At 38.3% G+C, this 144,179-nt stretch overlaps 5 protein-coding genes, 2 long non-coding RNA genes and 3 pseudogenes across 13 annotated transcripts in view; 4 read left to right on the plus strand and 6 right to left on the minus strand.

Moving 5' to 3' along the window:
• The first annotated feature begins 12,182 nt into the window (after positions 1-12,182).
• LOC148873299 (putative disease resistance protein At1g61300) lies at positions 12,183-20,028 on the plus strand (annotated as a pseudogene).
• Positions 20,029-23,653: 3,625 nt separating this feature from the next.
• LOC148873300 (uncharacterized) lies at positions 23,654-24,548 on the minus strand. Its single transcript, XR_016104667.1, has 2 exons — positions 24,380-24,548; positions 23,654-23,845 (listed from the first exon to the last, which is right to left on the minus strand). It is a non-coding gene; the product is annotated as an uncharacterized LOC148873300 (long non-coding RNA).
• Positions 24,549-38,090: 13,542 nt separating this feature from the next.
• LOC148873301 (putative disease resistance protein At1g61300) lies at positions 38,091-41,265 on the plus strand (annotated as a pseudogene). The gene has a single exon (XR_016099365.1). The product of XR_016099365.1 is annotated as a putative disease resistance protein At1g61300 (transcript).
• Positions 41,266-44,710: 3,445 nt separating this feature from the next.
• Positions 44,711-72,427, minus strand: LOC148873302 (selenoprotein family protein). The gene is made up of 4 exons (XM_088962969.1): positions 71,801-72,427; positions 61,069-61,127; positions 45,597-45,778; positions 44,711-45,071 (listed from the first exon to the last, which is right to left on the minus strand). Exons 1-4 carry the CDS (start codon positions 71,952-71,954, stop codon positions 44,996-44,998), a joined length of 471 nt encoding a protein of 156 aa, XP_088819095.1. The 5' UTR covers positions 71,955-72,427; the 3' UTR covers positions 44,711-44,995.
• A 124-nt stretch (positions 72,428-72,551) lies between these two features.
• On the plus strand, positions 72,552-73,328 carry LOC148873303 (uncharacterized). Its single transcript, XR_016104668.1, has 2 exons — positions 72,552-72,696; positions 72,881-73,328. It is a non-coding gene; the product is annotated as an uncharacterized LOC148873303 (long non-coding RNA).
• A 1,324-nt stretch (positions 73,329-74,652) lies between these two features.
• LOC148873304 (B-box zinc finger protein 24-like) lies at positions 74,653-77,876 on the minus strand. 2 transcript variants are annotated; one of them, XM_088962967.1, is made up of 3 exons: positions 77,054-77,876; positions 76,005-76,307; positions 74,653-75,093 (listed from the first exon to the last, which is right to left on the minus strand). In XM_088962967.1, the coding sequence occupies exons 1-3, from the start codon at positions 77,234-77,236 to the stop codon at positions 74,863-74,865; spliced, it is 717 nt and encodes a 238-aa protein (XP_088819093.1). In that variant the 5' UTR covers positions 77,237-77,876; the 3' UTR covers positions 74,653-74,862. The 2 variants fall into 2 exon arrangements, with proteins under 2 accessions (XP_088819093.1, XP_088819094.1); XM_088962968.1 differs by having other exon boundaries at positions 74,653-75,090; positions 77,054-77,836.
• An 8,484-nt stretch (positions 77,877-86,360) lies between these two features.
• LOC148873305 (Eukaryotic translation initiation factor eIF2A family protein) lies at positions 86,361-97,542 on the plus strand. Its single transcript, XM_088962970.1, has 14 exons — positions 86,361-86,572; positions 87,022-87,157; positions 87,271-87,622; positions 87,718-87,904; positions 88,389-88,623; positions 88,707-88,775; positions 89,002-89,103; positions 89,225-89,265; positions 93,280-93,413; positions 95,623-95,686; positions 95,774-95,870; positions 95,960-96,078; positions 97,048-97,073; positions 97,188-97,542. The coding sequence occupies exons 2-14, from the start codon at positions 87,118-87,120 to the stop codon at positions 97,282-97,284; spliced, it is 1,563 nt and encodes a 520-aa protein (XP_088819096.1). The 5' UTR covers positions 86,361-86,572; positions 87,022-87,117; the 3' UTR covers positions 97,285-97,542.
• A 1,879-nt stretch (positions 97,543-99,421) lies between these two features.
• On the minus strand, positions 99,422-101,920 carry LOC148873306 (putative receptor protein kinase ZmPK1). The gene has a single exon (XM_088966265.1). It carries the CDS (start codon positions 101,889-101,891, stop codon positions 99,459-99,461), a length of 2,433 nt encoding a protein of 810 aa, XP_088822391.1. The 5' UTR covers positions 101,892-101,920; the 3' UTR covers positions 99,422-99,458.
• A 19,517-nt stretch (positions 101,921-121,437) lies between these two features.
• On the minus strand, positions 121,438-138,272 carry LOC148873307 (protein NUCLEAR FUSION DEFECTIVE 6, mitochondrial-like). 4 transcript variants are annotated; one of them, XM_088962980.1, is made up of 5 exons: positions 138,191-138,272; positions 136,455-136,624; positions 136,233-136,354; positions 121,912-121,941; positions 121,438-121,732 (listed from the first exon to the last, which is right to left on the minus strand). In XM_088962980.1, exons 2-4 carry the CDS (start codon positions 136,604-136,606, stop codon positions 121,934-121,936), a joined length of 282 nt encoding a protein of 93 aa, XP_088819106.1. In that variant the 5' UTR covers positions 136,607-136,624; positions 138,191-138,272; the 3' UTR covers positions 121,438-121,732; positions 121,912-121,933. The 4 variants fall into 4 exon arrangements, with proteins under 4 accessions (XP_088819106.1, XP_088819108.1, XP_088819105.1 ...); XM_088962982.1 differs by lacking the exon at positions 121,912-121,941; XM_088962979.1 differs by lacking the exon at positions 138,191-138,272 and having other exon boundaries at positions 136,455-138,129.
• Positions 138,273-139,747: 1,475 nt separating this feature from the next.
• The window catches only part of LOC148873308 (disease resistance protein RFL1-like), a 5,510-nt pseudogene continuing 1,078 nt past the window's right edge, over positions 139,748-144,179 (minus strand). The window contains exons 1-2 of the transcript XR_016104672.1: positions 143,331-144,179; positions 139,748-143,087 (exon numbers count right to left, since the gene is read on the minus strand). The exon at positions 143,331-144,179 is cut by the window's right edge and continues 1,078 nt beyond it. The product of XR_016104672.1 is annotated as a disease resistance protein RFL1-like (transcript). The remainder of the gene's footprint in view (positions 143,088-143,330) is intronic.

The following is a 144,179-nucleotide window of genomic DNA, read 5'->3' on the forward strand; positions in this document are numbered from 1 at the left end:
ACCAGGATTGGGAAGACCACCTTAGGACCGAAGGGAGACCTCCCATCGAGGTCTCACTGACCAGAGTGAGGTCTAGGTAGCAACTTTGATGATGTGGTGGTTAACCTTCCCACACCCAGAACTAGGTCAGAAGGTCGATAGGTTGGAATGTGAGTTTTCCAACTTCCGCCAACTCAACTTGGGTTCGATTAAGCAGCCCACCTGATGTGCTAGGGGACTACATTAAGCTGGTTAGAATTTCTGACTACCTTGGGATCAGAACGCCAGGCTAGAAGAACCACTTATCACCCTACCCTTTTTAGGTGCTACTGGATAAACGCTATGCATTTATGCAGAGTCCACCTATGGACATTAATCCACCTCAAAACCAGACGGGCTGGAGATCTCGGATAGGGCTATTCACGTGTCGGGTTGGGTAGGTTTAATAGTATTTTTTCAACTGACCCAACCTGGCCGGGTTATCTAAAGACTAAACCGAAACCAACCATTTATTGAGTAAAGGCATCCTATTTGGTTTGAGTTGGTTTGGGTTTGAACCAACTCCAAGCTTTCACAATGAACATGAACTCAAAGTGCTAATATTATATATAATGTTTCAGAATATATTTTCTAGAAATAGATTTAATACTGAAATATATATTTAAAACCAAAACATATATACAAATATATCAAAAAGGTATGCACGTCCCCTGAGTGACCACCTTGTTTGTTATTCGGTAGAGGAGGGCATAGCAATGTAGCCCCAAACAGCTAAACCTCATGACCCAAGAAGGGTTCTTGTCCATTCTATCATAGGTCGATGGCCACAAATATCCTATTCAAACTTTCACTTTGGAAGACGGTGTGCCTAATGTAGTAGTGTTCTTGGGGGGGGGGGGGAAGCACTACCATTAATTCCAGCTTCTACAAATAAGCAGATGAAGAATTTCCTTTAATTATGGGTCCATTGGGACACATCTCTCGAGAACAAATCTTACCAGTGCCTGGAGCGTGCTAATGTCTTCTGTCCATTATTAAGGAGCTAGCAATCAGTGGTCCATGATGGACATCTTGAAGCCAATGTTAGGCCCTACAATAGGTATAATCTTGAATATGTCGTCAGAACAAAGATCAAAGGCTTCACCGGATGAGGGCAGATTTCGCCCTTTAGTGACGTGCTATGTGGCGATCCCAGAATCGTCACCTTAGACCCCAGCACCACGCAGGCAAAGACACTTAGACCCCAACACCATGTAGGCGAAGACTTGTCTTAGCCAAAATGATAGAGGCCAACTCGGAACTATGTCACATGCGCCTCGCATGCCTTAAGGGCACTTCGTGACTAACTCACCATGGTTGAACTATAGGCAGATCATCAGGATCGGGAAGACCACCTTAGGACCGAAGGGAGACCTCCCACTAAGGTCTCACCAACCAGGCAGAGTTCTTGGTAGCAACTTGTATAATGTGGTGGTCGACCTACCTAAACTCGGAACCAGGTTAGCAAGTTGATTGGATGGAATTTGAGTTGTCCCACTTACGCCAACCCGACCAGGGTTTGGTTAAGCAGCCCACCTGATGTACCAGGGAACTTCATTAAGCGGGTTAGCATTTCCAACTTCCTTGGGATCATGATGCCATGTTGGAAGAGCCGTTTAGCAACCTGCCCAGTTTAGGATCTATTGCATAAACAATATCCATTTATGAAGATTGCACCTACGGACGTGAATCCACCTCTGGACCAGACGGGCTAGATATCTCGGATTTGCTTCATGGGTTGCACAGTATCTTGCCTATTTGGAGGAGTCCCCTTTATTCAAAAAGGTATGGATATGCCCTTAGCAGCCACCTTGTTTTTTATTCGAAAGAGCAGTGCATAGCTATGGAGCCCCAAACGTCCAAAACTTTTGACCCAAGTAGGGTTTTTGTCCATTCTCACCCAGGTCGATGCCCAAAAATCCCCTATTCAAACTTTCACTTTGGAATACAGTATTCCTAATGTATTAGAGTTCTTGGAAGGGAGCACTACCATTAATTCTGGCTTCTACAGTTGAGCAGAAGAAGAATTTCCTTCATTCAGGGGTCCATTGGGACGCATGGCTCGAAAACAAATCTTATCACTGGGTTGAGCGTGCTAATGTCTTCTGCCCAATATTAAGGAGCTAGTAAACAATGGTCCGTGGTGGCGTCTTAAAGCCAATGTTAGGCCCTACATTGGGTATAATCTTGATCAAGTCATTGGAACAAAGACCAATGGTTCCACCGGATGAGGGTAGATTCCGTCCTCTAGTAACGTATTATTTGGCGATCCCAGAATTGTCGCATGACACCCCAGCAACACATAGGCGAAGACTTGCCTGATCCAAAATGATGGAGACCTACTCTGAACCACGTCAGATGCGCCTCGCATGCCTAAAGGGTGCATTGTTGCCACCTCACAATGGTTGAACTATAGAATCCTCATTAGGATCGGGAAGGCCACCTTCTGATTGACCTAATTGAAGTCTAGGTAGCAACTTGAATTGTGTGGGGGTTGATCTACCTACACTTGGAACTAGGTCAACAAGTTGATAGGTTGGAATGTGAGTTGTCCTACATTTACCAACCCGACCGGGTTAGGGTAAGCAGCCTACCCGATGTGCGGGGAGACTTCATTAAGCGGGTTAGCATTTCTAACTTCCCTGGGTTCATGACGCCACGCCAGAAGAACCATTTATCACCCTGCCCTTTTTAGGCACTGCTGGATAAACACTATCCATTTAAGTAGAGTCCACCTACGGGCGCGAATCCTCCTCCGAACCAGTCGGGCTGGAGATCTCGAATGTCCTTCATGGGTTATGCAGTAGCGTGCCTATATGAAGGCGTCCCCTTTTTCGAAAAGCTTTACATGTCCCCTTAGTGACCACCTTGTTTGTTATTCAAAAAGAGGAGGGCATAGCTATGGAGCTCCAAACGACCAAACCTTATGACACAAGAAGGGTTCTTGTTCATTCTCACCCAGGTCAATAACTACAAATCCCCTGTTCCAACTTTCACTTTGGAAGATTGTGTGCCTACTGTAGTAGAGTTCTTGGGGTGGGAGGGGGAGCATTGGCATTAATTCTGGTTTCTATAGCCACACTAATGAAAATTTTCCTTCATTCAAGGAGCCGATAGGGACACATGGCTCATGAACAAAGCTTATCAGTGGATAGAGCGTGCTAATGTCGTCTACCCAATATTAAGGAGCTAGCAATCAGCGGTCCATGATGGACATCTTCAAGCCATTGTTAGGCCCAACAATTGTTACAATCTTGCTAATGTCATTGGAACAAAGATCGAAGGGTCCACCGGATGAGGGTAGATTTTTCCCCCTAGTGACGCGCTATGTGGCGATCCCAGAATTGTCGTATAACACCCCAGCACGACGTAGGCGAAGACTTTACTTGGCTAAAATGATGGAGAACTACTCGAAACCACATTACACACCTTAACGACGCATTGTTACCACCTCACCATGGTTGAACTAGACACCTCATTAGGATCGGGAAAACTAACTTTGATCCAAAGGAAGTCCTTCCACTGTAGTCTGACCGACCTGATTCAGGTCTAGATAGCAACTTGCATGATGTGGTGGTCGACCTGCCTACACTAGGAAACAAGCCAGCAAGTCGGTAGGATAGAATGTGAGTTGTCCCACTTCTACCAACCTGACCTGGGGTGGAAGCACAAACATTAATTTAGGCTTCCACAGCCGAGCAGATGAAGAATTTCCATCAATCAGGGGTGCATTGGAACGCATGGCTTATGAACAAATCTTATTAGTAGGTGGAGCGTGCTAATGGCTTCCGCCCAGTATTACGGTGCTAGCAATCAGTGGTCCATGATGGACGTCTTGAAGCCAATGTTAGGCCCTACAAAGGGTATAATCCTGAACATGACATTGGAGCAAAGATCAATGGCTTCACCAAATGACGGCAAAATTTTCCCTTTAGTAGCCTACTATCTAGCGATCCCAGAATTGTCGCATGATACCCCAACACCACGTAGGCAAAGACTTGCCTTAGCCAAAACGATGAATGCTTACTCGGAACCACGTCACATGCGCCTTGCACACCTTAAGGGCGCTTCATTACCACCTCACCATGGCTGAACTATATACAGCTCATCAAGATCAGGAAGACCACCTTTGGACTGAAAGGAGACCTCCTACTGAGGTCTCACAGACCAGACTGAGTTCTTGGTAGCGACTTGCATGAATTGGTGGTCGACATGCCTACACTCGGAACCAAGTCGGCAAGTCGATAGGTTGGAATATGAGTTGTCCTGCTTACGCCAACGTGACATGGGTTCAGTTAAACAACCCACCCGATGTACCAGGGGAATTCATTTAGCGAGTTAGCATTTCCAACTTCCTTGGGATCACAACGCAATGTTGGAAGAACCGTTTAGCACCTGGCCATTTCAGGAACTACTGCATAAACACTATCCATTTTTGAAGATTCCACCTACGGGGATGCCTATTTGAAGGCATCCCCTTTACATGAAAAGGTATGGTCATCCCCTTAGTGGCCACCTTGTTTGTTATTTGAAAGAGGAGGGCATAGCTATGGATCCCCAAACGACCAAACCTCATGACCTAGGTAGGGTTCTTGTCCATTCTCACCCAGGTCGATGCCCACAAATCGCCTATTCAAACTTTCACTTCGGAAGATGGCATTCCTAATGTAGTAGAGTTCTTGGAGGAGAGCACTGCCATTAACACCAGCTTCTACAACCAAGTAGATGAAGATTTTCCTCCATTCAGGGGTCCATTGGGACGTATGGCTCATAAACAAATCTTATCAGTGAGTGGAGCGTGCTAATGTCTTCTGCCTAATATTAAGGAGCTAGGAATTAGTGGTCCATGATGGACATCTTGAAGCCATTGTTTGGCCCTACAGTGGGTATAATCTTGATCATGTCATTGGAACAAAGATCAATGGTTCCACTGGGTGAGGGCAGATTCCACCCTCTAGTGATGCATTAGTTGGCGATCCTAGAATCACTGCATGACACCCCAGCACCACGTAGACGAAGACGCCTTAGTCAAAACGATGAAAACCTACTCGAAACCACGTTAGATGCGCCTCACATGCCTTAAGGGTGCATTGTTACCACCTCACCTTTTATGAACTATAGAAACCTCATCAGGATCAGAAAGACCACCTTAGGACCGAAGGGAGACATCCCCCCGAGGTCCGACTGACCTGATTGAAGTCTAGGTAGCAACTTGCAAGAAGTGGAGGTCGACCTGCCTACGCTCGGAACCAGGTCAGTAGGTCAATAGGTTGGAATGTGAGTTGTCCCACTTCTACCAACCCAACCGGGTTTGGTTAAGCAACCCACCCGATGTGCCAGGGGACTTCATTAAGTGGGTTAGCATTTCCGACATCCTTGGGATCAAAATGCCACATTAGAAGAACTGTTTATCACTCGGCCCTTTTCAGGCGCTTCTGGATAAACACTATCCATTTATGAAGATTTCACCTATAGACATGAATCCTTGTCTGAACCAGTTGGGCTGGAGATCTCGAATGTGCTTCAGGGGTTGCACAATAGCTTGCCTATATGAAGGCGTCCCCTTTACTCAAAAATCTATGCACATCCCTTTAGCGACCACCTTGTCTGTTATTCGAAAGAGGTGGGCATAGCAATGGAGCACCAAATGGCCAGACCTCATGACCCAAGAAGGTTTCTTGTCCATTCTCACCCAAGTCGATACCTACAAATCCCCTGTTCAAACTTTCACTTCAGAAGACAGTGTGCATAATGTAGTAGAGCTCTTGGGTGGGGGGGGGGGGGGGGAGCACTTCCATAAATTTCGGCTTCTACAGCCGTGCGGATGAAAATTTCCTTCATTCAGGGATCCATTGGGACAAATGGCTGGTGAACAAATCTTAATAGTGGATGCAATCTTGCTCATGTCATTGGAACAAAGACTTGCCTTAGCCAAAACAACAGAGAAACTCGAAACCACGTCAGATGTTCCTCGCACACCTTAATGGCGCATTGTTACCATCTCACCATGGCTGAACTAAAGACACCTCATCAGGATCGGAAAAACTAGCATTGGACCAAAGGGAGTTCTCCCACCGTGGTCTGACCGACCTCATTGAGGTCTAGATAGCAACTTGCATGATGTGGTGGTCTACTAGCCTACACTTGGAACCAGGTCAGCAAGTCAACAGGTTGGAATGTGAGTTGTCCCTCATCTACCAACCCGACCTAGGTTCGATTAAGTAGCCCACTTGATGTTCCAGGGGACTTCGTTAAGCGGGTTAGAATTTCCAACTTCCCTGGGATCACGAGGATACATTTGAAGAACCGTTTATCACCTTGCATTTTTAGGCACTACTGGATAAAAACTATCCTTTTACGCAGATTCCACCTACGGGCATGAATCCACCTCTGAACCAGATGGCCTAGAGATCTCGGATGCAATTCATGGGTTGCACAATAGCTTGCCTATATAAAGGCATCCCCTTTATTTGGAAAGGTATGCATATCCCCTTAGCGTCCACCATGTTGTTATTCGATAGAGGAGGGCATAGCTATGGAGCCCCAAGCGGCCAAACCTCATGACCCAAGAAGGATTCTTGTCCATTCTCACCCAAGACAAGGCCTACAAATCCCCTGTTAAATGTAGTAGAGTTTGTGGGGGGGGGGGGGGGGGAGAGCACTACCATTAATTCTGTGGGTTCTACAATTAAACAGATGAAGAATTGTTTTTCATTTAGGGGTCCATTGGAACGCACGGCTCATGAACAAATCTTATTAGTGGTTGGAGCGTGGTAATGTCTTCTGCCCAGTATTAATGACCTAGCAATCAATGGTCCATGATGGACGTCTTGAAACCAATGTTAGGCCCTACAATGGGTAAAACCTTGATAATGTCATTAGAACAAAGACCAATGGTTCCATCGGATGAGGGCAGATTTTGCCCTCTAGTGATGTGCTATGTGGTGATCCCAGAATCATCGCATGACACCCCAGCACTATTTTGGTGAAGACTTGCCTTAGACAAAATGATGGAGTCCTACTCGGAACCACATCAGATGCACCTCGCACACCTTAATGGCACATCGTTACCACCTCACCATTGAGGAACTATAAACACCTAATCAGGATCGGGAAGACCAGATTAGGACCGAAGGGAGACCTCCCACCGAGGTCTGACAGACCAGATTAAGTCTAGGTAGTAACTTGCATGATGTGGTGGTCAAATTGCCTACACTCAAAACCAGGTCAGCAAGACGATAGGTTGGAATGTGAGCTGTCCCGCTTTTGCCAACCTGACCTGCGTTAGGTTCAGCAGCCCACCCAATGTGCTATGGGACTTCATGAAGAACCATTTATCACCCTACCCTTTCCAGGTGATATTGTATAAACACTACCCATTTATGCAAATACCACCTACAGGCGAGAATCCACCTCCGAATCAGACGGGCTCGAGATCTCGATTGCGCTTCATGGGTTAAACATTAGCTTGCCTCTATGAAGGGGTTCCCTTTATTCGAAAAGGTATGCACGTTCCCATAGCGGGCACCTTGTCTGTTGTTCCAAAGAGGAGGGCATTGCTATGGAGCCCAAAATGGCCAAACCTCATGACCCAATAAGGGTTCTTCTCTAATCTCATCCAGGTCGATACCTACAAATCCTTGTTTTAAAATTTCACTTTGGATAACGGCGTGCCAACTGTGGTAGAGTTCTTGGAGGGTGCACTGCCACTAATTACGACTTCTACAACCGAGCAGATGAAGAATTTTCTTCATTCAGGGGTTCATTGGGATGGATAGCTCATGAACAAATCTTTCCAGTGGGTAGAGTGTGCTAATGTCTTCCACCTAGTATTAAGGATCTAGCAATCAGTGGTCCACGATGGACGTCTAGAACACAATGTTATGCCCTTGAATGCATATAATCTTGATCATGTCATTGGAACCAATATCAATGGTTCCACCGGATGGGGGCAGATTTCACCCTCTAGTGACACGGTATGTAGCCATCCCAGTATCATCAAACAACACCCTAGCACTACGTTGGTGAAAACTTGCCTTAGCCAAAACGACGAAGGCCGCCTCGGAATGACGTCAGATGCACCTCGCACGCCTTAAGGGCACTTTGTTACTATCTCACCATGGCTGTACTATAAACACCTCATCAAGATCGGGAAGACCACCTTAGGACCAAAGGGAGACCTCCCACCAAGGTCTCACCGACCAGATTGAGGTCTAAGTAGGAACTTGCAAGATGTGGTGATCGACCTTACTACACTCGGAACCAAGTCAACAAGTCGATAGGTTGGAATGTGAGTTGTCCCACTTCTGCTAACCCGACTTGGCTTCGGTTAAGCAGCCCACCCGATGTGCCAAGGGACTTCATTAAGCGTGTTAGCATTTCCGTCTTCCCTAGGATCACGATGCCACATTGGAAGAACCGTTTATCACCCTACCCTTTTCAGGTCCTACTATATGAACACTATCCATTTATGTAGATACCACCAATGGGAGTGAATCCAACTCCGAACCAGACGGGCTGGAGATCTCGAGAGCACTTCATTGGTTGCACATTAGCTTGCTTATATGGAGTCCCCTTTTCTCAAAAAGGTATGCACGTCCCCATAGCGGTCACCTTGTCTATTATTCGAAAGCGGAGGGCAAAGCTATGAAGCCCCAAACGGCCAAACCTCATGACCCAAGAAGGGTTCTTGTCCATTCTCACCCAGGTCGATACCTAAAAATCCTTGTTCAAACTTTCACATCGAAAGATGACATGCTTAATGTAGTAGAATTCTTGGGGGGTGAGCACTGCCATTAATTCCAGCTTTTACAACCGAGCAAATGAAGAATTTCCTTCATTCAGGGGTCCATTGGTACGGATAGCTCATGAACATATCTTTTCAACGGGTGGAGCGTGCTAATGTCTATCGCCCAGTATTCAGAAGCTTGCAATTAGAGGTCCATGATGGATGCCTTGAAGCCAATGTTAGGCCCTACAATGGGTATAATCATGATCATGTCATTGGTACCAAGATCAATGGTTCCGCCGGATGGGGGCAGATTTCGCCCTCTAATCATGCGCAATGTAGCAATCCCAGAATCATCAAATGTCACACTAGCACCACGTAGGTGATAACTTGCCTTACCCGAAATGACGGAGGCCAACTCGGAACAACGTTAGATGCGCCTCGCATGCCTTAAGGGCGCATTGTTACCACCTCACCTTGGTTGAACTATAGACACCTCATTAGGATTGGGAAGGGCACCTTAGAACCAAAGGGAGACCTCCCACCAAGGTCTTACCGACCAGATTGAGGTCTAGGTAGCAACTTGCATGATGTGGTGGTCGACCTTTCTACACTCGGGACCAGGTCAACAAGTCGATAGGTTGGAATGTGAGTTGTCCAATTCTGCTCACCCGACATGAGTTTGGTTAAGTAGCCCACCAGATGTGCCAGGAGACTTCATTAAGCGGGTTAGCATTTCTGACTTCCTTGGGAGCACGACACCATGCTGGAAAAACTGTTTATCACCCTGTCCTTTTCAGGCGCTAATAGATAAACACTATCCATTTGTGTAGAGTTCACCTACGGGCATGAATCCACCTCCGAACCAGATGGGCTGGAGATGTCAGATGCGCTTCATGGGTTGCATAGTAGATTGCCTATATGAAGGCATCCCCTTCATTCGAAAAGGTATGCACTTCCCCTTAGCGGAAACCTTGTATGTTATTCGAAAGAGGAGGGCATAGCTATGGAGCCCAAATGGCCAAACCTCATGACCCAAGAAGAGTTCTTGTCCATTATCACCCAGGTCGATGCCCACAAATCCCCTGTTCAAACTTTCACTTCAGAAGACGGTGTGCCTAATGTAATAGAGTTCTTGGGGTGAGGTGAGAGCACAGGCATTAATTCCTGCTTCTACACTCGAGCAGATGAAGAATTTCTTTCAATCAGGGGTCCATTGGAACACATGGTTGTGAACAAATCTTATTCGTGGGTGGAGCGTTCTAATGTCTTCCGCCCAATATTAAGGAGCTAGCAGTCAGTGGTCCATGATTGACATCTTGAAGCCAATGTTAGGCCCTACAATGGGTATAATCTTGATCATTGCATTGGAACAAAGATCAATGGCTCCACCAGATGAGGGTAGATTTCTCCCTCTGGTGACGTGATATGTGGTGATCACAAAATCGTCGCATGACACCCCAGCACCACGTAAGCTAAGACTTGGCTTTGCCAAAACAACGAAGACCTACTCGGAACCACGTTAGATGCGTAACGCATGCCTTAAGGGTGCTTCGTTACCACCTTACCATGGCTGAACTATAGACACCTCATAAGGATCGGGAAGACTATCCATTTATGAACATTCCACCTATGGGTGTAATTCCACCTCTGAACCAGATGGGATGGAGGTCTCCGATTTGCTTCATGGGTTGCACAGTAGCATGCCTACATGAAGGCATCCCCTTTATTCAAAAAGGTATGTGTGTCCCCAAAGAAGCCACCTTGTCTGTTATTCGAAAGAAGTGGGCATAGCTATGGAGCCCAAAACGACCAAACTTTATAACCCAAGAAGGGTTCTTGTCCATTCTCACCCAGGTCGATGCCCACAAATCCCCTATTCAAACTTTCACTTCGGAAAACGGAATGCCTAATGTAGTAGAGTTATTGGGGTGGGAGGGGGAGCAGTTCCATTAACTCCAACTTCTACAGCCGAGTGGATGAAAAATTTCCTTCATTCAGGGGTTCATTAGGACGCATGGCTCGTGAACAAATCCTATTCGTGGGTGGAGCATGCTAATGTCTTCCACCCAATATTAAGGAGCTAGCAATCAGTGGTATATGATGGACGTCCTAAAGCTAATGTCAGGCCCAACAATGGGTATAATCATGATTATGCCCCCTAGTGACGCGCTATGTGGTGATGCTAGAATCATCGCATGACACCCCAACACCACGTAAGCGAAGACTTTCCTTAGCCAAAATGACGGAGAACTACTTGGAACCACATCAAATGCGCCTCGCACGCCTTAATAGCGCATCATTGCCACCTCACCATGGCTGAACTATAGACACCTCATCAGGATCGGGAAGCCCACTCGATGTGCCTGGGAACTTCATTAAGAGGGTTAGCATTTCTGACTTCCCTGGGATCACGATGCCAGTTTCGAATATCCATTTGTGCATATTTCACCTACGGGTTGCATAGTAGCTTGCCTATATGAAGGCATCCCCTTTATTCGAAAAGGCATGCCCATCCCCTTAGTGGCCACCTTGTCTGTTATTCGAAAGAGTAGGGCATAGCTATGGAGTCCCAAATGACCAAACCTCATGACCCAAGAAGGGTTCTTGTCCATTATCACCCAAGTCAATACCTACAAATCCCCTGTTCAAACTTTCACTTCGGAAGACGGCGTGCCTAATGTAGTAGAGTTCTTGGGGGGAGCACTGCCATTAATTCCGGCTTCTACAGCCAAGCAGATGAAGAATTCCCTTCATTCAGGGTTCCATTAGGACGGATGTCTAATGAACAAATCTTATCAGTGGGTGGAGCGTGCTAATGTCTTCCGCCTAGTATTACGGAGCTAGCAACCAGTGGTCCACGATGGACGTCTTGAAGCCAATATTAGGCCCTACAATGGGCATAATCTTGACCATGTCTTTGGAACAAAGAGCAATGGTTCCACTAGATGAGGGTAGTTTTCACCCTCTAGTGACGTGCTATGTTGGGATCCTAGAATTGTCGCATGACACTCCAGCACTACCTAGACGAATACTTGCCTTAGCCAAAATGATAGAGACCTACTCGGAACCACGGCAGATGTGCCTTGCACGGCTTAGGGGCACTTCGTCACACCTTACCATGGCTGAACTACAGACACCTCATTAGGATTGGGAAGACCATCTTTGGACAGAAGGGAGACCTCCCACCTAGGTCTCACCAAATAGACTGAGGTCCAAATAGCAACTTGCATGATGTCCCACTTCTGCCAGTCGATAGGTTGGAATGTGAGTTGTCCCACTTCTGCCAATCTGACTTGGGTTCGGTTAAGCAGCCCATCGGATGTGCCAGGGGACTTCATTAAATAGTTTAGCATTTCCAACTTCTTTGGAATCACAATGCCATGCTAGGAGAGCCATTAATCCACCTCCTAACCAGACTAGCTGGAGATGACGGATGGGCTTCATGGGTTGCACAGTAGCTTGCGTATATGAAGGCGTCCCCTTCATTCGAAAAGGTATGCACATCACCTTAGCGGCCACCTTGTGTATTATTCGAAATAGGAGGGCAAAGTTATGGACCCCAAACGGCCAAACCTCATGACCCAAGAAGGGTTCTTGTCCATTGGGACGCATGGCTCGTGAATAAATCTTATCAGTGGGTGGAGCGTGTTAATGTCTTCCGCCCAGTATTAAAGAGCTAGCAATCAGTGGTCCATGATGGACGTCTTGAAGGCAATGTTAGGCCCTACAATGGGTATAATCTTGATCATGTCATTGGAGTAAGGATCAATGGTTCCACCGGATGATGGCAGATTTTGCCCTCTAGTAACGCGCTATGTGGCGATTCCAGAATCATCGCCTGACACCCCAACACCATGTGGGCAAAGACTTGCCTTAGCCAAAACGACGGATGCCTACTCAAAACCATGTTAGATGTGCCTCATACACCTTAAAAATTGAAGTAAAAATAGAATCGCTTTGACTACAGGTTTCTAAGTCGGTGGTTTGACATGGTCCAAATAGATGGTCTGTGATGAGAGTAGAATTTATCATATTTTTATCCCCAATTATTCTGTCTTTTATACTAAATTAGCATCTAATTGGACTCATATTTCTTGTATCTTGGTCCAGGGTATGAAAGAAGGCATCAAGAGCAAAGAAAGACAAATCAGATGATTTTTCACAGTTTCGACATTGTTCAGTGATCTGGGCCTAACTTGCGTTTTCGAAATCCGAATGGGCTGATTCAAGATCCACTGCAAAGATAAGAGAAAAATCCACAACTTTCATGTTTTGGGCTTTCGTAGATTCGGTGTTAATCGAAGTAAATTCCAGGCCCAAAGTCGCAGAAAATTCATAGGAAGGCCCAATCCGCAGCTGAAGCCCAACTCGCAGAAAAGCCTGGCTGAAGCCCAATTCGCAGAGGAGGCCTATTACGAATCCAAGAACAAGAAACTGAGAAGAATCCTTCTAGATCTAAATTCTTGATGTAATCTTAGAGTGATAAAAGGATTGAGTTCAAGAGATAAAGATAAAAGATTAGAATTAGGATAGGACTTTATATTTCTTGTAAAGATCAACTTCAAGAGAAAGTAGGAGACCACCCCCTCCCCTTTAATCTATATTAAGGAGGGGGCGGACCAGCTTTGTTAAGGACTTAATCACTTGATCACTGAATCATTCAATCATTCAACTTCTTATTTTAATCAAGAAGCAAGGAGCAATCAGTCAAGAAGGGTTCAAGAAAGGTTCAAGAATTCAAGAAACTTCAAGAAGAGGAGATCTCAACACCATGGGCGAATTCAAGAGTTCTCTCTTAATTCTTCCATCATGAACTGATTTATTTCTTGCTAGGGCTATGAAAAACCTAACCATGTTAATGAATATATTTTTATCTTATTGATTTATCCAAGATTGTGATTTCCGTATAGTCTATGAATTATTGTGCTTAATGCAATTAAGAGCTTGGCCACCTCTTAATTGATTTAGGTTATGTGAATGAATTGAGAGAGGAATTCACATAATTGACAGAATAATTCATAGTGTGAATTGAATGGTATATAGAGATATATATACATGATTCATCTGAATTTAATGGTTTTCTTGGTCTTAATGCACTTCCATCTTGAGAGCTCTACTCGAGAGATCGAAGGGTTACCTGATGGGCGTAGGTTTAATATATCTCGAGAGAGAATATTAAATAAATTTGGGAAAATCTCAGCTTATGGGAATGACAATTAGTTTTGGATAATTGGACCCATCAATATTCATTGCATTGGTTAGGTGGACCAAAAGTCCTAGCGATTCCATCATTTGCATATTCGATTAAGTGATCACCCTTGTTTTTATTTTCTTTGTTCCAGTTTTATTTTCAGTAGTTCTTGCTCAATTCTAAATTTCGAATGTCCAAATAATTAGAAAAAATTGTGATTCTAATACTTATTTTGTTAAATCCCCGTGGGAACGATATTATTATACTACTTAATAACTAGTGCACTTGCTAGGGTTATATATTTATACCTATCAGTCTGTTATAAATTAAAACATAAAAATGTAAAAAGGTGGTAAAAATTGTTTGGATTAAATGGGTCAATGGCTCAACTGCTTAGATCAACCGTTATTGATCAAATCAATAGGTTTTGACAAAAGAATAATTCATAGGTCAAACAGAACCGATTGCTTGAACAATTTTTGAATTAAATGGTCCAACCATCCGCATTAAGACGATTGAGAAACCATGATTTTATCGCATTATACCATCCAAAATCCAAATTGTTTATCGCAATCTAAACACTAAACTCTGGTCATTAAACTGATGTTGTTCAGTAAAAGTGGATCCCACCCATCAAAGCTAATCTCATCACTTATTCGTCTAATCCTGGCTAGGGATTGTTCCTTCTTCCACTAGGTAATCTTATTTTAGATTTGGGGTTTTTATCATTTTGTCCACCCATCTAGGATTTTTAAGAATGGATGAATCCTACACGTGGATTGACGCCAAATTCATGGAGAGTATGCGGTTTAGTTGTGGAACTGATTGGCTTTCTCTACCTCATTGTGCGAATTATCATCCAGCCATGATAGTCAATTCGTTTAGGTTTTTCGGTAAAAGGAATTGCTTCTAATTAATACCATTTCTGTTGACCATTAATAAAAATGTGAATTATCCCAGTCTTCAAAACTCCCTGATTTTAATTTCCAAAATTACCCCTCACCGTTGTTTCTAATTTCTTTGCAATTGTTTAAAAGTCCATTAATTTTTGTCTTGGAAATTTTGATTTTTATCTTCAAAATTATCCTCACTATCTATTATACCATTTATATTCTTTACTCCTTTAACTATGTTTATTAATTTATTTTCTTAAAAACCAATAATAAGAGATGATTGTAGAGGTATAAATCGGGTCGTGTCGCCCGTGGCCCAACATGATCTAGACACGATTTTGAGCTGGCCTGCCCAACATGACACAAATTGAGCAGGCCATACCGCATGTTTCCGTGGCCGAGCTCACAACACGATCCATACATATAAAATTTTCATTATTTTTTGAAAAAATTTAAAAAACATGACTTGGCCCAGTTTGTGGCCTTGCCTGACCCAAGGCTCAACCTACGGAATAGCGTGGCATGGGCCCTCACGAGCTCAGGACGTGGGCTGTATCGGGCGAACACCACAAAATATCATAGGGGAGGGAAGCATGGCCCGACTCAGCCTGTGGGCCGGCACAACATGGCCTGCACTTTGCATGGGCCACGTGCAAGATGTGTCATGTTGGCCCAACATGGCCCAATTTACACCTCTACGTGATTAATTGGAAAATATGTGAATAGAAATAATATAGGTTTTTAGACATTTTGAACTAATGGAGTTTCAAGTGTTTTTGCTCTTCATTATCGATCATATTCAGTCCTTTTCCTTTCATCTCAAGAAATTTCAACAGCAATATATGCCAAAATCGTACTCAATATCAACATTATCACAATTGCAAAGTTCTATTATCTCCTTCACTCTTTTAAGTTATGAAAATGCAATAGGAATTTTTGTTTCACATCATACTTTAGTTTAAAATTGAATTTCTTTGTTAATCATTTCTATTTAATTAGTTTTAAGTAGTTAGGGTTTAATAAGTTTTGATTTATAAGTTTCAAGCACTTTTCATCTTTGGGTTTAATCCAGTGTTTAATTTTATGCCTTTAGCAAGCTTACATTTGCCCAAATCAAGTTTGTATTTGGAATTTCTAAGCAATTTTTTGGTGAGTTTTGTAATTTGTAAGTTATCACACACCTAATTCTCTTAACCATCAGCGAAAGATGCCATAAAAATACCAAAACATAGTGCTTATTCCACGTGAAGGTCCAATTTGTTTTCTTTCATCATCGTGTACTTGTAAGCTAAGAGCAAAGTCCTTGTGGTGGTTTTCTTTTGGCATCCTCTAGGTTTGGTTTCAACATCTTGCACTAGAAAGTTGAGAGCAAATCCCCCTAATTCTAGGCTCTTTAATTGAAGTGAATCTATGCCACACTATTCCCACTAGGATCAGTCCTTGGATTTTATTTTATGACTAGAATGAAGCATATGGTTGGTTCCATAGCCCTCTAAGCCGCAATATGGAGCTTTTTGCGTACTTACATACACAGACATTACATTATATGTCAAGTGGAATCCTTGATCATGTTTTAAGTCAGTTTTGTTTTCTTTAACATTACCACTCACACTCAACTAGGATGAAGTAATTTAAGTATGATTTTGTTTTAGGACAATCAAACAGATTGGCAGTAATACAAGTGAAGAATCAAACAAGTGGCTACACCCAACTTGGTTAAGATCTATATCTGGTTGTGGTATCATTCATTGGTTCAAATATTTCATGCATCGCATGGGCCATTGTATTAGTAATTTTAACCAACATTATTTGAAAGACAAACCATTGATATGTAGGCTGAGGTTGGCTGCCCTGCATTATCTTTAATCAACAGAAATGAGAAAGAAATTGTTTCTAGAAGTACATATGGAAGACATGAATCAGGGGTAGAGCTAGGGCTGCACACTGACAACCTGTTTTGACAATTAAAATTAAAAGAATAAAAATAAATAAAAATAAAAATGACAAAAAATCGTTGAATGGGTCAACGGGTTAACGGTTTGATTGCTTGAGTCAATGGGTCATTGACCAATTCAACGATTTTTGGAAAAAGACCAAGTTTGGGTAAAATGGAACCGGTTGCTTGGTTAGCTCCCGAGCCAAACGGTTTGACCGCCTGGGTCAATGAAGGTTCGAAAACCATGAATGCAGTACCTGAATTTTTGAAAATGGTCACTTGAGGCCCTATGTTTAGCATTCATCAGATATCTGACGCACGTGATGTTACATACAATTGAATTATTTCAAAATCCCAAAATTATCCTTCAAAAGCAATGTTTTCAACCCGTCGATGACCTGGCCGTTTGAATTATTTGAACCGTCACCCAACTAGTATTCCGGGTTTGGTTCAGTTAAGAACCGTTAGATTGTCAAAAACCATTGACTTGGTCAAGAATCGTTTGACCTAGCTGGTTCGACCGTTGACCCGTTTGACCAAGTCATTGGGTTGCAGGTTGCACAATCAATGTGTGCAAACTTTTGGAGGCCATAACATTGCACTCTGATGTCTAATTGGGGTGATCTTTTTTATTTTGGGTAACTTTTCGAGATCTATGCATTTCAAGAAGCCATAGGTGCTACCCCACTATTTTCACAAAAAGAGCCCCTATTTTGACCTCAAATTGCAATTTTTAATATTTTTTACAAATAAACTAAATTAAAAAAATAAATTATACATAAAAAAATATATATATATATATAATATCTAAAATATATTTATACATTATTTATTGATAATATATATATATATATATATATATATATATATGTACATATAAACACAGACAATGTGACCTGGCCTTCCGCTAGACAATGTTCATCATATCTACCCACCATGCTGGTTTTGTAATTGCATCAGAGGAAATCAAGCTGCTCCAATGATTGAACTATACGGTACAGGGGGAGTAGGGAAAACGACCCTTCTCAGAAGAATCAACAACGAGTTTGTCCTCAAAACAGAAAATAATAGTCATTTTGATGCTGTGATTTGGGTTGTTGTGTCCAAGGAATTGAACACGACACAGATTCGGAAGCAAATTGGCGATCAATTGGAGATTCCACGAAAAGAAGATAAAAGCCTGGTTGCAGAGGCCACCGACATTTTCAGGTTGTTGAGTCTAAAAAATAAAAAGTTTTTGCTCGTCTTGGATGATGTATGGGAACGAGTTGATATAGAGGAAATTAGAATTCCTCATCCCAGTACTGTCACTAAATCAAACAACAAGTCAAAGGTGATATTCACAACTAGATCTGAACATATATGTGGAGTCATGAAAGCTAAGAAAAAGTTCAAAGTTGAATGCTTGAATGATAATGAAGCATGGAATCTGTTTCAAGAGACGGTAGGAGAGGACACCCTGAATTATCATCCAGACAAACCTCAGCTAGCCAGGGATGTTGTGAAGGAGCGTGGTGGGTTGCCCTTGGGTCTCATCACCATTGGCCGCGCCATGACTATGAAAAAGACTCCTCAAGAGTGGGAACATGCGATCACAATGTTGCAGAGATCTCCGGCAGAGATTTCAGGTATGGATGAAAAAAGTGTTTTCAATTTTGAAGTATAGCTATGATTATGCCTTGCCAAATGATAAAGTTAGAGATTGTTTCGTATATTGTTCCCCCTTTCCCGAAGATTTTTGTATCAATATGGAACAAGTCATAGAATATTGGATTGGGAAAGGATTCATAAAAGGATACGAGGAAATGAGGGAAGCAATGAATGAAGAATATGATATCATTGCAACTCTAAAACGAGCTTGCTAGTTAGAGCCAGATGGGGATAAGCGTGTAAAGATGCATGATGTGATTCGGGACATGGCATTATGGATAGTGAATGAGTATGGAAGGAATAATAAGAACAAGAATTTGCATTTGGTGGTAAGGTATCAAGAGCTGATGGATGCATCTAAGCTTATCTTAAAATGGCAGGGCGCCAACAGGATATTTATGCTGCCTCCTTCTCCTTTCAGTGGTGTTGATGATTATAAAGTGCAGCAAATTAATGAGAATGAGGCCCTTTGAGTGCCCCAATCTTGTGACCTTCTTAGCCAATCGTCTACGTAAGGAATTCCCTACTAACTTGTTCCGATCTACCAAGTCTATTAGAGTTTTGGATTTATCTGGTTTTTTATTTGAAAAAGTAAACTTCCCAACTGAGATTGTTGAATTGGTTGAATTGGAGTACCTCAATCTCTCACATACCAATATAAAGGAATTGCCATACGAGTTGGGAAATTTGAGGAAATTGAGGTACTTGAATTTGTATGATACAAGAGATCTTCATGTGGTTTCGGTTGAGGGGATCCTAAAGCTGTTGGATCTACAGTATTTGAACCTATATGACTCAGTTTAGGGATTAGGAATTGGAAGGTAGATCATCATCAAGATTGATGGAACTATTTGAAGCCTTAACACACTTAACTGATTTCGGAGTAACGATAAGCAGTGACATATCTCTCCAAAGTTGGCTCAATTCCTACAAGTTGAGGAAGTACACAACAAGTCTATGCCTTGAATATTGCAAGACCAACTCTTTCCGCATAACTACTACTCCTGAAAATATGTTCGTAAAAGACCTCGGGTTTTTAGATTGCGAAGAGTTGAGAGATATTAGTTGGCGAATGGAGGAGACAAAAAAGGGGTCAGAGGAGTCAGCCTTGATGCCAGAGATATTATTATCACTCCAACTCGCTGATCTTCCAAGTTAGAGATTATAGAGTTGCCGCACATATGCTTACAGAACCATCAATCTCCTTATATTGATAATTGTAAGGTGTTGGAGGACCTAACCTGGCTTCGTCATACTCACAAGCTTCAAAGGCTTATTCTACTGAATCTGCCAAGATTAAGAAAGGTAATACCAAACAAGGACTACGTAGGAGAAATGTTGATACCAGCATTCTCAAATCTTAAATTTATATTTCTTCACCATCTACCGGAATTAGAAGACATCTACGCCGGTGCCTTGCCTCTTCCGTTTCTAAGAGTGTATTTACATAGAAGAATGCCCAAAGCTGAAGAAGCTCCCATTTGACTCCAACAATGCCAACAACAACAGTTTTCGTCAGATTGAAGGAAGCAAGGAATGGTGGGAGGCGCTAGAATGGGATGATGAAAGCAGAAAGTCCATTTTCCAAAAATACTTCACCGACATATAAACTCAGAAAAGTAGCAAGGTAATTAATTAACCCTCATTATCGATTTTATTGTTTTGTTTGTAATGTCTTGGACGATGATAATCGTGACTTTTAATTTTTGTTATCCCTACTTGTATATGAGCTTTCCTAAAGCAAAACACTAATTCTTTTCTGTCTTATATAATATAAATAGAGTATTGATCCCTCCAGTTTGTCTTAAAATGACATCTGCATCTTATTTAATTTGCAGATACAAATTAAAAACGTCTATCCCTGCTGCTGTTTCAAGTTATATGAACAATCCAATTTGTTCGCTAACAAATTGAGTATTGCAGTGTAGCAAAGACAAGAGACAAAAGAATGTTTTCTCCATCTCCCTAAGGTTTTTTTTTTTTTTTTCCTCAAATTCTTAATTGCTTAATACTACCTTTTGTTTGAAATAATATCATGCTGTTATGCAAATTTAATTTGAATTAACTTTGTGGGTTTAAGAGAAGAAATAAATTTTAGGAGAGAAAATTGTGGATCTTTTTTGTCTTACTGTTTAATTTTTTTCTAATTTTGTATATCAACAAAATTATGAGCTAGCCATGTATATCAACATAAAGAATGCAGGAGATTTGAACCCGCCATATTTGATTTTTCGTTAATCCACGAAAGATCATTTATCGTAACTTGGTGAAAGGGAGGCTGTTCACAGGTCGGGTTGACTATAGATCAAACAGAAACCGACCCTCTATTAAATAAAATCGATATGATCGGTTTGTGTATCAACCAAGGTTTAAAATTTCGTCACGTATTAGCCCGTATCGGTCGATGCATATCGGTTTTTTGACTTACCGACACGAGAGACAGTCCTAAATCAAAGGTACTGTCTCTTTTCGTCGTGCCAAAATAGTATTGACTTTGTATTTGGCTGGTATCGGCCCATTTTGGTATGTTTCGGCCGATACGTGATGAATTTACTGTTACAAACAAACCAACCTTTGAAAGAGGGCTTCTAAATCCATTTCAGAAGCCCTCTTTCTTCCCTAAACCCTCTAGAAACTTTCTTTACATCCTAGAGACTCAAAATCTAGGAGAAACCTATTAAAACAACTACAAAATTGAAATATTCACCAAGTTTTTCAAGGTTGTTTAAAAAGTAGAGAAAATAGGATGTTTTTTCAAATATGTTTACATTTTCAGCCAATGTTTTTGGCTTTTTTTTTTTTTTTTTAGTTTGGATACTTGAAAACATCTTTATGTATGTTGACTGACTACTCGTGTGCAAAGAATCCCACCTATTTTGCTGCTATATGAAACTTTTTGTGAATATTTGAAGAAATTATAGAATAATAAAAAATCTGAAAAAAATTGAAATTTTTAGGTTTCTCTTTGGATCTACCTATAGAAATTGATTATGTTGTAGACCTATGGATGATCTACCATGTCCATAGATCAATTGAATTTTTATTTTTTTTAATTTTCAGAATAAATAAAATATATATAATTTCTTTAATTTTATGGATGACCTACCATGTTGAGATCTCTGGGTGATCTTGATCTACATATCCATAGATCAATTGAATTTTTTTTCTAAATATTGATTTTCTTATTTTTGGAATATATATATATATATATATATATATAATTTCTTTAATTTTATATGATCAAACCCTATAGGCTGAGTACATTGTAGATCAATTGAATTTTTTAATAAACAATTGATTTTTTATATATATTTTTAATTTTTGGAATAAAAATATTTATAATTTCTTTAATTTTATGTAATTTAATTCTATAGGCTAAGAATGTTGTAGATCTATGGATGATTTTCCATGTCGATAGATCAAATTCATTCAAATTTTCTGTTACACATTTACTTTTCTTAATTTTAATTTAAATTTTAGAATAAAACATGAAAAATAATTATTTGAATAAAAATAAATAATTATTTAGTTTTTAGAAAATTAGAATGAAAAATGCAAAATAATTACTTGATTTATTATTCCCATAATTCCATTCGATTTTTCTGTTACATATTTACTTTTCCTAATTTTAATTTAATTTTTAGAAGAAAATAAGCAAAATAATTATTTGAATAAAAATAAACCACTATTCAGTTTTTAGAAAATTATAATGAAACATGCAAATTAATTACTTGATATATTATGTCCATAAATTAATTCAATTTCTCTGTTACATATTTACTTTTCTTAATTTTAATATAAGTTTTAGAATAAAAAATGAAAAATAATTATTTGAATAAAAATAAATAGTAATTTAGTTTTTAGAAAATTAGAATGAAACATGCAAAATAATTACTTGGTTTAGTATGCCCATAAATCCATTCGATTTTTCTATTACATATTTATTTTTCTTAATTTTAATTTAATTTTTAGAATAAAACAAGCAAGACAATTATTTGAATAAAAATAAATAGCTATTCAGTTTTTAGAAAATTAGAATGAAACATGCAAAATAAATACTTTATATATTATGTTTGTAAATCCATTCAATTTTTCTGTTACATATTTATTTTTCTTAGTTATAATTTAATATTTAGAATAAAACATCCAAAAAATTTATTTGAATAAAAATAAATAATTATGTAGTTTTTAGAAAATTAGAATGAAACATGCAAAATAATTACTCAATCTTATTATGTCCATAAATCCATTCAATTTTGCTATTACATATTTACTTATCTTAATTTATTTTAATTTTTAGAATAAAACAAGCAAACACATTGGAACTAAATTGAGTGTACTTTATTAAATAGTACGTTTTAGTTACCGTATGTTGATTATGTTTTTTTCATAAAACCCACAACATATTGTTTCTATGTATAAATATCCCATTTATATCTTATATTTAGTGATACTGATGTTTATTTATGATTTATTGAAGTATTTATAGAATTTACATGTGTTTCCATACATATCTTAATTTTTCGTCCGTATCCAAAGCATATCCTGACACATCTCTTAAATTTGCATTTCCAATACGCATAGCGTTTCCGATACTTTGAACATTGATTTCAACCAACTGCAAGTTCGCACAATGCACGTAATGTCAAAGTACTAATATTATATGTAACCTTTCAGAATATATTTTCTGAAAATATATATTTAAAATCAAAACATATATACAAATATATTGGAATATACTTTCTAATTTATGAAAATATATATCTGATATATTTCACAATATATATATTTTTTCAGATATATATTTATTATTTAAAACTATCTATATTTAACATATATTTTTTCAAATAACTCGGTTTGTTTCAATTCGGTTTTCACAAATAAAAACCGAAATCAAACCAAATTATCGGTTTAATTATCTTTGCAACCCAAAACCGACCGCAGTGAAAAAAAACCAACGAACTAAGGTTGGGCCGGGCCAGGTTGATCAGTTTGACCGGTTTGGATTTATATGCGAACAGCCCTAGTTAAAGGTTCCACAATTTTCAAATCCAGTATTGCTTACTAACGAGCAATGATATCAAATTTAGGTGAGTCTTCAAGATCATGTCTACTCCTAGTAGTCAATTAAGGAACTGGCAACATTAACTTCAAACTGTAGGCACGAATTTTCCTCTCGCCTTTCTAATATGGAAGTCCACTGCTTTTGAGTTTTGATCTATATATCTTAATTAAGAGCTGAGGTGATTTTCCATTTAAAATGAAACCCCCAAAAAATTATTAATAATAAGATCAAGCAGAACGAAGAGAATTAAAATTGCAGATAAACAAGGCTTAATTTGATCTGGTCTCAAATTGCAGATGAACTAGGGTTGACCTTCTCTCTTAGGAAGTGCAGCAAATGTTCACGTTTCCAGTTGTCAACTCTGCAAATAAGATAAACCAAGGCAATATAAGTAAAATGAAATAAACTATAGCTTTAAAACATACAAAAAAAAGAAAAAAAGAAAAAAAATGAGTGAAATATGAAAACTAGTGGAACCACCTGAACTCCTGAACTAAAGGTCTAAAGCCACATATAAAAAGGGGATTAAAAGGCAAGAAAATAGCAACAAGGTTAACGTTTGGACGATCAAATATATTTGCATCATCAATTTTAGCAGACTACATTGTATGGAAAATTATAATAGATAAAACAACTAGATTGTAGTTTGCTTTACCATGGATGAGTAGGAAAAAACAAAGTTGGCTTTATCAATTCCATGATTGATTTTTTTAAACAAAGGGCTATGCTGCTTGTTTTTGGATTGCCAAGAAAGCCCTCCTGAAGGTTAATGAACAGGGCCCAAACAGAGGAGGCCTTCCACTAAATGCCATAAGCCAATTTTCAGCAGTCCAGATGGCCCATTTTGTGTCAACATTTAATGAAGTAAACCAGCTAGAAGACATGACAAACCTACCTAACGGTTTCCTTATGTTGACCATCATGAGCCAACATGACGAGTTTGGGTGGAGAATTGAAAACATATTGAACTTTGACAGAGGGGAATTGATCTTTCTCTTCCTCAATGAAGCCCACAATTTCAGGGTAGAATACTAGTTTCCTCATGCATACTTCTAATACTGCACCAGCGTAAGTAATCTGCAATTGCAAAAGGAGATAATTTACACCATTAAAAGAGATTATAGATTTCCTTTTTTTTTTTTTTGATAAATAAGAATATACCAAGATCAACCCATCGCATTCATATGCCTTACATAACAAGTACATCCGGTATTAATTTTGCACAGAGCATTTAAAATTTGAAGAATCGAAGAAGGTATTACATTAACACATGAAAAAAAAGGATGCAGACACCAAAGATCACATGGCCTTCACTTTTATGCATATACAATATATATATCATTCTACAGGCTACACAACAAAAGAAGGTTCACAAATGATTTTGTTCAATTGCTACAGAAGTTGTAGAATCAATTCTTCCGAAATACGCAAGAATTTGATCTTGAAAATGGATTAACCTCGTCTCCACCAACTTCAATAAATATTTAACTAGTTTTGAAAGATGTGGCTATTAAATCCCTTAAAATAAATGAAGCAAATAGACAAAAGGAGGCTCAACAAAATGCAATCCCTTCTAAAACCTTTCATTGGGCCAAGTTTAGACCAATAAGTAGGAATTACATGGCACCATGGTTCACAATTATGGTACTGCACTGTGTGTGGATTGGGTTGTCTTTGATATGCCAATCCGTGAGATCTTTAGAGGGAATCAAAACCTTGACATGTTGGGGCAGTCTGAGAATTCACTTGAGTGGGTGATCATAGTGACAAGACCAGCCCCTTTGTCAAACAATATGAATGACCGGGGACTGCACTTTCTCTGATGGAAACCTAAAACTACTTCAAACTTATTTGATATTTGTTTTGCAAAAATATATTTATATGAAAAAATATATATTATATTTTATGAAAAAAGTTTGCAAAAAGTTTTAATTCCCGGGATCCATCCGAGCAAAGAGTGCAACACTGTACCTTGCAACCGAGGGAGAGGTCCTCTCTTGTCTGGTAGTGTTTGATCATTAAGGGTTGAGAGGTCAAGTGTAAGACCATTTAGGGCTTTTATACCTAATGGGCTAATCTCACTTAAGACCATTGTCCTTGGACCTTCATAAGATAGGTGGACTCAAGGACCATTTAGTATAAATGTCGGGCCCATTAAGAGCCCATGCTGATGAACTCAGGGGCTCACTATGTTTAATAGTGAATTCGGCCAGGCTTTGTCACAGAAACTAGGTTGAACCCATATGGATTTTGTGAAGTTCAATATTAGGGTCACATGCCATACAAAGAGAGCCAAATTAACCAACAAAAGTGAGCTTGTATGCTTAATGGGCCCAAGACCCATAATTAACTAGATTAATTAAGAAGTCAAATGATTGCTTAGATTAGTTAAGAAGTCACATTACAGTTTAAGCAATCATGTGACTTGGGTGAATTTGTGCTTGGATATGGGCTTAGATCAACAATGGAATAAGAGGATAACTCTTATCCACTTAAGGAGTACAAATCCAAATGAAGATTTGGATTAGGAAACTCCTAAGTGGATTAGGAGAAACTGATCTTTAAGGCTTATAAATAGAGAGGGGGTGAACTGCTTTAGGATTCACCTTTCTGTTCTCAGTTGTCTCCCTTTGTTCTTGCCGCCTTAACCCCAATTCGATCTCCAGTTTCTTGGACTAATAGAGATCAGTTCCTACCTCTGATTTTGCTAGAAACTCGGATCAGATTTCATGCTCACACTCCCTTTCTCGATCCAAGTTGTTGGATTGCATTTTTTGCTTAAGGACTGCATTGCTTATCCTACTTCATCTCAAGCTGCGTCATCTTCAGTAGAAGCGGGTTTTGGTACCCTCTTTGGGTGTGAACACATACTTTGGGAGCTAAACATGTGGATTTCGTATTAGGTATTGCTCTCCTTTTCTTTTGGTTTCAGATTTGGTACAATTTGGTGCAAGAACGATCATTAAAAAATGTAATTTTTTAAAATTGGAAATACGATTCCCCGGTAAGGAGAAAATAAATTTTTGAAATTTTGCCCATCCACCATGCATGGTTCGGCCATCCATATGATGGATTTCCCCTTCCTTCAGAAACCTCGTGGCTGTTAATTATGGGGTGGAGTGGGACATTTAGAGATCGAGGGATCCTCTTCCTACCCTTTTTGAAGAGATCAGTCTTAAGGTTGACAAAAGAGATAGAATAAAGTTTTGGAAGGCCCTATGGAAGAATCTTTCCCTCTCCTTTTCCAATGTGCTGTTAACCAAGACTCCTCAGTGGCTTCTGGAGGAACCATTATCTGGACCCCCCTGCAAGAGAAGCTTGTCTGATTGGGAGCTGGAAGAAACTCTGGAGCTGATGGGGTTGCTTCAAAATCAGAGGATAGATATAAATTTGGAGCATGAAAGGAGCTGGAAATGGAATTCAGATGGTTGTTTCTCTGTTATGTCCTTGTCTCTCAAGCTAAAAAGTTCAGGTCCTTCGGATTTTCCTGCCAATCAGACTTGGAGTCCAACAAGTCCCTCCAACTCTAATTTTCTTGTTTGGACAATGGCCTTTGGTAAATTTTTTACTAGAGATAACCTGGAGAGACGTGGCATTCAGATTCCGGACCCTTCTTGTGGTCTGTGTGGTTCTACCCCAGAAACTACAAATCACCTGTGCATTCACTGCCCAGCTTCCTCCCTGGTGTGGGGACATTTCCTGAAAGTTCTGGGCATTAATTGGGTTATGCCAAGATCAATCAAGGACTTGCTCTGCTGTTGGAGATTTAAAGGCCTCAACAGTAAAGGAAAATTGGTGTGAAAGACCATTCCTGCAGTTGTTCTCCGTCTTGGTGGAGTCTAATCTGATTTTATCCCAGGCTGTTTTTTTGGTCTGGGTTTTGTTGTATTCCTCTCCTTTTCTGTTTGAATAAATTTGCCTTACATTTTCCAAACAAAATATCGTAGAAGTGTATCGAGTTAAAGATGTGGCATACAGAAATTCCACCAAGACTCATTAAAATAATGATTCCAAGGCAACAGTTAAGACCCCTATCTACAAAAAACTTCCTCAAGTTGACAATGAGAGCTCTATTAATGATGACTACTCAATACTCAAAGCTATTTACTAATGAATCAACTGGAACTATAAACAGGAATGCAGGGGTCACACTGGATAACAAAGATCTCTTGCCTCTGAAGTCTGACATGGTGGCATAATCTCCAGGGACCACTTCACAACTCCTTCAACCATCCTATAAAGTATGATTATCCATTGAAGCTAGATATCTGGGTTCTTAAGCCATTGGTCAGTGTTCTGCCCATTCAATTCTACTAGATAGACAAGGTATTACACCCCCATCTCCGTGCCCCCCCCCCCCCCACCCACCCACCAAAAAAAAAAAAAAACGAAAAAAAAAGAAATAGGAAAAAAGTGGAGTTGAAGAAAAGAACTCCCATCCATCCAATTCACTATATTAACATATATAATCTATTACATAAATTTGAGCATGGCAGTGTCAATCTGAGCAAAGTTTTAACCAATTACCAAAGAACTAGGGGCCTTTCCAAATTGACATTCAAGTCAAATATAACGGACAGTTTTCAGAACTTGCCTTTTTCAGTTGCTTCAACCTAGGGCTTCAAACAGATCCAATCGAATCAGATATAGTCCCAGCAACAGAATAAGTTCTATTATTTTTCAAAAAAAAAAAAAACAGATATAGGTAAATCCAAATTGGATTTGTTTATATTCAATTTCAAATTGAATCTTATCCATCGAATTGATATTTTGGATACAAATCGAATTTGGATTGCAATGAGATATCAAATAGTATAAATAAATTAAACTAAAAACAATAAATAAAACATATATTGTTATCAGAATAACTAGAAACAACTTTGATACTGTACTTCATGAACAAAATGGATTGAAAATTACATGCATGAGACTTTAGCATATCATAATTTAGTAAAAATACAACATTCAACCAGCATTGCTAATAGATACAATATAAATTTTAGGTACATATATACATATATACATTTAAAAATACAATATTCAAACCAGCATTAATACTAGACAAATATAATTTGTATATATGAATATATGTATTTAAATAGAACCAAATCGGATTATATTGGATTGGATAGAGGTGGATCCATATGCAATCGAATTATAAATCGATCAAATTCAGATCACTTTTGACATGATCTAATTTGAATTTGAATTTAGACACATAATTGTCAAGGTGAAGCCTAGGTGACAAGGCATCAGATTATATTTGATTGGATAGAGGTGGATCCATATGCAATCCAATTATAAATAGATCAAACTCAGATCACTCTTGACATGATCTAATTTGAATTTGAATTTAGACACAGTTGTCAAGGCCAAGTCTAGGTGACAAGGCGCTGCCCTTGAGGCTCGCCTTGCCTAATCGCCAAGAAGTTTTGGACATTGTGTAATACTTTTATGGTCTTAAGTTTTTGAGATTATAATTACAAAGTAAACATTATTAAACCAAAATGTTCATTTTCTGTATTTACATACTAATCTCTTTTAGGATTTAAACTAAAATATTAATTTTAGGATTTAATCAACACAAACATTGCTGCATAATTTATTTAGTCCTCAAAGACTTCAAAATCCAGACCAATAAGGAAGAACTTAAAAGTGTGTCTAATCAACATATCTTCTTGCTAAATACTTAATTTATCCTCTTCTTCTTCCACTTTTTCTTTTCTTCTTTTCCTATAACAAAACAGGGGTTCAGCGAGCTTCCATATTAGGTTAGGAAGCTAATTGGGTATTTAATTAGATTAATTAAGGGGGCGAATTTGGTTTATAATCAAACTAAGATCGGTTAAAAGGATAAGATAGATCTTATTCATTTAATAATCCAGATCCAAATAAAGATTTAGATCAAGGAATTCTTTCCTGATTAGGTTAGGAAGTTGATCTAAAGAGATTATAAATAGGAGAGTGGATTCCTGAAGAAAACACACTATTTTCTTCAATCTTTTCTCCTTCTTCTTGTTGCCACATACCCAATTCGATTTCTCTGCTAATCCTGCCTCATCCTAAAATGTGTCATCTTCAATGGATGAGGGATTTGATATTCTCTTTGGACGTGAACACCTACATTGGGAGGAGCCTTTGTGTGAATTCTATATCAGGAATTCTTCTCCCTAATCTTTAGTTCAGATTTGGTTTGGTTTGTTTCAAGAAAGATTCTTGAAAAATACAGTTTTTCTAAAACTGGGAATATAATTCCCAGATGAGAAAAAAAAATTTGAAATTTCGCCCAGTCATTCTACATAATTCGGCCATCCATATGATGAATGTCCCATCCCTTTAGTAAGAGCATGATGCCTAAGAGAAAAACAAGCACATAATACCCTAAAAAATGCACGAAAAGTATTACAACACTGTATAAAAAAAAATTACAGTGATTAAGATATTACTGGCCACATATGAAAGAATAAGCCAAAGAAACATAATAGAACTGCACTAGTGTCCTACCAAAAATAGATACAAATAATGCTTAATAATATCTAATGACAAAAAGAGGCAATCTTACATAGAATACCTCACTATAGTTGACACATGACTAAGAGTGTACAACTCATTAATGAAGGATAATCAAAGAGAAGCAATGTATACACCATGTGACCCTCTAGAGAAGTAACAGGATGAAACATTTAGACTGTGTTTGGTTGCAGTACAATTTTGTTTGCACTAATACTAATTTATGGGAGTACAAATGAAAAAAAATGTAAATTCCCGTTTAATTTTGTTTTGGGTTTTATTTTAATCTGTTTCATATCTTAATTTACTTCATTTGTATTGCAATTAAACAAAATAAGCTTAAGTTTGAAATAAAAATAGGCCAGAATTTACACTCAAATAATTTGCACTGCTATAATTTTATATCGATAAAAAATTATTTTCATTGCAACAAAACACAGCCTTAATGCCAAATGGCTAAAACTATATTATACTTAAATATTTTCTGCTGCCTCGCCAAAATGTATAAATCCTCTTTACGGAATCATTGGCATCAATAGTGGCTGTACTAGCTAAAATATGTACCATATGCAAAAGCATCAATGAAATGAATGTTTCCCATGCACTTTATTTGTATGTTTAACTTACCCAATCCCAATCCCTAAAATTAAGCCCTGACTTTGCACAACAGTCAGGCATTACACACAAGCCCAGTGCCTTACAAACTCTCCGAGTACAATAACAGAAGGGCTCCAATGCCAAAAACCACTAATTCCGAGGGAGAGGCTCTGGCTCAATGATAAATTTGGAAAAACTAGTAATTTCGGTGGGTTCATCAAGAAAAGCCAGTTTAATTTTGAAGTGGAGGACAAACCACCAGGTTTCTATTGATTTAGCAAAGGGTGTGAGACCATATTTTAGGCCAGGCAAGACGTTTACTGTTTTAAGGCCATGTTTGCGAGTGCTTAAAATGAATGTTTATTTGTGCCATTAAACACTTTTTGGTGTTTGAAAAATAAGTTCAATTTTTTCTTCCAAAATTATCCTTAATTGAATTTTATAAAATTGCTTTCACAAAAGAGCTTTTGCAAAAGTGCTTTTATAAAAGTAATTTCATAAAAATGCTTTTATTAAAGTGCTTTCATAAATGTACTTTTATAAATTGCATTTGTAAAAGTACTTTTGTAAAATTATTTTTATAAAAGTGCATTCGCATAAGTGTTTTCATAAAAGTTCTTTTATTAAAATGCTCTCATAAAAGCACTTTCAAAAAAGTGCTTTTGTAAAATTTGAAAGAAAATGAAGGATAAAATAGTCACACATGATTATGTATTGGAGAAAAAGACTACCAAACACCCAATATGAAATAAGTGCTAATTCGAATAAACACTTATTCAATAAGCACTTATTTTTAACATAAACACTCCCAAATATGGCCTAAATATTGTTGCACCTTTATAAAAAACTAGGTCACCTAGCGATGGGGATGCAAACTTTGTACCCAATTTGAAAATTTTATACTATTGCACCCACAAGAACACTACCAACACCTACCCACTAGAACACTCAACCTAACCTTAACCCAATCTGGTTGGTTGAGTTCGGGTTCAGATTGGACCTTGATCTACCAATTTACAAATGCATGCACTGATACATGAATTCTGTAGTTTTAAACTCTTAGTCATCAGCCTCTCTCCTCTCCCTCTTATGTAAGCATACTTGTCTATATCTATCTATCTATCTATCTATCTACTTATATATATATATTTCAAAATTGGATGGTCCATGTCAACATGTTTTTTCTTTGAGTGAAGCTATTTATCTATTTTCTCCATTTTTATATTTTTTCTTATTTTCTTTTGTTTTAAAAACATAAAACAGTAATGATTGCTTATCTTTATTAGATTAATAAAGTTGCACGCTCTTAGAGAGACCTTTGGATTTTCCATTTTGTCTTATTTTAATGCATGCTATTATTATATTTAAGAGAGAGAGAGAGAGAGAGAGAGAATAGTAATAATATAAATCAAGGTTTCTAAAACTGAATCGGACAACGAACCGATCAGAGGTCCAGTTCCCGGGTCGAATGGTTCGACCGTTCAAACCGAATGAATGGTCCATTTTGATAAAAAATAAAAAAATTAGAAAATTTCCAAAACCGATGGACGGTTCAAACGGTTTGACCACCCAAATCAGCGGTTTGCTGACCAAAACAACAGTTCTTGGCGAAATAATGGTTCTGGGGTAAAAGGGAACCAGTCACCTGACCAGTTCCTAGTTTTTCCAGTCTAGTCTGGTTTTGAAAACCATGATTAATTCAAATAATATAAATAGGTTGAGGTTAAACAATAAAAAGTTATTAATTTAAAAATCCACTAAGCTTTCACTAAAAATAAATATTATCAAAACCTAGTAAATATTAAAAATGTGTTTCAATTCCACTTAAAACTCCAACTTAATAAATGCTAATAAAAATAAGAAATATAAAAATAAAAATATTAATTGATAGTTTTAATAATATTATTAGATAACTTATGAGTTGAGACCTTAATAAATGCTAATAAAAATATTAATTGAAAGTTTTAAAATCCAAAAATTTTAAAAAAACCTAAACATAATTAAAATACTAAAAATAATTAAAAATGTTTAAAATTAACAATATTTTATATTAATAAGGGTAATTACTAAAAATAATTAAAAAGTATAATTAATGGTATTTTATTATTAAAATATAACAAAAAATATTAAAAAAATACCCAATCCAGAAATTAGTTGTATTTTTATTAACTATGGTATTTATTTGGTTACTTAATTTATTTTTACTAAGAGAAAATGCAAATTAATTTTCTAGTGACTAATATGAAAAAATAAATAATGAAAATACTGAAAATTATTGAAAAATACTCATATGCAAAAATTACTGAATAATAATGAAAAAACACTAAAAATTAATTAAAAACCCAAAAATTCTGAAAAACCTAAAGCTTAATTAAAATACTAAAAACAATTAAATAATTAAATTAATTGTATTTTTTTGCAAAACAATTACTGAATAATAAAGAAAAAAATAGTATATTTTAATTATTAATAGTAATATAATTAACAATAATTATTTTTAAACTATAATTAATAGTAATTAAAATTTATGTTATAAATAGTATAAAATTACATTTTATTACCAAAAACTTATATTTAATGACCGGAAAATTACATTTAATTTGTTTTAGCCAAGAAATTAGTAATATTTCTAAAAATATGATATTTTTTAGAAATGATTGTATTTTAAATAAATATAGTAATTTAATAATTACAATATGTTAATAGCTTACAATATTTCAATAATTAATATAAAAAGTAACAAATCGTTTATAAATTAACCTAACTCGATTAGATCTACAAACTTGTAGGGTCAAGCAACTATTTTCTTTTGTGTTAGGTTTAGCTGAGATATACATAATGCTTACACATTATCAGGGATAATCATATTCAAAGTCTAATTGGGTATCAAACTTTTGGAGTCCAATGATGGCTTTAGCAAATAGGGCCCAAGCTAAACAACCCATAATAGGCTCAACTTGGAAGTTATATGCATTTATGGTAAATATTATTATATAATACTTAAATAATTTTTTTTATTAATATATATACAGAAATGTTATATATATATAACCCGGCCCAACCATTGGGCCTAGATCTTGAGCCCTAGCCTAGACCTTATATAAAACTTGAAGCTCGAGTCCGAGTTCGAAGCCTGATATGTACACAAAATGTCTTATTTTCAGCGTACTTTTATAAACTAACATTATATTAATTTAGTAATAATTTAATAAACTAATTTATATTTCCTAATAGCAAATTGATATTTATTAATAATTTAAGAAACATATATATGTATTATATATTATATTTATTATATATAACATAAGTATTTTTTTTATATATGTAATAGTATTAGGCCGAGCTTATTTGAGAAGGCCCAAGCTTGAGCCCACGAGCTTGGAATTTTGTTCAAGCCTAAAAAGTAACGGGTCAAGCCAGGTAGGCCATCGGGCTTCTTGGCCCATGAATAGGTCTAATTTATATATAAATAATTGTATAGATAAAAAATCATATAAAATAAAAATTTAAACATCTTTTTTAATTTTTTTTAAAATGGACCTCTCATGGCTTGGTCCAGTCTGCGGCCTAGCCTGGCCTATAGCTCAACCCACCACGACCTGATTTACACATTTACTTGAACCTGCCCAATACTAGGGAGGGGGCAGGGAAATTTGAGGATTCTCCATCCTTAATGAGGAGTGGGGTGCCTTGTCCCTAAACTCGTCCGGCATTGAGGAGTTGTTGCCTTGCCTTGAACCCGCCTAACACTCGGGATGAGGCAAGGTTGGGGTAGAGTGTCTTCACTATGGGCCAGGGACAAGGATGGAGTGCCCTACCCTGAATCCACTTCATTGTCATTCCTATATAATTGTTAATTATTAGTGAAATTAATAAAAAATATTAGTTATTTTAATTATTTTTATTTATTTAAAGTTAATCAAAATTTTATTTAAAAATAATAAAAATAATAACAATTTTTAAAATACTATAAATTATTAACATAACTAAATTTATAAAAAAATATTTATTCATATTAAATTAACAACAATTATTTTCTGTAAATCAACATTAAATGAAAATACATTTATTAAAATTTTAGATATTAATATCTACCATTGCTGCTAATGCTCATTGTCGTCGTCGACAACAATCGCATCTTAGACAAAACGACCTCAATGTGAACATCGATCTTTGTTGAAAAGTTGTTAATAATATTTATGAAGAATGTTGCAGCAGTAGAGGTTTCTCCAACTTGTTCGTTCACCATTTTTCTTGTGCAAAGTTATTAGCACTAAACTTTGTGAAGGAATGTTTCTACGGCAAGATATCTCAACTTCAGTTGCCATTTTGGCTCTTCAAAGAATAAGAAAAAAAACAACCTTTTGAAAAGAAAGGACTGTTTAGAAAGTTGCAAAAATTCAAAAGAAAGCAGTAGAAATTTGAGTTCAAGAGGAGAGAACTTGGGTTCAAAGAGAGAGATTTTCGAACATAATCTCTTCCCTTACTCCCTTAATTCTATTTCATTATGTTAAACTTTAGTAATTTACAGGGAAGCCCCTAGTTGGGCAGAAAATTAAAATGACATAATATAAGAAAGAATAAAGCCTAGATTAAGGCCCATTACAACAAAGAACATAGAAGATAAAAAAGGATAAACAGCATATGGGCCATTCGGCCCATCTTCTCTACACTCCCCCTCAAACTGAGCATAGATGTCAACCATGCCAAACTTGCTAGTATCATGCTAAAGTTTAGTCTTTGGAATGCCCTTGGTGAGGAAATCAGCTAACTGTCCTTCAGAGGTGATGGCGGCTTGATTATCACAGTATAACATCATTGTCTTATCATGCTCAATACTCAGTTCCTCCATCAAGGATCTAAGCCACAATAGTTCAGAAACTCCATGAGCCATGACTCTGTATTCTGCTTCGACTGAAGATCGAGCAACAACTGATTGTTTCTTGCTTCTCCAAGAGACAATATTACCTACCACCAAGCTACAATACCTAGAGGTAGATCTTCTGTCATCAATGTTTCCGGCCCAGTCAGCATCCGTGTAGGCTTCAAGTTTCATATGGCCATGCTTAGGAAATGGAATTCCCTTTCCAGGGGAGTCCTTCAAATAACACAAAATCCGCTCTGTTGCCATGTGAGTATCCCTGGGAGCATGCATGAACTGACTGATGCAACTGACAGCATATGCAATGTCTGGCCGAGTCATGCATAGATAAAGAAGTTTTCCAAGTAGTCTTTGAAAGACTCCCTTATCTTCTAACAATATTCCATATAACGCAGAGAGTTTATGGCTCATATCGATAGGAGTATCAACTGGTCTAGCACCCGTCTTCCCGGTTTCAAAGAGAAAAACAAGAACATACTTTTTCTGAGAGATAAGGATCCCATCCTTTGATCTAGCAATTTATACGCCAAGAAAGTATCTTAATTCTCCCAGATCTTTGATTTCAAACTCTGTATGAATGAAATATTTGAGATCATTAATCCCTGAGACATCATTACCAGTCACAATAATATCATCAACATACACAATCAGGTAAACGACCAATGATCATCTCCTCTTTACAAAGAGGGTATGATCTGTACATATCCAAAGCTAACTAAGGCAGCCCTAAACCTTTCAAACCATGCTCTAGGGGACTGTTTGAGTTCATAAAGAGATTTCTTCAACTTGCAGACATTTCCTTTCATATCTGTTTCATACACCCCTGGAGGAAGAGACATATAAACCTCCTCATGTAACTCTCCATTCAGAAATGCATTCTTTACATCCAGTTGATAAAGTGGCCAGTCTGAGTGTGCAGTCGAAGATAGCAGAACCCTCACAGAAGTCATATTGGCAACAAGGGAAAAGGTCTCCAGATAATCAATCCCATATTTCTGTGTATAGCCTTTTGCAACCAGCCTAGCCTTGTACCTTTTAATGGTGTGATCAACATGATATTTGATAGTAAAACCCACTTACAACCTTTTAAATCATTCCCTTCAGGCAAATCAACCACTTCCCATGTGCCATTCTTGTGCAACGCATCAATTTCTGTTCTTATAGCATCCCCTCTATTATGGAATAGTAAGAGCTTCTGACACAGACATAGGAATTGGGTTAGAAGCAACAAAAGAAAGGTAGGAAAAATATGAATGAGAGAGCAAACTATAAGAAAAGTGTTTGGAAATGCAATGTTCAGTACACTTTCTTTTTACTTTCCTAATAGCAATGGGGATATCAATGTCTGGGAAGGATGGCTCCAAAAGGTCTGTAAAAGTACCTGTTGTCTCATCTGTAACTAGAAGTGCATGATGCTCATGTGTTGGAGGGGAAACAATTTGCTCATTTTTGGTTTTTTGTCGTTGATACAACCTAGGATTAAAAAGAGGGCAATGAGGTAAAGGAGGAGGAATAGGAACAATGGAATAAGAGTGAAGTGACTGATCCTCCCTTGACTCATTTGAAGGAGGAAGAGACTTAGCTAAAGATTCAACTAGGACAGGAAGAGGAAGAACAAGCACCTGTGACAAATCCTCCCCCTTTGGACAATGTCTCTCCAAAAAAGAACCATAAAAGGGAGAAAGTTAATCAAATGTGACATCCATTGAGACATACCAAGTGCTAGTCTCTGGATCAAAACAATAGTAACCCTTCTGTGTAGGGGAATAACCAAGGAAGATACACTTGTGGGCTTTTGGTTTAAATTTATGTCTCTGGACACTTGGGACACTTGTAGAGGAATAACCAAAGAAGACATACCAAAAGTCTCCATCATGACATGTCACCACCCACACTCTTTTGCTTTTGTTTTTTTTTTTTTTTTAACTTTGGCTTTACGTGTGACGGTGTGATTGTGTTTTTCTTTTCTTTTTTATTTTACAAAAATCCAATTGGCTATTTTATTAAATGAATTACACCTTTTAGTAAACTGGTGAGCAGACATTAGAGTCAGTCACTGATCTGAAATCAAAATTCAAGCATCTATTTTGCTTTGGTATGTACAACCGTCCACTGGAATTCCTTTTTAAAAATCGATCCGGCGGTTTTAATTTTATAGGTTTTGTGGGCGAGGGGGATCTGACCAGCGTAAAGATATTAATAGGTAAAAAGAATTGCTCCTAGTTAATACCATTTAATTTTAAACACCGAGGGACTGCTAATTTGTAGGTTGAGCTTGGCTGCCTTGCATTGTCTATAAGACTATAACCAATACACATGAGGGAGAAATTGTTTCAACTATAAAACAGGGGGCAGAGCTAGGGCGGCACCCGGATCCAATCGCCTCAATATACGTAGATTCAAGTTTGAATGCTTATATTTTCAATTCAAATCGGATTTTATACATTTTGGATTTGTATCAGATTCGAATTGAATTCACATTGCAATTGGATATATTGAAGGGTATAAATAAATTAAGCTAAAAATCTTCAAAATATTATATATTATTAACAAATAAATGAATTAAAAAATGTTATTGCATTATTGCACAACCCAACTGATGATACAAACTATGGTTGAGTTTCAACTTGTGCGACAACCTGACTGTGGTTCAGAGGTGAGACAAATCGGCACATCCAAACTTATTGAAAACTTGCTGCAATTCAGTCTTAGAGTCCCATTACAAGTTTATAACCGCTCCTTCCTTTCCTCTTTGTAGTTGTTAGAATCTCCAAAGTGCACCATGGCTGACCCGATGTCGTTGTGCAATCTTGTCTTCCAATGCTGGACTTGCATTGGAGGGCCTAACTGTTCAACCTATGTCTGCAACTTGGAAGATAATCAAAGATCTCTGAGTGACCGGTTGGAGGAATTGCAGGATTTACGAAATGAGGTGAAGAGAAGAGCGGAGGAAGCAGAGACGAGGGGAATGACACGTACAGATCAAGTGAATCGCTGGCTGCATCGTGTAGAACAAAAAGAAGGGGAAGCCCAGAATATGTTACATCAGTGTTCTCAGCGGATTGCTAAGGATTGTCACTGTCTTGGAGATTACTGTCCCAAGAACTGCTGTGCAAGCTATAAGCTCGGTCAGAAGGTGGCTTTATTGCTATCAAATGTGCTGGAATTGATCAACCAAGGCAACGATTTCAAATCCAGTGAAGTGGCTTATAGGCGGATGACACGTACTGGAGAAGAAGTTCCTCTACCAGCAACAATTAAAGGCATGGATTTGATGTTCGATAAGGTGTGTAAATGCATCAGAGAAGATGAAGCTGCTGGAATCATTGGACTATACGGTACAGGGGGAGTTGGGAAGACGACCCTTCTCAAAAAAATCAACAACCACTTTCTCCTCAAAACAGCAGACAACAGTGATTTTGATGCTGTGATTTGGATAGTTGTGTCCAGGGAATTAAACACGACACAGATTCGAAAGAAAATCGGTGATCAGTTGGGAATTACACGAAAAGACGATACAGACCAGGTTGCAGAGGCCACCGACATTTTCAGGTTGTTGAGTCGTCAAAAAAATAAAAAGTTTTTGCTCCTCTTGGATGACGTATGGGAACGAGTTGATCTAGAGGAAATTGGAATTCCTCACCCCAGTACCGTCACTGAATCAAACAACAAGTCAAAGGTGATATTCACAACTAGATCTGAAAAGGTGTGTGGAGAAATGGAGGCTAAAAAAATTATCAAAGTTGAATGCTTGCGGGATGATGAAGCATGGAACCTATTTGAAGAGAAGGTAGGAGAGGACACCCTAAATTGCGATCCAGACATACCTCAGCTAGCCAGGGATGTTGTGAAGGAGTGTGGTGGGTTGCCCTTGGCTCTCATCACCATCGGCCGCGCCATGGCAAGCAAGAGGACTCGTCATGAGTGGGGGAACACGCTATCACAGTGTTGCAGAAATCTCCAGCAAAGTTTTCAGGTATGGAAGAGAAAGTGTTTTCTATCTTGAAGTATAGCTATGATGCCTTGCCAGATGATAAAGTTAAATCTTGTTTCTTATATTGCTCCCTCTTTCCCGAAGATTATGATATTGAAATCAAAGGTCTCATAGAATATTGGATTGGGGAAGGATTCATAAAAGGAAATGAGGAAATGAGGGAAGCAATGAATGAAGGGTATGATATCATTGCAACTCTAAAACGAGCCTGTTTGTTGGAGCCCGGTGGGAATGATTATTTTTTAAGTAAAAACTATGTAAAGATGCATGATGTGATCCGGGACATGGCATTATGGATTGTAAATGACTATGGAAGGAATGATAAGAAGAAGCATTTGGTGGTAAGATATGAAGAGTTGATGGATAAGCTTATCTTCAAATGGCAGGGCGCCAACAGGATATTTATGCTACCTCCACGTCCTCCTTATCTTCAAATGGCAGAGCAGCAGCAAATTAAAGATGAGGTGGTCGTCCCTCCTGATGAAGAGTATCCCAACCTTATTCCGACTGCAACCTTCTTAGTAGCCTTTGGTCCAAGTAAGGAATTCCCTACTAGCAGCTTGCTCCGATCTACCAAGTCTCTTAGAGTTTTGGATTTATCTGGTTTTTTATTTGGAAAAGTAAAGTTCCCAACTGAGATTGTTGAATTGGTTGAACTGGAATACCTCAATCTCTCATTTACGAATATCAAGGAATTGCCATACGAGTTGGGAAACTTGAGGAAATTGAGGTACTTGAATTTGTATGGAACAGGAGATCTTCATGTGGTTTCAGTTGAGGGGATCCTAAAGCTGTTGGATCTACAGTATTTGGACCTACTTGAATCTAATTTTGTGGATTGGGAAATGGAAGGTAGATCAAGATTGATGGAAGTATTTGAAGCCTTAAAACACTTAACTGATTTTCGAGTCACAATTAGCAGTGACACATGTCTCCAAAGTTGGTCAAATTCCTACAAGTTACAGAAGTACACAACAGCTCTCTGTCTTGGGAATTACAGGGCCAACTCTTTCCGCATAACTACTACTCTTGACAATATGTTTCTAAAAACACTCGCGTTTTTCAAATGCGGAAAGTTGAGAGAAATTAGTTGGAGAATGGAGACAAAGAAGGGGTCAGAGAAAGAGTCAGCCTTGAGGCCAGAGATATTACTACTCGAGATCGTTCTTCTTCCCAAGTTAGAGATAATAGAGTTGCCGCACATGTGCTTACAGAACATTCAATATATTCAAATTAATAATTGTATGGTGTTGGAGGACCTAACCTGGCTTCGTCATACTCACAAGCTTGAAAGGCTTTTGCTAGTGAAGCTGCCAAGACTAAAAAAGATAATAAATGCAGAAGAAACATTGATACCATTCTCAAATCTTGAATTTTTATATCTTTGGGATCTACCGGCATTAGAAGACATCTACCCCGGTGCCTTGCCTCTTCCGTGCCTAAAGGAAATTCACATGGTAGAATGTCCAAAGCTGAAGAAGCTCCCATTTGACTCCAACAGTGCCAACAACAGCAGTTTGCGTAAGATTGAAGGAAGCAAGGAATGGTGGGAGGCGCTAGAATGGGATGATGAAATCCGCAAGTCCATTTTCCAACAATATTTCACCTCAGAAAAGTAGCAGCAAGGTAATAAAGTAATTAACCCTGATGATCGATTTTATTGTTTGTAATGTAGTTTTGGACGACGATAATCGTGACTTTTAATTTTTGTTATCCCTATTTGTATATGAGCTTTCCTAAAGCAAAACACTAATTCTTTTCTGTCTTATATAATATAAATAGAGTATTGATCCCTCCAGTTTGTCCCTGCTGCTGTTTCAAGTTATATGAACAATCCAATTTGTCCGCTAACAAATTGAGTATTGCAGTGTAGCAGAGACAAGTGACAAAAGAATGTTTTCTCCATTTTTTTTCTCAAATTCTTAATTGCTTAATACTACCTTTTGTTTGAAATAATATCATGCTGTTATGCAAATTTAATTTGAATTAACTTTGTGGGTTTAAGAGAAGAAATAAATTTTAGGAGAGAAAATTGTGGATCTTTTTTGTCTTACTGTTTAATTTTTTTCTAATTTTGTATATCAACAAAATTATGAGCTAGCCATGTATATCAACATAAAGAATGCAGGAGATATGAACCAGCCATATTTGATTTCTCGTTGACCCACGAAAGATTATTTATCGTAAGTTTTATCGTAAGTTGCTGAAAGGGAGGTTGATCACGGGTCGGGTTGGATTGGTTTATTAGTGTTTTTCGGCCTGGTCGGGTTGCCTATAGATCAATCCTCTATTAAGTAAGACCGATATGGTCAGTTTGTGTTTCAATCAAGGTATAAAATTTCGTCACGTATTAGCCCGTATCGGCCGATACATATCGGTTTTTCGACTTACCGATACGAGAGACAGTCCTAACTCAAAGTTACTGTCTCTTTTTGTCGTGCCGAAATAGTATCAACTTTGTATTGGGCTGGTATCGGCCCATTTCAGTATGTTTCGGCTGATACGCGATGAATTCACTGTTACAAACAAAACAACCTTCGAAAGAGGGCTTCTAAATCCATTTCAGAAGCCCTCTTTCTTCCCTAAACCCTCTAGAAACTTTCTTCACATTCCTAGAGACTCAAATCTAGGAAAAACCCATCAAAACACCTACAAAATAGAAATATTCACCAAGTTTTTTAAGGTTGTTGAGAAAATAGGATATCTTTTTCAAAATTTTTACATTTTCAGCCAATGTTTTTGTTTTTGTTTTTCTTTTTTTAGTTTGGATACTTGAAAACATCTTTGTGTATGTTGACTGGCTACTTGTGTGCAAAAAATACCACTGACTTTGCTGCTATATGAAACTTTTTGTGAATATTTGAAGAAATTCTACAATAACAAAAAATCTGAAAAAAAAAATGAAAGTTTTAGGTTTCTCTTTGGATCTGCCTATAGAAATTGATTACGTTGTATACCTATGGATGATCTACCATGTCCATAGATCAATTGATTTTTTTCTAAATAATTGTTTTTTTTTTCAAAATAAATAAAATATATATAATTTCTTTAATTTTATGTGATAGATCTACAACATACTAACCTTATAGGTTGAGTATGTTGAGATCTCTGGATGATCTTGATCTACATATCCATAGATCAATTGATTTTTTTTTCTAAATAATTGATTTTCTTATTTTCGGAATAATATATATATATATATATTCTTTAATTTTATATGATCAAACTCTATAGGCTGAGTATGTTGTAGATCTATGGATGATCTACCATGTCCATAAATCAATTGAATTTTTTTATAAACAATTTTTTATATATATTTTTTAATTTTTGGAATAAAAAATATTTATAATTTCTTTAATTTTATGTAATTTAACCCTATAGGCTGAGTATGTTGTAGATCTATGGATGATTTACCATCCATAGATCAAATTCATTCAAATTTTCTGTTACATTTTACTTTTCTTAGTTTTCATTTAAATTTTAGAATAAAACATGAAAAATAATTATTTGAACAAAAATAAATAATTATTTAGTTTTTAGAAGATTAGAATGAAAAATGCAAAATAATTACTTGATTTATTATGCCCAAAAATCCATTCGATTTTTCTGTTACATATTTACTTTTCCTAATTTTAATTTAATTTTTAGAATAAAATAAGCAAAATAATTATTTGAATAAAAATTAACAACTATTCAGTTTTTAGAAAATTAGAATGAAACATGCAAATAAATTACTTGATATATTATGTCCATAAATTCATTCAATTTCTCTTTTACATATTTACTTTTCTTAATTTTAATTTAAATTTTAGAATAAAAAATGAAAAATAATTATTTAAATAAAAATAAATAATCATTTAGTTTCTAGAAAATTAGAATGAAACATGCAAAATAATTACTTGATTTAGTTTGCCCATAAATCCATTCGATTTTTCTGTTACATATTTATTTTTCTTAATTTTAATTTAATTTTTAGAATAAAACAAGCAAGACAATTATTGGAATAAAAATAAATAACTATTCACTTTTTAGAAAATTAGAATGAGACATGCAAAATAGTTACTTGGTATACTATGTTCGTAAATCTATTCAATTTTTCTGTTACATATTTATTTTTCTTAGTTATAATTTAATATTTATAATAAAACATCCAAAATAATTATTTGGATAAAAATAAATAATTGTCCAGTTTTTAGAAAATTAGAATGAAACATGCAAAATAACTACTTGATCTATTATGTCCATAAATCTATTCAATTTTTCTGTTACATATTTACTTTTCTTAATTTTAATTTAATTTTTAGAATAAATTAATGAAACATCCAAAATAACTATTTGAATAAAAATAAATAATTATGTAGTTTTTTAAAAAAATAGAATGAAACATGCAAAATAATTATTTGATCTTGTTACGTCCATAAATCCATTCAATTTTGCTATTACATATTTACTTATCTTATTTTAATTTAATTTTTAGAATAAAACAAGCAAATACATTGGAACTGAATTGAGTACTTTATTAAATAGTATGTTTTAGTTCCTGTATGCTGATTATAATATGTTTTTTTCATAAAACCCACAAACATATTATTTCTATGTATAAATATCCCATTTATGTCTTATATTTAGTGATACTGATGTTTATTTATGATTTATTGAAGTATTTATAGCATTTACATGTGTTTCCATGCGTATCTTAATTTTTTATCCGTATCCATACATATCCAAGGTGTATCCCGATGCGTCTCTTATATTTGCCTTTCCAATACGCATAGCGTTTCAGATACTTGAAACTTTGGTTTCAACCAACTCCAAGCTTGCACAATGCACATAAAGTCAAAGTGCTAATATTATATGTAATCTTTCAGAATATATTTTTCTGGAAATATATATTTAAAATCAAAACATATATACAATTATATTGAAATATACTTTCTAATTTTTGGAAATATATATCTGATATATTTCAGAATATATATTTTTTCAGATATATATTTATTATTTAAAACTATCTATATTTAACAGATATTTTTTCAAATAACTCGGTTCGTTTCAATTCGGTTTTCACACATAAAAACCAAAATCAAACCAAATTATCGATTTAATTATCTTTGCAACCCAAAACCGACCCGTAGTGAAAAAAACCAACTCAGGTTGGGTCGGGCTGGGTTGATCAGTTTGGTCGGTTTGGATTTATATGCGAACAGCCCTAGTTAAAGGTTCCACAATTGTCAAATCCAGTATTGCTAAATAACGAGCAATGATATCAAATTTAGGTGAGTCTTCAAGGTCTTGTCTACTCCTAGTAGTCAATTAAGGAACTGGCAACATTATAGGTACGAATTTATAATCCTCTCGCCTTTCTAATATGGAAGTCCACTGCTTTTGAGTTTTGATCTATATATCTTAATCAAGAGCTGAGGTGATTTTCCATTTAAAATGAAACCCCCCAAAAAATTATTAATAATAAGATCAAGCAGAACGAAGAGGATTAATTGCAGATAAACAAGGCTTAATTTGATCTGGTCTCAAATTGCAGATGAACTAGGGTTGACCTTCTCTCTTAGGAAGTGCAGCAAATGTTCACGTTTCCAGTTGTCAACTCTGCAAATAAGATAAACCAAGGCAATATAAGTAAAATGAAATAAACTATAGCTTTAAAACATTTAAAAAAAAGAAAAAAAATGAGTGAAATATGAAAACTAGTGAAACCACCTGAACTCCTGAACTAAAGGTCTAAAGCCACATATAAAAAGGGGATTAAAAGGCAAGAAAATAGCAACAAGGTTAACGTTTGGACGATCAAATATATTTGCATCATCAATTTTAGCAGACTACATTGTATGGAAAATTATAATAGATAAAACAACTAGATTGTAGTTTCTTTACCATGGATGAGTAGGAAAAAACAAAGTTGGCTTTATCAATTCCATGATTGATTTTTTTAAACAAAGGGCTATGCTGCTTGTTTTTGGATTGCCAAGAAAGCCCTCCTGAAGGTTAATGAACAGGGCCCAAACAGAGGAGGCCTTCCACTAAATGCCATAAGCCAATTTTCAGCAGTCCAGATGGCCCATTTTGTGTCAACATTTAATGAAGTAAACCAGCTAGAAGACATGACAAACCTACCTAACGGTTTCCTTATGTTGACCATCATGAGCCAACATGACGAGTTTGGGTGGAGAATTGAAAACATATTGAACTTTGACAGAGGGGAACTGATCTTTCTCTTCCTCAATGAAACCCACAATTTCAGGGTAAAATACTAGTTTCCTCATGCATACTTCTAATACTGCACCAGCGTAAGTAATCTGCAATTGCAAAAGGAGATAAATTACATCATTAAAAGAGATTATAGATTTCCTTTTTTTTTTTGATAAATAAGAATATACCAAGATCAACCCATTGCATTCATATGCCTAACATAAAAAGTACATCCGGTATTAATTTTGCACAGAGCATTAAAAATTTGGAGCATGAAGAAGGTATTATATTAACACATGAAAAAAAAAGGATGCAGACACCATAGATCACATGGCCTTCACTTTTATGCATATACAATATATATATCATTCTACAAGCTACACAACAAAAGAAGGTTCACAAATGATTTTGTTCAATTGCTACAGAAGTTGTAGAATCAATTCTTCCTAAATAGGCAAGAATTTGATCTTGAAAATGGATTAACCTCGTCTCCACCAACTTCAAGAAATATTTAACTAGTTTTGAAAGATGTGGCTACTAAATCCCTTAAAAGAAATGAAGCAAATAAACAAAAGGAGGTTCAACAAAATGCAATCCCTTCTAAAACCTTTCATTGGGCCAAGTTTAGACCAATAAGTAGGAATTACATGGCACCATGGTTCACAATTTCAATTTCAATGGACAATTTTCCATAAAAAGAAGGGAAATGTTTGGAGATATTTTACTAATTTTACTAAATATTTGAAAAATCTAAAAATATCAAGGAAACTTTTTAGGATCACTAATAAACCTTCATGGAATCATTGAAAGTATAGTTGAACATGAGTCTCCAAAAACCATAGCAAACGACTATATAAATCAAACAAGAAAGGAAAAGAGACTTAATAGGTAAGTTCTCCCCATCTCCCTTCTAATCTTTTAGCCATATTCTCTTCATCACATGTCACTTATTTGTCATTTTGACTATGTATTTGTTGTTACTGTACATTTTAATTTTAATTAGATGTTTTTTAGTGCAGAGGAATCGGAGGTGGGGCAGGGCAGGGTGCATATGAGGCCCATCATCCATACCATGGAAAGCCTATGTTCTAATAAGTGTTCATGAGCGTTTGGTGAAAAAGCATTTACTTCAAATACGGGTAGTATAGATATTTTCAAAATGACATGGACGGCCAAGATAGCCCAGAAAGAAGTGCTTATTGAATAAGCACTTAAAAATAAGCCCGAATTTTGGGTTTCTCAAAAAAATGCTTATTCTCAGAATGAGTACATATTTCGGGCTTATTTCCCAAACGCCAATAAGTGGTTATTGGTGCGGTCCCGGCCCAAGATAACAAATAAGCACTTACTTTTAAGTACTGCAAACAAGGCCTAAGAATCTTCTTTTGAGTTCTATGCATCTTCACTTTTCTTTTTAATTATAAAATAGGCCAATCATCCAAATCCCCAGATTTAAATAGCCATTTAAAATAGGAAATCATATAAAGTGGATTCTTTTCTTGCTTTGCTGATTTCTCAAGTAAATATTTTATCCTATTGCAACACATTAATACATGGCATCCAAAGGCATAAAACACTGCCCACATCCAAGAACCCCCAATACGTGTCAGGTCATAACCACTCTAGAAAGGCCATCTTCTACGTGCTAAATAGATCTAGTGTTCCATATGAAGGGGTGCTCACTCTGGATGCCAAGGCTCTTGCCTCGCTGAAATGCAATATGCTCGCAAGTAATGCATGTTTTGACGGCCAGGGCAATACTCGAACTGCCCTACTATTATACAAATAAAAAAAAATCCTACACCTTGACCACATTCAAGTGGCTATGATTAAGGATCTAGCAACTCTCCTACTAAACCCCAGAATAAGAGAGAGAGAGAGAGAGAGAGAGAGAGATCAAACTAAAAGAAATTACTTCTGGTTCATGAATACTAATAAAATTGGGAAATTTTCTTCAAGCTAGAATTCTTTGAATCTTTTCTGTTCATGCAATTATAAAATACAAAGTAAATATTACCTGAAAATTTACTGGTATCTTAGCTTACCCACCCTATGGAATGACAACAGCATCTAATAAAAGCAATAACTATCGTACTTTAAAAGTTTTCAAATATATAACTAAAGGCAATAACCCATATAAGAGGCTAACATTTTTCTTTTTTTTTTATACTTTTACTACACCATTTTCATAGCAACAAAATCATATGGCTAAAGTGTTGGCTGAAAGAATGAAAGGGGTTTTAGGCAGTGTGATTTCTAACAATCAGAGTGCATTTGTTCCAGGGGGGCAGATGCTAGACTCAGTTCTCATTGCTAATGAACTTATTTGATATTGAGAAAGCATATGAACATGTTAACTGGAAATGTCTGGACTTTGTGCTGGAAAAAATAAACTTTAGGCAGCAATGGAGAAACTGGATCAAAGTCTGCATTATGTCTCCTAAATTCTCAAACTTGGTTAATGGGCAGTCTATGGAGTTTTTTGACAATTCCAGAGGCTTGACACAGGGTGATACCCTCTCCCTTGCTTTTTATTTGTGTCATGGAAATCCTTACACTTTTTAGCAAGAAGGCCACAGTTTCTGGTTGTTGGGAAGGCTTTGCAATCTCTCCGCAAAGGGAAAAGGTCAATATCCTCCAACTGCCAGATGACACCCTATGCTTTGTTGATGCCCCTCTGAATCAGCTGCAGATTGTTGTTGGAATTCTTAGCTGGTTTGAAGCGGTTTCTGGGTTAAAGTTAATTTGAGAGATAGTCAGATTATTCCAGTGGGCCAAGTTTCAAATTTAGATGAATGTGCTAAGGTATTGGCTTTCCAGGTTGAGTTCCTCCCGGTGAAGTATTTGGGGTTTGCCCCTTGGGACAAAATGGTCTTCCTCTTCGGCTTGGGCCCCAGTCATTGAAAGAATGGAGAAAAAATTGGCTTCTTGGAAGGCAAAATATCTTCTTTTGGGGGTAGAGCAACTTTGATGAAGAGTACCCCCTCTAACCTACCCACTTACTTTCTTTCTCTCTTCCCTATCCCAAACAAAATAGGGAAAAGATTGGAGCAATTACAGAGAAATTTCTTATGGGAAGAAGAACAAAAAATACACCTTGTCAAGTGGGATCTAGTGTGTCTCCCTAAGGAGGAAGGGGGGCTGAGATTAAGAAATCTGAAGAAGTTTAATTCAGCTCTTCTCAGTAAGTGGATCTGGAGATTTGCTTCTGAAAGGAATGCTTGGTGGAGAAACTGTTAGACAATGTATGCCCTTAGCTCCAATCAGATTGATATACATATGCATTTATTGTAAATGAATAAAAGTGCATAATTGATTTGTGTTAAATTTGGTGTGTTTCTATGTAATTATTACCCTTAAACTGGACACTTATGAGACTCGTGCTAGTTTAAAATGTTCTCAGCCATTGGAGACCTGGGGAGGTTTATCTTGCCAAGGCTGACACTAATGTGCTGCCAAGTTGGTTGGGGTGGCTTGCCTCAGTTGCCAGGGTGAGACCTAAAGCACATGTATTGTGTGTTTGTTTGAAACACAAAACCCGAATCATTTTCCAATTATGCCCTAGACTTTGAAGACTGGTGGGCAAAATTGGAAAGTTACACCTAACCCCTAGACTCGATTATGGTACTGCACTGGGTGTCGGATTGGGTTGTCTTTGATATGCCAATCAGTGAGATCCTTAGAGGGGGTAAAAACCTGGGCATGTTGGGGCAGTCTGAGAAATCACTTGAGTGGGTGATCATAGTGATAGGACCAGCCCCTTTGTCGAACAATGTGAATGATCGGGGACTGCACTCTCTCTGATGGAAACCTAAAACTACCGGTATTTGACTTCAAACTTGATTGATATTTGTTTTGCAAATATATATATATATATATGAAAATATATATATTATATTTTATGAAAAAGGTTTGCAAAAAGTTCTAATTCCTGGGATCCATCCGAGCAAAGAGTGCAACACTATACCTTGCAGCCGAGGAAGAGGTCCTCTCTTGTCTGGGAGTGTTTGATCATTAAGGGTTGAGAGGTCAAGTGTAAGACCATTTAGGGCTTTTATACCTGATGGGCTAATCTCACTTAAGACCAATGTCCTTGGGCCTTCATAAGATGAGTGGACTCAAGGACCATTTAGTGTAAATGTCGGACCCATTAAGAGCCCATACTGATGGACTCGGGGGGTTCACTATGTTTAGCAGTGAATTCGGCCAGGCTTTGTCACAGAAGCTAGGTTGAACCCATATGGCTTTTGTGAAGTTCAATGTTAGGGTCCCACGCCATACAAAGAGAGCCAAATTATCCAGCAATTAAAAAGGAAAGTGAGCCTGTAAGGCCCATAATTAATTAGATTAATTAAGAAGTCACATGACTACTTAGATTAATTATGAAGTCACATGACAGCTTAAGCAATCATGTGACTTGGGTGAATTTGTGCTTGGATATGGACTTAGATCAACAATGGAATAAGAGGATAACTTTTATCCACTTAAGGAGTCCAAATCCAAATAAAGATTTGGATTAGGAAACTCCTAATTGGATTAGGAGAAGCTGATCTTTAAGGCTTATAAATAGAGGGGGGGCGAACTGCTCTAGGATTCACCTTTCTGTTCTCAGTTCTCTCCCTTTGTTCTTGCCGCCTTAACCCCAATTCGATCTCCAGTTTCTTGGACTAATAGAGATCAGTTCCTACCTCTGATTTTTCTAGAAAATCGGATCAGATTTCATGCTCACACTCCCTTTCTCGATCCAAGCTGTTGGATTGCATTTCTTGCTGAAGGACTGCATTGCTTATCCTTCTTCATCTCAAGCTGCGCCATCTTCAGTGGAAGCGGGTTTTGGTACCCTCTTTGGGTGTGAACACATACTTTGGGAGCTACACATATGGATTCCATATCAGGTATTGCTCTCCTTTTCTTTTCGTTTCAGATCTGATACAGTTTGGTGTAAGAACGATCCTTAAAAAATGTAGTTTTTCTAAAACTGGAAATACGATTCCCGGAAGGGAGAAAATAAATTTTTGAAATTTCGCCCATCCACCATGAATGGTTCGGCTATCCATATGATGGATTTCCCCTTCCTTCAAAAACCTAAGTATGGGGTGGAGTGGGACAATTGGAGATCGAGGGATCCTCCTCCATAGTGGGGCAGCTCTCTTTGGATAGGCATTATGAAGAATCTTCCTACCCTCTTTGAAGAGATCAGTCTTAAGGTTGGCAAAGGAGATAGAATTAAGTTTTGGAAGGCCCTATGGCAGAAGCTTTCCTTCTCCTTTTCCAATGTGCTGTTAACCAAGACTCCTCAGTGGCTAAGAGTTATAACTTTTCTGGAGGAACCATTATCTGGACCCCCCCCCCTGCAAGAGAAGCTTGTCTGATTGGGAGCTGGAAGAAACTCTGGAGCTGATGGGGTTGCTTCAAAATCAGAGGATAGATAAAAATTTGGAGCATGAAAGGAGCTGGAAATGGAATTCAGATGGTTGTTTCTCTGTTATGTCCTTATCCCTCAAGCTAAACAGTTCAGGTACTTCGGATTTTCCTTCCAATCAGACTTGGAGTCCAACAAGTCCCTCCAAGTCTAACTTTCTTGTTTGGACAATGGCCCTTGGTAAATTTTTTACTAGAGCTAACCTGGAGAGACGTGGCAATCAGATTCCGGACCCCTTCTTGTGGTCTGTGTGGTTCTACCCCAGAAACTACAAATCACCTGTGCATTCACTGCCCAACATCCTCCCTGGTGTGGGGACATTTCCTGAAAGTTCTGGGCATTAATTGGGTTATGCCAAGATCAATCAAGGACCTGCTGTGCTGTTGGAGATTTAAAAGGCCTCAGCAGTAAAGGAAAAGTGATGTGGAAGACCATTCCTACAGTTGTTCTCTGTCTTGGTGGAGTCTAATCTGGTTTGCTCCCAGGCCGTCTTTTTGGTCTGGGTTTTGTTGTATTCCTCTCCTTTTCTGTTTGAATAAATTTGCCTTACCTTTTCCAAACAAAATATCGTAAAAGTGTACCAAGTTAAAGATGTGGCATACAGAAAGTCCACCAAGACTCGTAAAAAGAACGACTCCAAGGCAACAGTTAAGACCCCTATCTACAAAAAACTTCCTCAAGTTGACAATGAGAGCTCTATTAAAGATGGCTAATCAATACTCAAAGCTATTTACTAATGAATCGACTGGAACTATAAACAGGAATGCAGGGTTCACATTGGATAACAAAGATCTCTTGCCTCTGAAGTCTGACATAGTGGCATAATCTCCAGGGACCACTTCACAACTCCTTCAACCATCCTATAAAATATGATTATCCATTGAAGCTAGATATCTGGGTTCTTAAGCCATTGGTCAGTGTTCTGCCCATTCACTTCTACTAGATAGACAAGGTATTATACCCCCCATCTCCATGCCCCCCACCCCCAAAAAAAAAAATGAAAAAAAGAAATAGGAAAAAAGTGGAGTTGAAGAAAAGAACTCCCATCCATCCAATTCACTATATTAACATATATAATCTATTACATATATTTGAGCATGGCAGTGTCAATCCGAGCAAAGTTATTAATTAACCAATTACCAAAGAACTAGGGGCCTTTCCAAATTGACCTTTAGGTCAAATATAGCGGACAGTTTTCAGAACTTGTCTTTTTCAGTTGCTTCAACCTAGGGCTTCAAACAGATCCAATCGAATCAGATATAGTCCCAGCAACAGAATAAGTTCTATTATTTTTCAAAAAAAAAAAAAAGATATAGGTAGATCCAAATTGGATTTGTTTATATTCAAATTCAAATTGAATCTTATCCATCGAATTTATATTGGATACAAATCGAATTTGGATTGCAATTAGATATCAAATAGTATAAATAAATTAAACTAAAAACAATAAATAAAACATATACTGTTATCAGAATAACTAGAAACAACTTTGATATTGTACTTCATGAACAAAATGGATTGAAAATTACTTGCATGAGACTTTAGCATATCATAATTTAGTAAAAATACAACATTCAACCAGCATTGCTAATAGATACAATATAAATTTTAAGTACATATAAACATATATACATTTAAATAGAATCAAATTGGATTATAAACGACCGAAATACAGTAGAAGATCAAGACTGTAATCAGTCTTGAATCCTAATAGGTTTTAGGTTTACAAAACAGAAGAAAAGTGAGAGAAAAGAGAAGGAATAGAAGAGAAACAGGAGAACACAAGGGGTTAAAAGGAGGGACAGATTCTAACAGATCTGCCGCCGCCACTCTCTTATTATTTATAGGTTATGTTCAGTACATAATGGAAAGGACAGATCTGCCCTTAGTACTTACATGATAAATAAAGTAAATAAAACTGAAATAAATGACAACTGAATTAACAAACTGACCCAAACTGACACTACTATAACTGAAACAAATAACTACACATGCTGTCCTACGAACACAGTGGGGACCACTTCTGTGGGGCCCACATCAGTGTTCTCTACACTCCCCCTCAAGTTGGGAGTAGATATCTATCATTCCCAACTTGGATAGGTCTGTCTCTAACTTCTTCCTTGGTACAGCCTTGGTGAGGATATCCGCAAGCTGCATATTAGATGTGATGTACGGAAGACACTTCTTGTGATGTGACCCTCTCTCGCACAAAATGTCGATCAACTTCGATATGTTTAGTTCTATCATGCTGCACTGGGTTGTGGGCTATATTAATAGCTGCCTGATTCTCACATACAATATTAAGGGTTTTTCATAGTCAATACCCAACTCTTCAAGTAGTGACCTCAGCCATAAGATTTCAGCCACTCCGTTAGCCATTGACCTGTATTCCGCTTCAACACTGGAGCGGGAAACAACACTCTGCTTCTTACTCCTCCAAGAGACAAGGTTACCTCCCACAAGGGCACAATATCCAGAGGTAGACCTTCTGTCATCAACACTCCCAGCCCAATCGGCATCTGTATAGACCTCCACCCTCATGTGATTATTGTTCTTGAGCAGTATACCTCTACCTGGGCATCTCTTCAAGTATGCTAATAATCTCTCTGCCGCAAGAAGGTGAGAAGTTCTAGGGGAGTGCATGTACTGGCTAACAACACTAACTGCATAACTGATATCTGGCCGAGTGAAGCAGAGACAATAGGAGCTTTCCAACCAACCGTTGGAACATAACTTTGTCTTCAAGAGGCTCCCCGCCCTCTGCACTAATCTTGTGATTTTGTTCAATGGGTGTATCAGCAGGCTTAACACCCAACTTTCCAGTTTCCGCCAACAGATCTAGAGCATTATTTCTCTGAGAGATAAAAATCCCCTGCTTGGATCTAGCAACCTCAATACCCAAAAAGTACCGTAGTGCACCAAGATCTTTCACCTCAAACTCTTGATGAAGGAGCTGTTTGAGGGACTCAATCTCATGGTTGTCATTTCCTGTCACCACAATATCATCAACATATACTACAAGTAGTGTCAAAGAGGACTCCACCCTCTTGATGAATAGTGTATGATCTGACTGGGCCTGTACATAACCAAACTTTCCAAGGGCTAATCTGAACCTATCAAACCAGGCTCTAGGTGACTGCTTCAAACCATACAATGCCTTGTTCAGTCGGCAAACCTTCTTACCTGTCTTTGTATCATAGAATCTAGGAGGCAACTGCATGTAGACCTCCTCCTGTAAGTCTCAATTCAGAAAGGCATTTTTAACATCCATCTGGAACAAGGGCCAAGAATGATTTGCTGCAAGGGATAACAGGACTCGGATGGTGGTCATCTTGGCTACTGGGGCAAAGGTCTCCAAGTAGTCTATACCATAAGTCTAAGTGAACCCCTTTGCGACCAGCCGAGCTTTGTACCTTTCAATAGAGCCATCAGCATTATGCTTCACAGTGAACACCCATCTGCATCCCACCGGTTTCTTTCCTTTTGGTGGGTCAACCAGTGCCCAAGTATTAATCTTCAACAGGGCATCCATTTCGACTTGCATTGCATCTTTCCATTCTGGAACTGATAAGGCTTCTTGCACTGTTCTTGGAATAGGGACATCGGCAATGGAAGTGAGATAGGACCGGTAAGATGGAGATAGACGATCATAGGATAAGAACTATGAGATGTTGTGAGCTGTAGAAGTGGTGCAATGTCGTTTCCCTTTGCGAATGGCAATAGGGAGATCAAGATCATCCACAAGAGGGGAAGTGGCAACAGTGGGAGGTGTCTCAGTAGGCTCTAGATCTGGAGCCACAGAAGGGACTGGAGCTGGTCGGGACTGCCGATGACTAGGATCAACCTGCCTGCATCGCCTGTGATAGACTCTCAACTCCTGCTCCCTCTGACCACCCTCACCACTACAGCCTTCATTACCTAGTGGAATAGGTAAAGGAACAACCCCACTCAAAACAGCCCCACTTCCACTCTCACTGCTCTCCCCCTGAGGAAAGAAACTCAAAACAGCCCCACTCTCATTGCTCTCCCCCTGAGGAGAAACCCTAGGATAATAGGGTGTCTCCTCAAAGAAGGTGACATCCATGGAGACAAACATTTTCCCTGAAACCGGATCATAGCAGCAATAACCCTTTTGAGTTTGTGCATAACCGAGGAAAATGCATTTGGAGGCCTTAGGTTCAAACTTGGAATGATGAGGCCCGAGAAGCTGAACGAAACAGGTACAACCAAAGGTTTTAAGGGGAACAATGAACAACTCCTCGTCTGGGTATAAAAGGGAAAACGGGGTGTTCATATCAAGAACCCGGGAAAGAACTCGATTAATGAGATAAACTGCCGTGAGGATGGCATCACCCCAGAAGCGAATAGGTACATTGGAGGTAAACATAATGCTTCTAGCCACCTCCAAGATATGCTTATTCTTCCTTTCGGCAACGCCGTTCTGCTGTGGTGTATAAGGGCAAGTGCTCTAGTGAATAACTCCATGGCTAAGAAGGTAGGAGGTCAATGGCTGAGCAAAGTATTCCTTTGCATTATCAGATCTAAGGACTTTGATTTTGGCCCCAAACTGAGTGAGAATCATCTTATGGAAGTTTTGGGTCAGAGCAGGAACCTCATCCCGAGAACGCATAAGATAGACCCAAGAAAAACGGGTATGGACATCAACAAACAGTAGAAAATATCTGTACCCACCCATAGAAGAGATATGATATGGCCCCCAAACATCAGTATGCACAATATCAAAAGAGAAATTACTCATTTTATTACTTAAAGAATAAGAGGTTCTACAATGTTTGGCAAACTCACAACTCTCACACCTCAACTTTGATAACTCAACAGACTCAAATAAAGCAGGAAACAGACTCTTCAAAGACTTAAAAGACAAATGACCTAATCGATTATGCCAAAGCATAACCGGACTCACAGACTGGGAAACAAAAGACTTCTTATCCACTGACTCCTCCCGACGAGAACTCTCTCCAAGCAGATAGATCTCGTTCGTCTCACGGCCAGTCCCAGTCACCTTCCTCGTCTCCAAGTCCTGAAAAACACATCGGTCAGGGAAAAAGGTTACTGAACAGTTCATGTGGTTGGTAATACTACTAACTGAAAGCAGGTTAGTATCAAGCTTAGGAACATGCAAGACAGAAGATAAAGAGATAGTATCCGATAGCTTGATGTCCCCCTTGCCTGAAATGGGAACAAGAGAGCCATCAGCAATGGATACTCTATCTCGACCAGAGAACAAGTAATAAGAAGTGAACAGTGATGGCAAGCTAGTCATATGGTCGGATGCACCTGAATCTATTACCCAGCAGTGGTCAATATTACCTGGAGCTGAAGCATGGTAAGCTGAGGCTCGAGTACCTGAATGTGCAAATGCAGATGTGCAGGGGTTGATGGTGACTGAGATGGCTGAGCTGAACTCCCAACTTCCTTTTCCAACTGTATGAGGGCAGCCCGAACAACAACTAAAGTCTCTAGGGATGTGCCTGATGAGGATGTTGAATCAGTGTTCACGGCCACATGAGCATTACCCTTCTTATTTCTTAGTTTTGTTGGGACCAAGTGAGGATGTAGCTTCCAACAAGTATCTTTTGTGTGCTTGGGTTTCTTGCAATGTTCACATACCAGGCCCCATTTATCTTCCTTCTTCCGGTCCCTTTCTAGATCACCCCCTGACTTAGGTTTAATAGCTGTCAGGGCTGGGAAAGGGGGTTGAGGCTGCATCATGACTTTCCTCCTGGTCTCTTCACTATGCACCAGAGAGTATGCTTGAGAAAGGGTCACACTATCTCTTGTCAATATCTGTTGTCGCACAATGTCATATTCTGAATTCAAACCAGCTAGAAACTCAAATACCCTATTCATCTCGACTTGCTTTCTGTGAGTCTGTGCATCTTTGGGACTCTCCCACTCAAGGGTCTCTAGATGGTCAATCTCATGCCACAAGGATTTCAAGGTAGAGAAGTAGACAGAAACTGGCTTCTCTCCTTGTTTAAGGTTGTTCACCTCACACTTCAGTTCATAGGCTCTGGCAACATTAAGGGGTTGGGAATAGGTTTCTTTCACAACATCCCATATCTCTTTGGTTGTCTTTGCCCACAAGTAATTTCAGCTGATATGTGGCTGCATAGAATTACACAGTCATGCCGTAACCAAATAGTTCTCTTGAACCCACTTGGTGTATGTTGGGTCCTCCTTGGAAGGTTCTTTCACATCTCCCAAGAGGTAACCCAGCTTTCCCCTTCCTCCAATAGCCATCATGGCTGATTGAGCCCACTCCAAGTAATTTGACCCATCAAATCTCATAGTTGTAATCTGAAACCTGGTTTCAGATACACTACCATAACTGTTGTTTCCAAAACTACTTTCTCCCTGACCCTTAAACTCCATCTTTGATCAAGAATCAGTGGCTACAAACTGTTAGAGCCACTATACCAGAAAACAGAGTGAAAACAAGCAGATCTGAAATCTGATATGAAACCAACACAAATCTGATCTGAAATCTGATTTGAAACCAACCCAAATCTAATCTGAAATCAATCGCCTATCACAGTATATGCAAGAAATCAACTCAAATCTGATCTGAAATCAATCGGCATGCACAATACCAGGCAGCCTGTCAAGGTTTTATCCTCTAGAAGAGCAATCTGAGATGCTATTTTCTGAAATCACTATTGTGGGGCCCACTGTTGCGAGAGCAGAATTAGGGTTTCAACTGTAGGTTTGAAATAAATGCTCAACTGCACTCTCCAAGCAGTCCGTACAAGTGGGACCTATCGTAGGGTCAATATGAAACCCTAAAACTGATCACCTCTGAGAGAAAGGGGGTTCGGCCCAATAGTCAAACCCTAGAAACAAACTTAAAACAGTTCGGCCTCTCCTTCTAGATAGGTCCAACCTATCTCGACTGATTGCAGTCTCTGAAGCTAAATAAAAAACTTACTTATGGATTTCGGTTTACTGCCTTCCAGGGTTACCTAAACCCTAACATTCGCTGCTTCTTCCTGATTACCAACTCTCTGCAAGCCGCAGCAAGTCCCCAACTACTGCGAACCTCTCCTGGTAATCTCCAAGATTCAGCCGCCGAATACTTCTTTATAAGCTTCCAGCCCTAGCTAGTCCTCATGTGGTCGGCTGGACTAGACACACATGAGAAGCCCTAGATAGGCTCTGATACCAAGTAGAAGATCAAGACTGTAATCAGTCTTGAATCCTAATAGGTTTTAGGTTTACAAAACAGAAGAAAAGTGAGAGAAAAGAGAAGGAATAGAAGAGAAACAGGAGAACACAAGGGGTTGAAAGGAGGGACAGATTCTAACAGATCTGCCGCCGCCACTCTCTTATTATTTATAGGTTATGTTCAGTACATAATGGAAAGGACAGATCTGCCCTTAGTACTTGCATGATAAATAAAGTAAATAAAACTGAAATAAATGACAACTGAATTAACAAACTGACCCAAACTGACACTACTATAACTGAAACAAATAACTACACATGCTGTCCTACGAACACAGTGAGGACCACTGCTGTGGGGCCCACATCAGTGTTCTCTACAAATACTATATACTATTATTAAAATAACTAGAAATGACTTTGATATTATACTTCATGATGGATTGAAAATTACTTGCATGAGAGTTTAACATATGATAATTTAATAAAAATACAATATCCAAACCAGCATTAATACTAGACAAATATAAATTGTATATATGAATATATGTATTTAAATAGAACCAAATCGGATTGGATAGAGGTGGATCCATATGCAATCCAATTATAAATGGATCAAATTCAGATCACTCTTGACATGATCTAATTTGAATTTGAATTTAGACACATAGTTGTCAAGGCGAAGCCTAGGTGACAAGGCATCGGATTATATTTGATTGGATAGAGGTGGATCCATATGCAATCCAATTATAAATGGATCAAATTCAGATCACTCTTGACATGATCTAATTTGAATTTGAATTTAGACACATAGTTGTCAAGGCGAAGCCTAGGTGACAAGGCACTGCCCTTGGAGGCTCGCCTCGCCTAATCGCCAAGAAGTTTTGGACATTGTGTAATACTTTTATGGTCTTAATTTTTTGAGATTATAATTACAAAATAGACATTATTAAACTAAAATGTTCATTTTGTGTATTTACACACTAATCTCTTTTAGGATTTAATTTTAGGATTTAAACTAGAATATTAATTTTAGGATTTAATCAACACAAACATTGCTGCATACTTTATTTAGTCCTCAAAGACTTCAAAATCTGGACCAGTAAGGAAGAACTTAAAAGTGTGTCTAATCAACATATCTTCTTGCTAAATACTTAATTTATCTTCTTCTTCTTCCACTTTTTCTTTTCTTCTTTTCCTATAACAAAATAGGGGTTCAGCGAGCCCCCATATTTTTTGGATTTTCTTTTCTTTCTTCTTTTTCTTATGAGTATGTCAATTTTCTATACTTTAACATTAAATTTATACTTTTCTAATGAAAATTGTGGATAACCATTAAGGAAATATGGTTATGGAACCTAGGGAACTACCTTAGGTACTTTAAAAAAAATCAATTGCCTAGGCAACACCTAGGTGACTGGGCGACAAGGCACCCCTGTCGCCTAGCCTTGCCTTTGCACCTTGAAAACTATCTTTAGACAATCAAATACCATTTACAGCCCTACTTCAACCCTTGTCCATTTAAACTTAACTCTTTTGAAAACCCTCTACCCTATACTTACATCCAATCCTTTCTACAAAGATAACCAATCATCTTATCTTAGGTTACTTTGCCTCATCTTGTCACCCATAGGAGCTAGTCCTAGGTTATCAAAATGAACCTATTTCTAATCTCATCCTTCAATCCTTTCTAGTATTGAATGTCCATTAAGTGTCATCTGCTAAGATCTTCCTTCTGATTTAATGGTTAGCATTGATAATTATAACATTATGTAGGAGAATGTACCAAACAAACAAACAAACATTATTATCAAAAAAAAAGAATGTACCAAACATTACTAGTTCTTTTAAACCTTTTTATTTTATTTTTTTCTTTTTCAGGAAAAGGTAAGGTCTTTTAAATCCCTTTAACTGCTTCTGTCAGATGTAATGAAATATTCTGAGATGATTAAAAAAATGGATGAAACAATGAAGTATTATGGATAAAAAATAATGAAAAAGTGAGGCATGAAGATGCTCTAAGAAGGGTTTACAAATGTCAGCATACTTCCTAACATTCCCATGACATACTTCCATTTCCATGAGACCGACAAAAATATTACTGGAACGAACACATTCCTCTTGTGAAAACTACCAGTACCATGTGGAAGAGTACATGAGTCGGTATTATAACATGAAGAATTGGCAATAATGGAGATGATGACAACTTTGTGCCAGCTCAAAATTCTTTCTGAATGTGATGTTAATTCTTAGTTTCCATTTGTGCAATAGATTATTTGATTGATCTATTAGAACCATTTGCACATTTTGTGAGTTCAAATTTTGCTTGAATTTACTCTATTATGTAGTTTAACCTTAGCTTCTTTGTTTTGATTGATGGTTGAGAACAAGATAGTAATCTGAAAGAGTGTATCTGTCTCTTTTATTCATAAAATACCGTTGTATATTTCCATTTATTTCACAATGTTTCCATCGCATTCATAATTTCTACAATAATTTTCATACAACATTTCTAACATGTTAATGGACATATTCCCACCAAGACCAATATTTCATAATTTCAAATGTCTGAGCCGAGCACATATAAAAAATTTAAGTTCAACCAGTTACACATAAAGCTAAAACAACCATTGGAGAGAGAGAGAGAGAGAGAGAGAGAGAGAGAGAGAGAGAGACTTTTAAACTAAAACATTTACAAATAAGAATAAAACGACACAGAAAAAAAAAACAGTATAAAAGCATTCAAGAATCAGTAGGAAACTTCTATCCACATAAAGTAGTTCATATTCATACCTTGCTCATGGAATCATCAGAATCTTCTGTACAACACTTCTTACAATCTGATACCAATTCTGCACATTAAAGCAAATGTATAAAATAATTTGTGGAATTGTTTAATTATGTTTTTACATATCAACGAGAAACCAAATCAAGAGGTATGACCACAAAATATTTCTCTTGAGAGAAGCAAAGAAAATAGTGAAGTTCTTCTATTAGATCCCCCCAAGTGGAATCATCTATCCCTAATAACTGTGGAGTTCCTTTCTTCTTGGAGTTATGTTTGACCTTCCACATGTACAATCCTTTCAAAGGAGGTTTAACATCCCATCCTAAAGAAAAACCCGAAGATAAAAATAGATCATTTGTTAATGATGCTAGTATCACTCAACCCAATAGGCAATATTTTCAAACTCAAACTTACTAGGCACATCTGTGAGATACAGAGAAAGGGTCTTCTCTTTTGTAGGTTATCCATAGTGTTAACTTTCCCATGGCACACTTCCCAACATAAAGCCATAACCTTAGGGGGAACTAGCCTACACCAGACTTCTTTGAAAGGGAAAACCTGTTGAGAGGGAGAGTTGCAAAGTGACTTAGAATGGAATGGGATTCCAACTCAGCACCTTTTAAGATTTTGAGAAGAGTTGCTCTTTGGAGAGCACAATGGAGTTATTGTCTATCGTTGGCACTGATGAAAATTTGACTCCATGAGAAGTTTGGTTCTTAAAAAGAAACAGTTTGAAAAGGTTCAATTGTCCGAAGCGAAATGAATTTCTAGATTCAAGGATTTATCAACATCAAGTTACTTGGTTGACACCAACGAGTAAAATCTCCTTGTGCTTCAAGACCCCATAGTAATAGTAGTAACAAAGAATGTGCTAAACTATTAACAAGAGTAAAAACTGCGGTGGTTAAGAAATTGCAACCTTCCAAATAGGAACTAGCCAATCCATGGGCATACCATGAAGTTACAAAGGTTGTACCTGTGAACCAACCTCCTAAAGCAGGAAAAAAAGAAAAACAAAAAAAAAAAAAAACTTTTGGATGAGGGGCCTAAATCCTCTTATCTGGCTTCGAGAGCTCCAACCAAACCTTTTCAAGGAGACAAAGCAAATTAGACAAACACTGGATTTCGTTATCCCTTAACCCTCTACGGAAACCAAAATCCCAAGTCAAGGCCGATGGGTTTAACATGGAAGGAATTTTGAAATCACCTCATTTTTATACAAAGAAACAGAGAATAATGATGGAAAAAGGTATTTAAAAGGAAGATCCCCTGCCCAAATATCTTCTCAAGACCGAACAAAATTACTAGAGTAAACATCATGACTGACGAACTGCGGGAGAATTTTGTGAATTTCCTTCCATGGAGTTGCCATATTAGCCCCCTTTGATGCACCAACATCCCATCCATTCTCTGGGCACCCATGAATACTCTTCACCACATCACGCAAAAGCCTCTCTTGCTCTAGGGGCCACCTCCACAACCACTTCCCAACAATGCCAGATTCTTTTTTACCACATTTCCTAGGCCTAATCCCCCTTCATCTTTGCTTCTACCCACAATCACCCATCTGATTAAATGATCTTTTTTACCCTCTCCCGATTCCCAAAGAAAGTCTCTCATCAATTTTTCTAATTTCTTCGCTTCCCTAGGCAATATCATAAAGACAGAGAGATAATAGGTAGGTAGATTCGTGAGGGTAGTTCTTATCAAGGTGATCCTTCCACCCAATGAGATATAATTCTTTTTCCACAAAGCTAACCTCTTTTCAAATTTCTCTATGACTAGAGTCCAGAACCTACTCTCCCTAGGATTTGCCCCTAATGGAAGCCCTAAATAGGGCATAGGCCAAGAGGATATAGTACACTCAAGAAAACTTGCAATAGCCTCAATATCCTACATCTCCAAGTTGACCCCCACTATGCAACTCTTTTCTAAGTTGATTTTCAAATGGGAGATTTCTTCAAAAGTTTTATTCAACTCCTTTAGGTTTCCCACCTTCTCACTATAGCCTCCATTACAGAAAATCATCAAGTCACCTACAAACTGAAGATGGGTCACCGGAATTTGGTTTCTGCCTATTTTCCATCCTTTTATAATCTCTTCCCTATCAGCTCTAATGATAATACAACTGAGGACATCGGCTGCCAAAGTAAAGAGGAAAGGTGATAGAGGATCCCCTTGTCTTAAACCCCTACCAAGTGGAAAAAAAATCCCATGCCACCCCACTTACCAAGATGGAATAATGACAAATTCTAACACACCCAACCATCCAACTACACCTTTCCCCAAGCCCACACTTCCTCAAAACCTCCATTAGAAACTGCCAGTCCACCAAATCATAAGCTTTCTCAAGGTCTAGCTTACAAACAAAGCATCTTTGCTTGGATCTCTTCATCTCCTCCACACATTCATCTGCAATCAAAATCTGATCAACTATTTTTCGTCCTCGAATGAAAGCCCCTTGTGCCTGACTAATGATGGAGGGGAGGGATTCTTTAATCCTCAAAGAAAGAACCTTGGCCAGAATTTTATAAATACTTGTCATCAAGCTAATCGGTTTAAAGTCTTTAGGATGGATTGCATCAGATTTCTTTGGGATTAGCACCAAAAAAAGTAGCATTAATGCCTCGACTAACTAATTGTTGATCTACAAACTCCTTAAAGACATCACACAGATCATCTTTACCAATGATCTTGGTAAGATGCTATAGTGAATCCATCTAGGCTTGGAGCTTTCGATCTATCCATTAGGAACATCGTGTGTTTAATCTCTTCTTCCTCAAAATTCTTTTCCAGCCACCTCATCTTTTCTTCATCCATTCTTGGCCAATCTATCCCTTCTATTTCTCTCCTTTCATTCAGGGGTCTATTACAAATCGGTTTCAAGTGGTCCACAAACTTCCTGGCAATATACTCCTAGTTATTGAACACCTCCCCTCCAATCTCTAGCTTAGACACAAAATTCTTCTCTTCCTCCCATTAGCCACATCATGAAAAAACCTAGTATTTCCATCACCTTCCTGAATCCACTTGTGCCTCGATTTTTGTCTCCAACTCGTTTCCTCTCTCAGTAGTACCTCTTCCAGGTCCTTTTTTAATTGTCTCCTCTATTCTATATCATTCCTCAAGCAAACCATTTTGAGATTCTTTCTCATCCAACTCTTCTATCCTAGAACTTAGACTCACTTTTTCTTCTTCAATTCCTCCAAATTGATCCTTATTCCACTCTTTTATTTTGGATCTTAGCCTCTACATGTATTTCTTCATGCCATTTCTCGATTTTGGTGAATGGAGTAGCTAGAGATTTCTTCCTGCTAAAAGGGGCCTTAGACAAGGAGATCCTCTACCTGCTTTCTTTTTACCTAAGTAATGATGTCCTGAGTGAAATGATTGTAAGGGCATATGCTAATAACATGATTAGATGATGGAGAGTTGGAAGGGAGGAAGTGGTGGTTACACATCTACAATTTGCAGATGATATTATTTTGTTTTGTGAGGTGAAAGAAGAAGAGATTTATCAAAAAAAAAAAAAAAAAAAAGAAAAGAAAGAAAGAAAGAAAGAAGAGTTTGTGAACCTAAAAAGGACAGTGCATAAATTGGGTTAAGTGTTGTGTGGTAGGGGTAAATTTAGGTAGTGAGGAGGTGGATATGCTAACGAGACTCTTGGGGTGTGAGGTGGGGGAATGGCCATTACAATACCTAGGACTACCATTGGGAGGAAATTCAAATATAGAGAGCTTCTGGTATCTAATGATTGAGAGATTTACAAAGAAACTTATAAAGTGGAAAAGGAATTACATTTCCCTGGGAGGTAGGGTAACTCTAATTAAATCAACATTGACTAACTTACCTGTGTATTTCCTATCTACCTTCAAGGTATCAGTGAAAGTGGCAAACAAGTTAGAGAATATTATGAAGGACTTCCTTTTGGGAACCAGAAGACTCTAAGAAGGATCACCTAGTGAAGTAGGAGGTAGTTTCTATAAGTAGAGATGAAGAGGCCTAGGGATGGAAAATGTCAGGATGAGAAACACGGCATTATTGGGAAATGGCTATAGAGGTGGTCGTTGGAATAGGATAGACTATGGATAGAGTGATTGGTAGCATACATAGTTTGGCAGACAATGGTTGGGATGCAGGAGTTGATCCTAGGGTTGGAGAGAGTCCTTCCTTACTTTAAACTTGATGCATATGCAGGAAACAAAGTATTGTTTTCGGAAGATGTTTGGGTTGGAGAGTGTCCCCTTAGTGATATTTTCCCTACTATTTATTCGTTGTCAAAAAATAAAAGAAAAGTGATCTCCTCAATTTTTATTGATAATCCCTGGAACTTGGGATTGAGGAGAGGTCTAAGGGAGTTGGAAATGGCAATGGTGGATGAACTAGTTACCCTTTTAGGGTCGACCTTTTTGGATCAGTCTTGTGTGGATAATAGAATTTGGAAAACTCCCCCATCTAGTGTTTTCACTTGTTCCTCTTTCTTTAATGCCCTCATTCAATCAAATAACCTTGCAAGGAACTTTTCATCAAAGGAGGTATGGTGTAGCCTTTTACCTCCAAAAATTCGGGCTTCTTGTTGGGAGGTGGTTCTTCAAAAAATCAATACTCCGGATGTGTTGCAAAGAAAAAGGCCAAATTTATGCCTTTCACCCCATGTTTGTAGCCTCTGCTTAGGTTCTAGTGAGACAACCACACACCTATTAATACCTTGTCCTTTTGTGCACTTTATTTGGTCCTGGTTCTCCTCTCTATTTGGTTGCAGGTGGACACCTCCCCCGGATGTGGTAAGCCTTTTTAACCCAAGCTTCTTTGGGCAACTAAAGAAACGTGGTAGATTTATGTGGAGAGCCACAAGAGCATCTATACTCTAGTCAGTTTGGGAAGAAAGAAACAACAGGATTTTTAAAGGAGTGGAGAAATCCAAGGAGGCAACTATAGAAAGGATAACCGTTATGACTATCCATTGGTTGAAAACTCTACATTTCTTTAAAGATTTCCCAACTGAGGACATATTTAGGAATTAGGGAGTGGTGGCATCTATAACATCCATAAAACCTATTGTGTAGGAACTATGGTCCCCTACAAGACAACAAAGAATAAAGTTGAACTTTAATGGGAGCTCTAGAGGTAACCCAGGGCCTTCAAGTATAGGGGGAGTATTCAAAGATGGAGATGGGAGAATTGTTGGTATGTTTTCTAAGCCAATAAGGGTGGGAGATTCACTGAGAGTGGAGGTGATGGCTCTGCTTCAAGTAGTGTTTTAAAAGCGCAAGGTGCAAAAAAGGCACAAAGGCCACTTTGCGCCCGAGGCACAAGGTTCAAGGCGAGGTGTGTGCCTTTTTGAAGCAAGGTGCAAAAATACAAAAAAAAAAAAAGCTAAAAAATCAAAAATTCAAAAAATACCTAAAATCCAAAAAATGCAAAAAAAAATAAAAAATATTAAGCATAATATTAATAAGAAATATAAACTTAAATTTTGAAATTAATGTTTTCAAAAACCTATTATCTAAAATTAAAATACATAAACATGACATGTAAAGCAATTCAAATGAAAATTTAAAAACAAAACCAAGCATGCAAAAGCCCACGATCTCTTTTTTTCCTCAATTGCATTACCTCAAGTAATTAATGTGATGTAAAACATATTACATTCCTAATTCTACAAGTCGTTTTTGTGCCATGCCCCTCGAAGCAAGCCCAAACAAGTCCATGTTAGGGTCTTAAATTCTTAATTCTCACACAAAAAATAATGATTTTATAATTTTAATTGCCTTTTAAGAAGATGTTTTATTAACATGAATGAATGAACAACATTAACAAATAAGGGGTTCTCGGAGCCCCCGGCGCAGCCGCTAGGTTCAAAAAAAAGCAAAAAGGTGTAAATTTTTCAAAAGGCGCACGCCTAGGCTAAGGCGCAAGGTGCATCAGGTGCACATCTTGGCACACCAGGTGTGCGCCTTTCTTTTGAAAGTGTTGCGCCTAGGACTTGGGTGAGGCGCCTACTCTAAAATGTGCCTTGCCTGTGTGCCTAGGCGCACCTGGATCATTGGCTTCAAGGTGTAAAATGGCCAAACAATTGGGGTTACACCAAGTTGAGATAGAAGGAGACTCTAAATTGTTAATGGACTGGCTGCAATCAGGCAAGTTGGGAGCATGGATGTATCAATAGCCCATACGGGAAATTCTCAATATAACAAGAGATTGATGCAGGCTTCAAGTGAATAAGAAGATCAGCTAATGGTCTGGCTGATACCTTAGACAAACAAGGGACAGTGAGGGAAAGTTTTTCCTGGACAGCTTTGTAATTCAAATTACTTGGTCTCAACAATTATTTTAGGGGTTGACAATTGTATCTTAATTTTGTAGTAATGAAGTTACCATTCCAATGAAAAATAGCTGAATTTGCTTATAATATCTCAATAAATAGATCCACAAAAAGAAGTCCATTTGAAGTAGTGACTAGTATTCAGACTAAGCGGCAAATTTACTTAGTTACCTTACCACCAAATACATGTATTAGCATTGAAGCAAATTTGCTAGGCACATAAGAGAGAAACATGATGATTAGGAAAAATTTGCATTGAACAATGATTTATACAAGGCTAGAGCTGATATTCATTGATGGTTGGCAAATTATCAATAGGGAGACATGGTTATGGTATGTATATGACTAGAGTGTCTTCTTAAAGGTGTGTACAAGAAGCTCCACTCAAGGAGTGCAAGTCCTTACAAAATCATCAAGAAGACAAGTTCTAATGTTCTAGAGTTGCCAAATAACATGGGAATTAGTCCTATCCTCAATGTTGGGGACATGACTCCTTACCATGGACATGTGGATTCTTTTAAGACTCGTATACCTAATTTGCCAACTATTGCAGCTACAAATGACATTTCAAAGGATGCTTTAGATGAGGAAATAATATCTACTACTATAGGAAGATATCAGAAATTCTTTGTAAGTGGAAAGGCAAGCCTATGTCTAAGAGTTCTCGGATCACTGCTAAAGACTTTCATCGTCTCAACCCAAACCTTTATGAAAGGTATCATGCCTTTAACTCGTCAGGGTCAAGTTCTTTCAAGTCAGGGATAGATGATAGGAATCAATGAGTACCCTTGAAGACTTATTCTAGAAAGAAGAGGGCCTTAAAACAGGTCCTCATATGGCATAGTGATGATACCTGGGATTTGGACTGAATTGAACACCAAGGGTATTTTTGCCATTTTACAACTGTTTTGTAGGGTCCAATAATAGGGTTTGATTGTATATTTATAGTTTGTTTATTTCAGAGTCATTGCATAAGTAGGATTAGAGTTATTCAGTCTTCTTTGAATTGAAATAGGATATGACAGCTTAGTTTGAGTCCTACTAGGATTATTGAGTCTAACAGTTTGACTCCTAGGACTATTATGAGTCTAACAGTTTGACTCCTAGGATTATTATGAGTTTAAAGTCTATAGATATGTATGGACATTTTACACGAAGGCAATGAAGCTTACTGAGTTTTCTTCAGCTTATGGTAACTATGGTGAGTGATTTATTTATTTATTTATTTGATCAGCAACATAAAATTGATTCCTTAGATTAAAAAATAGAGATACAACAGAGAGTTGTGGGCACAAAACAAAGCCCAATCAAAAACTATTCACTATTTACAGAATTGCCCAGAACAACTATGGTGAGTGATTCCCATGCCCTAGAGTGATTTTAGGTACCTTGTGAGTGATTCCAGGTATTTTCTCTCTTCTTTCTCTCCCTATTTTCTCTCTTATTCCTTCAAGAAGCCATTAAAGACACCAACATCCATAAAAGTCTGATCAAAGAAGACCATTCAACATTCTCTAAGGACTAGACTCAGCTGGTCCTACATCAATTAACCACAAATATTGCAAGTCTCTCCATCTAATACCAAGTTTTTCAACTATTTGATTTGCTCTCCTTGAGTAATTTGTGCCGATATAACCCACAAACGAGTCACTCAGTCACCAACCCATTCCACCACCTCTTCACTCCATAGATGAAAAGGTAGGCCCAACACACTAACCATAAATACTCTAGCCTCCATAACTCCAACTGACAGCTCTCCTTTGGTTCCCACAGAAGTAGATGCAACAACTCCCAAGCAATACTCCAAGGCTCAGTATTCCATATACAAAGAGCTACAGCTTTAGATGGGAGCATCTAGAAGAAAAGCAATTCCAGCATCCTGCACACCTAAATCCCAAATGCTAACCCCATTTCCCAACCACCCACTTCTAGACCTCATCCACCAATAAATGCAACCAGGCAGGATTTAAGGAACTTCCTGTGATGCTCTTTGCCTTCCTTATCTACCACCAACAAGAAGTTCTTGCATCCATCCTTTGACATAGCATTTCCACCCATAAACCATCCCTAGAACTTGGCTTCACCTCGAGCTTCATCATCAATGCCCCTGTTGTCGTATCCATGATTCCATGTTGTAATGGTAACCCCATTTGTTTCTCCAACATCAATACCTTTGTCTCATTAAGATATGTCCTCCCATCCAAGGTTCAAAATATCAATACACCCTAATGGCAAAAGGGTTGTATCAGTACTTTGAACCTCACACCTTATATTCTTTTTGGTTTTTTTCAAAATTTCATTGGGGCCTTTTATGTAATTAATTTTAAAAACAGTACTTTCTTAAAATGCCTTAAAGGTAATAATGGTCACAAAAAGATACAATACATCCAATACAGGCCATACCGTATTGAAATTTTGAACCTTGCTCCTATCAACCCTACTCTCTCCAACTACTACAAGTGTGCCTTGTTCCCCACAGCAACCCCCAAGATTTACCTAAGTTGAAAACTATTCCTCTCCAATCTTACTTCTGGCAATCACCACTTTTCCTTGACGATCTAGGCTACACCTACACACACCATGTGGAAATTCCATATACAGCTCCTCTTGCAAATCACTATTGAAGAAGGCACTCTTAAAGTTCATTGCTGTAAAGGCCAAGAATAGTACACAACTAAAAAAAGAATAGCACAAAAAGGGTTCATTTTTCGCCACAAGAGCAAATGCATCCTAGTAATCAATATCACAGGTCTGAACATTCCCTTTTGCTACAAGATGAGCTTTGAACCTCTCAACTGAACAATCTGCCATGAAATTCATAGTGTATACCCACTTACAGCCCACTAGTTCCTTGCCTTTTGGGTAAAGGAATCAGCTCCCACATCTGGATTTTTTATAAGAGTATCCACATCTGGTTATTCCACAAAAGAACCCTTGTGATCTCTATTTTGATAAGTATCTAAGCATGAAGTAGAGCATCTCTCCTTTTTCTTTAGATGCAAACTAGGGCTTATTTAGTCCTTACAAATAATATTTTAAAATATCATATCCTAAGCCACATGTCCTTATTTAGTACTGCTCTGGCATACTCAAATGAAAGGATCCAACAACTTGGGTGTATTAATTAAAGAAGAACAAGTTCTTCAACCCTATGACAAAAGTAGAGAAGAAAGAACTAGTATATCTTGCTGTGCTAAGAATGACATTGAGATATTAAAAAGGAGGTTTCTGTATTCATCAAAAATAAATTCATCAGGTTAGCTGCAGCTAACTGTTAGGGCATCCAGATAATGCATAACCTCACTTAATCATTTGCAATAATGACTGAAAGCTCTTTCCAATGGGTTGAACAATAAAAAAGAATAATGAATTCCAATAATGTCAAAAAAGTAATCAAGCATTGTGTGCAAAACATCTACATATTTTCATTGGGACATTTGCAGATAGGAATAGTATTTAACAAATTAATATAATAGGGAAATGCAAGTAGACAATTTCATATAACTCTTGGAATTCTTCAGTGCCTTATAGACAAGGTGGATCCATTGAAAAGACATGTCCGTCTCTGTCTCATGGTGCGTCTTTTCATGGGTTCAACATGTGTTTATGGCAAAGGATATAAGAATTGCATAAAGTTGTTTACTAGCATCATCAAGGACCTCAACATACCACTATCTATTTGACACACACCAACAGTTTGTCTTTATTGAATTCCAAAAGTTCTTATAGAAAAAGAAAATGGAAAAGCTTATTATAGAAGCCTTTTTAACATGAATGATGAGGCAGTAAACTTTAGACATAAGGAGAGGCTTGTAAGAATGTAGTATGCTCTTAAGATAAAATTTTAGCTCATGGAAGCAACCCGACTGCAAACACTCCCCACAAATCGACAACCCTGGGTCTTTGCATAAATGCATATACATGCTTATTTATACATGTACATGTACAATGAGCATACTTCAAGTTCATCGCACGAAGAAGAGACAAGTCACAGAAGGGATGAAAGGGACCTAATGAAGAGCGATGACATCAATTGCCAAACCTTTTCCAATAAAGAAACGATAGAGTACAATAAAGCTGAAAAATTAAAAATCCACTTAAACTTCCATTCTAGTATCCTCCTCAGAAACAAGACAGTTTTCTTTATCCATATATTCTGACCCTCTAAACCTTGTTAAACAAACTTTAATTAAGTTAAATGGAAGATAACCTGATCTGTTCGATGAACTAACTTCATAGTCTATACCATGAAGCCCTAAAAATCAAGCAGGAGTTACCGCAATTTCGTTCAGAATGAAGCAAGATCAACGCCCCAATATATGAATTGTTAAAAATAATTAAAAAATGATGGCTGAATTCAGAAGCACATAATCCAGAATACCAATTCAAAAGGAAAGGAAAGGAATATATACCTTCGTTCTTGACATACTCGGCAAACGTGTTGCAGTCGGAACAGAGAGCAAGACCCGTAAACCCTAGATTCTCGCATTCTTTGGAGCTAAGCTGTTCCCCCGAAACCAAAGGAAGAAGAAATAATAGAAGTTTTAGTGCAAGATGCAGACTCATCTCTCTCTCTCTCTCTCTCGTGTTCGCTCTGACGTCCGCAGAACGCTGAATTGCCGATAATCAGAAAGACCTGGATCCGGAAGGAATCTATGACAACGTTAAAATGCGGGGTGTTCATGGACCGGTATTGGGTTGGAGCCGTCTAAATTAAAATTGATTTGATTGAATGATCCAAAAGTTTTTATTGGATTGAATTGGACGTGTTATTGATAATGGATTTATATTTGATTGGATCAGATTGATAGAATATAAATAATACGAGTGTAATGGACCAGTTTTTGTCTTGCAATATATCTAAATTAAAATCAATTTTAACATACTGACATTGACCGCTCCAGACATTAAATTACATCAGAGTCCGAAATGTTCATTAGATCGGATTAGATTGAATATGATCTATTTGTAATAGATTTATATTCGACCGGCTCAAATTGGACCAAATCCTGTCCAATTAACATCCTTACCTATATATTATCTATATATATTTATATCCATCACTATTTATAAGAGTGCCAATCGGGCGTACAAGCTTCTAGAATTTTAAACTTTGAATGGAAAGTCTATATATGTGAATGGGGTGTATTGCATCACGAATTTACACTGGACGTAAAAAATGCGTTCAAACAGATTAATAAGAAATGTGCTCGTCTCATTCTGAGTAAGGTTAGATGGATGGCTATTCGGACTCTGAGGTTTTGGTTCCTTCGAGGGCTCAGAAGAGAGAGGCCATTGTCTGTAGTAGGTAAGGTTTCTTCCATGCTTTAGGATATGTTCCAGGCAGAAATTAATGTTAATCTGGACTGATGGTTTGAATGAATGAAGTGGCCAAAGTGAATTAATTGTGATACAACAGTTCCTCAACCTTCAGGTATAGTTGTTATTACCTGTGTTGTTCATGATTATAATGGTGAAATTATGGTGCGTAGGTGTTGGTGCCAAGGAGTTGCAAAATCACTAATCGATGCCAAAGCTTTGGTGTTGAATCCTAGTTTTGATGTTGCATCTAAGGCTAACTTCCAGGTGTATTATCCTGGAGTTTGATGCTAAGGTGGTAGTTGCAGAGATCAATTCGGTTTTGGGAGAAGTACCAATCAGCCCAGTTCAGAATTTAATAGTCACAAAGTACAGGGGGAATGCATCCGACCGTGAATTGATGCCAAATTCACAGGCAGAATGTGATTTATAGAGGGGAGAGGGCTAGTTGTAGGGGTGGCTGGAATTCAGAATTCTGCATTGTGTATCTGTACTTTTCCCTTCTATTTTTGCTTTGGCCTTGTACCCTCGTACAGTTTTCCTTCGCTTTTGCAGGCTTCCTCCTGTAGGTTCCTGAGCCATAGGGCTAATGTGTTGAGCCATTTTCGTACTAAGAAGGCATTATATCAACCTTTTAATTTTTGGGAAAAGGAGTAGCCCAGCTCAGAATTTACTAGCCACAAAGTACAGGGGAATGCATCCTGACTGTGAATTGATGTCAAATTCACGGGCAGGATGTGGTTCATAGGGGGGGAGAGGGAGAGGGCTAGTCATAGGGGGTAGAATTCAAAATTCTGCATTGTGTGTATTCATATTCTTCTCTTAATTTTTCTCCTCCCAATCCATGTCCCAGCTTGACTGTTTGATTACCCTAGACTATTTGACCTCATCTTGTCAAAAGTTTGGTTCGGCTCAGTTTAAACTGAGTTTCGAATCATGTTCGAGCCCAATGAAACTAGTCTTATGAAGCCTAATCAAAATTATATTATATATAAATGTTTTTAACTTTTTATATATAATAACAAATAATTTTTAACTTTTAATTTATATGTATTAATCTTTTACATGTATAGTTTTTATTTTTTATATGAAGCTTAACTCACCATCAAGCCAAGCCCAGCTCGAACATAGAAGTTTTGATGAGATGAATTCGAGCTCATGTTTCCAATTCGTATCGAGCCCAAGCCTAAACTCGCCCCTAACGTTTTTGTGCCAAGCTACGCTCGAATAGCTAGACATTTGGAGGGGGGTTGATAAAATATGGCCATGGATACAGGAGATCAATAGCAACTCATCACTCATCTCCGATTTCATTGAGCTCCTCCATCATAATTTCAACATGAAAGACTTGGGCTCGTTGTTGTATTTTCTGGGCATTCATGTTCAGTGCACCTCTACTGATATCTTTTGCAATCAGACGTGAGTGGTTGCAAACATGTTTCTTTATCAACTTCCTCATTGAAAGTCACTCATGATAACAATCCTCTATTGTTATATGTCACCATGTACCGTAGCCTTTGGATCACTTCAATATGTAACTCTAAGGAGGCTGGATATTGCCTTCTAGTTAATCAGGCCTGTCAACATTTACAATCACCTATTAAAGCCAATTTCAATATTGTCAAGTTCATTCTTAGATATCTCAAGGATACTCTAACTGGGCTCCATCTACAGGCTGGCCTTTTACAGCTCAATGATTATTATGATGTACATTAACTGTTATGTAATGTTATAAATTCGCTTCTCTTGATCAACCCAAGTGATACTGGTGATCTTTTTAACATATTCTGTCTTGTTTTGTTCGGAGCTGTAAACTCTGAGATGATGTACCCTCTAAATCTTTAGCTAGGTTACTTGGATCCAGTAGCTTGGGATACCTGGGCTGAACAGAGAGAGAGAGGGAGGGAGAGAGAGAGAGAGAGAGAGAGAGAGAGAGAGAGGGAGATTGCATGACAAGAAGAGTGCAAGACCCATTAGACCAAAAACTACAATGGACACATAATAGCAATTACGGCTAGAACAACTCTTTCTGATCACCTTACAGCACCTACTTTGATACATTAACATCTTCATATAAATATATCTATGTATCCTTGTGTATTTTATCATGCTACTTACAAACACCTATGCCATGTAGTGGATGCTTTTTTCGGCTTTAACCAAGATCAGGGACAGTGAAGAACTCCTCATCATCTGATATCTCGATCCTAGGCTTCTTAAGAGGCATGTGAGGTTTGGTGGGTCTGTATAAGGTAGCATTACTTGGTTGTAAAACGGGGAGTTGAGGAACTTCAGCTGCTGCCAGTGTCTCCTGAGGTACTTGCTCACCAAAGAGGTCAATATCTGTAAACCATGCGAGTTCTCCAAACTCAACAGACTCTTTCTGCTGGACAGGGAAAACGGATGCAAAAAATGATATCTTATGACAGAATGAAATTAAAGCAACTGATAATCAAAATGAAAAGGGCTCTATGTTAGAGTAAGCAGCACAAGTCCATGTAAAGACGGATGGAAATTTTATTAAATACATATGTACAAACACACACACAGAGAAACACTATATTAATGTGTGAAAATTCAATATTAGTGACAATGAGCCAGAGAGATACTTCTATGCTTACGAGCCTGCATAAGTATGAAAAGCAGCTTCATAGTAAAAACCAAGAGCCATAGGAGGTAGTGAGGCTTACTTGTCCATATGATCCACATCCTAGATTGCGATTACTGTTAGGGGTCGTTTGATAACAGCTGAAGTTGCTGAACTAGCTAAAAGGCTTTTTTGCTTTGTCTTTTAATGAAGAAGCTTTTGAGGTTGTGAACTTCTTAATGGCTGAAGCTGAAGATGAGTGGACTACCATACCCTTGATTCTCCACCAAAAGACAAAGCAAAGCGCCATTTAGTTCAGCAACTCAGTGGCTGTTATCAAATGACCCAATCTAAACCTTGCTAAGAGATCTCCTAGGTCTCCAAGGGGCACAATGAAATCATTCCAATTGCAAAGCTGTAAAATCTGTCTAATTTAGGTCTGGTGATCTGATCTGCAAAGTCGCTAAGCTCATAGCTGGACTAGTGTAACATTTTTACATGCATGTGGCCCATCCTAGTCATTTACATCACAAAACCAGAAGGTGGAAATTGAAGCAGGTATGTATAAATGCACATGTCGAGATTCAATTTTAACAATGAAGCTCTCCATTTCATGATGCACTATGAAGCATATGCTCCATCAGGTCCATTTTAATCATCTAAGTCTTATGACAATAGCAGTCCTTAAGAAGAAATCAAATTATCCTTACCTTATCACTGGGTTCAAAATCTGAAAACTGTAACAAGTCATCAACTGCCCATGGTGGAGAAGCAAAAGTTGAAGGTTGCGGTGAAAGTATTTTCATGGCCACTGGTTGTGGCTTCTGGTTTGGTGGCTCCAAAAATCCTTTGTTGTTGTCCTTGTTACAACCAGATCTCAAAGCCACTTTGATTCCAGTGGCAAGAAATCTTTGGTGGTTGGCAGAAAGGCTATTTGCAGAGTGGATCGACTCATCACAATCTTGACAGAAGAGAGCTCTATCTTCAACACAGAAAATAAAAGCTGTTTTCTCCTGCAAATTAAACAAACAAGGTAGGAAAAAAATAGACTATGTTATAACTCTAACCCTGGTTAAGAGCTAAACCACTAATGCTTCTCCAAGTAAAATCAAATTGAATCATTCCCCTCTTTCTGATGATTATGTATGAAAACCACCCTTATTATTGTTGCCCCACCACTTAGTTTTTCAAATCTATCAATCCTAAAATGATGCAAACAACTTAGATTACAGACATACCACTAATCCACCATCAATATCCCTATGAAATCTCAGGATTTTGGGATCCATGAGGATAGTCTTTGCTTCCCTTCTAGTTCTAATTCACAGAGGCCACAAGCACCCTGAACTGTATATATAGTATAGAGGAAAATGGAGCATGCTGCAAATAGTAATATGTGCAACCATTTCTGTAACTGAATCTCTTCTACTCGTGAACTGCTAAAAGTTCGTGCTGGACTCCTCTGCCTAATGCAATTCTATCAAGAACAAGAACAAGAAAAATAACAGCGACAACAAGCAACTCAAACATATGTACAAACCCAAATATCGAGACAAAGAAAGAAGAAAAGGGAATTGATATAGCAATTAGGTGTATCAGTGGAAAAAAAAAAACGAAGAATCTATACTAAAGCCATAAAACTACAAAAGCAGAGGAATATACAGATGAATCACTCAAATGAGATAAGAAACGCCAAATTCTGAAAGCTAATAAAGCAAAATAGAAAGCAGAGAGATAGAGGAGGTAGGGTTCAATTTACTTGGCAGATATCACATCGGGGAAGTTTGTCGGAGAGGCACTGCAGAAGAAGCCTCTGGTGCTTGCTGGCGAGCTTGTTTGCAGCATGCACTTCGATATCGCACTTGGCACATAGAGCGGCCTCGTCGGCGCAACAAATCACGGTAGCCGGAGCTTTCTCGCAGACATCGCACTGGATTTTCATCCTCCTTCACTTGCTTTCTTTTTCTCCCTTCCTTTTTCTATTTATTCAAACCTTTTCCAAGGTTCTAGATGAGATTTAGGAGGTACACATCTAACTGAATTGACAAAAAAATGATGATTTGGAGTCTAAAACGCATAATTCTTAATCAGAAAAATAAAGGTAATGAATTTCAGAAGCTAACCCCCCAAAAATGGGTCTTTCGGATATGTTTCTGATCTGAAAGTGGAGACGATGTCAAGAAAAATCGAAGAAGAGAAACAAAGTATGAGACTCAAAGATCCCAAATGAGCTGAAGACGGTGAAGACGAACTAACAAAATGAAGAAACAAATGGAGAAAGAAAATTCTAACAGGAAGAGAAGAGGACAATAAAAGAAGAAGGAATAAGTGGAACCAAACAAGAACTGGAGAAGAGACAGAGAAGCGAATGGTGTAGAATGGAGGAGAAGATAACGTTCTGGATTCTCATATCTAAAGCTACACGCTGAACTCTTCTTCGTGGAATCATCTCCTCGTTTGTGGCTGAGAAGCTCCAACAGTATTAGTGGCCACCAATATTCTGGAATTCTGTAATTGGAGAGAATCGGGTGGGTGTGTCTGTAGTGAGTCGCCACTATTTTGTCCGTTGTTAAGGGTTCCTTATGTCAAAAACCGTACGATTGGATTTTTTTTAGTCATGAGTTAAGGCTTGATTCCCGGATATTATTAATAATCTAGAAACAATCCAACGGTTGAGTGCCTGAGGTAGGTATATATATTTAGTCCATTGGATAGTACCCAATTTTAGAATGTTCATGAACATGCATTATACTGTTAAGGTCCCCCGAGCCCTGAGCTGAGATGAGACGTTAGACCGGCTTCAGTCGGCGCAAGGCCTGTTCGAACACCCCCTTTACAGCCTTGCATCGGGATTTTATGGGAAGATATTTTCAATTGTATAGAGAAAAGGCTAAAACACAAGGTTTGAGCTCAGATTTTCCCCCGAAAGCAGGAACGGGATCTCTCCTCACACATGAGCGCTTCATAGGCACATCCACTGTGTAACCGCATACCCACTAACTTGGGCCGGGTCTTTTGGGTCTCCCACCCACTAAAACACTACCCACATGACACTTCAGCCGTGAATTGAGAAGATCCCCCCCATGTATACAGTAGTGTGGGTAGGAGATCCGAACTGCTTTTATATGGTTAGACAAGTCCAACTGTCCATACTTTCGGGCTTTTAAACTTGTACGCCCTGCACCTGTATAATGGGCTACATAATTTGGGGTAGTCCATCCCCATTCCCTAACTAGGTGCAGGCGGGATTTCATCCTAAGTCTCCATTAAATCATCCTTAGTGGCACCTTGCTACCCCTTCTAAGTCATCCTTATTGAAGATCTTTCCCATAAGAGACTTTGATTGAATAAATTTAATGGTCTAATCTAACCATCTTTTTTCATCTCACTAGGTTCGACTAAGAAAGGCATGATCAGGGAAAAACTTATCACTAATAAATCTGTATCATATAAGAGGTGACTAATCAAGTTTTATATTCATCAAACTCATGGGATGCTTAATTTGATCGGTAAAAACTCTTATGATTTCATGTTTTTCAGGTATCATATATTACTCTTAGAAAAAATAAAATGTACATCAAATACCATATAAATAATAGGTGTTTTAATAATTTTTTCATAAATTTGTTATATATATATATATAATTCATCCAAAAAAAAAAAAACAAATGATAGAACAAGGCAAAATTACTTAAACCTTACTTCTATGATTTTAGAAAATTTTGTGACCAATCAACAAGTATCATAAACATGTCAGGTGGAATTTCTCACGTATGGGTTTTGATTGGTCAAAACTCTTTTGATATCATATATTTCCGGCATCATATATTTTCATTTTAAATAAATATGTAAATACATTCCTTCTATTAAAATCTTTTTTTCCCATAACAAACTTTTGAAATGAAAGTTTATTGAACAAGAGAATAGCCATGAACTCATAATTCCAATAGAAACGTGCAATAGCATGGTTCTCTTCATTCGACAGTAACCACCCACAATCCCCAAGAGTATCCCTCGAGATCTATAATATAGGAACTGGTAAAACCAAGCTCCTTAATATTCATCTAAAATTTTCCACCAGCATTTCAACATATTATTTTCATATTAGGATGTGGAGGGTTTGTTACTTCATTCTGCAAGGTGAAACAGCTTTCAGTATGAGTAGGTTTAGGCATTTAACTCTACTAAAGTCTCCCTTCGTCGAAGCTCTCTAACAAAGGGTTTTGTTGATGAAATAGTGAACATCAACTCTAGCATGGTGATAAAAGGTCAAGGATATATATATAGCTGGAAGCAAAATCATACACATCAGGCTAGACTATATTTTATCACAACTAAACATGTCAGTGTTCTATGTACACAGAAACCACATGAGATCAACACCTTATGCATACAAAATACTAGCATGTTCATTCGTGATAAGTAGCCCAGCTTAGCGTGCACGATTAATGGTTGGAAGCGTATTATTTGATGAAGATCAATGCTCATAAATTCATAAACGTTATATACATCATAGAAACTCCTTTTTTGGGGGGTTGGACTATAATATCCAAAAGATATCATATCCCAAAAAAATTGTGACCAATCAACTAGTATCATAAAGATATTAACCAATCAGATGGTATATATCAAAATTCATGGGTAAACTTTGATTAGTCAAAGCTCCTCCAGTGCCATATCTTTCCAGCATCATAGATTTTCTTTCTTTTTGGAGGTTGTATGATGCCTTTAATGACAATAACTTGGGTTAGTTCAAACAAAGCAATCAGGCCTCTATCATGCCAAAAAAAAATGGGATAATCGGGTTTAACCCAATTAGACCATATTATACTTTAATAACAATTTAAAACTTTATTTTAATAATGTAACCTTCATAAAAATGTTGGTAAAATAGTAAATTTTTTATATGTTGAGGAAAGAAGAATTTTTAACCAAAATTCTTTTTTTCCTATGAAGTTTACCCTTTTAGACAAAACATAGCAAAAATTGCAAGATACTGACAAGCTTTCAGATATTAATAACAATATAATCAGTTTGGAACAGCTATAGTCGGCCCCAACCCAAAACAAAACCATGTATGCTATAGTACATAATAAGAAGCATAATTTTCTACTGTTGGAAGTAATTTCCTCGAATCTAGATCCCTATGGCGTGCTCACTCTATTGTTCAAGAATTCTAATGGCTAGTTAGAAAGTTTGCTTCTTTTGCTTATCTCATATATTAATAAATTTGCACATAACAATTTTGGAAGATGAAGATACTAAATATACATTCAAATATTATGTCTATAAAATAATTCTATATTAAAGATGTCATAAATGTCTTTTACATGCAAATATTATGTATTTTTTGTATTTTTTTCTTTTTGTCTCTCTTTAAATTTGATTATTTAATTGTGACATAATGGCATAAACTATTTGACCCAGATGATTGAATTGCTTACCTACCACATAGGCAAAAGAATAATTTCATTTTTTGGTTCGATCTTGAAAAAAAAAATAGATTTAGAGTCCGTTTGGTTCGCAAACTGGACCAAAAGTAATTGTATTAGTCTATTTATTATTTTCTTATTAATTTATTAATATTTTATGATTATATAATTATTATTTTATTAGTACTTTGTTATTATTATTTTATTAGTGTTTAGTAATTAATACCTTAGTGTTTACTATTAATTTTTATATTCAACAATCAATATGTTAGTATTTTATTATTACTTTAATTATATATATATATATATATTTGTAATTAATTATTCTTATTATTTAATAAATAATATTTTAGATTTTTATTACTACTTTGTTTTTATTATTTTATTAGTATTTATCATTATTTTATGATTATTTTATAAATATTTTATAAATATTTATTATTATTATTATTATTATTATTATTATTATTATTATTATTATTATTATTATTGTTGTTGTTGTTGTTGTTGTTGTTATAATTAATAATTGATGTATTGTTTTTAATTATTAATTTATTAATATTTTATTATAGTTTTATTCTTTTATTACTATTTTACTAATATTTTATTACTTTTTATTACTATTAACTCATTATTAATTTATTAATAATTTTTATTTTATTAACACTAGGGTTTGGGGGGCTTTTTCTTGTGAGTTCTTTATTTCTTAATATGGAATGGCTATTCCCCTAAGAATGGGAATCGACATCCCATTCCACCATATGGGCGTTAGCACCTTAAATATATGACTTAATGAGAGGGATTTGAATGTAGTGTAAAATAATAGTTCAAATTACATGTTTTGCCCTCACAATTAAAAATGGACTAAATTCAAATTACATTTTTTTTGTATTTTCATGTTTGTAAAAGTAATTCTTATTTATGGCACTTGTTTTATTTTATAAGATGAATATACAATATTAGAGATGTGCCCAAATGTTTTTCTTTTGCAAAACTTTTTTTTTCATTTTTCATTTTTATTATTTAATTATGACATTAAATATTGACCCATTTGACCTCAAAGTTAAACTGTTGACCTAGACCAAATAGGAAATCAATTTCATTTTTTGTTGGTTTTAAATTTGTATTTCATTTATGATGTAGCGCAATCCGGGCGCTCCCTACTGGAGGTGATTTGGCTTCCAGCAACGACGGGCTTGATGAATCTGAAAGACATGAACCAGAGAACCTGGGGTAATTTACCCAGCGAGGTCGCTCTGATGCTTAAGTTAGCATTTGATTGCAAGCTGAAAATAATCTTAGATTGTAAGAGAGTTAGAGAGCAAAGATTATGCATACCCTCACCCTCGAGGGTGGAGCCTTTATATACCAGAGTCCTTGCGGGTTTGGTGGAGTAGTTCTGAAATTCTCGCTGCAATAGGATTCGTTTTTGTGTTAGTTAGGGATAATGCTACCAACTGGTAAAGTTGCCCATTTCCGCCTGAATCGAGGAGTGGGGAGATAATACTAGCCATTACAATGTATGATCCCGTAAGATGCAGAGTATGGTGACAAGATCCTCGGGGTTGCCATACAGTGGTCGGTCAGCCTTGCCTGAGCTCGTGCTCTTTAGATCCAACATGATATGAATGCCAAAGTGCCTTGGGACCGAGGTGGTCCTGATGTGACCTTGCACCGAAGTAGACTCGTAAGACGCAAAGTATGGTGACAAGATCCTCAGGGTTGCCATACAGTGGTCGGTCAGCCTTGCCTGAGCTCGTGCTCTTTAGATCCAATCTGATATGAATGCCAAAGTGCATTGGGACCGAGGTGGTCCTAATGTGACCTTGCACCAAAGTAGACTCGTCCCGAGGTAGTCTTGTCCCGAGGTAGACTTGTCCCGAGGTGGACTTGTTTTGAGGTGGTCTGTTTATCCGAGCTCGATCCATTGCGGACTTGGCGTGTTAGGCTGAGCTGTTGTCCTAATAGTTAGGTCACGTCCACGTGTCCCCCTACCATTAGGTCAGGCCAAATCACCTTTCATCAATTTCCATTATCAACAAAAATCTCCTATTTATGACATTTATTTTTCTTTAATATGATTAATATAAAAATATCAAAGAAATTACCCTTTTTTTTCTACATTTTTTGTTTTGTAAATTTGTTACTATTTTAAATATTTTATCATTAATTGTGATATCATGGATTCACCCAATTAACTGGGATGGTTGAATTGGATTATGATATCATGGATTCACCCAATTAATTATGGTATCGTGGTTGAATTGGATTACCCACCACTTGGATGGAAGAATAATTTTGTTTTTTTTGTTAATTAAAAAGATAAATTACTAAAACATCCCCTAAAATTTATGACCATTGTTGAAATCTCCCATAAAATTTGGTAACTACAATTGCCTCCCTTGAACTTTCTAATACAGTTATAAGTAGACCCCCTCTTACAATCCTCTAACAAGAGGCACAAAAAAGTTCAAAATACCCATGTAGTTATTATTGAGGTTAGTTTTTGCACAACAAACAATACAAACTTTATGGACAACAAGATAAAAGAAAGTTTAAATTGCAACTTTGAGGTATTCATATGAAAGGAAAATTTGAAAAATAAACATTTTAGTCAAATTAACTATATGCTTGTTTTTTGACATTTTCATGCCTCTTGTTTGAAGATTATAATAGAAGCGGTCTTCTTGCAACTATGTTACAAAGTTTAGAGGAGGTGATTGCAATTACCAAACTTTAGGGGAGGTTTCAACAATGGTAAAAAAGTTTAGGGGATGTTTTAGAATTTTACCCCTTAAAAACATGGGTTCATATTGTTAAAAAGTATTTGATAATGATCTAATTATTATAATTTATTAAATAAAAAATATATTAAATACAAGATTTAATGTGAAAGAATGTGAATTAATACCTTAAATACAAGACTTAAGGCTGAGTTTGGAAGGAGTACAAATGCAAATATGTAGAGTGCAAAACCTTGTATTTGTATTATTTTGTGTGTATTTACGTTGTACATATTTGCACTTGTACTCTTTCCAAACTAAACCTAACGAGAGGGAATTAAGTGAGGTGATAAATTGTAAATGATGTTACATTATTAGCCCTCATAATTCAAGATAGACTAAATTCAAAAATAGTGGTGGTTTAGTCAAAAATAAAGTTCCACACTCTTATTATTGTTTAATATGTCAAATGTATGATGTTAAAAATGTCCCCAAATTTTTCTTTAATTTCTATATTTTTTGAATTTTATCTATTTTTGAATTTTATTATTTAATTGTAGCAACATGAGTTAGATTTGACCCAAAGTGGATTAATTTCTTACCAATTCCTAGATGAAAATGCTATTTTTTCCATTTAGATTTTAAAAGTATAAGTTTTTATGTTATTGAAATTGTTAATTTATTATGTATGAATTTAATTAGTATAATTTAGTGATAAAAATAAATAAATGCTTTAAATATATTATTCAATGAGGGTGAATGGGAGTTAACACCTTAAATGTGAGATTTAATGAGAGGGAAATGAATGCGTTGAATAATAATATTCAAAATGCATTTTCTACCCTCACAATAGAGTGGCCATATTTCAAAGAAAAATGGGCATTTCAGTAAAAAAATCAAAAAATTTTAGAGGTTATTCATACTTTTAATAGTAGTATAGATATCTCCTTCTTGTAATAGGGTGGTAAATGGACTTACCAAGTATGCCTTAAACCATAATTAGGTCTTACTATCCTGCTTTTATTTGGTATATGGAAATATTTGCCTTTTTAGCTTAAAAAAACCTCTAATACAAATAAGCAAGGTTCAAAGTTACTTAGGACCTACTAGTTGTAACCCTTGCTAGATCTATGTAAAATGAAGTAAGCATGTGAATTCTTAATGCACTCGAGAATCAAGATCTGGTATTAATAATGGTGTGAAGAATTCTTTATGCATTTTAGATCTAGCATTAACAGTGGTGTTAAGAATTGGTTTCAATTTTTAGTGGTAAAATATTAAAAAAAGAAAATAAAAACACTTCGTTTTTCACACAGATGCATACTTGGCAACTCCTTCCTAAAAGGAGATTACACAATGTGAAAAAATTTCTGAACCCACCAGATGCATGGGTGTGTTCACGCCATAATAGCACAACCCAGTTGTTCCTCAAGGTATATATGCAAACAAACTAGGTGACACCATCACAAGAAGAATCAGATTCAAGAATCCAGGCATCTTGTGAGTCACTCTAGAACTAGTTAGATAATACGACTGGAGAAAATGTAAGGCACTAAAAGTGAAGTCAATATGTTTGTCCTTCTATTTCGTCTCATCAGGCCAAAATCAACAAATAAATTGTAGTGATAGTGAAGGAATCAATCCATTCGAATGGGAAGTTCCAAACTCTAAGCCTCCCAACTTGATGGGATTATTGGCAATCTTCTTCCTGCCAATTCCGAGTTCCTTCATGTCTAAACTAGTCAACTTGGTTTTCATCGGATTTGTTTTACATCTTAGTCCAGTCTTTGAACTTTCGTCTAGATGTGATTAATATCGTGGAAACCCTACATCCTCCTATGAGAAGAGAAATAGGAATTAGATAGCTCTGTACTAGCAGATTTCTCAACAGTTTTTTTTTTTTTTTTTCAAAAGCCCCATGACATCAAATCTATGCAACACATGCAATAAAATTAATTCACATACTTAGACTTGTTGCAATAGTGATTGATGCAATAAAGTATGGTTTCAAAACATTATCGTAAATTAGTACTCTAAGACAAAACTTCGATGGTGATGGCATTTGAAAATCAAACAAGAGTATAAAGAACAATGATGGTTTCTGTGATAGTGGTGGCGAGTAAATAATTCTTTTTACAGTCTTGTTCTTTTTTTTTTTTTGGTAAGGAGTTGCAGAGAGAGGGAAGCATTGAGAATAGGGTGGAGGGGCAAGAATTAAAAGAGCAGGATGGCAATTTCGAACCTTTTTATTCGTTACAATTGGGTGTTTTTTTTTTTTGAATGATAGATTTTGTGATGGGGATAGGTTTTGGGATTTTACAACTCATACAAATATGGTATTAGACTAAATCCAACCTCCGCAGCCAACATATCATTAGAAATCATATAGACTTTATGTATCAAGTGTTGAATTTAATAATATTTTGAATTTTATGTAAAGGATAATTGATAGTTTATATGTTTTTTAGTGTCTCAATCAAATAATTAAATATTTTGTTATCTATTTGTGTTATTTTATTTATTTATTTCTTATATATAATAAGAAATAATAAAAATTATATGCAAAATTTAAACTTAATGCACCCTACCCTTGAATGTGGTAGGATAGGATAGGGTTGAAAAGGGCTTTGCATTTAAATTCTCAAAATCCAACTCAGTAGGGAGTTTTAAGGAAGATATTCTTTTTATATATTTGGTTGGTAAAAATTGAAACCGATTCTTAATACCTCGCTAAAGACCATATGCTTAATTTATTGTTATTTCACATGGATATCATATAGGACAGAAGGGATCTAACAAGGGTTACAACTTACAACTGATAGGCTGGGCTGGGCCCGACCTAGGTTAAGGTTACCACAAATCTAAGCCCAAAACTCTCTCTTTTGGAAGTTTAGGCTGGAGACTTTGGTCCAGGACAACCCCGGTTCTCGGAGTCTTTGCCCAGCGGCCCAACCCGGCGCAAAATTTAGAATGCATTTCCTTTTTCTCTCTGGGCTTGGTCGCAGGTCGCGGCTTAGCTAAGTGCAAGGGTTTGTGAGCTGTTCAAAGACCAGAACAGCCAAAGTCGCAGCCATTTTCCGGTCGGCCTCGCAAGAAATCGATTGAATCCATTCTTAAAAGTTTGTGAGTTGTTCATACTTACGACTACTAATATTTGTTTTTTGCTTTACCGAGCTATTTTGTCAATCGATTTCTTATTCAGAAGCGAAAATTCGATTCTGGTTAACCATGTAGTTCCTTTTTGAGGAATTTACTTGTTTTTATTAGTCTGGAATGAATTTTGTATATAACTGAAGCGAAAAATTATACTCTGCAATAGCTCAGCTCTTTCATTCAAGTTCAGCAATTCAGCAATATCGTTTGCTAAATTGAAGGGATCTACTCTGAGTAATTTCTGTTTATTTCATAATTTTAATCAATTTTCAGCTTCAATTATTGGGGAGCTTTGTAGGGCTTTTTTCTCAGTTGTTGCAAAACCATTTAAACAATGTGTAGAAATGCTAGCTGGGATTTATTTAGTACTAAGAAGTAAGAAGAGTGCTTTTGATTTCTAAAATCCTCGGTGACTGCAGTTTGGTGCATTGGTTATTTGCATAAGGTCTGGACTCTCTTTCCACTTGTAATTGGCTATGCCTCTTTAATCTTATTGAATTCCAAACTAGTCTGTAATGGCAGTCATGGACCCTTCACCATCTTTGGAGATATTAGGTATTTGTACATCATTTCTTCCTACTCTTCCTTTCTCTTGAATCATTTTTCCTTATTTTTGTTTTTCTGTTTGCCTTCATATTCTCTTACTGTTATTACCGTCTCAAATGTAGTCCGAGAGCCAGAAGGGTTTTCTCTCTGTACCGGCCCTCCATTTAGCAATGGGCAACCATGTATTAAGATCGAAAAAGTTCCCTGTACCAATGCCAAGTTCAGTGAAGATGGATCAAGACTCATGGTTACTAAATCTGATTCTATTAGTATCTATGATTGCCGCAGTTCTGCAGAGATTAGATCCTTTGAAGTACCCAATGTTATTGCTGTTACCCTTTCTCCATGTGGGACTTATCTCCAGACCTTTCAGAAATCCTCAACACTTCAGGAGAAGAACTTGATCTTGTGGAAGATCGAAACAGGTACTTCTGTTTATAGTCAGTTCCAGAAGAGCATGTCTAAAACCACATGGTATGTGAGAATACCTTTCTTTTCTTTCCCTTTTATGCCTCTGTAACTTCCTTTTGAGTGTTTGAGGTGCTTATTTGATTTGTTGGTTTCCTCAGGCCTTCCATCCAGTTTAGCTCTGATGAATCTGTTGCTTGTCGGATGGCAACAAATGAAATACAATTTTTTGATGCTGGTGATTTTTTAAAAGGAATTATATATCGGCTTAGAATCCCTGGTGTAGCTGCAGTTGAGCTATCTAAAACACCTGGATCCCATGTTGCAGCATTTGTAGCAGAATCTAAGGTTGGTGTCCTATTGATTCTATAGAGTGTTTTGTAGTTTTTAAAGAAATAAGAAAAAGGGTATTGTTTTGGAAGTGGAGCACAGTTCAATCATGTTGTGGGCCCTTAGTAACTTATGTAATTAGAATACTGGCTAATCTTGGCTAGATAATTGTGTATAATTTCTGCAAGTCCCAGTTATTTATCTTTTTCTTAAATATCAAGCTTGAATATCCCCTTCCCCTGAAAAAAAGGAGAGGAAAAGAAAAGAATAAAGGAGAAAAGCACAAAGGAGATTACACAAGTAGATGATCAACGCTGAAGGTTTTATAGACAGGTGGCTAAAAGTTTTGGGTATTAAGAGATGCCAACATTGACCTACCATTTTGACAGTAAGGAGCTAGCATAACCAGATGTGACTAAGCTGTGCTCTGTCCAGAAACCTTATGTTTCTTTTTATTGTAAGTAGCCCTTTTTGACTTCAATTTCTTTCATCCTTTATGTAGGGAATTCCTGCTAGTGTCCAGATATTTGCATGTGGAAAGGATGCACAGGCTCAAACTATTGCTCGACGGAGTTTCTTCCGATGCTCCACAGTGCAATTGAGTTGGAATTATGGTTCTACTGGGCTTCTGGTTGTAGCACAATCAGATGTTGATAAGACCAACCAGAGTTACTATGGTGAATCAAAGTTGAATTACCTGACAACTGATGGGGTACATGAAGGACTTGTGCCTCTACGTATGTTTTCTAGTTAATTTGTGAAAATGAATGTTGATTTTTGCTCTGAAAGTGAGGATCTGACTATTGGATACGTTTGGCAGGTAAAGAAGGGCCTGTTCATGATGTTCAGTGGTCTTCTTCTGGTTCTGAATTTGCTGTTGTTTATGGATGTATCCTTTTCTCTGATTACAAGGAAAATGAAAATTTCCATGTTGGCTATAGGAAAAAGATACATAAAGGAGAGAAAAAAAGATTAAATAATGATACTAGAGGTCTTCCCTTAGTTATTTTATGGGATAAATATGGAGCATGTGAGGATGGCATTGATCAGATTGGTATTTTGACCCTTAAAAATGTGCTACTTCTAATCTCTTAATGTTCCTTGACCTACTTCAGTTATGCCTGCAAAAGCAACAGTGTTTGATAAGAAGTGCAATCCAATACTTGAACTTGGAACAGGGCCTTACAATACTATCAGATGGAACCCAAAAGGAAAGTGTATCCTTAAGCAAGACATTCAAGACTTTCTATTTTATTCTTAATTGCTTAAATTAATATCAGGAACCTTGAAAATGCAAATATATGTTTATACATGCAGCCTTAACTGTCTGACCTACAGTTTTATGTTTGGCTGGTTTTGGTAACTTACCTGGGGATATGGTACGTCAATTTTAATGTTCTTTGTTGTTTAATAATCTAACCATTCAGTAATTTATGACTGCAATGTTTAATAATCTAACCATCCAGCTTTTAGAATATAAATGCAATTTTGCGTTCTCTTAAAACAATTTCTAGGTCTAACCATGTTAGCATTGTATATCTTTGTTTGCTTTTTCATTTATTTTTATTTCCTAAGAAAGTAACATAAGTTTGATAACTAAAAAGAGGCTGTGCATATTAGAGGATGATTCAAAATGTTCTATCCTCAAAAAAAAAAAAAAAAGAACAAAGGTATAGAGCTGTCACTATTTACTATAAATATAATAAATATAATAAATATGCTACACTGTAGCAGGGGTAATTATGTCATTTTACCTATTTCTTAAATAATGAACAAATAGAAGGGAGAGATAGACATGGGTCTCTTTACAGTTTTCTCTGAAACATATTTTCTTATTTTCTCCTTTTTTTCCCTCTTTTCTTCCTCATTTGTAAACCACAGAATTGGTTCATAACTTGGTATAAAACAGGTTCTACCACAAAAGAAAACTGATTGCCAGCCTTGAGGGTGGTATCATCATGGTCCCTAGATGATGTCAGAGTGTCAGACTTGTATGGAATCTAACCCTAGAGTGGAATAGGTTGAGACCAGTCTACAAGTGACTAGGGGAGTGACCAGAAGTCACTTGAGAGAGAAGACAGAAAAAACAGAACTACAAGACTCAACACAAGCACTCCAAGTCCAAGCCAGCTTAGCCTCAAAAAGACCAGCAGAAACCAGAACCCACATAATCGTCAAAAAACAAAAGCCCCACAACAGCATAAGATCCCCAAAACAGCCCAAAGACAAAACCCAAAGCTCAAGCCAACAAAGACAATAACCACATCAGAACCCCATTAACATACATCTAAACTCGAAAACAACCAAAACCAGAACCATCTCACAAGCTACAACCTTTGATCTGTTAAAATACTAATGCCTTCTTACAGTTTTCTTGATCTTCAACAACTTCTTGTTTGGTCCAATCCCAAGGAGACCCCCTTTTAGTCTAGTGAAAGGCTTTGAAATCAAAAGATTTCCATGTTTTCTCTGCTTTTCAAGTCTTCTATTTGCTGCAACAATCTTCCTGGATTTCCACGAGCAAAAAGAGTTCTCATTAACCTCCAGCTCCAGGACTGTGTTTTTCTCAAAAAACTGAGCATCAATCAATGCTGTAGTTCTTTCATTATCAGCTTCTTCTGGTCTAAATGTACTCAAGTCATTATGACTCTCATCAGTCAAAGGTGGATGTGCTTGAAGATTTCCATCATTCTTCCTTACAGGCATCTCGTATTGTTCCTCTAATTCTTCTAACGTTTTTCTCGTGAAAGATTCACCTCCCAACACAAGAAAACCCAGTTCTGATTCTTGCTTTTCTTTCCTAGTTTACTTGTAAGATTCAAGGAGGGACTGCAGCTCGCGCCTCTCCCTGGGATGTTGTATGAATTCACTCTAAATCTGCTTCTGAATTAATAGATTTATTATCATTCATAAAAAAAAACACAAGCAAACCCAGAGCTTTACCTACCTTCGCTACCTTATCAACCCCTTTGTTTAAGTCAAAGGTCTTGTCAATGTAGTTTGTTTCATCCAAATAAATTTCCTCCTCAGTTGCTGCACTTAACCTCTCATATATCAGAAAACCATCACCTTCCTGCGTTTTTCTTCATCTGTTAAAGTCTTGTTCGATAAGGATCCATATTCATGAGGGTTTGGCAAAAGTTTTCGTGCTGGCTGTCAACCTGATGCATCTGATGCAACCCTCCTTTATCTGGCTTGGGGCCGGCAGTGTGACAAGCTCACATTGGTGGAGTTCTACAAGTGCCATTTTTTAATGATGTTATGAATGGTGCAAGTGATTTTTTTTCCTAGTATTCAAACAAAATTGGTATTTGGTGCCAAACCTTTTAAAATCCTCCTCATCTTAGATCATCCCTAGTCCTTATCAACACTGATATTACCATTTTTTTGTTGCAAAATTCCATCCATGGTTTTATATTCTGCTGAACTTTCATGGATTTTGGTTTTGGCAAGCTACATTGACTTGCTAAACCAAATATTTTGCCTAGAATTATCTCCTCCAAAGTATCTGAAGTCTTTTTAGTATCTGGCAAGGTTTTCTAAAACCAAACCGGACAGCGTACTCTGGTCAGGGGTCCGGTTCTTGGGTCAAACGGTTGTTCGAACCGAATGGACGGTCCGTTCTGACAAAAAAAATAAAAAAATAAAAACGGCCAAAACTGTTTGATGTTTCAAACAGTTCGAATGGTTTGACCACCCGGGTCAGCAGTTTGCTGACCAAATCAACGGTTTTTGGTGAAATAATGGTTCTGGGTAAAACGAACCGGTCACCTGACCGGTTCCTTGTTTTTCCGGTCCGGTCCAGTTTTGAAAACCACGGTATTTGGGATAAATTTTGAGGAAATGTTAAAATACTTCTAAAATTTTGGAATGTTCTGACATAACTGACATTTTATTCAATAAGTTTTGGTTTTTAATGGGTTTTAATGGTATGTATTGTGGACCTTATAATATTTAATAATTTTACCATTGTTTTTAATGGATAAAATAATGAAATTTCAGTTTATCTTGTTTGAAAGAATGGGACCGAAATGCCCAAAATTTTGTTTTTTTTTTTGAAATATTGATTCCTGCTAAAAACCCAGTTCATAGAAGTTTAGTGTTTATTATCATAAATTCATAAAGAGATTTCCCCAGCCTCCTCAGAATACCTATAGATTAAATCATCACATACAGCCTATCATCCTAAACACCTCTTCAAGTTACTCTGAAAATTCTACCTTGAACTCTTTATTTTAAATTTTGTGTATTTTATATCCCTGGCAGAATTTTCAGTTTGCAACAATTTGATGCATGGCCTTTTCAACCCCAACATATGTATATGTTTGGTAATAAAACCATTCCTAATTCTTATTCTAGTGAAATCAATATTGTTGGTAGATTCACCTTTGGGTCAGATCCTACATTAGTTGGTAATGGAGCAGTTAGTCCTACATTAATTTGATATTAAAGTGCTTTTTCCTATATCAGCCAAGGTGTCAATGTGTCACCTTGATACAAATATGATACTGATACAACTTCTTTGCAATCAAAAAGAGGAAAAGTTGAATAAGAAAGGAAACATTCAATTTTGTAATTTCTTGGGTGTTTAAGGGCCTTAAAGGAGCCTGGACAGATTTTAGAGAATATTAAATACTGTCACTATTTCATTTGCACTTACTTTTTCTGAAGGAGAAATGTTGAAGTAAGAAAAGAATGAGTTAAATACTCATCTTGCATGTGGTTATACCCTTTTCATTGGGTAAATCTGGCTAGGTATACAAAAATAAAATTATATCTTCAGGTGTTGTCTGTGAGAATGCATATTAGTTCTGCCCTTACATGATGATTGCCCCTGGTCCCTCGTTGAGTAAGGGTGTTACCCTCTTTCAGCACTTATGGATTAAGTTAAAGTCTTGAAAACTAAAATACATTTCTAGAAAAGGTTAGTTAATCACTATATATAACTTGTATATGTATATTTTTATTTTCACATAGTTTCTTCTGATACCATTTCTCTGAATTTCTTTAACAGTGTTATTTTTTTTTTGTAATTAATGGCTTAATTTTCTTTGCTTTTTTGATCAGCAAGAAAAAATGTTAATTATTATTATTGTGTGAACAAGTTACAGTAGAATGGGTATTCAGTCATCCAAAAATACAGAAACCTGAAACAACAATAAGTCCAAAACAACTGTTGCCCATTACAGTAGAATGGGCTTAATTTTCTTTGTTGCATTTTCCTTTTTGATGTTTACATTCAGTTTTTGGTTTTGCATATTAGACCAGAACATGCTTCTTTAAGAAAATGTTTGGCAGAGGACAGTGTTTTCTTGTTGATTTTTCATATTCTCCTTTTATTTTCCCTTTTTCATTATCTTATTGTTTCTCATTAGTATATGCCAAACCTTTAGGCATTTTGGGACTATGTGGAGAAAAAGTTGCTTGGAACAACAAAAGCTGAATGCTCTGTAACAAGTGAATGGTCCCCAAATGGACTCTATTTCATGACTGCAACAACAGCTCCCAGACTTCAAGTTGACAATGCGTATGTATATCTCTTTGGACAAAAGCATGCACACTTGAAACAAAGAATTTGTATCACTTGGTCAACTTTGCAATTTTCCTTGATATTCAAACATCAGGTTGAAGGATGTTAGATATTTAAAACTCAAATATCTTGTGTTATATACACTTTATCACAAGATATTATGTTCTTAATGTTTAACAACTGAATAGACTGTTGATGCCTTTGTTATTTAGATTTTATTTCCTTTTAGATGTGCAATGGCAACCATATGAAGAAGGATAATAGCAAAAAATTTATGGAGGGTACAAGCTGCTTTAGAACAGATTAAATGCCTAATAATTCTTTCTTTAGCTGAAGGATGACATCACTGTCATGCGTTCCTGAGTTAATGTTGCTTATTCATTCATCCTAATAAAAGATATTTTTAAAAGGCAATTAAAGTTATAAAATCTTTTTTTTTTTTTTTTTTTTATAGGGATTAAGAATTTAAGACCCTGATATGGACTTGTTTGGGCTTGCTTTGAGGGGCTTGGTACAAAGGCGGTTTGTAGAACCATGAATGCATAATGTTTAAGTATGCAACTATGAAAAGGATAATGAGATTGGGAGTTTTATTTGCTTGAATATGCTTTTTATGTTTTGTTTGATTTTACTTTTAAATTTTCATTTTAAATATGTTTTACATGTTATGTTTATGTATTTTAATTTGAAATAATATGTTTTTTTGAAACATATATTTTAAAATTTAAGTTTCTATTTTTAATTAATCATCACCATCATCCACACCTTATCCCAACTATATACATGAATCCTATCTCACCAACTTATTCTATTTAAAGCCATATCCACTGACAAGCTTTTAGTGCTTAAATCATTTCTTACTACTACCCATGTCCTTTTTGGTCTACCCCTATCTCTTCTAGCCCCTTCTACTTGTAACAAATCACTTCTTCTAATTGGAGCAGTTGGTGGTCTTCTATGCATGTGACCAAACCGTCTTAGTTTACTCTCTCATTTTGTCACCTATAGGAGCTAGTACTTCTAGGTTTCTATGGATAGCTTTATTCCTGACCTGACCTGACCCGTTTCTCTCACGTGGCAGACAAAAATGTTGTTTTCTCTTAAAACCCGGTGTGGCATTTGAAATATAGGAAATGCAAAAAAAAAAAAAACATTAGTTTGGGTGAGCAGGTCAATATCGGTGGGTGAGGGTCAAGGTGGGTTGTGACCCACCAACAATTATATGGGTCACTGGTGGGCTGTGGGTCATTAGTGGGTGGGTTGGTACTCAACTGACAGACCCAATCCACCCATTTGCCACCTCTTAAGGAGGAGAAATATCTCAATATTGATGACTTTGCCGCCATTTAATGAAAGGTTCTTCTAAAAAAAATGAAAGGTTCTTCTGAATTGTTCTCCATTTTAAAATCATTCTTTATGGAAGTGAAAATTCAATTCAATTTACTATGTCTTTTACAGTTTAATAATGCCACTAAATATACTTCTCATCCATTTCATAAGTTACTTGATGCTAATGGAATTAAACATTAGGTTTTGTGCATTAAGACACCAACAAAATGATGTAGCTAAATGATTAGAAAAGAGAGAATCAGTTGGGTGGTGGTTCTCACTCAACTCTTTTATAAAATCACACTATGCCCCTGCACACAAATAAATAGAGAACTACAATCATTCTGTTGGTGGGCAACCATTTTCTAGGGCGTAAACCTTCATCAGACTTCTAGGTCCAATTTAGCTGATCATTAGTCATTTTCTTTTCAAGCTCTCTGTCATTCTGGTTGTTCAACTATCTTTTTCCATCAATTATATATTTTTTTTCAGAAAATCATTTTGCCCCCTTTGTCCTGAATATGAAGTTAAAAGTGGGAAATAGTGTATTCTTGGGACTACAAGTGGTCCAGGAGGTAATTGGAAGTCCCTTTGATGCATGTGTTGGTCCTAGATTGGTACTCCAGTTGAGCATTCCATGTGATGCCATAGGTGGCCCTGTGTGTGGTTGTGGCCACGTGGGAACTAGTAAACTGTCTTCTGGTTATTGTTATTTATTAATATGCAACAAAATTTAACTATGGCTTGATGTGAAGATTGCGATAGACTTGAGAAGTGGAATGACTTGGACTCCTTCAAATTTTATATTTTCATTTGTGTTTCCATATTTCTTTTGCATTCTTCGGTAATCATACAGCTTTTCTTTTCCATTTTAAAGGATTAAAATTTTCCACCACAATGGATCATTGTACTTCAAGAAGATGTATGACAAGCTGTACCAGGTCAGTTTTATGAATAATTGTTCCTCATAGTCTTGAATGATTCCTTGTTATTAACCTTCTAATATGTTCCTGCAATTGTTCAAACAGGCAGAGTGGAAACCAGAGGCTCCTGAAAAATTTGGTGATGTTGCTGAGCTAGTAAAATCTGTAGATGCCTTAAAGATTGATGAAGTCAAACCACAAGGTTAACAATCATTTACCATATTGAGTTTAATTTGGTTCTGGATTTCCTCTATATGCTATTCATTCATGGGAGATATTAATTATTATCAGGCCAAGGGGCGAAGTCTTCCCAAGCTTCCACAAAGAAAGCCACCAGCACCATACCTGTACAGAAACCTGCTGCATATCGCCCACCCCATGCTAAAGAAGCAGCTGCTGTTCAGACACAGGTATGCAAAAATTATATTTCTTTCTCTAACTCACATCTAACAACCTTGGTATGTTGGGATTAGGTTTTAGTTTAAGACATGGATCTTTTACCTTGCCACTAAATCTTTTTTGTAGCTGTCCAATCTATAGCTAAGTACACATAACCTGCATTTAGGTTACACTTGTTGGTTATTTCATTGGTCTGACTGTAGTTTGAGTGAAATAGACCTCTGTTCCAGGCTGCTCCAGTTGGTAAAGCCTGTCGATGTTTTACCAGATATCATAAATCTGGAGATTAATCTTGTATTCACCTCATCCTGAGGCTAATAATTCATTAGGCCTTTCCTGAGGACCATCTGATTGCTCTGTAATTGTCTTGAGATTTGTCCAATGAATTAGAAATTATTTAATTTAGGCTGTTTCCGTATGATCATCAGTCTCAAGGCATTAATATCAAGGCACTTAATTCTAGGGGTGGTGCAATTGATGGTCCCTTGGGTTGCCTTGGAGCATTTGTATTTCAATCATCAGAATTGTTGGATACATCGCTTTATTGAATTCACTATAATGACCCCCGTACTAAGTACTGGGTTAGTATTCTGATATTTTTTTGATATATAAATTTATTATTTAATTTAAGAGATTAAATCAAATTTTATTTCTAAATATAACCCACTTTATGGATCCTACATTATTTGAAACGAGTTTTTATTTTTGTTTTCTTAATCTTTTTAGTGGAGGTAACTACCCTTTGAAGCTCACAACTTTTTTTGAGTGGATGGGCACATGGTCTGGGAAGGAAGCTTTTGTTTGAAAGTGGGTGTCCACTTTTGAGATGCTCTTTGTTGAGAAAATAAGTTGCTACTTAGACTGGGTCCATTATTAGATTTGAAAATTTGTTTATTAATTTTTTTTTATTCAAATTTTGAAATTTTGAAATGTGTTAATTCATTTTTGTGGCTTTGATGATTTCGTTTTTGAAATTGCAGTTGTTTGGAGGAGGTAGTCCTTCAGAGTAAGTATAATATATTATCTGGGTTCATCCACTTTTAACTTGTAGTTTAGATCTTCAGCTTATACTAGATTCTACTACTAACTATTTGGTATATGTTCCATACCATTAATTTAGAGAAATGAGCAAGAATGCATTGAGAAACAAGAAGCGTAGGGAGAAACAGCGAGAGAAAAAAGCTGCTGAGGCCGCTTCTGCTGCTGGTGGTACTTGACTGTGTTGTGTAAAAAGTCTGGACATACCCATGAAGGCTAATTTTATACATATAGCCTGTCCCAAACTAAATATCAAGTCTTGATAGAAAGCTTGGTTACATTCAAGCCCTTGCTCATGTTCATCATAGTTTTGTTATGATTGGTTTTCTTGATCGGGGTGAGGGCATCATTTGGTAATATTCTTGATTGGGTTCAAGTTATCCATACTTTCCTTTTTCTTTTCTTTGCAACGGCAAATAAGAGTAGTTTTTCGGTCATTTTCCTTTTCGGTTCTTGTGGTTGATAAGCTGGATATCTGAAACTGGTCGAAATTGTCATTGATCATACTCTCTCTCTCTCTCTCTCTCTCTCTCTCTCTCGCGCACATGCCCAAGTCTGATGTGGAAACTGAATATCATATAATGAATCATACAATAGGAAATTGATGTGGCTTAATAATCTATTACAGGAGATGATAATGAGAATGAGTGACAATGACAATTATTTTGAGGGTTGGCTTATAAAAGGCTTGAGACTTGGTTTAATCCAATTCAAACACAAATCAAACTAGCCCTGTCCAATCACGGAACCAAGTTCTCGAAATTATTCTAGAAGTTCTGTAAGAACTAATAATGGGAAAACATTATAAATAGGGGCCCATGCCAACATGGGGACCCAAGACCCAAATAGGGAGAATCAAGAATCAAGACCCCCCCTCTGGTTTTTTACCACCATTTCTCGAGAGGCATGATCACCCCCTTAATGCACTTAATCAGCTTACACTTCCTATGCATCTCATCAGACCTTTTTTTTTTTATTTTTTATAAATGAACAACTCGTTGAGGTGATCTGTTATTTTGATTGTGAGAAGATTCAAAATGGTGTTGCAAAAATCCTATTTGTTAAATCGAAGAATCAATTCACAAATCTATTGTCTGAAGCCTTGAATCCCCATATATATATATTATTATTAAGAGAGTTATGAAATGTAGTGATAAGTGTAAAGGGGAAAAAAAAGATCATTATTTTTTAATACAATAAGCTCTTTAGTCTAGAAGAAAAAGAGAGAAATCTCAATGGAAAAAAACTAAAAATCCTTAAGATAATAACGTGGTTTGACCATTACAAGCTTATTTCTAGACTTTGAACTATCCAACTTTGACATGTTCAAACTTAAAACAAAGAAGTAAATTTTACCCAAATAGAAAAGTGACTCAAATTTCTTATTGAGCATGATGAATTATTGACTTTGGACTAAAAAAATTGGCGATAATTCAAAGATCACTAAGGCGCCGTTTGGTTTGCGGGAATAGGGGTCTGGAATCAGAATTGGAATGGGTTATTCCGATTCCAACTGTTTGGTTGGGCAGAATGGGAATTCCATTCCCGTTTCTGCTGGAATGGCATTCCCCCATTTGAGAGAATGACCATTCCCCATCCCTTCTTTGGGAATGAAATCCCATTCTTGCTGATTTTAATTCCCATTCCCATTCTTGTCTGAACCAAACAGATTATGAAAATGGACCATTCTGATTCCGATTCTGGAGGATTCCAATTCCAATTCGACTGTGAATTAAATGGACCCTAAAAATAATAATACTCCTAAAGTGGCCAATTTCAGAGTCAGAAATAAAACCTCTGTGGGTCTTATATTCTTCTAGACTGATGAATCATGCCATTGCCATATACCACATGCATAGTGGCCACTTCGTTTCCCCTTTTTAATTTTAAGGATGGCGATTCAAAGGGGCGATTCTACTCATGGTTTAAAGCAGTTTCAAGTTTTAAACAAGGTCATCTCTAGAAAGGGTATTAATGAATATGACTTTTCTCCCAATAGCCTAGGGTTCAAATGCCAATATAGCGATAAACGATAATGCGTTGTGATATTTTAAATCTTGTTTTCTTCTGATCCATCTGCTCTAGGAAGTCCTTATCTTTTAAAGGGGCGATCACATCATCATCATCAACATCCAAGCCAAGAAACAATTGAGTGTGGAGAAACAGAAATTTCGATACTTTCTAACCTAGCTTCTTGCTCTTCCTCCCTACATCTTACCAAAGAAAATGGACCTTATTTTCTTTGTCTTTATAGTTTTTACGATCACTAATCCTATATATTTTAAATTATTACACTCTCCAACGTCTGGTCTATATATTTGTATTCTTTGCAAACATATGCACGGCATGTTTGCTAGGGTACATTTGCTGTGTTGAATTCTGGGTCATCTGCACATTCTAGTAGAGATTCTACTACCATATCCATGGTTAGTCTCTTGCTTCTATCCTCCTCCACACAGGAAATGCCTATCTTGATCATAACGACTGCTTGCTTCTTGTTGAACTGCCCATTCAATCTGGGATCAACAATATTCTCAATCCATTCTTCTTCCTCATCCTCCATCTTCTTCTTCACCATCCTCAGAAATCTTGTGAGCTCTGAAATCTCTTCCCCATCTACCACTACCCAATTGGAAAGCCGAATTCCCTGTACAATCTCCAGAAGCACAACCCCATAACTATAAACATCAACCTTTGCAGTGATTGGGAGGTTTAAAGCCCAATCAGGAGCCATATACCCCTTCGTTCCTCGAATCCTAGAAAGCTCTGGACCAGTTCGACCACTCTCAGGAGATAACTTTGCCAATCCAAAATCTGCAATCTTGGGTACGAGATTGCTGTCCAAGAGTATGTTCTCTGGCTTCACATCACAGTGGATGACCCACTCGAGACACTCATGGTGAAGGTAAGCCAAACCCTTGGCTGTACCCAGAGCAATTCCAAATCTTTCCTTCCAATTCAGCAGCTGGTTACTGTTGGCATTGGAGAACAAATGCTTGTCCAGTGACCCATTCTCCACGTACTCATAGACCAAGAGTCTGTGATTCCTTTCTGAACAAAATCCCCACATTCTGACTAGGTTTATGTGGTTAATTCTTCCGAATGTGCTCACTTCAGCCCGAAACTCTTCTTCCACCTGAATTACGTCCCCTAGTTTCTTCACCGCCACCACTCTATTGTCCTCTAGGCCTCCCTTGTAAACAGCACCGGAGCCACCCCTACCCAGCTCTTCTCTGAACTTCTTGGTTGCCTTTTTCAGCTCAGAATAAGTAAATCTCCTAAACTGACTGAACATCACACGGTATCCGTCCTCGGTTGACGTTGGCTCTCTGTCTCTCCTGAAAAGACAGTACCAACCAGAAGCAAAAACGAAGGCTTCTATGGCACCAATTGACAAAGCAAATGAATAGAGATAAACCCATTTTGCCTTGCTTTCTGAATGAAAGATACCAGAGGAACCCACCGAAATTTCGGTTTCTCCAGATCCACAAACTGAATAGGAGGGATCTGATGTTGGTGATGTTTCTAAGTTTTTAGGCAGCTTCAAATATATGGTAGCCGGAAAGGCCGGAGAGGTGTATCCATTATAGAGTGCACTTTTCAAGAAGCAGTATTGTTCTCCTGATATCCTGTAAGTGAAGGCCACACAAGAGCACATCTGCATGCAGAGATTCCTGCAAGATTCTATGGGTATGAATTCGGTTTCAGTTCTAATATCAAACCCATAGAAATCTGTGTGCGGAAGCTCCACGAATTTCACCTCTTCAGGGTGGTGGCAGGTCTGATTGAACTTCGGCTTGCAACCTTCGCTCCAGTCGTTTGGGTTCGTCTTCTCGTAACCAGGTGGGCATGAGCACCTGGGCATTGGCGTGTAGACACAGATGCCATTTCTTCCACACAGCCTACTCACGTTGCACTGTTGCTGCATGGCTTCCCATGATATTTTCCAGGATCCGTTCGACTCGTTTAAGCTGTAAAGCCTAAGGTTGCCATCGTAATCCATTGTTAATCTCCTTTTAATCCCAGAACCCAAATCAGTAGCAGAAAATTCCATAGTGTCGCTCCCTAAAAACTTGCCTGCTTCATCGAGCACTGCAAATCTGGTGCTGTTGTAGTTGGTTCTACTGTTTCCATAAATACTCAGCTCCGGATTTGGCCAGTACAAACTGGAAATCTCCGGTCCATCATACATCAACTTCAAGATGTTGTCGTTATCGAAATAGAAATTATAATAGCCCGAGGAATATGCACCATTACCCTTGGAAGATATCAGCCTCGTTTTCTTGGTGAGAGGTTGTAAAGGGAGAAGCGTATCAGTAGGAGAATCAAAGCTTTGCCAGGTTATGTTACCGGAACTGTCCTTCAGCACAAGATTGCCGGTGTTCAGGAGCTGGGCTTTGTCCCCAACGAATGTGGTGTTGGCGGACCAGACGATTGAGCCATCGGCATCAGTGAGGACCAGGGTGCCGTCTCTACGCAGCAGAACTCTCGAGTGGCGTCCATTGACGGGTCGGTCTCGATTAGCCATCCAAACGACGGCCTTGTCTGCAGAATTGGTGAACCAAATGGAGAAACTGAAGGCGTTTGTGCCCACCTGGTAAAACCCACAAGTGAAGGTTTTGTCAGGGGAGGTAAGAACGTCGGAAGCATAATTTTCGACTGACATAGAAGAGCCTTTGGAGAGGTAATCCCAGGGAGTTGAAGAGGCAAGAGAAGAGTGGAAGGAGAAGATGGCAATGAAGCCAAGAGAAAGAATAATGATTTGAGGAGGATTAACGTTTGTCATGCTTGAATTTGCAGAGAGACCAAAGGAAAACGAAGGAAAGAAGGGGAACGTTAATCTCTTGGTCAGTCCTGTTGCTTGTGAGTCCTTTTGTCATTCTATATATAGAAATCTGAATCAGAGAGGCTGACCGTTCTTAATTGTTTCTTGTCGCCGCGTGTGGGAGTACATGGCTGGCCGGATTTTGACTGACTTCCATCTGGATCTAGTATCCTATCGTACAATTTACGTTTTATCAAAACGAGTCCGGATTCCTGCACTTGGTTATGTATGTGTGCACTCTCAATTACATTGAAACACGTCATATTTCGCATGGTATCCCATGTCATTTAATGGGATCATTTACATTTTTTTAATATCTCAATTTTTTTTTTCAAATTAAAAATTTAAAAGAAAGAATAAAAATAAATACTTTGACCGCCCAGCTTGACAGACGGTAAAAAATATAGAGAAAACTGTTCAGGCCCAACCCTTCCATGGAGCAAATGCCATTAACGAACGATTGCAGGGGAACAAATTCTGGTGTTGAATTGTTTATACTGAAGTGCTAGCATAGCTCCTCCATGGTAAACTTGCTTTCTCTAAGTCAATGTTCAGTGTTTCTTATTCTGCAAATGAGAACTGAAGCAACAAACTGGCAAATCTTGTTGTTTTGATGACTTTATAGTGTATACTCTATCCAATTGATTGAGGTAAAGATTCATAAATCTTCAAGTTGAGATAAGTTGATAAGAAAAATTAGTAGACGATAATTACTCTGTAACATGCTTCTTAATTTGTGAAGTCTCCATTGTCTTTCTGTTCATGATTCTTTTTCTCAATACCATCACTAGAAAATAAAGTTGACATTTTATAAATTTGACTTAAAAAGGGAGCCATTACCGAATCCAGTTTATAATGGGTTGCAAGTGTTTTGAAAAAAGCAGAGTACTCAAGTGAATAAGAAACGATGGGCACTTGAAACAATTTCTTGCAAATGACTTGGTCTGCAATCGTTTATTAATGCACCGGCACCAGGTTAGAGCTGGTTTGGTTTGCAACAGTTTTCTTTGTTATCGTTTTTCAATACTCATTAGTCAAGATTTCATATGCTTCACTAATCCCTTGATAGTTTTCCATAGCAATGTCTTCATCTGTGGAGATCGGCATTCATGGAATGATAGAATTGTGCCCATTGACAATAAACTTTTCTATTTTCTTCATCCCATGTTTCATGAGATATGTAGAGTCTCTCTATTTGGAGTTCTGATTTTTCCTTCATTCTCTGCTAAACGAAGAAAAAGGAATTAGGGTTTTACAGGCAATATTAAAGTTTGTCATGGAATAGTCATGCGGTTGCGGAAAGTTTTCACCCTTTCTTTTATTTTCTAAGTATTATTAAAAAAACTAATAGAGGCAAACTGGCCGTTTAAATGGCTCGCATATTTGAGTTGGAGTACTATCCAAATTCTAACGTGTCCCAATTTGATTGGGAGTGCACCCTTGCACACACAAAAACAGGTGCAGGAAATTCGAACTATATTAAAACACCCATAGTTTGCAAGCAATCTAGTCCATTCCCATTCCGATTAAATAATTAGAATTAGAATAGCTTATTTGTGGATTCCGGTTTCAGATCTCTATTCCCGTGAATCAAAGGGCTTAAATGAATAATTTTAACCTTAATATATGTTTGAACAGATTTAATAAAAAAATAAAATAAAAATGTCATTCTTGTCTCTACTAAATTGCAAGAAACTACTCTTGTTTGGATCAATTTTATTTATTGTTTGAGGAAGAAAGATGGACTGTTTCAAAAAGACGCAATCTACTTCTTCATGGTTTAAAAGGAGAAGTATGAACATGCTCAATGCAGATTTTTTATTTTCATTGCAGAGTTATAAACATTCCAAAGGTTAAAAACCCCCACTTTATGCACTTATACCCGCCCATGAATTGACATCAATTCTGAGTTGACACCTACTAAATGTACTTTGACCAAAGGTTCAAAATATCGATATGCCTGATACGCTCGTAGGGGCATATTGGGTGAATCAATACTACATTTTGTGCCTTTTTTTTTTTTTTTTTTTGCAACTGTTTCAGGGGGTTAGTTTAGGGCTCCTCCACCCCCTGAACCGGTCAGACCCCGATACACCCACTATAGGGGCGTATCAAAAAGGTCCTGAAATGATATGTATCGGCCAATACAGATCGATACATATTGATACTTTGAACCTTACTTTAAACCCATACCTTAACTCAAGTGAGAGATGTTGATGTTGAATTGTTGACAATCAGCAAAGCCCCAAACAATGAAGTTGAACGGACTTTGACTTTTACCAAAAACACATGGGTATTGACTTCCCACATTTCCGTCTTTCTTTTTCCATTTTCTTTTTGGGCACTCCAGGACTTCTTTAATTGGATGAGATTTGGATCCGGTTATAAAACTTTGGATCATACTTGGGTTTAATCTGCATTTTTTATTTAAAATAATTATTTTAAAAAGATAAATTTTTAATTTTTATATATATAATAAATATAAAATTTTAAATGTATCAATAATAATAATAATATAAAATTATTATTTTAAAAAGATAAATTTTTAATTTTTATATATATAATAAATATAAAATTTTAAATGCGCATCGAATCTGATACTATATACTTGAATTAATTCTAAATCCAAAATAATTGGATTCGGAGTTCAATAGGGTATCGGATTTTTGGAATCCACTGACAGCTTCACTTCTACAGTTCGACTCGTTTAACTTATTTTTCTTGGCCTTACCCAGCATTTCTCGCACCTGTGCAAAGTTTGTTGGTGCAACACCTGCTGGCTTGGATATATTCGAATGATTGAATCCTCTACCTGGTCCGGAGGATGCTTGGCCAATCATATACCAGTCAATGGGTCGGGTTGACCCGGAATAAGCAAAACTGAACCAACCCATTGCCCCAGCTGTAATTGGATTGATTTAGCTTTTGATATTGTGCCCAGAACAAGATTGGGCAGATTAGTTGTTCCGAACAATGTTTTAAAACCCGACTCGAAGTTTGACATGTTTTCTTTATTTAGGGTTGGATGGGTTGGACTATTAGTCATGGTCTTGAAAACCAGATCCGGAAACAGAATTGCTTTGACCAACTGTTCCTAAGTCAAAAGGTCTGACTGTCTGGTCTAAACTTAGGTTCGATGGTTTTTGGGTCCAAGAGCGATGACCGGTTCCCTAGTCAATTGGTCTAACTGCCCAATTCAGTCCGATTTCTAATCATGCTATTAGCAATGAATAGGGGTACAATCCTAGGAATTAGGTCTAAAGCCTAAGCCCAAACTATTCAACCGAGCTTAACTCATACTAAAATTTGATAACTCATACTAAAATTTTAATATATGCATATTAAAAAAATATGCATATATATATATATATATATATATAATCATAAGGTCAAGACAGATTCTGAACAAAAAAAAATGTTAGATTAGAACTACCTAAGGACTAGGCCTGTAACTAACCCAAAAAATTGCAAAACCCAAACTTTTGGGTCGAGACCTAAGACTGAAAATTCAAGCCTAGGTTGTATAAAATTAGAGGCTGAATTGATCTTGGGCCCCCGCAAGTTGCAGCCTTAGCAATGAATGACATTTAGATACTTTTAAGTTCAACCCTTAAAACTAATGCGACTCTTTTTTATAGTTCTTTTTTTTTTTTTTTTTAATTAGAGGCTGAATTGGTACACGGGTAGGGATGTATCTAATGCAATTCTTTTTTGTAGTTTTTTTAAATATATAAAAATAATGGGGTATGTCTTATTAAACAATTATTATTATTATTATTATTATTATTATTATTATTATTATTATTATTATTATTACTTTGTAAATTATAATTGCTATCTATTTAAACTGCGACTGTGACCCATAAATGACTTGAATGGTTTACTAATTTAATTGTTCAGGTTTAGGTTTCTGACCAAATCAATGGTTTTCTATTACTATCAAGACCCAAAATCAATGGTTTTCTATTACTACCAAGACTGGGGTATGGCGGACCTATGCTGGGGTGATTAATTAGTTAGTTGATTAGTCTGATCGGTTGGGTCAACGATGGGTAAAAAAATGAATTAAACCTCCAATGCTAAAGAATAGGACTTTTCGTTCTCTTTTTAAAATGGACTTCAATTGATATTCCTTATTTTAAGGATTTATCTCTTTTTTGCTGTAAAAATACCTCAATAAATACAGAATTTTTAACTATACAAAGGAGATAAATTATTAAAGTAAAAAATGTCAAATACAACCTAAGACCTCCTCTATCATATTTTTAACCGTTATATCTAACTCAATATTTAAAAAACAAATATGTCTATTGATGAAGGAAGATTTGGCCCGATTTCATAGTTACGCAATACGTAGCAAAGGCGACAGAGCGGCACAAAAGCACGCCTAAAAGCGCAAGCACCAAGGGGAGGAACCAGCAGCGGATCAAAATTCCCTACCAGTAGTCCGAACCCCCACTAGGAGCCCGAACTCTCCCTTAGGCCCCGAGCCACTCAAGGGACGGTAACCCGAGCTGGCATGCCTTGTAGCAGTTTGGGACACACCTCGCCGAACTGGCCTGCCTTGTGACAGTTCGGGACACACCTCGCCAAACTGGCCTGCCTTGTAGCAGTTCGGGACACACCTTGCCGAATTGGCCTGCCTTATAGCAGTTTGGGACACACCTCGCCAAACTGGCCTACCTTGTAGCGGTTTGGGACACACCTCGCCGAACTGGCCTGCCTATAGCAATTCGAGACTCACCTCATCGAGTTGGCCTACACTGGTAGAACAGAACAAACCTCCGAACTGAAGACTTCACCTCACTCATCACTCCAAGACTTCATCTCCAGGACGCCAAACCGTACCGTGCCTGACACCAAGGAAGTTCGCACCCAGGGGCGGTGCACTTGACCGACTTGGGATCCGACACTTGACGGCCGCACTTCAAACAGCCACCTGCCACCGCCACCTGACACCGCCGTTTCCAGTTATAGGGACGGCTCCGACGAGGAACAGTGGCGGTTCTAAAAAGCCCCCTACCCCCAACAACGAGGTATGTGAACTATTGCGCTATCTGGTCTTTATTCTGCCTCTAAAAGAACACTAACTTGAGCTTTGGAGTTATCCCATGGGTTCCCCCGGAGTTCCCTCACCTTCTCCATTTCAGGCACCCCACTGCTCCAATCAAAGATAGAATCATTGACAGCTAAGACCGGCCGGATCGCGCTCCATCAATTGGCGTCATCTGTGGGAAAGCTTCTGAAAGCCTCCCTCTAAATATCTCTTACCTACTCTTCTAAAAAAAAAATCCCAACACCCATGGCTTCCTCCAACAATGCCGGACGTGGAACAGAAGCGGCCACCACTGGAGAGCAACTCCAAGCTCCTGTGGTGTGCATTGGGCAGTTCACCATCCCTCTGTCAGTGGATGGAACCCCCAGTTTGAATGTGCCACAAGTAGTGGCGCCTCTAAACCTTCCTTCGTTGAACACCCCTCTTCCACTCCCTGTTGAAACAAACTTCGCTGAACCAACAGCTGTCCCCTAGCGACCCGCCAGAACCATCTGGATGACCTAATGCAATGCATGCGGGCAATGCAAGCAGGCAATGCAAACCCAAATGCAACAATTTCAGCAACACCAACTCCAGCAACACCAGGTACTACACCACCTCTCCCAACACCATTACCAGCAGCAGTTCCCTCAGCTACCCCTAAACCAGTCACTGCTTCCCCCTAGTACCCGGTTTCGAAGCCGGTTAAGGCCTCCCCTCAAGGTGGACGACCTCACCGGGGAGAAGCTTCCCAACCCCAGAACCCCCTAATAGCTAGGCCTCATACCCAGGCCGAAAGCAGAGAAAAAATACCCCCACCTCGAAGCTCGCAGGTGGGTCAGGAACCTCGCCCACGAAGTCACCTTGGCACTCCAAGCCCGAGTTCCCACTCATGGAGAACCGGTTCAGCGCCCTAGCAGCAGACCAAAATTTCGGGCCCATCGAGTTCGGCGACACGGAGGCCAGCAGTGTTGGCACCAGGCCCGCTCAAAGAAGGCGCCGGCAAAGTCGCCGAACTGCTACCTGTGTCCTACCTGAGCTCAAAGGCAAGGAAGAGACGAGCTCGGGCGAGGTAAAAACTGCCCCAATTCTCTCAACTCCTTCACCCCTTTCCTCAGAACTTCTGGTAGTCCCCTTGCCCAAAGACTTCAAACTTCCGTCTCTGGACAAGTATGATGGGTCCTTTGACCCCAACATCCATGTCGACGCAATCCAGTCACAAATGCACCTCGCTAGGGCCAGTGAGTCATGCATGTGCGTGGCCTTCACCACCACCTTCAGGGGGGTAGCCCGCACCTGATACCGGAACCTAGCTCTCGGGTCAATAAGAAGCTGGGCCCAGTTCGTGTAGACCTTCACCGCACACTTTGTTACCAGCAAGCAATGCCCCCAAACCGAGGAAAGTATCTTCGGGGTAATCCAGAGGGAAGGAGAATCCATCGGGAGCTACATCAAGCGGTTCAATGAAGCATGCTTGCAGATACCACGGTTAGACCCCGCGGTACAGCTCGCAGCAGCCAAAAGAGGGGTAACACACAAAGAATTCAAATGGCACATGGTGGCCAGCCAGCCAGCAACCATGGCCGATTTCCTCAAGCTCGCGGACAAGTTCATGAGAACAGAGGAAGAAATCAACCAAAGAACCGAAGGCGGGGTCGAGAAAAGAAAAAGAGTAAGCGAACCCTCCAACTCGGGCGGCCTAAGAAGCCAGGCCCAAGAGGCGATGCCAAGCCAGCCGTCCCGAGCTCCCTTAGCAGTTCAGACGGATTACACGTCGTTGAACACAAGGCGGACCGAGATCTTGATGTCGATCTGTAGTTTTCATAAAGATCACGGTCATAGTACCGAGCAATGTAATAATCTCCGGGGCGAGATAGAAGGACTCATCCGTTGCGGATACTTGAGAAATTTTGTACATAATGACAATAATAATAAAGCAAGTCAGCAAGGGGAGCACGGAAAAAACGCCCCCGAGTCCAGCAGCAAATCGACCGAAGCCTTGCAGCGACCTCCCCCCAGAAGAGAGGCCAGTTCGGGGAACCATCCATGTGATAGTGGGCGGTTTGGTGGTAGCAGGTTGCACTTTGGCAGCAACATGGACGTCGGCTAGCGAGGCGGCCCGAGAGGAACAGAACCCTCCAAAGAGGCCGAAGATGGAAGAACCGATCTTTTTCACAAAAGACGACGTGCGAGGTGTTCACTACCCCCATGATGGCACGCTCGTCATAAAACTAAGGATCAACGACTTCGAAGTCCGACGTGTGCTTGTGGACTCAAGCAGTTCGGCGGACATCCTCTTCAAGTTGGCGTTCAACCAACTACAGTTGTAGAGAAGCGAGTTAAAGCCCATGCACACTCCTCTAGTGGGCTTCAGCAGAGAGGAAGTCAGGCCCTTGGGGAAGATAACAATATCTGTGGAAGTCGGCACATGGCCTTGCGCGGTAAGACTCAACCACGATTTCCTAGTGGTCGCGACCCCCTCCCCATACAATGCCATAATAGGGCAACCAATTACGCATATTCTACGGGCAGTGGTCTCCACCTACTATCTGGCAATGAAGTTCCCCATGGACTTCAGTGTGGGGGTAGCGCGGGGCGACCAGCTTGAGTCCCGCAAATGATATGTTGCTGCCCTAAAGGGAAAAATGAAGGCAGTCGACGACCTCAAATTGGAGCGGCCTACGGAGTAGGGCAAGGAACAAGCTTCGCCCACTGAGGAAACAGTCGCGGTCCTGACCTCGGCTACAGATTCGGCGCGAACACTACAAATTGGTGCTTCCGTCAAAGAGCCTCTACGGACTGAGCTTGTAAGTTTCTTCAAAATTTAGATATTTTTGCATGGTCTGCGGCGGATATGCCCGGCATTGACTCTGGCCTTATAACTCATAAACTCAACACTGACCCTGTAGTCAGACCCATTAGACAGAAGAAACACAATTTAGCCCCGGAGCGCTGGAGGGCGGTCGACGAAGAAGTCGAAAAGCTCCTCACAGCGGACTTCATAAGGGAAATTCATTACCCGAGCTGGGTAGCCAACCCGGTGCTGGTGAAAAAAGCAAATGGCAAGAGGCGCATGTGCGTCGACTACACCGACTTGAACCGAGCTTGCCCAAAAGACTACTTCCCCTGCCCCAAATTGACCGCCTAGTGGATGTGACCTTGGGACATGAACTACTAAGTTTCCTGGACGCCTACTCATGCTACAACCAAATTAAGATGGACCAGTCCGACGAGGAAAAAACCAGCTTCATAACCGAGTTCGGCCTGTACTGTTACAAGGTCATGCCCTTCGAACTAAAGAATGCTGGGGCGACCTTCCAAAGACTTGTAAATAAGCTTTTTCAGCCCTTAATTGGCATGGAAATAGAATGTTATGTAGACGACATGGTCATCAAAACGCAGTTCTCACAGGAATTAATAAAAGACTTAAATTCAGTCTTCCAAATTCTACGTCAATATAGAATGAGACTGAACCCAAACAAGTGTGTCTTCGGTGTCACCTCGGGTAAGTTCCTAGGGTACATCGTCAACCAGCGCAGTATTGAGGTCAACCCGGACAAGGTAAAGGCCATCATAGATATGAGACCACCCCAAAAAGTAAAAGAGGTTCAGAGGCTAAACGGCCGCATAGCTGCTCTGAGCCGCTTCATGTCCAAATCGGCAGATTGCTGCCTGCCTTTCTTTAAGGCAATCAAAGGCAAAGGGTTCGAATGGACCCAAGACTGCCAGCTCGTGTTCGACGAGCTAAAAACCTACCTCACCACTGTGCCAACCTTAGCCAGACCCAAGGAGGGCGAAGTCTTAGAACTGTACCCCTCGGCAAGCGATGAGGTGGTTAGTTCAGTACTAATAAAGGAAGTAGATCGGGTCCAGCGACCCGTAAATTATGTTAGTAAAATTCTGCAGGGAGCAGAGATGAGATACCCGCAGATAGAAAAAATAGCATACGCACTGGTAATTTCAGCTCGAAAACTCCGCCCATATTTCCAGGCTCACACCATCATCGTCTTGACTAACAAACCTCTGAGACAAGTCTTGCTCAAGCCCGAGGTTTCCGGTCGACTGACGAAGTGGGCCATCGAGCTCAGCGAGTACGACCTCCAGTACAAACCACAGACTGCCATTAAGGCCCAAGCCTTGGCGGATTTTATCGCCGAGTGCACATTCAGCCTCGAAGCCCCTGAGTAGGTTGAGCACGAGATCCCCAGTTCGGGTGAACCCGAAGCTCCCAAGCCAGTAGAGTCTGAACCCCATGAAGTAGCAGCCAGTGTGGCATCTCTCTTGGTCAAGCCAAGTGTGAATTGGGATGAGGAGCCCTGGATCCTTCACGTAGACGGCTCCTCGAACCAGCAGGGCAACGGGGCTGAAATAGTCTTATGCAGCCTGGACGACACAAAATTGGAATACGAACTGTGATTTGAGTTTGCGGAATCCAACAACGAGGCAGAGTACGAAGCACTGATAGCCGGGTTGAACCTAGCGCAAAAGGTAAGAGCAAAACACATTGTCGTCTGCAACAATTCCCAGCTCGTGGTCAACCAGGTTACGGGCGAGTACGAAGCACGCGAGCTCTCCATGATCGCATACTTGGCGAAAGTAAAAAAGGCCCTACTCAACTTCCATTCACACTTCATCAGGCAAATCCCGAGGTCAGAGAACACTGAAGCCGACGCTCTGTCCTGGTTAGCCAGCACGAGTCACAACACCATGAGAACCGTGTACATAGAAGACTTGCCTCGGTCTAGCATTCTCGGTGGGGCAGAGGAGGTCGCTCCCGTCCTTGAAGCAGAGCCAAGTTGGATTGACCCAATCGTGAGCTTCTTGCTAGATGGAACCCTCCCTGCGGACCGCAATGCAGCCAAGAGGGTGCAGTGCCAGGCAACCAAATACGTCATAATAGATGAAAGGTTGTACTGACGGTCCTACACGCTCCCCTACTTGCGTTGCCTGTGACCTGCTGAAGCCGAGCTCGTACTCCGCGACACCCATGAAGGTCTGTGTGGCGGACACCTGGGGGGCAGAGCACTCGCCCAAAAAGCACTTCGACAAGGATACTACTGGCCAACAATGAAGGCAGAAGCCGTCGAGCTCGTTAGAAATGTGACAAGTGTTAGAAGCACGCCAATAACCACCATTAACCTGCCTCCGACCTCAAATACCTTGTGAGCCCATGGCCCTTTGCACAATGGGGCATCGACCTCCTGGGGCCATTCCTACTAGCAATAGGTGGGAGAAAGTTCCTAGTGGTGGCAGTAGATTACTTCACAAAGTGGATAGAAGCCGAACCTCTGGCAACAGTTACAACCCGAAACTTCTGTTGGAAGAACATAGTATATCGCTTCGGGCTACCTCGGGTACTGATCTCCGACAACGGTAAACAGTTTGAGGATATCAAATTCCAAGAATGGTGCCAGAGTATGGGAATTCGGCAGAGCTTCACATTGGTCATGCACCCACAGGCAAACAGATAGACAGAAGTAATGAACAGAGCCATCCTGGGCAGAAGAGCTACCAAGTGTTTTATGGGCTCACCGAACTACAGAAAAAACCACCACGGGAGAGACCCCCTTCAACCTCACTTACGGCACTAAAGCAGTAATCCCAACGGAAATCGAAGTACCTACACTGTGATTAGAAACATATGACGATCAGGCGAACGAAGATGAGTTACGTACCAACCTCGACCTACTGGACGAGGTAAGAGACCTCGCGCACATCCGAACGGCGGCCTACCAACAGCAGGTAGCTCAGTACTACAACGCTAGAGTAAAGAAGCGAAGCTTCCAAGTCGATGACCTAGTTCTCCGTAAGATTATGGTGCCCGAACCCGCCATGGGCAAACTTGGACCAAATTGGGAAAGGCCCTATAAAGTAAAGAGAGCCCTCGGGGGGGCGTACGAGCTCGAAACCTTAGAAAGCAAACAAGTCCCCCGAACGTGGAACATCGTTAACTTAAGGCGATACTACCTATAGATCGCCAAGCGAAGTGGATGAAACCGCTACAAGAGCCTTAGGGCCAAGACTCCGAGCTAACAAGAGAAACCTCGGCATAGGCAAGCAAAGAAAAGTCGGGCATATTATCAGTTCGAAAAAATATCAGTCAAAAGAGAAACGAAGCAAAGACTATTAAACACTGGAACAGGTCGCGCGAGCACGATAACCCAGCCAAGAAACAGATCGTCTATTCCATTGCAAGAAAATGAGTACATAAAAAAAAAACTTTTTACAAGCCTGGAGCTACTTCTTCCCCATCAGAAGGCGTTTCAAGGACACCCGAAGGCCCTGCCTCACCCTCGAAATCCAGCTCATCATTAGCAGCATTGGCCATCTCCTGAGTTATATGCGAAGTGGATATGGCACTATTATCGAGGTTGGGGTACGTATTTCGGATCATCCACCGGCTAAGTTTGAATCCCCTTCTGTAAGAATCCACCATCAGGTCGTCAAAATGCAGCGAGGTGATGTAGTCCTCAACGGCCTTCTTTTTGGAATCTTCGGTACCTTGAGAAAATATCTACATTTTCTCTCTGATGTCCTCCTGAAGATATTCGACTTGATGCTGCAGGTCCATCCTCAGGTCTGCCATATGCTGAACGACTACCCCCATGGCCTCGGCATCCTGCTGAGACATCGCCTGCCTCGCCATAGCAATGCGGGCAGCCTCTTTGGCAGCATGAGCGGTTGCCTCAACAGCTCGGGTATTTGCCTTGGCAACACGAAAAGCCTCTTCAGCAGCTCGCGCTTGCCTTGAGCTCCTCTCCACCTGGGCTGCTAAGGCATGAATAGAAGAGTTCACCTACCAAAAGGAACAAGTGATTAGCAACAGCAATCCTCTCTGAGTCCATCACACCTGTAAAAAAGAGTTCGACATCAGAAAAAACGAAGGAACAAAGCAAACAAGAAACCTCTGAGCAAGAGACCTACCCGAACTCAGGCCGACCGCAATAATCTTGGCCTCCGTTAGGTACTGATAGCATTTTAACCCCTGTCGTGCCCATTGCCGGAGGCCCTTCACCGTCTCTTTATCGAGAGTGACACCAGAGTCAGGGGCGGCCTCCCCCCACCCGGTCTGAAAAGGCCACCCGTGTGTACTTCGCACCCCGAAGTAGTCCCGCTTCCACGCCAGGACCTTGTTGGAAGTTCGTAAAGAAACATAAAGCCCGGGCGAGGAGACAGGTAATACGCCCGCCTACGCCCGGGAAGAGAACCCGCTTGTTTCTTGAGCATTAAGATGGAGGAGAATATCTCCAAGTCTAAAGGGAAATTCTATTCGCAAAATGGGGAGACTGTCCCCACCAAGTTCCGAATAGAGTTCGGATGAAGCTGGCCAACGATAACGCCGAAGTGGTTTATTACCTCAACGAGAAGGGGGAGGAAAGACAATCGCAGCCCCGCAGCGAGCTGCTCCCAAAAAATCACGATCTCACTGGACCGTGTTCCCAAGGAAAGCTACCTGAAGGAATGAAATAGGTGTACCCCCCAAGCAGATTGTAAGAGATAAGTAGAGATCGGAGCCCCTCGGGCATCATGGTCGAAGGACCAAACCTATCTAGCATCCGACCTTGACGAGAGGCAGATGCCAAACGGCACGAAGCGGCTCGGCCTACGGGTTCGAAATCATCCTCAAGTTCCACCTCAGGATCACTAAGGCAATCGGGCGATACGACTCGGTTTGTAAAACCTACATCAGTCCTACTTGAAGAATTGTCTGAGCTATCAAAGCCAGACACTGAGGAAAAAAGGTAGGTTCAGGGAAGTACTCACCGGAAGAAAATTTTGAAGGCTCCGAAAACTGGAACAAGAAAAAACCTCGAAGGCGAAGAAACAAGCCTAGACGTGAACTGAAAGGCCTGGACGCGAGCTGAAAAGTTGGACGCGAACTCAAGAAGCAAATCGTAGAAGTGAAATCGATTGGGGTCCCCTACTATTTATAGCCACAGCAACCGAGAACCAACAACGAAGATCAGATCCAATCCGATGGCCCGCATTCGCGCCGACCGCGCGTCCCTCGAAACTGAGACGTGGTTGGTGCACATCTTCCCGAAATTTATGAGACGTCGGCGCACGTCTTTCTGAAACTAACGATGCACCACCACACGTCTTTCTGTAACTGACAACTGCCAGCGCACGTCTCCTCACCTTTCAAATGGTCGCGGCGTGCTTTTTTCAAAATTCAAAAGACCCGCTGTCACGTCTCCCATCGGTGCGCCTTTTTGAAATTTAAAATAAACGCGTGCCGCTACGTCTGTCAGTATTTGTAAATAGATTCGAAGAAAGGGACAAACCCACCTACCACCTCGCAAACTCCCTGCACTAGGGCAAGACCCTTGGCGCGAGGAGTGGGGGGCAATTGATGAAGGAAGATTTGACCCGATTTCATAGTTACGCAACACGTGGCAAAGGCGATAGATCGACACAAAAGCACGCCTAAAAGCGCAAGCGCCAAGGGGAGGAGCCAGCAGCGGACCAAAATTCCTTACCAGCAGTCCGAACCCCCCACTAGGAGCCCAAACTCTCCCTTAGGCCTCGAGCCACTCAAGGGACGGTAACCCGAGCTGGCCTGCCTTGTAGCAGTTCGGGACACCTCACCGAACTGTCCTGCCTTGTGACAGTTTGGGACACACCTCGCCGAATTGGCCTACCTTGTAGCAGTTCGGGACACACCTCGCCGAACTGGCCTGCCTTATAGCAGTTCGGGACACACCTCGCCGAACTGGCATGCCTTATAGCAATTTGGGACACACCTTGCCGAACTGGCCTGCCTTGTAGTGGTTCGGGACACACCTCGCCGAACTGACCTGCCTTGTGACAGTTCGGGACACACCTCGCCGAACTGGCCTACCTATAGCAGTTCGAGACTCACCTCACTGAGCTGGCCTACTCTGGTAGAACATGACATACCTCCGAACTCAAGACTTCACCTCACTCATCACTCCAAGACTTCGCCTCCAAGACGCCAAACCGTACCATGCCTGACACCAAGGAAGTTCGCACCCAGGGACGACACACCTGACCGACTTGGGATCCGACACTTGACGGCTGCACTTCAAACGGCCACCTGCCACCGCCGTCTCCAGTTATAGAGATGGCTCCGGCAAGGAATAGTGGTGGTTCTGTCCCATCAGAAAGGATGACACCCGAACCGGCGGAAATAGAGATAATCATATCCGACCTGATAGAGGCCTCAGAGTGAGTGCGAGGAGTGGTTATAAAAAGCCCCCTATCCTCAACAACGAGGTATGTGAACTATTGCGCTATCTGGTTTTTATTCTACCTCTGAGAGAACACTAACTTGAGCTTCGGAGTTATCCCACCGGGTTCCCCCGGAGTTCCCTCACCTTCTCCATTTCAGGCACCCCGCTGCTCCAGTCAGAGACAGAATCATTGACAGCTAAGACCGGCCGGATCACGCTCCATCACCTATTGTTCCAGATATTGGACTTTTGTAGTTCTCATACAGGGTCTGGCCCTCTTCTTTTCCTTCAAAATGAAATTCTCCAATGAGAAAACAATTAGAGAAATCAATACAAAATCATTTGGTCTTGCTCATTAAGGGGATTTTTACGACATGAATGTTTCAGTTTTCATCTGCTGTTGGAATTGCCACATTAAAAAATAAATAAAAATATGTTTTTGAATTCTGTTTTTATTTTCAAAGGAAAAAACAAGTAGGTTTTGTTTCAGAAAATGATGCATGTTTTTGGAATCAATAAAATATTATTATTTTGTTTCAGAAAATAATACACATTTTAAAACAAAAATTTTCTAGTATAAAAATTATATGATTTATGGAATATGATGTTAATTAATCAGATGAAACATATTTTTAAAATCAGATTCAAGAACATATTTTTTATTTCAGTTTTGAAAACAAAAAACATACACAACCAAGAATATGGTTTTTGTGTTTTTATTTTAAGAAACAACATATTTTTGGATCAGATGATTTTAATTTGATTTTGGAACTGACAACAAGAAAAACAATTTACATCGTAGAACACATCTTAAGTAAGTCGTGGTTTTTTCTAATAATGCATGTCCCATGGATGCCTCGTTGGGTGAGTTGCAGATGGACTGCAATGTGGTCATCATGTTTGATGGTGCTTATAATGATGGTCTTGCTAATGCAGCTTGTGTGGCTCTTTTTAGCACAGCGGTACAAGATAATGATAAGATCTCTCCGGGTTCAAGTAAAACTATGAAAGCAGAGTCTAGTTTGAACTCATTAGGATAATTGTATCTGTCACGTATCCAAACACCCCTAAGCAAATTTCAAACTTTTTAATTGTTGAATTCATCACGTCGAACCTAATTTGGAGATTTTTTGCTCAAACAACCCTTGAACTTTATAAAAAGATTTTTGATCCTATATTTTCAAAAAATTCATTTTTACTCTCAAAGTATGGTAAAAGATCATTTTCGCACAAATGGCACTAGAGATGCCATTGACAGTTCGGTTAGATATAATAAAATAATAAAACTTGATAATGCGGCACAGTTCAAGTAAAAGAAATTATTCGAAAAATTATATAAGTGCCACATAAAATTCCCACCTTTCACTGTTCAAGTAAAAGAAATTATTCAACTTAAGTAATTTCAAGGAAAAAAACAGGCGAGTCTCACTTAAAATTTCCATCTATACACATTTGGCCAAGAACAAAAAGAATATTTTTATTTAATAACTGATTAAGGGGATGTTTGGAACCATGGCCGTTTTAAAAAAATATATATATATGATGCCACGTCGGATTCACATAGGCGTTTCAACAAACACCGATATATCTCATTGTTTGGTTCAGCGGATTATTAAAAAAGCGGGCATGCCTCGAAAATAGGGACCCTACCGATGCATGAAATGTTGATGCTTCCCTATCAGCACATACATGAAAAACAGTGATGAAAAATACTTTACCAAACAGCATAGTGTTCCTCACTTCCAACGTGGCAGAAGCGTTTTTTTGTGAAAAACAAAAAAAGTGCCCACGCTTCCAAACACCATATAAATTAAAGAGTAGATTCTTTTGTTTTATAAATACCCACCTATTATTTTTCCCCTTGAAATTACCCAAGTTGAAAGAGTAGATTTTTTTTTTTTGTTTTATTCATGATTTATAAATAAATAACTATTAAAAAGTAATTATTTTATTTTTATTCTTAGTTAGATGTGAATAAATGGAAATTTTAAGTGGAACTCACCTATTTCTTTCCCTTGAAATTACTTTAGTTGAAAGAGCTAGACTTTTTTTGTTTTATTAGTAATTCATTATTTTATTAAAAAATATTATTAAATAAAATTAATTATTTTGGTTTTTTTCGTTGTTTATCTTCTTTCTCCAATTCCCTCTCTTTTTAATAAGTGACAGTGTAGCACCATTAGTTTTATTCTGTTTCGGGTAATAAATTCATATCTGAGTTACCAATGATACTTTATTTTCTTCATTGTGCCTCAACGAGATGGTATCTTTGTGATGGGTGACGTGACAATCGCTGCTTTCCTCCTTTTCTTCTTAAACTTTCACACTTGGAGAAGCCTTCACAAGTAGTGAAAACGCTTGACATAAACACAAGGTACATGCATACAAGGTATCTTATTAAACAAAAACCCCAAATTTGGTCTAATCTGATGAGGATATGGATAAATCCTCTATTTACAAAATTCCACTTAAATCTGACGAGTTTAAAGGAAATAACCTCAAATAATTTTGGATACTTATAAATAAATTAATCTAAATATATAATACAATTAATGTAATTTTAATCTCGTCAATTATTATATCAGAAAAAATTGTAATTAATCAACCGATATCATAGAAGTGGCAACCAATCAGGTGGTTCTTCATCAAATTCAGGGGTTTTGATTGGGCAAAGCCCTTCTAGCATGTCTTTTCGACAGCATGGTTTTATCCTCATTAAATTAATACATAATAAAACTTATAATCGGTAAGAATGATATATTAAATAGTATAAATGCTATTAAATAAGTATTATATTATAATAATATTATATATAAAATGTAGAACATATATAATATAAAATAACATATTATACACAATATTTATCAGGGCAAGTTCAGGGCTGGGTGGACAAATACTACCTATACCCTATCCTCAGTCAACAGAGTTTTGAATTTCCTCGAAATCCACCATGAATCTGATCAATGGTCAAAAAACCTCCACAATCATGGTAGGGTGGGTGAGAGCCTTGGCGAGGGCAGGTCATATATCTTTGATCGTCAGAAGAATATTATATTTGATCTCATTCCTTTTATCTTATTATTTGCAAGTTCAAAATATCGATATGTATGGGGCCGTATTGGCCAATATGTATTGTATCAGGGGATTCCCGATATACCCCTATAAGAGGTATTTCAGGGTCTCAACCGGTTCAGGGGTGGGTGGACCGGACCTTAAACTGGTTCCCCTGAATCAGATTTGACAAAAAAAAAAAAAAAAAACTACGGGTTGTACCAATGTATCAGACATACCAATATTTTGAACCTTGATTATTTGATATCAGATTTTCTCGTAAATCACATGGGGCTCTACTAGAGCGTGTGTGTGTGTATGTGTATGAAGGGAAAATCTTTAATAATTAGCTTGGGATGCATTGATAAAAGCCGTCCAATCTTGCTTATCTAATTGCTAGTGATTGCATTTTCATTTGGGGAAAATGACTAGATTTTCAATTTCTTTAAAACAAATTTCTGTAACAGGTAATCATTAAAGAGGTTACATTCCCTGTTGGCTTAACAAACTTCCACTTATAGCAAATCCAAGGTTGCGAGGAGAATATAGATTGATTCAGCAGCTGCATAAGAATGGTTAGATATAAGTTTTCTATATAGCTCAACCGTTTCCACATTTTGAGAAACTCCAGTGCAAATACACTTGGATTGATTTTTTTTTATTATTTTATTTTATTTTTTTGAGTAGATGGTTTAAGATCATAATAGAATATAAAGCATTTAAAGTAGCCAAACATGTTTTCCCAAATTGATTGGTTTCTTTGTGGAGTACGTAGGAGCTAATGATGTGAGAGAAGATGAGAAGAGTGAAATGGGATGGAGTTTGGCCTTCCACCCGTGACATGATCTAGTAAATTGAAAAACCAATTGTCTGATAAGTATCGATACTTTAAACCCCCTGTGAACTTTGAAGAATATGACTTGATTGGTTATTTGTACAATGCTGATTTTTAGGTACGTTTCTTTCTCTCTTTCTTCAATGGAATCGCTTTTCTACCAAAAAAGAAAAAAAAAATCATACTCGTCTTTTATTTATCAGAGTTGCAAACTGCAAACAGATCTGACCGAATCAGATACACCTTTGATTCGTTAATATTCTGATTTGGATGCAATTTTATCCATCAGATTTGTATCATATTCAGATTCAAATGGGACATTGAATAGCATTAATAAAATAAACCACGAATATAAAAAAAAAAAATTGTTTATTAATAAAATGAACTAAAAATGGATTTGATAAACAAAAAGATGAATTTTAATTACTTGTATGAAACGAAAATCCATTCTTTTTAATAAAAATACAACATTCACACCAATTTTACTAATACACACGATGTAAATCTTAACTTGCATGAACATATAAATTGGATCAGATATGGATGGATCCATATTCAATAATTTCAGTCCAATCATAAAAAAGGATTTAATTAAGATCACCCTTAACTCGATCAAATTCAAATTCGGACAAATGGATATCATTTTGAAGCCCTAAGTTTAGATATTTCTGGGCGGGTGGATAGGATGAGGCGTGTTCGTCCTATGGGCAGGTCCTGTAAACACTCTGCCTGCTCTACCATGCATGGATTGAGAGCAGGTAGGGGCAGCCTCTTTCTGCTGGTGCTTTTTACATTTTACTAAAATCCCTCAGCAATAAGTTCTACTTAATGCCCAAATCAGATGGTAAAGTAAATATTTTTAGTGTCTTACTCGGTGGTCTCAAATTTTAACGTTGAACAGGGCAGGTGCCAAGCAATGGCGATTCGAAACGCAACTCAGGGTCTTCAGTACTGCCACGCGATGACACTGATTGTGTTGACCACAGAGTGCTTAATGTTGTGAATGTTTTTTTGGCATTCCTGGGCATAGCCCATCCAAGAAATTGCGCATGTAAATTGTAGTCGTCCTGGTAGGATGATCAATTTTCTATTTTTAGGGAGGTCATACTTCAGGTTTTCCCTATCCTTATGACCCAGGAATGACAGAATACCAAAGCTGCAAATTATAATCGTACAAGCAAACATTCAGCATAGGACCGAAGCATGGGGATGGAACAATGCATCCTCCTCCTTTGGATGATTCTTATTATCAGAAGTTTGTTTTCAATGGTACTTGCAACTAGATAGGCCCACTTGGGATATTTTGGTTGTCCAAAGATTCTATGATGTCCAAATTGTGCATTTGGGACCATTGAGTACATAGTTATGCACACAGGACACAATAATGTCTAATTGCCAGTCGAAAGAAATGGCTGTTTCATATACTCCTTAATTATTGAAACCTTGTCAGTTCTAATTGTGAAGAAGCCGATTCAAAGGATACAAGCAACTCAACAGCCAGGGTTCAATTTTTTGGAAGACATGATTTTCTATTGTAAGATTTATCAGACAATGGTCAGAAAACATCTTTCAACCTCGAATCCACACCACATCAAATCAAGAAGTCTCAATCAGGAGCTTTATATGTCCATTGAAATCCATGGAACTACCACCAATGCACTGAAGGCAACAAGCTACACTCATCCATCTACAATACAAGAAAATATGTATGGAACTAATAAGAATTCAGTAGAGAGATGGCTGCAAGGCATTATGACATAAAAAAAAAAAGATGGCATTAACAACTGCCATTTTGCTTAAGATATATGTGAAAATTTTTGTTGCAATGTAAAAGGAAATTAAAAGTGATAATTGCAAGTCTCCAACCTCAATTTCCAACGAGAAGTCATCACAGCCCTAAACAAACAAAAGTCCATATAACAAAGTAAGAACAATGAAGTTGAGTTTTATACTTTTATTTGGCAAGAGTTGTTCATCCTGCCAACAAGCATGTGTGCAAGCTAAGTTATGTGAATTTGTGAAAAGGGAGATGCTCTAGAGAACCAAATATACAGCTCAAGTGTTATAAGGGTAAAAAAATAAACGACTGAACAAGCTGCCAAGTGTCAGTCCTTGAGCATAAAATCATGGCACTAGTCAACCTAGTAAGTTATGACATAAGAACACAATTGATCTGCTCTTCCTAGCAGTTCTCTAAGACAAAAATGCAAAGTATTGTTAGATAAGTTTATTCTAAATAAAAACGACAAGACTTGTATCAGAGTTCTCCCATGCCAGAAAAACTAAATGTCTGATGTTCTTCCACTGTATTGGCTTTTGGCCATCTGATCTTTTAGACAAGACCCATCGAATGCAGGTGATACCCTGCTTGCCTACCATGTGTCTATGTATGGCAATACCTGAGACCTTACCCCAGACAATACATCCAATTTACACAAAATCACCACTAGCTAAACATTTCCCAATGTGCACATCTTACTTTACCAATGGAGACAGTATCTCACAATCAGCAAATAATATGCATAAGATCAAAGAAACCCTTTGAATGGAATGAATAATTAGAAATATTTTGGTTCAATTTGATTCCATTATTGCACAAAAAATAGACAAACCCAATGAACCTTTATAACAGTAATTACAAAAGGCAATTATCCAATGGCAATCCCAGCTATCTAGAGGGGGGGAGGGGTAGACTGGTTACAGTCACCAAGCTTTGCCTTTTTTTTTTCTGCACAAAGTGGTTGCTCTCAGACTCAAACCTGTTTTAGCTTTTTAAACAAAATCAATGACCATAGAAATTTCATCACCATTATACTAATCATTGTCATTAGAGAAATATCCAGTTACAGAACCATCTAGTGACGATAGAAAGACAGAAGGCCATTTACATGTAATCTCTTATAGCCTATAGGTGCCAGGATAACTGCAGGGGAGGGGAAGAGAAAACACAAGCATCAAACTTAACTAGTAAAAGGAATACCATCAAAACAGGTATTTGTCATTTAAGTAGAATGATCAAAAGAAAAGACATCATTTGCAGGTCATTTAATGCTTGTAATTTATCAGTCATCACTGTCTTAGAATGCAGGGAATTTGCACATAAAACTTTGCCCAGGCCGATGGACAATCATCATACGTCATCTTTGCAAGCTGATTGAATGACACAAGAAAAAGAATGCTCCTTTAGCAACCATTAATTAACAAGGCTACAGGGATAAAGTGAAGCAACTTGATATCAAATTGAATATCGTGTCTTTCAGTTTAATGTCTGCTGGCCACATACTAGCAATCAGAGCATCAAAAGAATGCAGGCATCAAATTTCTCTGGTAGGAGAAGTAAAAATACAAACTTGTCCAAGTTTAGACTCAGAAATACAAGTTAGGTGCTTGCAGCTCAATCATTAATTCTAATTTATCAGCCTTCATTGTCTTAGTATGCATAAAACTTTTTCTGGAATCCACTGGAAGTTCATCACACGTCATCATTGCAGGCTGATTAAATACACATAATCAGTATGCTATATCATTCATCTTGACACCAACATTAACAAAATATAGCCAGTTCAAGCAAAATAAGAATGTTCAGATTACACCATTGCACCTGATCTATCTAGGTTCCATACCAAGCAGAAAAGCAATTGAAGAATTTTGGCAGAACATCGCTGAAAACTGTTTACCAAAAAACTAAAAAAGAACATTTGCTGAAAACCAATAAAACCTCAAGTGTTAAGATTAAAAACAAACATAGAGCTACAACCAATTTAACTCATAAAGATAAAAGAAGAAGGGGGGGGGGGGGGGGGGGGAGCCCTTTCATATCTTATACTGCAATTACCGGTCATCCTGAAGAAGACAAGTTTGCCTCCCCACCCGCCTACACCCTACCTTAAAATTTGCCCTTCTCCAACTCCCCTAAATCCTCCTTTGAGAAAGTACTTGCTTCTTTTAAATTCCATTTATGTTCAGTCCCTATAAGAAATCACATGGATCCCTCCCAAGAAAGTGTACCTAACCTTCTTACCAACAAAATGTGTTCAATAAATTCTTCCAGAACTGTTACAAATGGTTCTTCCACTGAAGTGATTGAGAATGATTCTCATAAGCCAGATGCCTCTGATTCAGTCCCTTCTGAAATGCATCAAACCTATCATTTTTTAAAGGTAAATAAGAAAAAATTTATTAAAATAAAAACGGGTACAAACCGTTTGGATGTCAAGATGACACCCCATTACAAGCAAGCATCCATAAACACCCCAATACAAGCAATTGAGCAAACAACAAAAAGCATTTCAGACAAGACTGAACGGGTGCACATTACAAGCTTGAATCTCAAGAATGTCCCAAACATTATCTGTAAAATCTGAATAGTTGAAATGCTCAAACTCTTGAAGGGGTAGAACCCAATTAGTAGTAAGTTTGCTGACTGAAGCCACAAGCACTTCAGTGTTTCTTTCTTTTCCTTCAAATAGCCTCTTGATCCTCTCCCCCCAGACACCGGCACACTGTAATGGGGATTTAGCTCCAAATAATTTTTGCTCTCTTGCTTCCTCTGAACTTTGGCCAACCTGAGAAGATTTCAGCTGCTGAGGAAGGTAGAAAGATGGGTACCCCAAACAGGAAGAAATAAAATCACCAAATAAACTTTGCTAGTTGACAAGAGACAAACAGGTGGAAAGCAGTTTCCTCTTCAGATTTGCACAGGTAACAATAGCTGGCCAGATTAAAACCTCTGCTTTTCAGGTGATCCATTGTGAGAACACTGTCCAGAGCAGCCAGCCAAGCAAATGCTTCTACTCTGAGAGGAACTGGGTTTCCCCAAATACCACCAAGCTGGTCAGTAGATACATCGTCCTTGATGAGAGCCATGTAGAAAGACTTCACTGTGAACTTCCCATTTCTGCACTCTTTCTACTACAGTCCATCTTCAGAAGTTATAGAGATATTGGACTTTTCTAGCTTGTCCAATAGAAGGATGCATTCCTCCACCTCTTGATAAAAAAGTGACCTTCCAAATCTAGGACTCCAAATCACCTTGTCATCTCTGACTTCATAGCATTGGGCTACTGAGATCTGATGATCAGCCAATCTGTACAATCTTGGACAGATTTCACACAACTTCCCCAACCCACTCCAATCATCCTCCCAAAACCTCACTCTAGAACCAGCACCTACTTAAACTTACCAAGTCTCTGAAATCCTGATTAAAGTTCATTATGCCCTTCCAAACACTCACCCCATAGGAAGTTGATACTGCCCTCGGCTCCCACCCAAATCTGACCACCCCATACTTCCCTACCACCACCCTTCTCCATAAAGACTCCATTTCTTTTTCTAACCCGAACCTCCATAACCATTTCCCCATGAGTGCTTTGTTAAAAGTCCTTATTCTTCTGAAGTCTGAACCCCAAGCCCCCTAGTGCTTTCCGCCTGCACACCTTCTCCCACTTAACTAGATGAAATTTTCTTGATCCCTTTGGCCCTTCCCAAAGAAAATCCCTTTGAATTTTTTCTATCTTGTTGGCAACAATAGTTGGTATTTTTAGCAGTGAAGGGCAGCGAGTGGGCAGACTTGAGAGCACACTTTTAACGAGGGTGATTCAGCCCCCAAAAGAGAAACAGCTTGCTTTCCATCTCTCCAGCCTCATCTCCACCCTCTCTATTAGAGGTTTCCATGTACTTGCTGACCTCTATTTGGCCCCAACTGGGAGGCCTAAGTAGGAGAAGGGGAGCTCCCCTATCCTACAATCCAGGGCTGCTGCAAATAGAGACATCTCTTCCTCACTAATCTCTCCAACTCTATATAGAGTGTTCTCCAAATTCACCCTCATACCTGATATCAGCTCAAAATTGGCTAGTATTTCTCTTAAATTCAGACTTGATCCTCCTTCGCATTTAGCAAAATGAGAGTGTAATAATGCAAATTGTAAATGGAAAATGCTTGGCCCCTCTGACCCGACACTAAAACCTTCTAACCAACCCTGCTGAACTCCCCCCCCTTAGCGACAGATTTAGAACTTCCATTACCAACGCAAACAGAAAAGGGGATAGAGGACCCCCTTGTCTCAGCCCCCTAGAGGTTTGAAAGAACTCTTAGGATTCAGGATACCCCATTAAGGATCACTGAAAGCGATACAGAAGAGATGCACCCAAATATCCAACCCCTCCATTTCTCTCCAAATCACATCAGCCTTTGAATTTCTTCCAAGAATCCCCACTCCACATGATCATAAGCCTTCTCCATGTCTAATTTGCACACTAGACCGGGTCTTCCACTTCTCAATCTTGAGTCTATGCACTCACTTGCCACCATCACCCCATCTAGAATCTGTATTCTTTCCACAAAGGCCATTTGAGTTTCCCCTACTACTTCATGGAGCACTTTTCTCAGCCTATTTGAAAACACTTTGGCCAAGAGTTTATAAGTGCTGCAAATTAAGCTCATTGGCCTAAAGTCCTTTATGACACAGCCCCAGGTTTCTTCTGTATTAGTGTAATGAAGGTTGCGTTGGCTTTCCTTTCTACCAATTTGATCTCACAGAACTCCTTACTCATCTGCAGAAAGCCATCCTCCAAAAAGTGCCAGTGAAATTAAAATTGAAACTAGTGGGACCTGGAGCGTTGTCTCCATTTATTTTCTTTAAGGCCTCCCTTACTTCTGCCTCTATCTCCTTCTCTAACCATCCAGCTGCTGTCTCACTCAAAACTTTTGATTCAACCTCTCCCTAAGATATCCAACACCACTGCCTACCTGAATAGAACTTTTTGTAAAAGTCCACAGATAGTCTTTGAATATTTTCCCAATCCTCAGCCACTTCCTCCCCTACCTACCTCTACCCTTGTAATTAAATTTATTCTCCAACACCTCTTTCTTTCTACTTTCCTCATTCCCTAACTCTCCCTGCCTTCTTTCTTACAACTCCTCTCTGAGCAGCTGTAACTTCCTCATCACCCTTAACCCAGCTGATCCCTCTACCTGAAAAGCTATCCACTTCTCTTCTACCCAAGCCACAAAGTTATGTTGAAGAAGCCAAACGTTCTCAAATCTGAAGGGTTTTGGACCTCAGACTTCTGCAAATTCTCTTAAAATAATGGGTTTGTGGTCCAATAGGAAAATCTGAAGTGGTTCTTCAACCAGAACTCCCAGCTGATCAACCCATTCTTTAGAAAGCAAAAGCCTGTCCAGCTGTCTAAGGATAGCTGGATATTGGCTGTTCGACCAGGTGAATTTCCCCCCATTCAGGGGGAGATCCAGCAGCTTGTGCTCATTGATGAAAGCCTCAGATCTCCTCATCCCCACACTGACTCTCCTTTCTCCTCCCCCTTTCATCTCACTCCTGACAACGTTGAAATCCCCTCCCAAACACCATGGTCCCTCCCAAAACTGCCCTACCCACCTTAGATCCTCCCAAAAAACCACCCTCTCCTCCTCCAAATTTGGCCCATATATGTATGTTCGTCATCCCCATTAATCTCATGCAAGCACACTGAAACGGAATGATTTCCAGTCCACTCCCCTACTTTCCTGAAAACCCCTGGATTCCACAAGATAACCAAACCTCCTGCCAAACCCACCACATTCAACTCCAACCACTCCCCTCCATCCCTTCCCCACATCTCATTCATCAAAGTCATATCAAATGATTCCAGTTTTGTTTCCTGCAGAAGAATTATATCAAGCTTCTGCCTTCTTATTAAGTTGCTGACCAGAAGCCTCCTATTTCTCTCACTTAGCCCTCCTAATATTCCAACTCAACAGTTTCATCCTTGCCCCTCTTAACTTACTTCACCTCAAAACATTGCAATCAGTCTTCTACTGTGACTTGGTCCTCCTCCCCCCATCCTCACTCCATCTTTTTCTTTTTTGCTTTCTTCTCTTTTTTTCTCTCCCTTCTTTTTTATTTTTTATTTTTCAAATTGGTTGAAGGCAACTTTGGCAAAATCTCCTTCTCCCCAGAAAAATAACCCAAGAAATTTCCTATTGTAACTTCTCTTTCGACTATTTTACTCAGCTCCAAATTCCTTTTTTTGATTGCTACATCGCTTCCTTTCCCCGACTCCCCTTCTGCTACTTGTTCGCCATCGCTTCCGACCTATCATGAACATGCTTCTTTGTATCAACAGGAATCTTCCACTTTCTACTATAATCATCACTAATTAATTACCCATTTACTCATATTATTCTTCAACTTATCTCATAGAGAGCCTCAATAATATGATTTGCCCCTAGAGAGTATTTAAAGGGCATGCCTAGGATCATAGGCAAAGCTCATTTTGTGGGGTGCACCTCACATGGTTTGTTGGTATTTCTTGATGAATTAACCTTGAATTTGATGTTGAGTGGGTAATAGACTATAGTGTAGGTTGTACCCATGCTGTTTATGGTAACAGTTTAGCCTATGTAGGACTTGCATGTATAAATCTATGTACTTAGTGTTAATATCATGTTGTAACCATAGGATCCACGAAGGCGATTGAGAACAAGAACGAAGGCGACTGAGAGGCAACGGTAGGATCGAAGGCATCTGCGACGATGGTTTTGCCAATGGGAAAGGAAGGCGAGGGTAGATCCGAAGAGGGGTCTAGATAGGTGGGGGCAAGGCAGCGACTGAGAGAAGGTGGTAGAAATGAAGTTGTCCAGCTTTTTACTATTTGAGATCGAAGGCATAAGAGGTGTTGGTAGATTCGAAGGCATCTACGACGATGGTAGTTGCCGATGGGGAAGGAAGGTGAGGGGAGAAACAAAGAGAGGTTTGAGTAGGTGGTGGCGAGGTGGCAAGGGTAGGAGAGAGAAGAGGTTAGGGCTTGCAAGTTCACCGTGCGAGAAGAAGGTGTGTTGAAGAAACTTTTCGTCGCTTCTGAGTGTGAATCTCAGTCTTCTTCTCACTGAGGTTCACACTTCTCCATGGCAATGATAATGATGTTCACTGCGGCGATGGCAGCTATCAGCGGCGAAACAAGGCAAGGATAGACGGTGGTGATGAGGGGAACTTTCAGACTGCACTTTGCGGCGAGGGCAGAGAGTGGTATGCACAATGATACTGATAGTGGTGGTCAGATCGACATAAGGGGTTGCTGGTGAGGAAGGTAGGCGATGGTAGGTGGCGGCGAGAGTGGTGTTCTTCCTTGCATCCAATGAGTAACCTTGTGGAAGACAAGGTTCCTTATCAGCTTTGACATAAGATCTGAGCCATGGATCGAAGGGGTAAAGGCCTTAGTTCTAGAGATAGAGGAAAGGGATGGGGGTGGGAAACTGGTATAATAGAGGAAGGGAAGGTGCAAGATCGAGGGCTAACTTTTCTTATAGGAATGCGGCATCTGCAAGGGTTTGGCCAGAGTTTGGCTAGGCGAAGTTGCTTCATCACAATGGCAACCAGATTATTTCAACGGAGGCAAGAGGAGTGGAAGCTAGAAGTTCTTACAGGATTGTTTAGTAGGACAATTCAAATGGGGAGAAGATACATCAGAAGTAGAGACGTGGGCTAACATAGCTTGGTGAGGAGCTGGTGGAGTTAGGGTGAAAAAGTTGGTAGATGGACTCTTCATCTTAATTCTGCCGTCAAGAGAAGAAGCTGATTGGGTTCTCAACAATGGACCTTGGCGTATGGGAAGAAACCCCATGCTCATGGATTGGTGGGAAGCAAGTGCAAGTTGTTTCTATCTACAATCGGAGAAGGAAGAGGAGGGCACAGATTCTATCTGGATCAGGGTCTATGGTTTACCGCTACTTTTGTGGTGTCCAAATGTAATCCAATCCATCAGGGACCTACGTGGGGGATTCATAGCGATAGATGATGCGCCAGTAGAGTTGGCTACTTGCAAGTGGGTTCGTATGCAAGTTCGAGGTGGGAACCCCATCTCGAAGAAGGTGGAAATTGTGGTGGGTGAAGTCCTTTACACAATAAGAATCTGGCCGGAAATTTTGCCTTCGGCTAGAAGATGGAAACAAGATAATTCGGGAAAGGATATTCTGAAAAAAAGATGTTTCATATCACAAGGGCGATCATGGATCGGATATCTCTAGGGTGCTGGTTTTGGAAGATGAAGGAGAGACTGTATTGGCCATGCAGATAGTGGAGACAAATCCTTTCAATCCCGGCGAACCCCAAGGGTTTCAACGGGAACTAGTCCTAATCAGGAGAGTGGCGGTAATGAGAACAATCAATTCAACAATGGAAGGAAAGGCCATCCAGTCCTTTTGCATTTGAACAACCAGGGTGAAGAAGAGGGAACTAAGGTAGAGGAAAATTCTCAATTCTTAAAATATGGGGAAGGAGGGATAAATGTAAAGAAGTTGAACGAGTTGGTCAAATTATGTCTGGCAGAATTAAAGGTGGAGTTGTCAGGTCGACTGATGGTTGGTGAGGATTCAAGGATAAACAGAGAGGAGAAAAACCAGATAGAAGCGGAGATTGTGATGTAGGGATTCCATTCCTTTTCGGAAGGATTTGTGGTTGGGCAAACCGAAATGGAGAATAGGAGTGTGAGGGAGGATGGCAATGCTTCCTTTCCTCAGTGTCCAACCCTCCAAGTGTCTTTGATAACTCAAACTAATCGTCAAGATCTTGCACTTCCTAGGCTAAATGAGGAGATTATGGAAGTGACGTCGATTGCGATTGTGATAAACTCAAAAGACAAAGATAAGAGACCCATCCCACTATGTTCGGAAGTGATTGAAAGGGAGACCTCTGCCTCTATTGAAAGTTCAAGGATGGAGTCTTTGTCACCATCTTCCCCCTAGGTTACTTCGAAGCTCTTGGGGTTGGGTAAATTTCTTGGGATCTCTTTGGAAGGTATGGAATTGGAGACGGTAAAATATCTAGAAGAAGTAGAGCAACGGGTTCTGGTTGAAAGAGGCAAACTGGCGGCAAGGAAAAGAGGGGGTGCAGTCAAAAAGAAACAGAGAGTTGCTGAGGTTGACTTGGGGGCTGAATGATACAGCGAGAAGTAGTGGGTTTCTATTTTTGAATCTGTTTTTTATGGATTTAAAAATTGTCTTGGAATGTGAGGGGCCTAGGCTCGGGAAGAAGAAGATTGTTGGTGAGTGATGCAATTAAAAGATCGAAGTCACAAATTGTGCTAATGCAAGAAACTAAATTGGAAGTGGTGGAGGCAGAAGTAGTGAGGAGGTTGGGGGGGGGGGGCAAGTAAGATGGAGGGCAAAAGCAGCTAGGGATATTGCGGGGGGCTTATTGACTCTCTGGAATCCTCTGATTTCCCTTAAAGTTGGGCACTTTTCAATCTCAATAGTTCCGGAATCTGTGGATGGGAAGCAATTTCAGAGGGCTGCACACAAATTTCTGGGCAGAATTGGCTGATATGAGATGCTCTTTAGTGTGTCTGTGGGTAATAGGTGGTGATTTCAATGCTACTCTTTCTTCAGAGGAAAGGAATTCAAGAAATAGAAGATCCAGGGAAATGAGTTTGTTTGCTGAATTTATTAATAATTTTGAGCTGCTGAATCTTCCTTTAATAGGAGCTCAATTTGCCTGGACAAATAATCAAGAAACTCCCTCACTGGTTAGGCTGGACAGATTTCTTGTCTCTTCAAATTGGGAGGAAATTTACCCAGATTTTAAACAGCTGGCCCTCCCTAGACCAGTTTCAGATCACACTCCAATTCAGCTTGTTTGTGGGAATAGGGAAAAAAGGTAAAGACTCCTTTCAAATTTGAGAACTCTTGGTTCAAAGAAGTTGGTTTTTTATCTATGCTGGAATCAGTGTGGCAAGATTTCCGGGTGGAGGGTACTAGCTCATTTGTCCTTGCAAAGAAGTTGGGAGCAATTAAGGATAAGGTTAAGAACTGGAAGGCAGAAAAAGGTGCAGATTTTGAAGTGGAGAAAACTAATTAGTTGAAAATAATTTCAGATATTGATAAGGAAGAAGAGGGAGGTCCAATTTCGGAAGAATTTAGATTGAGGAGAATTCAGGCCAAGACTAGATTTGATAATTTGATAAGGTGACAGTGAAAGAAGAGATTAAATGGAGACAGAGATAACCTGGCTAAGGCTAGGTGATAGAAATTCCCATTTCTTTCACAAAATGGCCAATGCCCGTATGAGAATGTCTTCAATCAGAAAGCTGGAATGGGAGGATAAAGTAGGGGATTCAGTAGATGAAATCAAGTCAGTAGCTACAGCTTTCTACAAAAATCTATATAAAGAAAAATGGGACAAGAAGCCTTTTCCTCTAGATTTACCCTTCAAGAAGCTGAGTTCAGAGCAGAAGATGTTCCTTGAGAGACCTTTTTCAGAAGAAGAAATCAAATCAGCAATCTGGAATCTAGATGGGGACAAATCTCCTAGGCTGGATGGCTTGTCTAATTTGTTTTATATTAAATGTTGGGATTTCATCAAGTCTGATCTGCGAAAGGTGTTCCAAGATTTTCACAGAAATGCTTCTTTACACAGATGTTTTACTTCATTTCCTTAATCCCCAAAGTGGGTGGGGCCACAAATATCAGGTACTTTAGGCCCATCAGCCTTCTAAATAGCTTCTACAAGATTCTTGGAAAGGTGCAGTGAGAATGAAGCAGGTGCTAAGTAGTGTTATTTCTAATAATCAGTTTGCTTTTCTGGTGGGGAGGCAAATGCTGGATTCTGTTTTGATTCCAAATGAGCTTATTGACTCAAGATTAAGGGAGGGTTCCCCGGGGCTGGTGATAAAGCTGGATATTGAAAAAGCATATGACCATGTTAATTGGAGGTGTCTGGATCAGGTTCTGGAGAAAACGAAATTTGGTCAGAAATGGAGAAATTGGATAAAATTGTGTTTCTTCTCCCAAATTCTCAGTGCTGATTAATGGGCAATCAGTAGGGTTTTTTGATAGTTCGAGGGGTCTTTGACAGGGGGACTCACTATCTCCGCTGCTCTTTATCTGTATTTCAGAAATCCTGACCCAGTTCTCATTAAAGGCAGCAGCAAATGGCTTGTGGGATGGTTTTGCAATTGCTCTGGAAGCGGAAAAGTTTAATCTATTGCAATTTGCTGATGACACTCTCTTGATCAGGCAGATGTCCTACTTGGTATTCTTTGTTGGTTTGAAGTTGTTTCAAGCCTAAAAGTTGATCTTCATAAAAGTAAGATTATCCCGGTGGGTCTTGTTCCTAATATGGATTCTTTTGCTAAAGTGATGGCTTGCCAGGTGGAGTACCTGCCAGGTAAATACCTTGGCCTTCCTCTAGGTGCCAAATGTTACTCTTCTGCTTTATGGGATCCAGTTATTGAGAGTGGGGAAAGAATTGGCATCCTGGAAGGCAAGATATTTGTCTATAGGAGGGAGAGTGGTCCTTGTCAAGTACCCTTGCCAACCTCCCTACCTACTTAATGTCCATGTTTCCTATGCCATCCAAAATTGCAAAGAAACTTGAGAAGATGCAGAGAGATTTTCTCTGGAGAGGGTGGGAAGAAGAGAAGAAGATGCACCTTGTGAATTGGGATCAAGTTTGTCTTCCTAAGGCAGAGGGTGGATTAGGTCTTAGAAGACTAAAGGTGATCAATGTGGCTTTATTGAGTAAATGGTGTTGGAGAACCTTAATTGCAACAAATTTTGGAGTGGATTGGGGTAATTGGAAAACTCAGGATCCATACACAACATGGGGTTGTTCGGTTTGGAAAGGGATTCTAAAATCTCTTCCTGTGATGTATGAGGGAGTGAGACTTGAAGTGGGAAGTGGAACTAGGCTGAAATTCTGGAAAGATCCCTGGTGCATGGACAGACCTTTAGCTGAGTCGTTTCCTTTTCTGTTTCAATGTGCAGTTAATCAAGAAATTTCAGTGGCAGAGTCCTATGTGATTTCTAACAACTCAGTGACCTGGAACCCTCAATTCCGAAGAGATTTATTTGATTGGGAAATAGAAGGTGTGATGCAACTTCTGCAGATTTTACAGGAGCAGATGATAAGCATTGCAGGTGAAGATGAATGGAGTTGGTCCTGGAGTAAGGATGGCTGTTTCTCAGTCAAATTCCTTACCTTGAAGCTTAGTAGTATGGGTAGCACTGAGTTCCCCTATCAGCAAGTATGGAAGTCTTGTGCTCCCTCGAAGTCTGTATTCCTTGTTTGGACTATGTTGCTGAACAAATGTCTCTCAAGACTCAACCTGGACAGAAGGGGCATTCAGCTCTCTTCTCTGATGTGTGGGTTGTGTGCCTTGTTGCCTGAGTCCACCGAACATTTGTGCTTGCATTGTTCTATCTCCTCAAAAGTCTGGTACCATTTCAAGAGTGGCTGGTCTTAATTGGGTTATGCCAAAGTCAATGAAAGATCTGCTGTTTTGATGGAATCTACAAGGTTTGAAGAAAAAAGGTAGTTTAATCTGGAGAACTATTCCCGCGGCAGTGATGTGGGCAGTTTGGTCTGAAAGGAATAGAATAATCTTCAGCAACAAAGCTAAGAGCACGGAGGAGATAGTACAGCAGGCGGTCAGCAAGCTGATTTCTTGGGTGGCTGTTACACCTGATTTTAAAGATCTAAATGTTCCTGAATTAGTTAAGACCACTTCAATTTGGGATCTGTAACTTGTCCTAAAGTCTGAGCAGCTACTTGTGGTTGGATTTTTTGTTGTAATGAGTTATTTGCTGATTTAATAAAATTATTACTTTACCTTTCAAAAAAAAATATCATGCTGTAACCATGTATTCTGGACCAATGGGCTACTCTTTAAAAGCTGAGTTACTACCAGCACTACACAAAATGAACTTGTCATGGATAGGGGGGTAGAGTTGGATGGTCATAAGTCTACTATAGGATCAATCATTAGGGCCTTCTTTTGGAGAGTTATCAATCCCAATTTTAGCAGATTTCTCAACAACAGAAAAGAGGATTAGCAACGTGAAATATTAAAGAGTTACAACAGTATTCAACTGGTCCATGTAAAGAAAGTCTTTTAACATTTAAAAGTTAGTTTTTAGGAGCCAGCCCTTGCAAGAGCTCAAAAACATCTATATCTATAAGAGAAGAAATGCACAAGGGTGTGGGTGAAGTGGTGAACTATTCTCAGGATAGTGGACTCTGAATGAGGTGGAACATATCTTGAGTTTGAATTCAGATGGAAAGGTTGATGGAGATTCAACATCCTCTAAGATTCCTAATCTTAGAAACCGAGCAAGCAGTGATAAAATATAAGTTGGTAAGGAGTTGAGGTAATGTGATTTAGACTTTAGAGAACAATAGTGAGAAGAAAAAGGAGCTGATAGTTTTGTTTTCCATGAAGAAACTGTTCAAAAGAAGATGGACTTTAGTTGGCCAATCAAGAAGAATGTACAAGTTGCTAAGAGTCTGGAACTGTTCTTTCTGGGTGGAGAAGAATATGCTAAAAGAGTTTACCAAATCAGAAAAATAGAGAGCACTCAAAAATCAGGATTAGCAATTGATGATGGATGTGATATATTTGAAACTGGTCATAACGATAAGCTGGATGAAGAGAGAAGTAAAACCAAATGATGACTTCCAGGGTAGTATTGGGACACTAATATTAGTAGAGCTTCTGCTTGGAGCAGTTGTCTATTTAAGCTTTTAGGGCTGGTCCATCTATTTGCTTTAAGTTGTTTGGCATTTGAAAGCTCCGGCTTGTATTTAGTTGTGGGTGTAATTTGATTTTAAAGACCTGCTTGAAGGTATAGTCTTTTCTTTTATTTTATTATTTTGGCATTTGTTTTTCAATTTCCAGTGCTGTCTGTGTTGGAATGTTAGAGGTGCTTGGGCCGGAAAGCCTCTATATGCTACTTGTATAACTTCTCTCTTTTTATTTAATAAATTTTACTTTGTTACCAAAAAGAACTTATTAAAGAAAAGAAGGAACAATTATAATCTTTAGTGATAAGAAAACACCATCAACAAACAAAAGCAAAACCCAACCATACCCACGCTATATGCCTATATCCCCCCCCAACCGTCACTTTCATACCTCCTCATCCAAATACCCCTGTAGCTTCTGTTAAAATCCCCTTTATATCTCTTATCAAACATGCCACGCCTTAGTTAACACATGTAATGGCTAACTGTAAAACAACAAGATCATGATGAAATATTGCAGTGCCCACAACTCGACTAAAACCCTTGAAATAAAATAAACAATAATAATGAATCAATGAAACTAAACACTCAATCAGTAATCTTTTCATTGCAGCGATATAAAACCATGAAACCAACAAAAAAAAAAAAAAACATTTAATAATATGAAGAAAATACCTTCAAGAAGCCAACCGTAACTCCTGCGAGAGACCGAGAGCATCGAAGTCAGCAATGCAGAAGCAGTTGCTGTGTGATAGGGCAACATTGACTCTATACAGCTGCTCATCTCAACAGAAGACCTTCACAACCAGAAAAATCACTGCATTGAAATTAATAAATAGCATTTCCATATAAATAGAGGCATTAAAAAAATGAATGACGAGTTGGTACGAACTGAACCTGAAGACACGGCGCGACAGAGGTTTCTGTGGCTTGGAGAGGCGAAAGGGAGAGCGAGCGGCTTTGGCCTCCGCTGTGAGTCTCGCCGCTGCATTACGGACGGACGTGGACCGGAGGATGGACCTGCCGCAAGTGACGGCGACTGAAGCCATGGAAGGAGAGACTACAGTCTACAGAGACGTGGAGAACAGGGAGATTGGTGTAGATTTGGGGAAGAGTGGAAGTCTGCAGGGGCTTTTAGGCTGAGGCACCTCACGGTAGGGTACCCGATACCCGTACCACAATGTGCTCAGGTGCAAAGTCGGGCGAGTTAAATCGGGTTAGAGTTCGGATATGTCAACGTAACCAGCAATTTGTTGTGGTCAACATAATAGGAATTGTCGGGTTGAAGTCAACCCTATGGCAAAGTTGTTGAACCACCAACCCTAATCTTAACCCTGTTACCGAACCATCTGGGTTGGCCGAATTAGTGGTCCAACTTGATGGACCAATCCGAACCCAAATCAATTTAACCCAAAATTTTACATAAGTTAAGTTAGACTTGGAGGGTGTTTCACAAGTCCTGGTCCTTCGGGCTTTCCAAAACTTGGAAGACCAAAATTTGGTCTCTCTGTTTGGCAACGAAAGATTGAAAGATTTATGCCCTAAAAAGTTCATAGAAGATTAAAATGGCCCAAAATCTAGTAGCTTATTATGTATCTAAAATCTTTCATTTAACAGCATAGTAGATCATGGTAGATTAAGATAGTTACCAAATGGTCTAAATCTTTAAATACAAGACCTTAAAAGTTCATATTATCTTTTGGCCATCTAGGCCGTCAGAAAATCTCCTTAAAATGACTTGTCAAACAGCATCCAATTGGATTTACTATCCTTAGGCCAAACACCTTGACCATAGTTGTCAAGGCGACTAGGCAAGGCTACGCAATCATGGGGCGCCTAGGTGATGGAATCTATAAATATCAAATCTATAGATTTTTATACTTCCTAAAGGATATAAACTATTTTATAAGTTATATTTGCTTACTAGCTACATATTACATTAGGCATAATTAATTCAGCATAGCATACAATCAAGTTTTAGACTTCAGATTTTCAAAATAAAGCATAATGCGAAACAACAAATTCAATATTGCAAATTTGCAATATTCATGTATTTCCTAAATGCAAAACAACAAATTCAAATTTGCAATGTTCAATATTGCAAATCAGCAAATATTGCAATATACACAAATAGAAATTAAAAAATCAGTCATACAATCAAAACAAAACTGATAAAAAAATAAAAGAGCACTAGAATAGTTCAGCCATGTAAAAAAATTAATGAAATAAAATAAAACTTAAATCATTTCAAATCTCAGATTTTAGATTCAGCATAGCATACAATCAAGTTTTAGTTCAGATTTTCAAAATAAAGCATTTCAAACATTTCAGATACAAACAAAAGAATGGACTCAACTTAAGGAGTCAAGGAGCAGACGACTGTTGGACTCATGGCCTCATGGGGTAGAAGAAGAAGAAGAAGAAGAAGAAGAAGAAGAAGATGACTGACTACTGAGATGAATATAGTTTCGCATCTGTTTTTTCGAAAAAAAAAAAGGAGGTTTGGCTGAGCCCCTGTTTTTTCAACTAAAATTTGAAACAGAAGAAGGGAGGACTGCCCCTAGCCTGGCAGATTGTTTTTTTTTCGAAAAAAAGGAAAAAAATGTTGAAGAAGAAGAAGAAGAAAAACTTACTTGTCGTTGCCGAAGCTGAGGTGCAATGGAGTTGGGCTAGGGCTGGGTTCAGTTCTCCTCCTTTTCCAATCGAACTTAACTTGTTTTAATATTAAAATGATACCATGTAGCATATGTATTTTAAAGGAATACAATAACCAATAAAATATCAAACCAATGGATTAAAAAAATAATTATATATATAGGTGCCCGCCTAAGTCTATGGGTGGGCGCCTAATATGTAAAACTTGGGGCGTTTGGGTGAGGCGATCATAAAAAAACCGCCTAGTCGCCTAGCCTTGACAACCATTGTTTTTAAAACCATACCGGATTGGATGGTCGAACCGGAAAAATCAGACCTAACCGGTTCCGTTTTCCTCCAAAACCATTGATTTTGGTCAGTAAACCGTTGAGCTGGTAAGTTAACCATTCGAACGGTTTTGACCGTTTTTCAATTTTTTAAAATTTTTAAAAAATTTTTATTTTTTTGTCAGAATGGGCCAGTCGTTTGAATCAAATAATCGGACCATTCGAACTAATAACCAGACCCCTGACCGGTTCGATCACCGATTCGTTTTTAAAAACTATGTTGACAACTATGGCGTTGACATAGGCCCAAAACCTTAGTCTTTTTTATTTATTTATTTGTTGGCTTGGACTTTAGCACAACTACACTTTATATATATATATATATATGAAAATATCATCAATCCATAGGCTTTTTTTCACCTTTTGACCGCCTCTTCTCCTGTATACTAAAATAAATTCTCAATCCTTTGGCTTAGCCGATGAAAGTCATGTAGTATAACTATTCATTAATCAAAATAAGCATAATACAAAGAGAGTTAACCGGTCTGGCACCTTATGCCACCAAAAACAAACATCCACAAACGATTTGGCTTGGCCTTTAGCATAACACAAAGAGAGTCAAAATGCCATTTGATCTCCAAGACAATTCCAAAGTTTGAGACTCGATTTTTCGTAGGACAACCCTTCTTGCATCTGAAAAAAAACACGCCAATTTCCACCCATAGTCCTTAGCAAAAGACAGAGCCTTCAAAATAATTCTCAATTCAGCATGTTCAGCATTATCTACTTGATCCAACGGACCACCTGCGTCCATGATAAACTTTCTATTGGAGTCAAACGTAAAATTCAAAGAATTCTCCACCTGTCCTATCCAAACCTTTGAATTATATTGAGGGGTGTTCTGTTTTTGGATTTTGAGAGGGGGGAAAGTTGGTTCTCATTGACCAAGAATCCTATATTTTTATTTCAGATTTATGCGAGGATCAGGGAAAATTTATATTTTTGGGTATTACTTATCCGGGTAAGTGATACCCATTTCCTAGGTGGGTAAATAACTTTCCCACCTAGGGGGAAGTTGCCAATACTTGAATGAGACAAAAATGCCCCTTTTAATAATGGATTTTTATGACTAAAATGGTCATTACCTTATTTACATGAAAAATTAAAGAGCATGAGTAAATGCACTTCCTCGGGTAAGTGTTTCTCATAAAAAACTTACCCAGGTAACTGTATTTGCCCAGGTAAGTAACTTACCGAGCGAACATGGCCTGAATAATAAGTCAAATTCTTTATAAAATTGCTCCTTATTTACATTTAACTAGAGTTGAATTCATAACTTGTAAATTTTCATGGAACATTACATAGACAAATCAATATAAATTTCCTTCACCTAAACCTTTGGATTAAAGTCAAGAAAGTATGGTTCATCTTAGTAGGGAACTTTTTATTAACAAAAAGAAAAAAAAAATTCACCGACAAATTTAATTAACTCATCGATCCCACACTTCACTCCAAAACTTCTGGAAAGTATGGTTCATCTTAGTAGGGGACTTTAGACTGTGTTTGGTTTGAAGGAAAAAATAGGGAAAGGCAGGGAAACTTATACAAGGTTTGTAATGGTTTCCCTACAGTGCCCTTCCTTTCCCTACCTTTTCCTTCAAACCAAACATGGCCTTAGGGATCTTATTGACATGACCATCCATTTCACCTCCTTAGAAGGTACATTCAAGAGAGCAGCATTTTTATCATCTGAAATAATAAGATAAAAACTGTCTTGGGAAACCTTCAAAATCTAAAAACCCTTTGACTGTATTTTGGAAATGATGCAAATAAGTGTGAATGCAAATATGCAAAGCATAAAATGGTCCATACAAATTGTAAAGTTGGGTTAGTTTTGTATTGACAAATTTACCTTCCTAGCAAACAGACTTTTAGCTGTAATGGGTGAAAACATGAATTCCAATAAAATATGCTTTTTTTTTTTTATGAAAAGCCCATTTGAATGCAAAATTACTTCTTTTTTATTGATGTATTTTATATCTCATTATCAATGTAAACATGCATTAAAAAATGTATTTTCTATCATCTATTAATGCATAAATGCATTGTTGACAAACACAGACAAAACTGAACCAGAATGCAATTTTACCCTAAACCGGGATTTACACTCTATTTACATCGTTTCCAAAGACAACATTTAAACTTGAAGAAAGACTCAAAATTATCAATAAAGCAATTGACAATTTCCATATGATTAGAAGTTTCAATCACCATTATCCAACTTTATCCAATCTATTGAGATCTGTTGCCTCTGATACGATGTAGCTTTATGATTGTCTGAATCTTCGCATCTAAAAAGATTCATGTTCATGATCCAGTAATTTTCTACTCAAGGCACACAATCTTTCTGTTAACTCAATTTTTTGTGTGAGTTTTACTACATTTCTAGAGCATTCAATTATTTATTTCCTCAGTCTTCCCATTTTTATGGAATGAATGGTGAAATTTTACGATGTTCTAATTCTCCATCTTATGTCAAAATTTCTGGAGGCCATTGTTTGGCGCAAGATAAAATCTGTAACAAGCATGAAAATGTTAGTTTAAGTGTGAAAGCAGTCACTTCACGCACAAAAGTGCCAGAGATTCAACGTTAGAGCCATATCCAATTCATCCCTTCAAAGACCAGATGCATTTGGTCTTTTGGTAGAAGCCTGATTTATTGATTCAGTGTCATTGACATGCCTCAGTCAATAAGTTCATTCCCGATCTCTTCTTTACATTCCCTTCTCTTTCTTCTTCACTTCACAAGATCATCCTACTAAACATACTTATAGAGTAGGAAAGGAGATCCATTTTATCATTTAATTGGTTTGGATGTTGTTAAAATAGTAACAATACAACCTTAATGTGTAAAGAAAAAGGTAGAACTTTAACAAGTTTATATGAAGTTGTTTAAACAGTCAATCAAATAGAGCATTTGAGCAAAGTAGATATCCATCTTAGACTTGCACTCCAAAGACATGCCTTGTTATGGTCAAAGATGAAGTTAGCCATGCCCATGCCATGCAAAAAACAACTGTAGCTATTAGGCAAACTAGCTAATTAAACATCATGAACAAACCAGTATCACATGAATGATAACCAAGCAGGTGGTATGCATCAAAATTCACAGAGGATTTTGAGTGGTCAAAGCTCTTACCATGTCATGTTTTCTATCGTTTGAAGAAAAGTAATCAAAGTAGAGAGCTTCCCATTCAGATTTACAAAAGGGCCATTTACTAAAATGCCTCCTGAGTTTCACACATTTACAAAAACCTACTTTATAGTTTGTGTTTTACTGAAACATCCCTATAATTTTCAACCAACTTAATTGTTCGTTTGTTGGAAGGAAGTGAAAAATGGGAGAATGCCTAATTTATGAGTCAATACCCGTTTAGGAGGTCATTTATGCAATAGACTTTTGACATTACACGAGTTGAGAAAACCTAACCCGGAAAGCCATTAAGCCATGTTTGACAAAAAATTAGAAAGTCGAAAATAGACTTAATAAGTGAACCAAAAAATCAACTCTTGGATGGAGCTATCTTAGGTAGCTTCTGCAAAGCGGCTCAGTCAATGCAACTCAATCAACACAAAAACCCTCCCAGATGAGCCTTAGGCTATGTTTGGTTTGAAGGAAAAGGTAGGAAAACCAATACCAAACCAAAAACCTTTCCAGACGAGCCTTAACCTGTACGAATCCCATCTCAATAATAAATAAACTTGTATTTCTTTATTTACTTGTTTTACTAATAAGGATGGTGATTAATAGAGCTACTTGATTGAGGAAAGTGATGTATATATATATCAAAATATATTTAATTTTTTATTTATTTTAAGTAATTTTTTCCAAGAAACTTAATTAAAAAAGCTCAGGGATTCTACTACTTTATTTGGGATAGCTTGTACCTATTCTGTCCCAATAATAAATGAAATATTTATTTAAATTATATTATTCATTTATTTATTTAATAAATTAAATAAATTATTATCGATAAATCTTTATTTATTTAAATCACTAACCTCTCTTTCACTCCCTGAGCCCAATACTTAGGGTTGTCAATGGGTTGGGTTTGGTTCTAGATAGCTTGGACCAGTCTTGTCCCAATAATAAATTTATATTTATTTATTTTATTAAATTAAATTCTTCATTTATTTACTTTACAAAAATAAGTAAATTATTATATCTTCATAAATTAAAATATTTGGTAAATTTTTCCAAAAAAAAAAATTAAAAATTTACCTTTTACAAATTCTTTTTTTTTTCTATACTATAATTGCCCCTGCAACATAGGGCCCCTCCTTTAGCTTTTATTTAAAAGGAAAAGAGGAGCAGAAACCAGAAATAAGAAATGAAACTATTTGAATTTTAGTAAAAAAATAATAAAAAGAAAAGGAAGGTAACAATAGTGAATTATGATTAATTTACCTCTCCCCTTATCCCTTGTATGAGTGGGCTCTCTAGTCTAGTCTCTATCCATATGACTTGAAATGCTCATTAGCGGACAAATTGGATGGATTGTTCATATGACTTGAAACAGAAGCAGGGATACACGCCTTTAATTTGTATCTGTAAAATTACTTAAATAAGATCCACATATATATATATATATATGCCCATTTTCACACAAACTGGAGTGGAAAATAATTATCATTTATTTTGTTTTAGGAAAGTTCATTAACAAATTAATTAGTTCGACTGGAATCAGATGGGTAGGGAATAGGGATAACAAAATTAAAAGTCACGATTATCATCGTCCTAAACTACATTACAAACAATTAAATCCATCATGAGGGTTAATTACTTTATTACCTTGCTGCTACTTTTCTATGTCGGTGAAATATTGTTGGAAATTGGACTTGCTGCTTTCATCATCCCATTATAGCGCCTCCCACCATTCCTTGCTTCCTTGAATTATCTTCAAAGTGTCGTTCTTAGCAGTGTTGGAGTCAAATGGGAGCTTCTTCAGCTTTGGACATTCTTTTATGCGAATTTCCTTTTGGCAGGGAAGAGGCAAGGCACCGGGGTAGATCCCAAAGAAGTATCCATTTAAGATTTGAGAATGGTATCAACATTTCTTCTCTTTTTTAGTCTTGGCAGATTCTGTAGCCAAAGCCTTTCAAGCTTGTGAGTATGACGAAGCCATGTAAGGTCCTCCAACACCTTACAGTTATCAATAACAAGAGATTGAATGTTCTGTAAGCACACGTGCGGCAACTCTATTATCTCTAACTTGGGAAGACCAGCGATAATGAGTAATAATTTCTTTGTCTCCATTCTCCAACTAATATCTCTCAACTTTTCGCATTCGTAAAAGCCGAGTTGTTTTAGAAACGTATCTTCAAGAGTTGTAGTTATGCGGAAAGAGTTGGTCTTGTAATTCTCAAGACATAGACCTGCTGTGTACTTGTGTAACTTGTAGGAATTTGACCAACTTTGGAGAGATGTGTCACTGCTAATTGTGACTCGGAAATCAGTTGAGTGTTTTAAGGCTTCAAATACTTCCATCAATCTTGATCTACCTTCCATTTCCCAATCCCTAAAATTAGATCCAAATAGGTTCAAATACTGTAGATCCAACAGCTTTAGGATCCCCTCAGCTGAAACCACATGAAGATCTCTTGTTCCATACAAATTCAAGTACCTCAATTTCCTCAAGTT

Source organism: Nelumbo lutea, chromosome 1 (assembly GCF_056320005.1).
Source record: "Nelumbo lutea isolate HS-2025 chromosome 1, American lotus-T2T, whole genome shotgun sequence".
NCBI classification, from domain to species: Eukaryota; Viridiplantae; Streptophyta; class Magnoliopsida; order Proteales; family Nelumbonaceae; genus Nelumbo; species Nelumbo lutea.

Bases quoted from the DNA above. Each gene is read 5' to 3' on its own strand.
- LOC148873302 (XM_088962969.1), bottom strand. From the start codon at position 71,954: ATGAGTCTGCATCTTGCACTAAAACTTCTATTATTTCTTCTTCCTTTG. The intron at 45,779-61,068 runs GTATGAATATGA...TTGCAATTGCAG, and splicing joins CTGATGATTCCATGAGCAAG to ATTACTTACGCTGGTGCAGT. The intron at 45,072-45,596 runs GTAGGTTTGTCA...TCTTATTTGCAG, and splicing joins CAACATAAGGAAACCGTTAG to AGTTGACAACTGGAAACGTG.
- LOC148873304 (XM_088962967.1), bottom strand. From the start codon at position 77,236: ATGAAAATCCAGTGCGATGTCTGCGAGAAAGCTCCGGCTACCGTGATT. The intron at 76,308-77,053 runs GTAAATTGAACC...TTTAATTTGCAG, and splicing joins CCCGATGTGATATCTGCCAA to GAGAAAACAGCTTTTATTTT. The intron at 75,094-76,004 runs GTAAGGATAATT...TTCCCTGTCCAG, and splicing joins ATTTTGAACCCAGTGATAAG to CAGAAAGAGTCTGTTGAGTT.
- LOC148873305 (XM_088962970.1), top strand. From the start codon at position 87,118: ATGGCAGTCATGGACCCTTCACCATCTTTGGAGATATTAG. The intron at 87,623-87,717 runs GTATGTGAGAAT...TGGTTTCCTCAG, and splicing joins AGCATGTCTAAAACCACATG to GCCTTCCATCCAGTTTAGCT. The intron at 96,079-97,047 runs GTATGCAAAAAT...TTGAAATTGCAG, and splicing joins CAGCTGCTGTTCAGACACAG to TTGTTTGGAGGAGGTAGTCC.
- LOC148873306 (XM_088966265.1), bottom strand. From the start codon at position 101,891: ATGACAAACGTTAATCCTCCTCAAATCATTATTCTTTCTCTTGGCTTC.
- LOC148873307 (XM_088962982.1), bottom strand. From the start codon at position 136,606: ATGGCTTCAGTCGCCGTCACTTGCGGCAGGTCCATCCTCCGGTCCACG. The intron at 136,355-136,454 runs GTTCAGTTCGTA...CTGGTTGTGAAG, and splicing joins CTGTCGCGCCGTGTCTTCAG to GTCTTCTGTTGAGATGAGCA.